Source organism: Botryllus schlosseri, chromosome 4 (assembly GCF_051294905.1).
Source record: "Botryllus schlosseri isolate E-star chromosome 4, Bs_hap1, whole genome shotgun sequence".
Lineage (NCBI taxonomy): Eukaryota > Metazoa > Chordata > Ascidiacea > Stolidobranchia > Styelidae > Botryllus > Botryllus schlosseri.
The window spans coordinates 28,952,702-29,057,317 of NC_137239.1; the positions used below are offsets into that span (position 1 = coordinate 28,952,702).

Genomic DNA, 104,616 nt, shown 5'->3' on the forward strand with positions numbered 1-104,616 from the left:
GAAGATAATAGTCAACCTAAACAGGATTGACAGATGACTCACATCATGACAATGGCGAATTGCGTACGTTTTCAAATATTACGGAACTTTCAGCGCAATATGTAGGATCATCCCGTAGATATTTTCACCGTCGATGAGCATAAGGAGAGTGTTCCCGAATGAAGCCGTGTCAAAGCGACTAAACAACGCCGAAATGTCTACTAGGATTAATTTTACAATATGCCCAAATCTTTAGATACCAAGACAACCGAGGCATCCCCGCTTCAAAGTACCTCATACTTAATGCGGCTTTGGATAGGTCAATCTCATTGCGTAACCAACGTTTATGATCAAATTGTGAGAGGCGAAAGATCAAATTTAATGCGATTTTCCAATTACTATTTCCACTATGTTTTGCTAATCCTATTAATATTTCGCTGTTGCGGCTACGGTTATTTCTTGTCGAGTTGATACGCTCAGTTAACATAACGAGAGTAAGTTGACCGTAATTACATTGGGTCCTTAGCCTCTCCTCGCCAATTGATATTCCATTCTCGCTTGGGCTTCAACGACAATAGCAATGGTTCTTAACATTATCTCACCCGGCGAATCCTTACACTAATCTGCAAACGATCGACGAACCCTAAATCTTCGCTTAGTCACAAAAACGAAAGTCCACCTCGTTACACATCTAATATAATACTATAGATCAGAGGTGTCAAACACGCGGCCCCCGAGAACATTTTGTGCGGCCCGCGATGGCATTTTGGAATTTCCAAGTATTCGACAATATATTCTATATATTCATATGTCTTTTTTAGATTTAAAAACTTGATGTTCACTTTAAAATTACTACAAAAACCCGAAATCAAAACGAACTTCACTAGCACATCACTTTTAAAATCTACCATGCCATGGAAGATTGCTAATATGTCATATTTCTAGTCCATGGTGATAAAACATGACCCGTTGATGATTCATGACTGAAAATTGTGATTTTGTTTGGTGCGTCCTTTCGTCAATTTACTCGACTGGGTGATAAATTAAAAATATCTCGAGTTGAGTTGGGTTGAACGTTGAAATCAGTGGCGAGTTAGGTAGCGGTGCGCTCCACAGCTGTAATACCAATGGATTCTTCGGCGATTTAACATTTCTATTCCATGGGTTCTTAATCAGGGATCCGTAGCCCCTTCATGGTACGAAGCACCACATAAGGGGGTACGAGATGCATTGTGGAAATGAGCCAATATGCTGTGGAGTATTTTCTGGGCCGATTTACTCAACTGGTCTTTAAAATTTAGTAATGTCGTGGCGCACAAGACCTGACGGTGATAGGCGCCACTCTTTTTCTTCTTCCAACAATAAATACATACATACATACTCAACTGGTCTCCGCGCGACGCGCGATTTTATATGCTTTCTGATTTTTAGATAGGTATCATCAGAAATTGTGTTGAAAATGGACAGGGGGCACCGGAAATCTTATTGAAAATACAAGGGTACGATCGCTTAATAGGTTGAAAATCAATGCTATTACTATGGCACAATAATGATTATATTCAAGTTGCTATTGATTTGTTCCACTATTAGTAAACGAAAACCTAACGCTGGTTTAATTTGACTTTGGCGAAGACAATAACAATAGCCTACTTATCACGACTATATCAGAAATTTGGATTAGGCTACAGCGCTCTCATGCTCTGATGTCAGATCAATCTTTAGCATATTTTAAACTATTCTACGTAAAATTGTGGCACGTCAAAGTTCCACTAGCTGCAATATTATAACCCGACAGCTTTCACGATGTCATCATGCGTCTTCTCGCATTATGTCTATAAGTCATTATTTTAACAAATTATATCCGGCACAAAAATAATTTTATTAAAATATCTGAAAATGTGATTTTTTCCGTGCCAAGCGTGAATAGTATAATAGTTTCCGTGATGTTTGTGGAATGCCTGCCTGCACGGTCCCGTCAAATAAGGCTTACTTGGATATTAAATATTGAATACCCCTATCATTGATGCTGCGGCCCGCGGCGTCATTAGAAATTAGGAAATTGGCCCGCGAGATCATTTGAGTTTGAGACCTCTGCTATAGATGTGGAATACCGGTACACAGCAAGAACTGTGCATCAACAACAGTGTCAAAAGAACAAAGCCATTATTACTTGACTTCCATACAAAACAAGAAGATGATTATTAATATTTACTGCAAACCAGTGTGACATCTGCTGTATGTGTCGGGTGTTTGGCTGTGTGCTCTGAGACCAGCAAACCTCGTTTAAGAATCACAGGAGTCTAGGGCATCAATCAAATATTCTATATCTAGAAAATGACTGATTAGCAAGTTGATTCTACGACAGCGAAAGCCACGCAGTAAACACAAGCAGGCCCCAATGCCCCCTCTGTTTTGAATCAACCCAAATCGAACTCGCCAGTATACACATCAAATCGGGCGTGCAGTCGACATTCGTCAATTGTCTACAGAACTAACATGCACTAGCTAATATCGCTATAAAGGATACGGAATGTCGATAAAACATCGAAAAAATTGGTCATATGACACAAGGAAGGAATTCCAATCCTGAACCTATTTCCTGATAGCTTTTTCGGATTGCTACATACTTAAGTGATTACTGGTTAGCGTTAACGCCAACAACACTATGCTTAATGCCGGCAAATAAATACGCTTCAGTACTGTTTTTTCTTCTATATTAGTTCGGTTGGGCGCATCAACATATCGCCATTATTGGACTCGGAAAGAAGTTCGCTATTGAAGTAACTTCTGCATTCTAACGTTTCACTTATCTTGTACCGTTGCTCTCCCTAGCCTGACGAACAAACTTCGCCCACACGAGATTACGAACGAGCGACCGCACCAAGATGTCTAATGTCTATCCTTGCCCTTCGTCATTGTCGGATCTCAGCTCTCATCGTGCTTTATGATCCCCATCTACATACCAACCTCCATAACGCGAGTGGCCTTTCTCACTTTATTCTAGGAAGCAAATAACGTCAACCATGCATTGATAGTCGTCACTCATCGTGGAGAGGCTAGAGCTGTGACTGTGAGCCAATCTAGGCGACAGTGATTCAGATCTACGAACAGTTCAGCAAAGAAATATGCCCAGTTTGACTTGAAATATAGTTATCAAAACTGTGTTCTAGCCGCTAAGCCCTACAACGTTGCAAGTCGAAATACTTTCGACAGACAACCCTCTTCTGTACCGGCAGCGCACCACCACAGAACAACTGAGTTTCACGCTTTATAATCGTTCGCGATATGACTAAATCGGGGTGATGGCACCATTGGAAGTCTACTGGCAGCTTGCCGTGGACTGGCTCGGCCACCCATCGACCATAATAAAAGTACATTTCAGTTCGTTATACACCGTTGCCTAGACTTTGAACGCACCTACAAAATATTAACGACAAACAACTACAGCGCCATCACGCGATCAGAATCATACTGTTGAAAAATATGAAATACACTCGGATATTTTGGGCTGACACTCGTCAAAAATAATCGTCAGCAACTAGTAAAGAATTGGAAAGAACATTGTATCCTAACCTTCTAATCACTAGTGTGATTTTATTTTGACCTAAATAACGGAAGATTTTGGCCTAAAAATCAAAATTTTGACATATTTTGACCTAAAACAAAATTAATTTCGATCTCATGTATGTAAATTAGTTGTTTCCCCACATAATGCTAGAATTGTAATACTTATCATCATTTCTTGTTGGAAGTGTCTGTTCTTACGAAGTAGTTTGGCATGAAAAAAACTTTATTTTGATTTAAAAACTGACAAATTTTTATATGACAAAACATTTATTTTAACGAGATCTGGACTGATGAATAATTTTAGTACATCACGCATTATGGTGTAAATAATTAAAATTTGTTGTAGTACAACGGAAGATACTTTACTCCATTCTCGGGTAGAAAGTGTCTGTCCTTACTAAGTAGCATGCCAAGAATGGAGAAAGAACGTTTAACAGCAGCAGTTGTTGGCTGGAAACACTGAAGTTGTACGACGGCGTGCCGTGCGTACACTCTCTACACTGCTGGTGACACACCCTGTTGCTTCATTCTTCCGAACATCGGATCATCCGTATCATTGCCAAAGCCTCACGGGGGCCTTGATGCAGTGTTGGGATGACTCGAGTCATGACTTGACTCGAGTCAGACTCGAGTCACCTTTTTCTTATGACTTGACTTGACTCGAGTCACTCTGCTAAAATGACTTGACTTGACTTGACTCGGCGTATCAGAAATGTGGATTGACTCGTGACTCGGAGCAAAATTTTTCGAGTCAATTTCAAGTCATCAAGCAATCGCTGTCGATAAAAATCGCTGTATCTTGCTTATGGTCGAATTGTTCGCGAAAGGCTGGTGTAAACCGTGATAGCGACCAATAATTTAATGATCGTGCGTTTTACTGAGCCTCCGTTGTTCTCTCACAAATAAATCGACCGCAAACGAAGTGATCGAAGCTTACAGCCTACGCTGTCGTAAACTAGTACAGTAATGTAATTTAACAGCAAAATGTCTATTTCTGTTCTCTGTTCATACCTCAACCAAACCTCTTGTTTTTGTGAAATTAAATACGAATATAGTTTATATAGTCATTAACTATTAGTGCAGGCTCGAATTGTATCATATCAATTTGTAAATGGGTAATGTATTGCATCTTATCAATTCGTTGCTCTATTCTCTTTAGCTGGTAACTATAAACTGTTGCTGTGTAATCACTTACGTAGATTAGCATTTCTACGCCTATGTGAGCGATACAGCGCCTTCTTGCGTATATTTACCTCTATTTTCGTTCATCGGTTCAGAATCAATGACCACTCAGTCTATATTTCAGACAGCTAGCAAAATGCAATAACGTAAGCATGCCTCATACTTTCAAACGGCAACTTGACTTGAATTGTGACTTGACTCGTGACTTGACTTGACTTGACTCGACTTGACTCGAGTCACCTCCAAAAATCGAGTGACTTGACTTGACTCGAGTCACCTTCGAAAATCGATTGACTTGACTTGACTCGAGTCAAAATGTGCATTGACTCGAAATGACTCGTGACTCGAAGGTAGTGACTTGATCCCAACACTGCCTTGATGTGCAACTGATAAATCGCTACTTTTAAAAGATTTGGTATTCTAAACATAGAAGGTATGAGGAAGCTATAGAAATTGACAAGTTTATGTATCAGTTCCATTGCGGTCAATGTCCCTCAAATTTCAACGACTACTTCACCTCGGAGTCAAAAGTCAACAAATACGGAACACGCGCGTCAACGAAGAACAACTACCTTCGCAATACAAGAAAACGCATTGCTCTATCAAGTAGCCTATGCCGGACCCTAATCGTGGAACAGCATCTCGCCGGCTATCCGGCAGTCGTCGAGAATGTCCACATTCAAGTCGAAATACTGCTGTCTACATCACTTTTTCCATTATGCGCTTTTGACATAAGAACCAATGCCCACTTGCCCACGCAGTCTGTTCTACAGCCTTAGAGATTACATGCCGGTCTGGCTCCTTTTGAGACTATTTAAATCATTTTCCTTTCGAAGTTAAAATATGGCATCATCTGTTAGGGGGGTTCCAGTAAAACTGCACTGAACCCGCTACTAAAACTACCAAAGAAGGTCCTCCGTATTATAGCCAGGGACCAGGATGTGTGTTCAACAAATCACTGCTCAAAAAATTCGATGTCCTAAACATAAAAGATATGTGGAAACTAGAAATTGCAAAGTTTATGTATCAGTTCCACTGCGGCCACTGCACCGAAAACTTCAACGACTTCTTCACCTCGGTATCAAAAGTGCATACGACACACGCGCGTCCACGTCGTCCAACTATCATATGGTTGAAAAAAAGATCATCGCTCTATCAAATATACCGGACCTGAAGTATGGAACAGTATCTCGCCGGCTATCCGACAGTCGTCGAGCATGTCCACATTCAAGTCGAAATATAAGTAATTTCTGCTGAATGAATGCTAGTCAGCCCTCACCATTTACCGGACAACGGCCTGACATATCGATTTCGCCTTCCGTCACTTGCCACTTTATATTATCTTCTTTTACTTTCATCCAGTGTACATGCCTCCTCTTTATATCGCCTAGGCCCAGGTGGGTGTCTGATCTTAAGACTACTCCTCGTCGTTTCGGCATCTTCCTATCATTCATTGTGTTGCAGTCTTGTTATGTTTTTGAAGTGATGAAATTTTATGAATAAACTTGAACTTAGATATTGCGGTAGTTGCTGAGAATTACCCTTGACGAGTGTCAGCTGAAAATATTCGGTTTTATTTCAATATGAATTTGAATATATAACCGCCATACCCCTAAGAAGCTCTGCAAATACGATCAGAAACGTTGGAAGGTACCGATTCCGCTGTAACACGACGCGTTGAAGACAAAAATACATATATCGACACATGCCACATGATCCTTGGGTTCAAGTCTAATCATCGCACTACATTCTCGCAAATGTAATCTCTATTCGTCTCCTCCACAGCGTTCTAGTTTGATCCGAGTCACACTAAACCTGCATAATCGATTCTGGCTCGTTTTATTGACAATCAACAAACATTATATCAAAACTCAAAACACCACAAGATTGCGATACAATGAAAAGATAGGAAGAAGTCGGTAACAAAATAATGATTGACGAATATGCCGGCAACAAAGTATTAAGTTGAACATCACGTACATGTACGTACAAGAATATTGAAATATAGCTGAGTAATTTCCAACTAAATCAGTGTCATATCTATTCTTCATTAATTAGCAATGTATGTATATCTATTCAAACTGCATCACAAGATGCAACAGCGTGTAAAAAAGCATCGCTCTCCCATCAGGCATGCCTGGAACACGATGTTTGGTCATGAAGAAATTTGCCACTGTATATACTATTATATAACGCCGGTTCTGCATCATTCTGCGTTTTTCATTTCCACATAGGCCTACCTATTTCGTTTACGACTTAACATAAGTCGTTTTGTACTATATGTTCTGTATGCAGCGATACGACCCATCAAGGTTTCAAGTCTTCTACAGTGGGAAATAGGATCGGAACTATAATTATCGTTTATAAATTAACTGACACTGGCAAGAAACGTATAATTTCAGTACTCGAAAAAATCAGCTTTCACTGTTTGATTTGAATCGTTAAAATTAATATTCCATTCAGATTCAAGAGCTCGGATTATTGTGCCCACTTCTAGACGTTAAAAGCATTCAATTTTGTAAGAAGTAACGGTCCGAAGCAGGCAATTTTCATCAGAACCGCGGTATCCCATATGTTTCCAGTTTCAATGGGGCATGCTGTCATACCGCGGCCAGCCGGCATGAACAGTGAACACTGAACAGCGTTCGCTGAGCTGTATCAGCCGGGTTAGCAGTTTCTATCGCACGGTTTCTGATATTTGAGCCCCAGTAAATCGAAGATCTCTTCCTCGCTTGATGCAGGGTGACTTGTCTGAAATGGAATATGGCTTGCTTGATAAAGAGAGACGGTAGGACTTTGACATACCCCATCGCTACTGTACAGTCCGTGGCTGGTCAACACCATCTGTTTTTCGGACTTGGCGTATCTGCGTATCTCCCGTTCGAAGTGCTAGAACGGAAAATGCCTTAATAAACTCAGGCTTACCATCAGGAGTGGTCGTGGTCATTAAAGTTGCGTGTACTGAAGCAGTCGATTCGGGTTGATGACTTGCACCTGCCCCATTTACTCGAGTAGCTGTGTTTTTAGAATATTTCCCCTTTTACTTTTTTTAAATAACGCTACCGATTTTTAACACTTGACCTATTTAAATTAACAAGCAGTTTTGGCATATGCTCGCATCAATTTTATGAGTGAAATCAACATGACAACTGGTCAATATAGCCCCTGCATCACGGTATCTGAATATATTTTCGAAAATTGCACTATTTCCAGTGTCATTGGTCTTTTTGCGTCAGCCGCGTAGACACAGATTGCAATTGCAAAAACGGCCATCTCCGAATAACCGCAAGAGTATACGACCATCTATTGAATCTACTGCATTTAGATAACAGAGGTGGCCAGTAACGAAGTACATCTACTTTTCGGAATACTCAAGTACGCCTTGCCTGCATGCACTCCTTACTCAATCGGTCACGATTTTAGACAACTTCCACATGCCACTTGAACACTTTTCAGGCGAAACCAGTAACTTTTCACAACAAGAGTGGTTTTGCGAGAAGTCTGCATCAGTGATTATGATTTAAGACTACTTCTGCTCACTACTATGTGAGACTCACAGATTTCAATTTCTTTGGTAAAACTAGCCTATGATACTTTCTTTTTAATTACTTTCTACTAAATCTATGATACTACTTCTACTTGAGGGTTACCATCGTCCTCTTTTTTCAAGAAATCGAAAGTGTGCCACGAGCACGCCCAAATGTCATCTGTTTTGGGAATATGTCCTCTCTTTCTAGAATAAGTGTCAAAATGGACAATAAAATACGCCCCAACGGTTCGTTCGGGAGCAGTGAATGAAAAATGACGTTTTTTTAATCAACCCCGGTAGAAGTCTTCGAAAAAATTTCCAAATCAGACATATTTTTCTTCTCCCGGTACGATAACTTTTGTAACTTGTAAAAATTGTCCCCTTTTCCAGATCTCAAAATATGGTAACCCTAGGTTGCGAAGCACTTCTCAAATCGTTAATATCACACTGAATTCACTCACCCTTGAACCACTCCATCCCAGCAAAGCAAACGCGAATTGAGAATAAGGCACCACGATAAGATCCACTCTACGAGCGGTCCACGACCCATCCCCTTTTACGGTGTCGATTTTGAATATTCCGTAGCATTTCTCGAAGTGATCCATGGTAGACCCGGGCCGCGCAGAATACGGCTGATTGACACTACCGGCCTTTTTGTCACTGTAGATGATGCGGTCCTGTACAAGTTGAACGCACGTCAATGAAAAGCAGAGGTGGTCAAAGCAGTCAGCTTTTCTACCTTAATAGAAGGAAACTTCTACACAATTTCAAGTAGAAGTAGCAATATTCACGAAAAGTCAACACTACTTCGAGTGGAAGGAAGCCAGGAAGGTCATGTATAAAAGCTGAGTAAGTAGCTTCCAAAAGTGGATTCAGCCGAAGGGTCAGATACATTACTTACCAAATTGCAATATGTGTTTTGTGACTAGCATAAAACAACAAATGATGCAAAAAGTTGGAACAATCCTCAAAAATACATTCAGTTGCCAGTTGCCTTCATGAGAATTTCACTCGTAAAGGTGATATAAACTTATGACTAGGGCGGTTTTTTTACCTAAAAAAGGAAAATTTTGACCTTTTTTGACCTAAACAAACTGAATTTTGACCAAATTTCGACCTAACGAATGCAAATTAGGTGTCTTCCCACATAATGTTAAAATTTTACCACTTATCTTCATTTCTGGTTGGAACTAGCTGTCTTAACGAAGTAGTTTGACCTGAAAAAACGTTTTTGGCTTAGAAACAGGCAACTTTTTAAATTAGAAAACGAAATCTGGCTCTATGAAGAATTCCAGTGGTTACAATACCTATTATGGTAGAAATAATTAAATTTTTTTGCAGTACAACGAGAGATACTTTCCTACATTCTTTGGTAGAAAGTGCATGTCCTTACTAAGAAGCTTGCCAAGGACGTTCAACAGCAGCGGTTGTTGGCTTACAACACTCAAGTTGCGCGTACAATGCTGGTGACACACCGTGTTGCTTCATTCTGACAATGTTGTCTACATCACAATTTTTCATCATGCGCTTCTTAATATAAGAATGATGCAATGCCCAAGAAGTCTTTCTTCAGTTAGTATATTGCGGTATACGTTGACCATAACACCATGTCTCTACTTATTTGTTTTATTTGACCGTTTATGATTCACAATCAGCAGACAATTAGCCGTTTACAACGGCAGGCCTACAAAGTAGGCTACAAGCTGTAAAATATCAAATGATAAGTTCACAGACAGTGCAAAATCTACGATACAAACGAAATGCAGACGTCAAAAAAAATTTGACTTTATGAACAATTTTGACAAATTTTGACGTGTTTAAAAAAACCGCCCTACATGACAAAACGACTTCCAACTTTCCTAAATCCCAAATGTATGAAGTAAGCAGTGCAAACAAGAAAAGCTGACCTGAGTAGGCCTACTCCGATTACTGTTGGTTACTAGCCAGCTCTGACAAAATAATGATTGGCATATTGAAGATATTGCTTGATCATGTGAAGAATACCAGTTAAATTGTAATGATGGTGGCATGAGCAAATATGAAAACTGTAAACATTGATGGCTTAAGTAAATGAGCATAAAAGTGATTTCACCTGTAACTTGTGCAGCAGTTTATGCAAGATTTTTTCTTTCCCATCTTCTTTGTGGGTGATGAGTAGATCCATGTCATGACCCATTGGCTTTCCTCTGCGGAAGCCCCCGACTAGGGTGATTTCGATATCTGAAATATGAAGCAGGGTCACATGGTGATCTGACGGATTTGAATTAGTGGTTTGCAATCGTGCCTCCCCTCCTGCTACTTTGAAAATTTCAAAAAATGAATGGCCACTATTTTTTCCAACCTTTCAGGAAGTATCAAGAAATGTTATTTTAATTGAAAACCTGTCTTAAATGATGATGTGATGAATGATGATAATGATAAAAACAACACAAAATGTACATGATAGTATATTAATTCGTCATTAAATTACAGCTTTCCTGGTTTCATACCTCGATATTCTTAACCTGAACTGACCAAAACAGAAGTTGTAGCTGTAATTGATAATCTTGCTGTACTTAATGTGATTCGCGGAATCCTAAATTACATCATAGAATTAAGAATCAAGTCGAAAACAAACCTGGTTGTATTTCTTCAGCATATTGACGAATCAACGTCTCGAAATTCCTTGCTTCTCCCACAGGTAAAGGACGATTTAAATCGTCATAATATTCCAAACCTAAACAACAACTGTAATCACTTTGACTGAGTTTTCCAATGACAGTGACAGAAACAATTGGTTGATTAGGAAGCTACAATCATCGGCGTGTGCACTTCTGGTAAAATTCTCGTTTAAAATCTTCGTTCTAGGGTTGTAGGGGAGAGGAGGCCAAGATGATACATGCAATTTTTTCATAGAAATATTTTCAGATTGACAGATTCCTTCAACTATGTTGTTCCTATAATGTCATTCTATAGTGCTACCATATTAACAAGGCAAACAGATTTGAGGTTTGGCAGAAAAATGCCCAAAACTATATTTTCATAGTCTATGTCAGTTATGTAAATTTGTGTTTGTAAGGACATACCTATCATAGTACTTCATATTATAAAAACAACATTATTGGAGCTGGTTCAGTGCAATATTAGCAGTGTAATCATGCACTTACCTGTGAAAAGTAATAGACAGAAATTTTTTTATTCAAGTTTATACAATAATTGAGGTGTGGGGGCAAGATGAGACAAAACCACGGGGGTAAGTTGAAACATGGGTATCAGAGGGCTTTTCTATTGAAGGCCTCGCAAGATTCAAAATTAACTGTTGAAGGCTCACAAAATGTATTATTTATCTAGTAGTTTACCAAATGTGACATTACAAGACAAAATAATCACGAAACTCTCATTGTTGCTGGATCTCATGAATAATTGGTTTTTGATGTCATTTTAATTTATATATGATGTACAAATTCTTTTTAAAAGTGAATTATTTCATTATTACTATATTTTATTGACGATGTTGCTAGTTGATTCATCATTTGGGATGAGTTGGTGGTGTAAGTTGCACTTACAGACAATTTCCTTGAAATTATTAGGGTATGGGATACTTGAATCGTTCCGTATCCAGGGCACTGTAGCAAAACTCAATGTTGGCGACTTCAACAAAATCAATGACCCGGATAAAATATAATTTTCGGCGGTCTAGCCTGAATGTATACGTCAAATCAGAAAGGACCTCAAATTTCAATGACAGTGAGATAATCAAGCGATCTATTTACATATAGTGCCAAATATTTCTGAGAAAAAGTCGGTTGCATAAAAAATCGAAAAAACTTGCAAAAGCAGCATGAAAAATGAAAAAAGGTTGCCAAAAGTTGCAATATTAAAACACCATACTACACAACTGAGTATTTAGGAAGCTGCCGGAAGCTGTAAAAAAAAGTTGCAAAAGTTGCAAAAACTTGCCCTATGCAACAACTTACAGGTGCCCAGCTGCAGCCTTTCGAGTTTATTTCATGCCCAAGCGGAGCAGTGGCTGTAAAGCTGTTCCCAAAAGTGCTCCGAAGTTTTTAAAATGAGCCTCAAACTGGATGCCACATCTTTTGTTTATCGGTTGAACAGATCAGGGTTATGAGTGGAGAGGCTTGTTATCGGATCTATTGGTATTGGCTTAAAACCTAATTTGATGGTAATGCTTTGGGCACACAACGCTGTGGTAGTTGCTGGTCTCTGGGTGCAACCAGAGATATTTCTATTTCAGATATAGCTTTATTGAACAAGTCCAACCAACCCACCAAATCTCTGATCCTTGTTTAAATGCACAGAGCTGGAATTTTTGACGTCTCTGAGCGTGCGGAGTTTAAAATCGTGAAACCATTTGCGCGCCGTCTGCGGTCCGACGCCAAATATTCCGGTGAACACTTTCATGGAATTGTAGAAATCGCTTCGTAATATTTCTTCCACCTCCGACGATTGGCCGTATGAAAGAATGTCCTGTAGCGATGAAATAGTTGAGATGACACGTAGGACCATACTAGGGATATGGGAATGGAATTACACCAGGGCAGACTTGGATAACTTGACAATTCTAGTTGTCTAAAATGACTAAATTAAAGTGAAATGCTGGTAATCTAATTCGTGAAATGTTTATGAGCTCTCACTTTAATTCGAATCTAAAACTGCGTAGCAATAGGCCTAATTGTAATGTAATTAAGAAAAGCTGAATATTTTTTTCTTTCTACTCTGTACCATGGACGCTCATTCATATGCAGATCTCACTACGATCTATCAACATGTTTAATAAAATATATATATAATAACATACAGCTCATCCATAATTATTCCACAATTATGACTATTTTGTGGCTAGATTTGGATATCCTTTGACCCAAATCTAGTGAGAGTGAGATATACACATATTACCACAACGGATGAGAAAAAAAACGTGCATTTGCACACAGCGTTGTGACCAAGTCAAGACTCGAGTCAAGTCATTCTTAATTCACCACCGAGTCAAGTTCGAGTCCAAGTCAGCGAGCAGAGGGTCGAGTCCGAGTCACGGTATTATGACTCGAGTCCGAGTCCAAGTCATTGCGTTGACTACTCAGTTTCGAGTTGAATTCTTGTTAAAACCATTTTTTATAACTCTGTTTGGTGATATCGAATGGCTCGCATTTAAAATATAGCTGACGTATTTTCCTAACTTTTAACAGTTTCTGATCACATTTTCAAGTACCAGAACCAATTAGCGAAATACCAGCAATCTGGTTACTTTGCCGTTTTTAGAAATTACAATAAAATGTCGGTCTTGGTCGTCTGAGACTTGAGTCGTATGACTTGGTCCGAGTCATGCGCAATGACTCAAGTCCAAGTCGAGTCGAGTCATTTAGACCGTATTTTGAGAAAATGACTTGAGACAAGACGGGTGATCAGAAAATCGCGATTCAAGTCGGATTCAAGTCAAGTCTTCACTCGAGTCAGCACAACCCTGCTTGCACATTTGCAATCCAAAACAATGCTTGATCGATATAACTCGCTAAGTCACGTCTATAGGACTGACAGTTCCTACTATTTCAATTATATCACAATCTTGCAGTGTTTTTTTTGAATCAAATCGATGTCAAAAATGTCGTCATTTTCAATCTCCCTGGAGATAAGGTAACTTGATTTTACCAAAATTACTCTTTTGCAGTGTCCAGGTTTCGAAGAGTTTCCCACGTCGATATGCGGTAGATTGCGCAGATCTTCCTCACACGAAATTCTAGCGGGCAGACATTTCAGCGTTGCTGATCCTCGATGGAACGCGAGCGAACGAGATTCAGCGCTTGCATCGCCACGAAACATGGCGTGCTCTTCTAAAACTTCCAGCGCGTCCTTGAAGGAAAGACAGCTTATTATTAGGGCTGGGGAATACATGAGTGATTCGATTCCCAATCGACCTATTTTGGTTTGGGTTGAGTATTCAATTATCATTCAATGATAGTGTAACGTGCCATAACAGTATGAACGGCTACTCAAAGCATTGCTTCCAGCCCTAGTGGTAGTGCTAGACTAGAGTACCCATGGAAATCTACTTGTGAAATCAACAATGTGAGTAATGTGAGCCTGTGGAGCAATCAAGTCCTTGAAATATTTATGTTAATTATGAATAATGTACAGACTCGGCTTTAACACTAAGCAAGCAACATATCTTGAAGCGGAACTTGTGCTAATTGGAACGGAAACCGAAGGACTTGAATATTGTTAATAATGTAAGAGGAGTAGGCTGCTATGACACGTTTCTAGATTTTTTCTTATGTGAGAACACCATGAGTTTGTGATATTTTTACCATAGCATTTGTATTTAAAGACTTACATGGCCAGTAGGGGTGTTCAAAAAAAAAACTTTTTTTTCAAATTTCACCAGCTTAGTTGTCAAATCGCCAGGTTGCCTAGAAAAATGTTGCACACCAAATTTGACTCAATTCCAACCGATAGAATAGCAGTTATTGATGTTTAAAGTTTTGGATTATAAATAATTGTATTCATGGTGGGTGGTTCTATAATCAATATTTAAGAATTTCCTACCGTGAATAGGCTACTATTTTTCAAGTTCATAATCTTGTACTGGTACTCCAATAGCTTCGCTTCTACCGGTTGCAATTGAACCAAACGTTTTATACATCGTTTTCATAGACAACTTGAAAATTCCACGAAATTGACAGTAAAATTTGAGAAAATATTTTTCATTTTCTTGTAATAAATTTAAAATATTCCAACTTCAAGTTATTTTTGAACAACCCAAACGCATGGAAACGATGAAAAGAGCAGAAGTCGAGTTTTTATGAAAATTGTGCGTCAGATCATGCAAGTTGTTTCGTTAATATTCCCACAAGATACACCGCAACGTATTGTCATCATTGGAGGCATGAAAATATCTGGGAAATTTATGAAGCAATATATTGTCGAGTGGAATAGTAAATGTATTCTCACTGTGAAAAGTTTATTCGCATGTTTCAGAGGCGTTGATCGTTGGCATGCGTACATAGGAATCGTTCTTTCTTCTTTGACTTTCAGTCTCTTCGTTGGTGGACAGCTCTCTCCTGACTAAATAGGAGTATGGTCAAATCCTTGTTAACTATAACAAACTTTAGTCTACAGCAGAGGTGGTCAGTAACGAAGTATTTCAACTTTTTTCCAGATACTCAGGCAGCCTACGATTTGCATACTTGCACTAATTACTTAAATGGTCGGGTTTTTAGAGTAAATCCACTTCTCTGGAACACTTTTTTGGGAAAAATTAATTACATTGTAGACTTTGAATTATTAAAAGAAGATTATAGTTTTGGGAGAAGTTAGCATCACTATTAAGTGTGAAAGGTCATAAGAGAGCCATCAAAGTAAATGCTGGATCTATTTTACAGTTAACACAATAAAATTGTTGAGCTGTCAAAAAGCGATACAAAACAAATTTGGCACAATGCCAGCCTGTAGAAGTAAAGTGATTTGAGTTTTTCATTCATAATTCTGCGATTTCCCACCGTCCAGGCTATTTTTGCAAACGCAGAAATTTTGGCACTTCTTCGATAGTAGGTAGACATCGAAAAGTGTTCGCCATGATCACCAATAACTATTTCCCATGAACACGAATAAAAATTTATAAACGTCAAAATGAATTGTTGTTTTTTGTGTCTTTGGAGAGACGGATATTAGGGTCGGGTTGGGGGGGTATTAGGATTGGGGAAAGAGGGATATTAGGGCTTGGGAGGGGATGTTAGGCTTGGGGGAAATTAGGGTTATGGGAGGGTGGATATTAGGGTTTGGGAAAGAGGGATATTAAGGTTTGAGGAAAGGGGGGTTGGAGGTGGGTTAGAGTTGAAGTTGGGGTTAGGTATCCCAAGATTAGGAAGGGGGATATTAGGGTTGCGGGAGGGGGGATATTAGGGTTGTGGGTGGGGGATGTTGGGGTTAGGGTATATTAGGGCTGTGGGAGAGGGGATATTAGGGTTGGGTGAAAGGGAGATTGGAGGTGGGTTAAACCCGGTTAGGGGTAATCTTATCCCAACGTTGAACCTAACCCACCTCCAACCTTAATATCTCCCTCGCGCAACCCTAATATCCCGCCTCCCACAACCCCTAACCCTAATATCTCCCTCCCGCAACCCTAATATCCCCCTAACCCAGCACTAATATCCCCCCTCCCACAACCCTAATATTCCCCTAACCCAGCACTAATATCCCCCATCCCACAACCCTAATATCTCCCTCCCGCAACCCTAATATCCCCCTAACCCCAACCCTAATATCCCCCCTCCCACAACCCTAATATCCCCTCCCGTAACTTTAATATCCCCCCTCCCACAACCCTAACCCTAATATCTCCCTCCCGCAACTCTAATATCCCCCTAACCCAGCCCTAATATCCCCCCTCCCACAACCCATATCCCCTAACCCCAATATCCCCCTCCCACAACCCTAATATCTCCCTAACCCCAACCCTAATATCCCCCCCTCCCACCCTAATCTTGGGATACCCTAAACCCAACTTTGACCCCAACCCTCTCCAAACGCAATAACAATATATTTTGACGTTTATAAATTTTTGTTCGTGTTCATGGAAAACATTCATTGGTGGTCATGGTGAACACTTTTCGATGTCTACCTACTATCGAAGAAGTGCCGAAATTTTAACTGCAATGACTTCGCTTCTACCAGTTGAGAGTGAGCAAAAATTGACAAGCACCGTTCTTTTAGACAACTCAACAATTTCATGGGGTTGAGAGCAACAATTAAAAACTTTCAAACTCCCGCGCGTTCACATCTACCAATTGGAATCGAGCCAAATTTGCAGTGGCGCGTTTTTTAGGCAACCAAACAATGTCATCAGTGAATGCCGTGAATCAGAAAAAAAAATCACGTTTGAACAACCCTAATGTGAACCAGCTACTTTTTTGAACTACTTCGAATAATTTTCAGGCCGTTCATCATCTATTTTTACTTGAGTAGCAACGCTGACAGCTTTGACCACCTCTGTTGACAATTCATTCAATCAAAGTCAAATTATTGAGATTTCTGTTATGACAAATGAAATACAACCAATATTTCACCAATCTTTTAATTTAAAAATCAGTGGTTCTTAGCCAGATTTAAAACAAACCACATGGGTTCCCTGAAGGCCAGGGTTGTAATGACTCGAGTCACGATTTTCTGACGTCTCGAGTCATTTTCTGAAAACACGGAAATGACTCGACTTGGACTCGAGTCATTGCACATCAGGGTTGTTCAAAAAAAACTTTTCTTTCCAAATCTCACTCGCCTAGTGACTAAATCGTCAGGTTGTCCAAGAAAACGATGCACACCAAATTTGACTCAATTCCAACCAGTAAAGGCCGTGCAATCTTGAATTGAAATTTTCAAATTATTATTAAAAATAAAAAAATAAAAATTCTCAAATTTTTCTGTCAACCCCATGAAATTGTTGAGCTGTCTTCAAAGACGATGCAAAACAAATTTGAGTCAATTCCGACTAGCAGAAGCGGAGTTTGGTGTGCATCGTTTTCTTGGACAACATGACGATTTAGTCACTAAGCGAGTGAGATTTGGAAAAAAAGTTTTTTTTGAACAACCCTATTGCGCATGACTCGAACCGAGTCATATGACTCGAGACTCAGACGGCCGAGGCTGACATTTCATTGACATTTCGAGGAATAGTAAGGTAACCACACTATTGGGATTTGGTCTATTGGTACTGGTATTTGAAAATGCGACCAGAAACTGCTAAAAGTGAGGAAAATTAGTAGCCTATACTATAAATGCAAACCATTTGATATCACCATACAGTTTTAAAGAGTGGGTTTGACAAGACTGAGCAGTCAACACAATGACTGGGACTCGGACTCAAGTCATAATACCATGATTAGGGCTCTCCCCTTTGCTCGCTGACTTGGACTCGGTGGTGAGTTGAAAATGACTCAACTCGACTCGAGTCAAAACTATAAAGAGATTGAGATTGACTTGTGACTCGGAAACTTGTGACTTGGTTACAACCCTGGTAAAGACACACGCTCAACTCATACATATGATTTGTAATGATACACCCGTCTGGCCATCATTAGTAGCAGGTAATTAGGCTCGATCAGTAATCGAATTGTGACTGTTGTGGTGGTACGTCGTGTGCAGTGCCGCACGCAGGGAAGGTTTGAGTTGGAAATGGAAACCCTATCATTCAAAAATGCCAATTTCATCTCCAATATTGATAGGCACATTTGTAATTAAGCAATTGGTATCATGCTGTTTCGTTTCGACCAAACAGTATCACACTTTCCAATGAAAGACTCGCGTTTCTAAACTGGCATCTGAATGAGAACATTATTCATTATAATGGTGTTGTTCTTTTAGTAACGTGTCGATGCAGTGTTCATTTTGTACATCAGTCATCTATACTGTATCAGAATCAGATGTGTAGTTGAGATGAGTATTGTCCTATATATTCAATTTTATGACACAAGGGGTTCCTGAAGGCTGAGTGTTCCACAGGATACCAAAGGTTAAAAACCACTGAAGAAAATACACTATCGATAAAAACATGGGACACTAACATCCGATTTCAACCGGTGTCCTTCCGTTAAGGTCACAATTCTTTTTTCCTTCATGCATGACACAAACCAGTCCACTGTGACAAACTGCAGCGATTCCTCGTCAGTGATTTGCTTCACTTTTTTCACCTTCCTCAAATATTCGAGGGCCTGCTGCCGGCTCAAGTCTTGCGCGATCACGTGGCTTACATCGGAGCTAAAATTTAAAAATTATATCATGGATGATAAAGCTGACTCAGAAAACGACAGCAAAATAGGTTTGTGAATATATTAAAAATAGTACATTGAACTGATGCCTGATTGAGAGACTGCAACCGGTCGTTTGGGCATCCCCCTATCTGTTCATTACATTGCAGTGTGTCTTGTATATCGCATTGTCCATTGTGTGTGCCTTGGGCAAATGAAAATATAACCTGACGATTATTGAATGTGGGAATGTGCCCCAGTCTTGATGCCGCTGAGCTTAAGCCCTCTGCAGTATTGATCATTCAGAATTTCATGTTGGTGACGCAATATTTTGTGATACGATTGTTGATTTACAACATTCTTTCCAATTCACTACTAGTTGCAGATGATTACCCCTGACGAAGGTCAGCTGAAAATACGCGGGTTCTTTTCAATGCAAATATATTATTCAAATGGTTATGTTATTATTATAGTGTTTTAGATGAAACTGCTTACTTTCTCTACTTTAGATTTTGTGTGACTGTAACTAAATATATTTTTCGAAATTGACTCCTATTTACAGAGTCATTAGGTACTTGTATTTCAAAAGTAGAAAGTACTTAGGAGATAAGTTGGGTAGGCCCTATCACTTTCAAGTGTGAAATTGTAAGGACAGCTGAACAGTAAGTGAAAATATATTTTTCACATGATATTTGTTTAATAACATTGTCGAAGACTGTAGCCTACCTATTTTTAGCGTTTTAGTCATTTTGCGTCCGTTGCAAAGATGCACCCTGCAATTTTAAAAGTAGACCATTAAACTATTAAAAGTATGTGACGTCTTGGCGAAATCTAATATTTGAAATTACTCAAGTACTTTTCGGACCTGATATTTTTCTTTTCACGTCCACTTGAAGAAGTTATGACAAAATCACCATTTCTACATGTGATTAAATGGAAATTTACACCGTTAATTCTACTTTGAGTACCAACGACGACTACCTCTGGCTACATGTCGCCTCTATAGCTCTGATTTCGTTGATTAACCCTTGCCAATTTATACTACAAATTTGGAGAGCTTCCGAAGAGGTACATAACTTCAATATACGATTGAATAATATAGTCATGAGCTTAAGCGATCTCTTGGCCGTGATTATTCAAGATTCCATGCCGGATATGTGATTTTTTGTGATGCGATTGTTGATATACTATGTTCATCCCAATTCTCTACTGGTTGCCAACGATTACCCCTGACGAGTGTCAGCTGAAAATAGTCGAGTTTATTTCAACATGAATAAAATGAATATATTATGCAATTGTATACTGCAAATTGTCATTGACTTATCGTTGATCGTTGCAAAACAGGGAAGTGATAATATCACTTATGATGTTGAAAATTCCTCAGAAGATAATGAATTATTGTATCGCTATATATAGTATGAAATATATCTATTCGGATAAAATTTGTCTTTCTTAACATCTGTAGTGTTCGCGCACCTACCTGAAATCTTTCCTATAATCTACAAGTTTTGACTTCTCAGCGAGCTTCATCAAATGATTCACTCTAGCCTTATACAAACCACGTTCCACGAAATACACAACGGGCACCTCATTTTTGCCGCTCATTTTTCTACATTAAGTCAAAAAATCTGGGAACAAATAAAAACATTTCACAAACTATAAGAATTGTTGTAATAGAAAACGGTTAGAAAATGTGTACATTCACTGAAATATTGGTCATTAACATGAACATCAACGTCTAATTAGTGAAAATTTGCGAAAAGCTTGCAATTGAACTAATGTGTTCGTAACAGTAACAAATAATATAGTACATACAAAACAAATATCAATCACAGCACAAATTTTCAAAATATACGTCATTGGTTGTGAGCCAATCACTGATAACAATAACGGGAGCACATATAATATATGAAGACTGACACATAACACTGCCTTGTTAAAATTCAGCGCAAAATCAAGTTGCGGCATTGCAGCATGTAGAATAGCAAAATACAATAAGGTACCTTTGAAAAATTTCCACATAAAACGCAAATGCACCATAGATCAACAAAATATGAATCAACGCAAACTATCAGTGTGAACAACAATAGAATTAAATTAACTACAGTATGAGTCTTGAGTTGAAGCGTTTGACAATTCGAACGCATGCATATTAATATTAACACATATCGTCCAGTCGTAAATGAATTTGTAAAAGATGTAGGCATGTGGATAAGCACTAGGTCCAAAAAGCTATATGCTGAGAAAATTGTGATTTTCCACAGATTACCTATAACAAGTTTAACCACGACTGAACTCATAGCACCTGCCCCACATTAGAGTTGGAGACCACTGTGGCCCACCACTGGTATACATTTTAAGATATCTAAGTCAACGTTTTTTGCATTGGCAATGTGATTGTGTTGATCCCTGAGAATTATAATTAGGGCTGGGCATAATGGAGTACATTAGTGATCGCGGTATTAAACTTTGCACTACATATTTTGCATGCCGTGATATGACCAATCGTAATTTCAAGGCTTCCACTATTGAAAATGGCATCGAGACTATACTTTGGTTGATAAATGAACTCCTAATGGTATAAGGAGCCTATAACTTCACTAACCACTAAATCATATCTCGTTACTCGACTCAAATCATTGTACCCAGTCCTAATTTTATGATCCCATTTACAGTTCCACCTCGGAGGTGTAATTTGGGGCAGCTCGAATCGGCGGAAGCTTCCCTATTAACGCAGGGTCTGGAGCGTTACGTATCGGAGCCAGTTTACCGTGCAGCGTATCACCAGTGTCGCTGGGATCGATTTTGTTGCGTTTCTTGTGTTTGCGTTTCTTTTTACGCTTTTTCTCCGTATTTGAGCTTGACACGCTTTCTGTATCGTCGTTAATTTGGAGGGAAGTCACAGATTCAGGTAAAACGAGTGGGCTTCCATTTTTTGGTATCACATCTGACAAAGATGAGTTATTGGTTTCATGTTTTGTTGGAGTAGGGGTGTCACGCACCACCTCCTTTAAACTAGCAGTACTTAAAGCACGAGGATGTTCAGCGGTGTCGTCTGCCTTTTTAACAACACCAGATGTAGCCACACTCCCGAAAACTACAGAATCACCGTTATTCAAACCATCATTTACAAGCGTACGTTCGTCAGTAACAAATCCGTCGTTTACAAAGTTTGGCAAATTTTGGGGGTTACCATCTGGGTCACTTTGACCTACTAAAGGTGATTCGTTGGGTAGTTCTTCCGATGATAATCCATCAGGCCGCGGTCGATCGTGGGTTTCAGCAGTTTCATTCTCTTCTTGATTCTCTCTTTGTTCGCGAAGTAGCCGAACTCTCTCTAATCTCAGTTCTCTCTCTTCTGCTTCTTTTCTCTTTTGCTCGGTGACGTCTTTGTCTATTCTCTCTTTTAAGGCATCGTAATTTTCAGAGATTTTATCCAAAAGCCAAGTGTACCCGTTTTTTATCCCTCTGTCTAATTTGATTGTTTTTTCGCGCTTTTTTCCATAAGACGGGCAAGCGGAACATAAAATTACCTTCGCGGGACATTGGTTGCGATTAACAACTTCATCTAGATTCATACGACTACAAAGCTCCAGTTCGTCGATAGCATCTGGTTTGTCTTGTTTATTCGCGAGCACCAAAACCGGTTTGTTTTTCAAACGTTGATCGGAAATGATGTCATCAAACGTGACTCTGCATTCTTCAAGACGTTCCAAATCTGCGGAGTCAATTACGTAGATGATACCGTGCGTTTCAGCGAGGTAGTTACGCCAAATTCCGCGTATATTAGCCCCGCCGCCAACATCGTAGATTTTAACAGCGAAATTGTTCGTGTGTAGATCGTAAGATTGAAATCCAATCGTAGGAGCTACTTCATTCGTCATATGACCTTTGACACCATGTATTGTGGTGGTTTTCCCGGCGTTGTCAAGTCCGAGTACAAGCAACGTAACGTCCTTGCCATTCTGGCTATTTTTCAACTTTGTTATGCAGTTCCCCATCGGTTATTTTTCATAGTCTTACAAACACTGTAATGAATATCTGTAGTATCTGTAATGTTCGGTTTGAATAGCAGTCTAATCTCTGAATCATAGATAGGAAGAATTAAACGATATGCAATAGAGCTTTTGATCAAAAAGCAACAGTTAGCGATTGATAATTTTTCATTGACTAACAAACATAGCAATGTAGGCCTATATCTGAAGAGGCTTTTGGAGGTATAGAACTTCAACATACAATTGAATGATATATTCACATTGAACAAACAAGAATACTTTCGCGTGACACTAGTTACGGGTAATTGTCAGAAATACTGAAGAAATGGAAAAAATTTAGGACATCAAGAATCTATCCTTTCAATTCAAATGGTAGTCTATAATCTCTGAACAGCCGAGGACAGATTAAACGATATGCAGTAGAGTATTTGATAAAAAATACTCAACATATATCAAAAAGCGGCTATTCCACACCAATTATTTTTCATTGCTTTAAAAACATAGTAGGCCTAATATATATCCATAGTTTTGGATGAAATGAACGGTAGTGCAGTGGCGCTTTTCGTAAAATATCATGGGCCTACGAAAAACAAAAAAGTGATCAGACTCTATATGAGGCATTCATTAGATCACGATCAAAACAATTTATTTATCACCAACCAAACTCAATTATATATTGATATTTCCACAATGACTCAATTGTAAACCTGTAGCCTACCGAAGTTCGATAGGCCCACCGCCAGACCGGAATTAGTGGTTGTTTTCGGCAATAAGTTGCGCGTGACAGAAGGGTTTCTGCCATAGAATAACGAAGGAAAGTTGCGCGTGACGTTTGTCACCAATTCCACTCTGAGTCTACTGTACTCCATCATCACTCGTTTATTAGCAATTTTACCACTTCAATACACCACAAAATGAGATACAATGAAAAGATATAGGAAGGTGTCGAAGCGACTTGGAGTAGTCTATGGAATCAGACACCTACCTTCTTGGCGAAAGAGGAGGCATGCACACTGAAAGGTAAAAAATATAGCATTGAAAAAAGTAAGCGACGAAAATACCGTGACATGTCATGTCATGGAAGGCAAGCTTGATAGATCAGTCGTGGTCCGGTAATCTTGAAGATGGACTAGTATTCATTTAGTAGTAATTGCTTGTATTTCGACTTGAATGTGGACATGCTCGGAATATTTGATAGAGCGATGATCTTTTCGGTCGATCATATGATATTGATATTTGGACGACGTGGACGCGTGTGGCGTGTGTGTTGTACTTGTGCGCTTTTGATTCCGAGGTAAAATAGTCATTGAAATATTCGAGGCAACGACCACAGTGGAACTTTTCAAGTTCAATAAATACTCTATATTTGGCTGTTACCTGTTATTATCTCCTGCCAGTTAACAGACCTGATACCAATACTGTAGCTCAAATTATATACCAGCAGCCTTGAAAAGGCATGTAGCAATATACGTCGGAGTACAGAACTTCGAAATAGTTATAATAAAACCTTCACATTGTTTCCTTTTCACACTTTTCAAGTCTTACCGTCAAACATAACACGTATATTTAATAAATATGATATTTAGTATTTACAACTACGGTCTCAGTTTGGTTGCTTTTTCCTCTGGCTGGCGTTCCAGTTTTTATTTTTGTCTCCCAGATACAACAAAACAAAACATACGCCCCCTAGCGGGAGCGAATTCCACAATATATCACCGCATAGCACCAACAAAAATACAGCCAACGTGTTCCTTTCTAATAGCATTGATTTTATTATATCATTATGATATATGATTCATGAATGATACATAATTAAAGCAATCAGGGTGCTAAGGCCTGCGCATCTGGTAATTCTTCGCCCTTGCGAACACTAAAGGCGGAATCCGAATCCGTCTCCGCCTGCAAATTTGAAATTCAGATTTCAAACACAGGGGCTGGTACCTAAAATTCTGATAATTTTACGTATTCCAGAGTGAAAAAGTCTGCTAATATCCGATTTTCAAAGCAAATTATTCAAAATCTGTTAGCGATAACTATCGTTGTGCTGTGTTGCGGACTTATGCACCCTACGGCTATACCTACATGCGTTGCCTCAATCTGCATACTGTAAGTTCGAGTTTATTTGCAGCAAACGCTTACGTTGCCGACATTTTATTTCAGCTCAGTGCGATAGATAATGCCATTGGCGCGAAAGATTTGTGGAAGCACAATTCATATGTTAAATTATTTTATCAACAATTGACATTGTCACTATGCAATCTAGTAGTTTCCCCATTCAGTCGCAGTACGCATCAATAGTCTATTCCGTTGTCATTGCCACCAGCTGACGTCCCGTAACGTAGTGTGAAAATCACTCAGGTTATGCAGCTATTCGATATTGTTTATGTTTATGTTTCCTAGCTACAGATACAACATGGGACGGGGTGGTAGTGAGTTTGAATATCGCGTGCCACAAAATCGAATATCGCACGCCACAAAATCGCATATCGGAGTGCCGCGTATTTTTTCATTTGCAAATTCATTGCAAAATAACCATACCTATGGTATAAGTGTGTGTACTGTACATCGATTGTGAAAATATCATCGATTGTGGACATCAGTGGATGAGTCTTACCATGATGCGGATAATACGACGCACTTGTTATTCGCAATTTTCATTTCAGCGTTACCTAAGCTATAATCTGTAGCGTAGTCTATCTGTGATGGAGGTGGAATCGGGGCACATACAATCCTTATAACTGTGGCTTGGCCTCAGTATAGCCCGAATTCAACTCAAGTCGAGCTGGTTCCAGTTGCTTCTAACGGGTGTGGCATATGGTTATAACTCATGTCGACGAGTAGTTTTGAAGACGCTTGTTCCGCGGCTACTATCTTTCTATTTGTCCGGACGGCAAAACCACGAATTGATTACATAACAACATGAAGAATGGTCTAGCAATTGTACATTGCACTAATGCCAATAGAATCCCGTTGAAACAGATATCGTGCGCGTACATGGTAAATGATGCAAATGCAGGGAAAGGCAACCGTGGTTACCACGTCAGACATACAGCAAGTAGTGAAATGTGCGATAATTTGTACGTAAGTTTTGACGACATCAAGTTTAATGGGAGTCATTGATGAGAAATCAACAATTAGTTTAATTCATAAAACGGAATATATTATAATTATACATACACATATATTTAAGTTATGTTGAATACGAAATAACGTCTTGGGCTACATGAAAAAGCAGGCGGGAGAAATGGAGCCAACAGGCCGATGATTACCTACCCATGAGCTATAGCTTCGCATTATTCACCGTTGTTATGTTGAGAGAACATGATTTCCAAACGCCATATCATTATGGTAGCTTCGGTTGTTACTAGCGGACCGTAACAAGTAACGCCGCGAGTATATATTGCCCAGTCGATTGGTTCTATTGTACTGACACATTCAGACGGACTGAAATCGGATATGGGAGATGAGAAGTCATTGTTGTATAGCAATACCAGTCTATATCGATGTTATGTTCTCTGCAAGCTGGCTACTTATGGTTCATACAGGTTTTGTAGGGATATGATATCCAGAATGTCGTTGTGAGTGGTCATAGCGTGTTATTAGACGACGATTGATAGACCGCGTCGCTTCTATAACCTACCGTCCGCTCATAATATAACATTGTGTCTTTATCAGTCAGTTATTTGTTGATATGTTCGTCTCTGTAATATTCGCTGCTATCTGTGTGAATTGAACTGCTATTATCAGATCTCACTCTGTATGCCTCACAATAATGGAGATTTTATCACTTCGAGAGTAATTATATACATACCAATAATAATTTCCATCGTGACATATTACTCATGTGATTTACGGTAGAAAATTGTAAAGCTATCGTAGATTTTTCACGTAGCTGCTAAAGCTGTGGTCTTGAGATCACCATGCCCCTCTTTTACGATGTTTTGATTATATTTAGCGCTAATAAACCCCAATCTCTTCACTGTGAACGGTTGTACCTGCGGTGATGGACAATTCGGAGTTGTTACTTTTCGTCGTCTCAGTAGCTGCGTACTACGGATCGATGACTGTTTTCGTGCCAAAAATATGCAGAACAATTGCCGCGTCTAGTTATGAGAAGTTGGAAGAACATGAACGAAAGTCAGTGCATAATGAGTGAGTCAACAGTCAATTATTGATTTTTCTTCTATATTTTAGCCACTGTGCGAATATGTCAATCAGTTTTATAAATATTTTCATCGTTTCATATATTTGCCTGCTGCAAACCCATAACTAATAATCGCTTCGACAGCGTCTATTGTTTATTGCAATGATTAGTGTACGTATTTAGATCGATGTCCGTAGGTCATCAACATTTATGAAGACTATGGTATCAGAAAGGACTATACGTGTACGTACATGGTGAAAGTGTGCATGATGATTCGAGAACTCCAATCTGAATCGAGTACGGTAGCAATTCTAGAGATTCGAGTTGAGTTGTGAGAGATTATTTTTTCGAGGACTAAAATCATACGGTCCTTCACCGTCCTTGTCACCAAGATTTAATTTTGCAATATGAGTTATAGTTTCCATACTATTTTTCACTGTACTGTGCAGTGTGCATGGCTGTAAAACTCGATTGGTCGTATCGCAGCGTACGAAATATGTAGTACAGAGCGACGCACGCCAGTGCTAATGACATGTTTGTCAAGTCGCGATCAAGTTCGTTCAAGTTCGAATTTATTCATAAAATTTCATCACTTCAAAACATCCCGTCATGTTATGTCATGTCATGTTAAGTCGCGGTCCGGTAAATGGTGAGGGCTGACTAGTATTTATTCAGCAGAAATGGCTTGTATTTCGACTTGAATGTGGACATGCTCGACGACTGTCGGATAGCCGGCGAGATACCGTTCCACACGTCAGGTCCGGCATAGGCTATTTGATAGAGCGATGATCTTTTTTGTCAACCATATGATAGTTGGACGACGTGGACGCGCGTGTGTCGTACTTATGCACTTTTCATACTGATGTGAAGAAGTCGTTGAAGTTTTCGGTGCAGTGGCCGCAGTGGAACTGATACATAAACTTTGCAATTTCTAGTTTACGCATATCTTTTATGTTTAGGACACCGAATTTTTTGAGCAGTGATTTGTTGGACACCCATCCTGGTCCCTTTGGGGCCCTGTCAAAAAGTACAATATAGGTACGGTCAGCCTGGATCGATGATCATAAATCTGACTCTGGTAACCTTAATTTGCAATTAACCTCAGTATGTTCCGCAGTTCCGGTTGGCTCATACATTCCTATTTATCGTGGTAGTGATTCAGCTGTGTTTCTAATTTCATTGTGCAGCATCGTAAGCGGCGTGAATGGAGCGATAGCATTCGTCTTCGCGGCATTGATTCTTCTCACGGTAGACTTTTCACGGGACTACATACAGTGAGTATGAAAGCTTTATCGGTAATCAAAGTTCTAATCAAGTTATGAGATTCCGAGTCACAAGTCCACCTCGCATGCAGTTTGTAAGTGGATGAAATCCAAATGCTGCGTGCTGTAATACGACAGCGTGGCGATATACGAAATCAAATTAAGCTCTTGATTATATGACATCAGTCCGTGTAGCAGTGAAAGATGGCCGTGTGGAGTGTGGATATGCCCATTGCCCAGGTATCACTCGGGTATCGTGTCTGGGGTGTGTTTCTAGCATTCAGGTATCATGTCTGGAGCATACTTGGACAAATTCTAGGTTTTCTAATTAGACTAATTAGAGCGAAATACCGGCCATGTAATTCTATTCTAATTTGTGAAATGTTTCTATATGCTCTCATTCTCATTTCAATTCTAATCTCATTTCTGGTTTTCCCGAAAATGCTACAGCAGAGTTCTATAGCGCGCAACAAGCCAAAGCTTGCTAAACATCCACAGTGCCATCAAAGACCATACAACAAGAACACAGAATAAAGCATTAATCCAATCGGGATTGGGCGTTTTGCAGCTGCTGTCCTGAAGACGTGTTAAACAGTTTTGGTAGTTGATAACGAATTCCTCATGCAATCATTCATCCATATTATTTACAGAGGCGATGTGTTCCCGGTGCGGGCGCTGGCGATTACACAAGCAGCCTATTTCGTTACCGGTGAGATGTTACAATGAAATTGCAAGTTTGTTGGTGAATTTTCATGTAAAGCCGGTGGGTTAGACTCATTATCTCCGAGGGCTACATGAGTTTAGTGGCCGCCTTGTGCTTGTGGCTACAAATCCATCGGGACGTAACTTGACGTAGAAACAGGGCGTTGTATATTTTTTCCTTGATGTTTTGCGTCATATAAACCGACTTATGATAAACATGCACTCGATCTGTGTACATTAGAGCTCTTCAAAAATGACTTTGTTCTCAAATCGTACTGGCTACTTGATAAAATTGTTAGGTTACCTAATTTAAGCCTACACACAAAATTTGGTTCAATTCCAGCCAGTAACCGCTTTGCTACAGGAGAAGAAAGTTTCTATTTATGATATAAAAATAAATAATAAAAAAATTGAAAATTTTCTGTTCACCCCATGAAAGTGTTAGGCTGTCTATAGAAACGATGCTCACCAAATTTGGTTCAATTCCAACTAGTGGAAGCGAAGTTATTGCCGTCGAAAAATTTTGATTTGAATAAAATAGTATTTACGGTGACCGATTCTTTGTTTATTTATTATAGTTGTGCTCGCCGTAAATACTATTTTATTCAAATAAAAAATTTTCGACGAACAGAAAATTTTCAAATTTTTTATTATTTATTTTTGTATGATAAATAGAAACTTTCTTCTCCTGTAGCAAAGCGGTTACTGGCTTGAATTGATCCAAATTTTGTGTGTAGGCTTAAATTAGGTAACCTAACAATTTTATCAAGTAGCCAGTACGATTTGAGAAAAAAGTCATTTTTGAAGAGCCCTAGTGTACACTGTACATACATACCATGAGTGCATCATGTGCATTGTGCATATGCCGCTGGACAAGATATAGGCCTTGTAAGGCTTTCCAAGTCTTGCACCACTCCTCCACGCTACCCCGATAATGTCCAGCGCCAAGCGGGGAAGCCATGGATACCTATGCCACTAATCAGGTCTTTGGTCTGACCGGGCCGGAGATTGAACCCACGACCTACCGATCTAGATGCGGGACGCTCTGCCATTGGGCTATCTTGTAGTAATCTGAAATTAGATTACAAGACGCCCAAAGCTCTCTCGTGTCACGTAAACCAACCTGGATTAGAATTAGACTTATGGCTACTCTGTACAACAGCTCACCGGAATTTCGCTCTAATTAGTCTAATTAAGCAACTAAAATTATCTAGTTGTCAAAGTCTGGCCTGGTGCGTTTTGATGAATTTGATGTATGCGTCGTACTGCAACTACGCATATTCGTTACCACTATGAATGGCTCAATCATAAAGTAAGAATGTAATATTCATATTGCTACCTTCCCATTTATTCCAGATTTCATCTTATTATGTCGAGGAGCGGGTAACGTCAGTCAACAATGGGTATTCTGCATTCATCACGTAGCGTGTTTGACAGCTTATTACATGATTTTGGTGAGAATTAATTCCATATATAAATGTAGAGAATATAAGACACAAGACATGTGTATGTACATATGCAGTCGACTCCGCTTAATTCGAACAGTTTGGTTCCGCGATAGTCGCCCGAATTAAGTGAACAAACAGCCTTGTCCGGGTTAAGCGGAAAATAAATTGTTTCCTTCATGACCGTGCGTAAGGGCACACAACGCATTCAAAATACGGTAGTGCTGCGAAATAGATTAATTGCAGCAGCGCCATGATGCAATAATTGACACAGATAGCATGAAATAGGATTACCATACCTCTTCTTTTAAGAGGATTTGTCCTCTTTTTTGACAATTTTGGTTAAATATAGGGCAAAATTTGACTGACATACAGTAAATCAGCACTGAAGTAACGCTCCGGCGTCGAAAAACCGTAATTCGTGGTTCGATCACGAAAGTTTACCTTTTTTTAGTCAACCAACCGATAACGTGAAAGAAAATCCGTTAATTCGGGGCTCGAGCCAGAAATTGACCTTTTTTTAGTCAACGGACCCCGAAGCGGGAATAATTTACCATTTTTACAGTATTTTCCTCCGGTATTGCAAGTCTGAAAATTTGAAAAAACTGTCCTCTTTTCAAATTTCAAATATATGGTATCCCTAGCAAAAAACGCGCATTAGTTATACCTTCAGGTCATTTGTATTGTATTGTACAGCATTTTCGATACCAAACCTTTCAATATTCTGTATCCTGTATTACTGTGCAACACACGCACATATGCGGTTCACACACACACACATATGTGGTTCAAATAGTACTTTTTTATATCCTCACCAACGTAACTAACTGCTGAGCTGTCAAGGAAGCGTTTTTACTTTCTTCTTCGTTTACTTCCGCAAACAATTTCACTTTATCTGCACCAATCTGCTGTGCGAGATTTGCGCGATTGCGCTGCATTAAAAGCGACTATGAATCTGACACGGCCTTGTATAAGGTCATTGATGATTGTTACTGCATGGGATCGTCATTAATTCACCGAAATCACTTATATTTTGTTAAACGGACGAAGTACTGTTTATTGTGCCTTAACCTAACGATAGGAATTGCGAGGCTGTGTCCAAAGTAACCGGAGTTTTTACGTGCAAAGTTTTACTTTCGTTCTGAGCATTTTGACCGAATATTGCGGTTGTCCGGGGTATCCGGTATCCGGTGTCCGACTTACGCGGAGTCGACTGTATTATTATGTCGTCGCACGTCTATGTGGTGGGGATTTGTGTCATATTCAAGACGACTACTGTTAGCCATACCTGATACAGCTACTCTACTGAACATCGAAATTTCGTGGAACGGCTATATTTTATCATAAACCATCTGTTGTAGGTTCACAGCGTCTGTCAATTTCATATGACACTAAGGACGATCAATGAGATGTCGACGCTGTTTTTCAACGCCAGGTCAGAAATTCCGCTTTCGATGTGTATTTTGACACGTAACCTGTTATCAACCGCCGTAATACATTGGGTCATATAAACCCTAGAAGTTCGCTGAGCCAGTTTGAGGGGTTCGCTAGACGTCATGACACGTCCCACCCCATACAGCAGAAATCACATTGATTTGCAGTAAATAGTTATTGTCATCTTTTCGTTTAGCGTGGATATCATGTTTAACGGTTTCGTTCTTTTAACCCTGTTGTTGATGCACAGATTTTTGCAGCTATTAGCAAAAATTGTTAGGTTAGCTAAAAATACGCTGCACGCTAAATTTGGCTCAACTCCAACGAGTTACTTAATTAAAAAATAAAAATAAAGTCGAATTTTAATGACTTACCCAGATACTTTTTAAGTTGTCTGAATGTAATCTTATTCTATCCGACTAGATTTGGAATAGTCTAGTCGGCTGAAATGAGGATGTATGTGTAATGTGTATTATGGTTTTTCAGAAAAACTTCCTGTTTTTAATTTTTTGCGGCTATTAGCTAAATTGTTAGGTTGGCTAAGAAAACGTTCCACACCAAATTTGGGTCGATTCCAACGAGTAGAAAGGAAATTATTAGAGTTTGAGAATCTTGAACATATTATACATTATTTAAATTTCATTCAAATTTCAGGGCTAACACATGAAATTGTTACGTTGTCTACGAAAACGATGTGAAACAAATTGACTCAATTCCGGCTTGTAGAAATGAATTTATTCGTTTTTCCATCAACACCTCTTGGATTACACGCAGTAAATACTATTTTGTATCAAATCCACGATTTTCGACATAATAACTTTGCTCCTACCGGTTGAAATTCAGCGAAATTTGTTTTGCTAATTATAACCGTCAATGCGGCTCGACCGTTGGTCTGCATTATTAGGTATACTTGATTTCAAAACTACCACATTTGCGATTGCCGAAATTGAATGCATCTCTCCTCAATCTTACGCACAATATCAGTACTTATGGGAGTAATAAATCTGCTCTTTATTCGTTTCAAATGGTACGCCTCCGTTTAGATCGGCACTCGCCACTTTGAAAATGAAAGAGAGAAATTATTACTTCGTCAACGGAGTCATGTTTATGGTAACGTTCTTCGTCGGAAGGGTAATGATAATACCGTTACATTACTACACATGGGTTACTTTCACTACGACGGAGTTTATAGGGTAAGTGACTGTCTGACCCAGACTTGGGCAGCAAGAAAATTTTCATCCTTTTTAAATAAGATTAGTATTAGTATTTTAGCTATTCATTTTTTTCTTCAAAATAAGACAATAATTAGATTTATAAAAACACATCTTTTTCAAATTAGATTAGAGTTAAAAGTAAAGCTACCCTAGTTTTTTCCGAATTAGATTACAGTTAAAATTACTGGATTCGCGAAAAACTTGGAAATTGAGTGACGTTCAGTTCGTATCATATCATAGTTCATTATCATAAGCCTGGCGGCAATCCTGACTCGTTTCCCATTGTACAATTCTGTAGCATTTGCAGGAAGAAAAGAAATTAGATAAGAATTAGATTACGGCACAGAAACATTTCACGCATTAGATTAGAATTGGCATTAGAGCTAACAAACATTTCAAAAATTAGATTATATTTAGATTATCGGCATTTCGCCTTATGTAGTCTAACTATAGACAACTACAATTATGTAGTTAGGGGAAAGAGTAGTATAAATCCTACGTGCATATACCTTCCTACGTTCCTACGTGCAACCATCATTTGAATTGAAATGTTGTGTTTGGTTTATACCGTAGGGTAAGTCTGAGGCAGCTTCTGTTTGCGTGTAAAACGGATGTATATCCACACCCTTGTACCACCCGCGATACACTTTTTTTTTCAAGAGTGCAAGTCCGCTCTAAAGGCATGCCACAAAACCTCAGCATATGTGTTGACAGGAACAACCCGTACGTGTCGCCGATTTTTTACACTTTGTCGGGTACTGTGGACGTGCTCAATGTGTATTGGTTCAGTCTCGTGTTTCGGGGATTCCTGAAGTATTACTACAAGTCGAAATTATCAAACGGACAAGTCAAGGCTGATTAGCTGAACATTGAAGTCGAAAGGTCGCTAGAGGCAAAAGATCGGGCATGTCGCGGAAACTGAGTCTCGATACTACTGCATATCTGACCCGGATAAATAGAGCTGGAAACGATGTGTAATTTGCTGTAGAAATATACTCTTTATCGATGCCGAGAGGCTGTCATTGCTCGATTTCGTGGAGATTTTACCTGCCAACTGTATTTATTATTATTAATACCGTATTAGCCTGCAATTCCTTTGCACCTTTCCAATTAAAGTTGGTTGCAATCGAAAGTTTTTCTCAGTCCTTATCGCGACATATTTGGGTCTTGCTATCTTCGTTTGCAAGCGAAGGCACGTTGTCAGCACTACGACCAACGTGATTAGGCAAGTATGCGGGTTCGCGCTCTCGAGCCCGGTCGTGCGAGTCAGTGCCGCAAACACTGACCTGACAGTCGCGATCACCGTCAATGACACCAGGTGACGATACTCACGTTTCGCCCGTATTCACCGTGACATTTGGCACAACATTTCCCAGTCAATAGGCGGGAACTGATAGAAATACTGCCGTACTACCAAGTATCGTTTTTAGAGGTCTGCTAGCATTGTACCTCCTATATTGCAGACGACGCTTGACACAACAGAGATCTGCAGATACTTTATGAGAGCCTCTATCTGCATCTGGGAAGAATGCCATCGTCGTGGCACCCAGACCCAGAAGTTAGAACACGAGGCGTAACTACTATAGCAATATAGAGCAGGACTATATATTATGCGGTTGCTGCAGCCGCCATATCGCGCTCTTATCGCATTCGGGTGAACAGGTTTTTGATTAGGGTAGTAATAACCAAAATCGCCAGGATTGCAGTTGCAGACGCTGCCAGATATGACATCGAGTAATTTTCAGGTAAACGTACACACATCGGTTTTATGATGAGCATAGGTTGCACTAAAATCCACACACCGCTATGGCGTGAGCGCAGCAGGCTGTCAACTGCGAGACGTGTCTCGCAGTGTTGGGATGACTCGAGTCAACTTTTTCGTATGACTTGACTTGACTCGAGTCACTTTGCAAAAATGGCTTGACTCGGCGCTTCAGAAATATGTAGTGACTCGTGACTCGGAGCAAAATTCCGAGTCAATTTCAAGTCATCAAGTAAACGGTGTCGATTAAATCGCTGTATCTTGTGTTTTTCCGGATTGTTCGCTATACGCCGGTGTCACTTATGAGCGCAGAGCACTATTTGTACGTTCCACTAATCCTCCATTGGTGCTTCACAAATAAATTGACCACAAACAAAATGAGCGCAGCTTACGTTGTCGTAAAGCAAATTAATCTAATAGCAAACGTATCTCTATTTCTTAGACGGCTCAGTGCTTGCATGTATGAATTTAATCGAACGAATAGAGTTTATGCGCTTACATCGTCAGTCGTCACGGATGTGTAGATGGGTGGGTAGTGTATTGTACCATATCAATTTGTTTTAACTTCTCGAGGCTTCATATTCGATCCTCAATTTTGGATGATAATCACATATACATTATACACATTACACATATCACATACACGTCAAATCACATCACATCACAAATCACAATCACAATCGCAATCACAAATCACATACACATCAATCACATACACATCAAAACTAGCTCGGTGTGTGGGAATATTGACCTGTCTGCAATCTCTGGTTTCCAGATCATTACTACGAACCATCTATTTCTCTCTTTTCCTTTTCTCACCTGTAATATGGAATCGAAGTATGGGGAAATGCATGCACAACATTTTTGTGCAGAATTCGAACCTTGCAAAACCGAGCGGATACGGCTGATCTCATCTGTACCTTTACGTACCCAACTATCGCCTTAACACCGTAAGCACCGAATTTTGCAAGTTGACAAACTATATCGCTTCGAAGTATCAAAAGTCATTCACAAATGCTTTTCCAATAGTTTGCCTTCTGTGTTTGATGACTTTTCATGCCTGCTAAAAATGTCCACTCCCACTGCACGAGATCCTCGTCTGGAGGAAATATCTATACTTACCCCCACCCAATAGCGACCTATAACTAAGAGATCTATCGACTACTCGGGACTAGGGCTGGACAAAATCGGAGTACCTGAGTGATTCGATTCTGAATCACGTATTACGCTTCGAGTCGAGTCGAGTATTTGGGTAATCCTCATTATGACGTCACATCAGAATATGCTATGTCAAAGTTCAAATATGTTACTTTTATGCCACCACAAAAAAATATGATGCCTGTTATCCGTCACATCCGAGATATTTTGGTATTTTTTCGACCATACCGATTTCACTGCACTTCTTGACAATGTTGTGGGGTGATCATGGACTTCGGAAATGTGTTATTTTCAGTAAAGTTCGTAGCTTTGTACTATGTTTCGCATGTTACGACACGGCCAATCAAGGTTTCAAGGCTTCCTTAGTGGAAAATAGTATCAAAATTATAATTCTCGTTAGTAAATTAACTTTCAGTTGCGAGTATATTTCAGTACTCGAAAAAATCGTCTTTTGCTACTCGACTCCAATCATTAAAATTAATACTCGATTCAGATTCGAGTACTTGAATCATTGTGCCCAGCCCTATCCGGTAGCACAGGGGCGGGCAACATACGGCCCGCGGGCCGGATCCGCTCTTTTTCTCTTGAGCTACTCTCTCGTTTCACCAGACAGCATTGTTGCGTCCCGATGCCAATCTCCATAATAATGAAAAATTCGAGGCTGATTATGGGGGTTCCAGGGCCGCGAGCGGAATAGAATTAATATTTTCGTAATCAGTGCAGAGTCAGCTTTCGATTGATACCAGTTTTACCCAATTTAATGCTCGGCAAGCCGGTGAAAAATGACCGTCAAATTCCCTGTAGCCGAATGGAAATTGTGACGTGATACAATTTCACTGAGCCGTGAGATTTGCTTGTGTCGACACCATGGCATATAGGACACTATGATGATACTATAACTGACGTAAGGGGCAGTATAGAGCACAGCTGCCAAAGACACACAGAACGCAAACGTGAACCTCACGTTTACACCATCCCTAGTTGATTGCGCCTAGTTCTAACTAAATCAGTCATCTGCTTATTATGAATGTTGAAAGTCAAGATGTTTACTGGTCAGTTTAGAGATCAGGTCATTTTCAGGTCATCCTCAACCAATTTGTCGAGTTCAGATCATCCTCCACCCACTTTTCCGAGTTCAGGTCACGTTCGAGTCACAATCAACACACTTCTTCGTGTTCAGTACATATTCAGGTCATGTTCAACGCAGCCCATTTTCAAAATCTCGGCTTGAGGGATATCGAATGTGTCGCATTTGCAATTATAATTTTCCTCTTAACTCTTAACAGTTTTGACCCTTATTTTCTAGTATCAATACTAATAGATGAGATGTCAAATATGCGATAACTGTACTTTTCATTGAAGTTACAATGGATTACAGGTCTTGGCCGACTGCAAGTCAAGTCACGTCAGGTCACTCGATTTTCGGAGGTGACTCGAGTCAAGTCACGTCATGTCATGTCACGAGTCAAGTCACAATTTAAGACAAATTTCCAATTCCAGGTAGGGGGCATGATTTCGTCATTGTATTTCGCTAGCTTGAATAGTCATCTATTTTGAATCGGGGAACGAATATAGGGATAAATATATATACAAAAATGCGTTGTATCGCTCACACATTCGTAAAACTGCCAAACCACGTAAGCAACTGTATAACCTTATTCTATAATTATCAGCCAAAATGCAGAACAGAGTACAAAACCGCAGAAAGTAGTGTAGAAATGAAACGAATTGATATGATGCAATACACTAGCCACCTATACTACACATCTTTTAGATACAATACAAGCCTACGGCAATGGGAATGGTTGACAAGTATTGTAAAATTTTATAAACTATATTCGAATTCTATTTAAATCAAACAAGACGTTAGGTTAAGATGATAACAAAGCACAATGATCAGTCTATGGAAAAGAGATAGATACTTTGCTATTTGAGTACTATATACCACTATAGTTTACGACAACTTATGCTGTAGGCTCCGATCCCTTCGTTTGGGGTCAATTTATTTGTTTATTTGTAATAGAACAAAACGCACGGTCATTGAATGACTGGTCACTCTCACAGGTTACACCAGCGTTTCGCAAACAATCCGAACATGTGCAAGATACAGTGATTTTATCGACGCCGATTACTTGACAACTTGAAATGGACTCGTAAATTTTGCTTCGATTCACGAGTCAGTCCACATTATTGATACGCCGATTCAAGTCAAGTCCAATCATTTATGCAAAGTGACTCGAGTCAAGTCAGGTCATACGAAAAAGGTATCTTGCTCTAGTCATCCCAACACTGCACCAAACAGATCATACTCATCAAGTGCACGGACATGGACAACAACAAATGATGTTAGCCAGCCTGTGCTGGTGTGATGATAGCAACATAATAACCATATAGGTATGATGTCACTCTTGGTAAGGGACATAGGACAAGTTTAACAAATTATACTGCAATCTATATAGTCTTGAAAGCAAACTACAACACTATAGAGCGATAATGAGTTACATGAGCTTTGGGGCACGGATTAAAACCTGCTCAAACGCCAAACGAGTGTCTACGTGGCGTTCGGTGTCTGAACGGGTGAATATTTGAATGTATAGTTTATGGTCTCGCGTTTTCCGAGTAGCTAAATAGCCATGTTTTAAATCGAACCCTATACACGGCGTCTCAAAATCTTGCGGGAGATGGAAGACGTCATACGCCATATAGCTACTTGGTGTCTCGTAATTTGTTGCATTTGGCTGGTCGGGCTTAACTCTTGCACAGGAAACCGAAACACACATTTCAATAACACTGAATGCTTTATGCTATCCATTATGAAGTGCAGTTTAGCCTTAACCCCCATCCCCACCGCATAACCATGGACCTATACAGCGGGTTAATGATCGATGGTAACTGATGATGTTTTTTTTAAATCAGCGCTAAAAATGTTCACGCCTCACAGTTAAGACGTCATAAGTCGTGTTAGATTCAGGTGGTTTATCGTGAATAATTATTTCGTTGAAAGATGTTGTCCAGGGGTTAATAAATGTATTCGGTCACTAATATTGTTACTTGCATATATTGTTTGTCACCTCTGTTTAATATTTTACATTATGTTAGCCTAATATACAAAGATCAACTAAAAATGTGAAACTGATATTTTATTCATCAACATCCAAAATTTCGTGGTCGGAGGCTAATTAAATTTTGGTTGGCCTTGCAAGCTTCCAATTAATTATCTGGGAAATTTATTTTTCTATAACAACTAATTTCGAAAAATACTTCGCGATTCACTCATAACCTGGTCGCGGGCCACGGGTTGGTCACCCCAGTTATTGTGTGAAGGTAATAATTGTCACTACTCGAAAGATGAGATCACTCACACGTACGAGACCAAAAAAAGAAAAAAAATGCCTTCAAATTTGCATTTCAACACGGGAAGCTTTATTTTCCTCCACGGGTCGCATTTCTATCGCACGGGGCACATGCAGATGCAATGGCTTAATTATTCGGTGTAGAATAATAGTATAGAAACATCGAATTAGAATTAAAGCGTAGAAAAACACATAAGACTAGAATACTGGCATTTCGCTTTAATTTAGTGAAATTTTACAACTAGAATTATTTAGTTGTCCAAGTCTGCTTGATACGTGTTCTGGCTCGAAATTGGTCAGCACTAGAATGCCGATGATACACCAGCATGTTACATGCACATCCCTACACTAAAGCATCCTAATAGCCTAAAGCGATACTCCCATATTTGCCAAATTCGTGTTTTGTTTTAAAAACGACCGTCCCTACCTACCGACTTAATGCTTGATCGATTGGGCCTTCTGTGTAACTCGATTCAACGTATTTCCTAAACGATATCAGGAAGCTGTCTTCCTTTAAAAGGCAGTCAACGCCACGAATAGTCATTGCAAACGTATTGCTCAGTTGAAGTTGGTCGGATGATCTTCTGCGCCTGAATAAATTAATCTAAAGTCCAGTAGGACACGCATCGTTAAGGCAGTAAATATTGAATCGATATCAAATCCCTTCTGGAAATGTCGCTCAATAATTTGTTTCTTTTGATAATCGGATTGAGCCCGCTTCAAATCAGAGCAGAAGTTAAGAAAAATACATGCCAAGCACACGAGAATTGGACTGTGAGTAAATTTATGAATCCTTCAAATATAAAGCGTTTGCTACGTCATGAGCAAGCCCAGTTCGAGATGAACAAAAGTTCAAATCAGAGTTATAATGACTCGAGTCATGACTCGACTCGAGTCCGACTCGAGTCTCGATTTTCTGAGGACTCGACTTGACTCGAGTCATTCTCGAAAAATACGGATATGACTCGACTCGGGTCAATTTGTGCATTGACTCGACTTGGACTCGAGTCATTGCGCATGACTCGAACCAAGTCTTGTGACTCGAGACTCAGACGGCCAAGACCGACATTTCATTGTTATTTCTAAGAATAGTAAATAGTAACCACACTATTGGGATTTCGTCTATTGGTACTGGCAATTGAAAATGCGACCAGAAACTGATAAAATTGAGGAAAATTAGTATATTATAAATGCAAACCATTCGATATCACCAACCAGAGTGATAAAAAGTGGGTTTAACAAAGACTTTAACTGTAAACTGTGCAGTCCACACCATGACTTGGACTTGGACTCGAGTCATAATACCATGAAGCGGAATCGACCCTCTTCTCGCTGACTTGGACTCGGACTTGACTCGTGGTGAATTGAAAATGACTCGACTTGACTCGAGTCAAAACTATAAATGGAAGATTGACTTGTGACACGGATACTTGTGACTTGGTTATAACCCTGCAGGCAACACATAATTTTGACTCATAACCTCGAACGAGAAGAGAATTCGTGAGATAACTGCCAGTTTGACTGTTTGCCGAATTCCGTTGTAGGTTTTTCAGCGGAGAATGAACGGAAACGTGGATTTCAACCGAGGTTGGGATGATTACGTGAAAGGATTCGGGGATTGTGATGGAGATTTCTGGCTAGGTAGAAAGATTTTGATTTTAATTTAATTCCTTCGAGTTTTATAAAGTTTTGTCATTATCTGACTAATAAAATCCCTTTCAAATCGATTCTGTTTATTGTTTATTCTGTTTATTGAGTTTTCGCCTGGACAAGTAATTGATTTAAAACCAACAACTTTTATCATTTCACAACGTCCGGGTCCAGGGCTCGAGGCATTGCATCTAATGACAAAGGAAGGGGACATGTTGTTGGAAATCAACATGATGTCGAAACGTAAAAGAGACCATTTGAGGGTTAAATACAGGTAAGATTTATTTGAATGCATCAATTATTACACAAGGTAAAAAATTAAGCACAATAGTTAAAAGTAAGTATGTACAGGCTCAGAACGAAGGACTTGGATCGATTGAATACGAAAGTATTTCGTTTTGCGTCATGAATATGGCGATTAGTATTTGAATTGTGAAAAAGATCGAAAATAAGTCGTAAATGGTAATTTTTCGACAAACTGCATTGCGGAGGTGTTTCGCTGGTTTCGCAGTGAGCTACATTTAAAACCTGGTAAAAATAACCCACTGTCTGCTTATCATAGATTACCTGAAATATTGCATGATAACTGCAGTCATTAAGCGACCGCAAAACTATAAAATATGCCGAGACGTTTGTTCTGTTTATCACATCCTTTGTCACGCTTGATCGATTCAAAACGGGCACGTATCCACGTAACAATCCGCTTTACTTTTGGCCTTTGACCCCGATTCTTAAATCCCAGTTACTTCAGCATCGGACCCAGATCCGACAAGTACAGACTGCACGTATCCGGCTTCTCCGGGGATGCAACCGGAGATCGTCTCTACTGGCACAACAATGCAAAATTCTCAACGAAAGACGCAGATCACGATGTTCATCCGTCAAGGAATTGCGCTTCTCGCTACGTAGGAGGCTGGTGGTATGGCGGGTGCGCCGACAGCAATCTGAATGGAAACTTCAATAAAACAGGATGGAAGGGAATATGGTGGGGTGTGGATGATGATGATGACGGCAATGGCTGGGTGGACACGCCTCACCTACTGTGCTGCTCAGAGATGAAGGTTTACAAAAGATTATGACCTGTACGAACGATAGAGCTTAATAACGGTCGACAAACATCTTGTTGTGTTGTAAGATGTCAGATCCGTCAATACAAGGTAGCCGATGCATTAAAAATCGTCGAGTAGACGTAGAAAGTGACGCAAAACAATATCAACTCCACATTCAACATACTATTTTCACTCGGTCCAAGTCGCATTTATGAACTGATAACTGACAGAGAACAGCTGAAGGCAGACGGTCGGCAAAAACTATTCATTATCATGTCAACCTATTGTGTTTCAATTAAGTTATAATAGTTTTGTTCTGTTGATGTACAGTTCTTTTTGCGCATCATAAATCTTCTGATGTGAATTGTGGTAGGTTCTGGTTTTGTTCACCTGAAGACATTTATGGTTCCGCGAAGGGTTCACAATCAAAGGTCAAAGATCACAATCATAGACTGGACGAATCAAAAGAACCGGAAATGTTTTAATTTGAAGTCTGTTTTTCATGTAACGTGTATACTGTTTATATAGATAGCTATATATATTGCAGTCAATAAACATATAGTCTGAACCAGTGATACCCAGCCGCGTCTATTGGAGCAGCTGTCTTGCGGTTCCCACGGACCCTGAAAATCCCCAAAAATATAACCACACCTCACAACGATCATCCGGGAATCAGCAATCTGAAAGGAAACTCAAACAGAACAGGCGACAGTGGAATTTGGTGGAGGGGAGACTGTCACCGCTTCTCGGCGATATAAATTCAATGGAGTGGCCCCTCCACGGCCAGAACTGTGGCCGCTCCCGACATGCAAACGATGTGTTATAAGTAGGGCGATTTTCTTTTGACATGTCAAAATAATTCACAATTTTGTCAAAATTGTAGCGTTAGGTCAAAAAACTGTCAAAATTGTTTTCACAGTCAAAAAAATTTTGAGACCTACATTTCATTTGTATCATAGATGTTTGCACTGGTGGTGAACTTATCATTCGACATTTTACAGCTTGTAGCATGCCTTATGGGCCTACCGTTGTAGACGGCCCATTGTCTGCTCATGGTGAATCATAAACGGCCAAATGCAACAAATAGGCTGACTTGGTGTTATGCTCAATGTACCGCAATATCCTAAATCAGGGGTCGCCAACTCAAAACAGGTCGCGGGCCACTATTCAAATTTCGTAGAGGCCGGGGGCCGCATGAATGCGATATCGATGTAAAATAGGCAACCGCACGTTCTAAAACTCTACGTCAGTATACAACGGTGAGCTACCTAACATAGGCGATGGGCATATTTGACCACAAAAGAAATAATATTTCATTAAATGAATACAAATACAACAAAAATCATTATCACCAATTATATTTTATTTTGAACTGTGAGCTGTGCACGATACCCGGAAACGCTTTTCAGCGACTAAGGAATCGATATTGGGACTAGCGAGATACGTTACTAGCTGACAGACCATCTCCACGTAGAGCGTGATCTTGTGGAGAAGCCCTAAGCCAGTGGTTCTCAAACTTTTTTAGACACACACCCCTTTATGATACTGAAAAATCGTCATATCACAAAATGCAACCAGAATGCTAGAAATCCCAACGGCTAGTTTGATGGCATGGAAGGTTATGGCTGTTGATAACAATTAACATAATTCTATAAGATGAATTCCGGACTATACACATAGTAATAACTAATAAATAGAGGTAAATAGCGCCGAGCGCGAAAAAAGTTTCATTTTAGCGCATCTCCGCCTCCCCTTCAGATGCTTTCGCGCCCCCACAAGGGGCGCGTGCTCCCGAGTTTAGGAACCACTGCCTTAAGTCGTTTTCTAAGCGTCTCGGTCTTGGCAGTGTTTGGGCCATTGCAAGTCAAGACAATATGCCCAATTTTGCCCCTTCACATCAGCTGATTCTCCCTCGATGGAATGCTGTTGCCATAACCACAGCCGTTTTAGCTATAATGACGAATAGTGATGTTGGGCACAAGAGAATAGCTTATTTTGAAACAACAACAACATGTTGAAACTGTAGTTAATTTCAGCATTTCAAATTGGTTTTCTTAGCTTTCTTCCTTAATCTCATATCAGGTCGCGGGCCGCAGAATATGACTTGGCGGGCCGCGTGTTGGTGACCCCTGTCCTAAATGAAAAAAAGACTGCGTGGGCATTGCATGGTTCTTCTATCAAGAAGCGCATGAGACAAATTGTGATGTAGAGACTATTGTCAGTATGAAGCAACACGGTGTGTCACCAGCAGTGCACGTACGCACAACTTCAGTGTTGCCAGCCAAGTACTGCTGTTGAACGTTCTTTTTCCATTCTTGACCAGCCTTAGTAAGGACAGACACTTTCTACCGGAGAATGTAGGAAAGTATCTTTCGTTGTACTATTTTTTTTCATCATAATGCGTGGTGTATCTACTGTAATTCTTCACAGGTCCATATTTCGTGAAAATCAAGTTTTTTTCATGTACAAATTTGTCAGTTTTAAAGTCAAAAAAGTTTTTTTTTTCTGGCCGAATTACTTCGCAAGGACAGACTCACTCACGCAGACCAGAGCGAATGTTTATGTGATGTTTATGTGATATTATTGGTGTGTAATCTGACTCCAGAATGTTGCTTGCGCACTTCGCCGCGTCTGTCTGCCCCGACGGACCTGGCTCATCCCCGTATATTACTTTAACACAGGTGTTCTTAACCTTTTTTCCTTCCAACGCCCCTTTCAGAAATTTCCCTTATTCTCCCCCCCCCTCCCCTCATGTTTTAAGGACTGTATTAAATACGATGGGGTAGAGTCCAAGTTCAGTCGTTTTTTATCGGGTTTGGACTTGACTATCGGAAATATTTCGTGCTTGAATCGCGCCCGATTACCACTTGACTAATTAACGATCAAATAGTTATATGCACAATTTTCGGGATCAAATCAAGGTTCTTCTAACAACTGTTGGGAACGGTCTCATACCTATCAGGTGTGAGCCCAATGTACAAACCCCAATTAGGTGATGTTGTATTTTGGAGCTCTCGGAAATAAGGATATTTAGTTATTCATTGTTGTCAAAAAGCTTCAAAAATTATGTCTACTGTACAAATGGCGTTCACTTTCAAAAGTGGTATAAAATCATGCTTCCAGATTTCGAGACGCAGTGTGCTGCAATACCTAGTTCAAAACATTTTGTCGGAAAACCCCCTCTCTAGTGTGATCGAACTGTGTTAAGTTAGATTTTGCTATCTCAAAGTGCGGGCGTGAAGGGTAAAAGTATCGTATCCACTGCATTCGTGGAAACACTAAATACATCGTCGGTACTCGATATATTTCGCACCAAGCGCGACGAAAATTTAGTGGATTGATGAATTTTGTTGGGAATAAATGAATGAAGGAATTTTGAAACGAGATCTCAAGGATAGAATTATAGAACTTTATATTCCTATGACAGCTACAACACCATATGTACTGTTATGCTACTTGTTTTTTCGGAGCCCCCATAACGTCTCAGTGCCTCCCATATCACCCCCTTTGAAATCCAAACGGCCGCCGGGGGCGCTGGCGACATGGCTAAGAACCACACTGACTTAACGTAACACGCGACAGAGAACACGACACGACGAGGATTTTGTAACTGGTTCCAACGGATATTCTTTCTTGAATCAAATATAATTTCGAATGTATTAGAATTTCTTACCACGCACAAATATATTCATATCCATACGAGAGGGGTGTATGGTAGTTGTAATACTTGCACGGTGGACGCGCGTGTATTGTAGGCCTACGTATGCACTTTTCATACCGAGATGAAGAAGTTATTGAAGTTTTCGCGGCAGTGACTTCAGTGTCCAAGTCTGACACCAGGAACTATTGCATTATTGTACTTGAGTAGCAGGCGAGTGCCTAGGAGTCCGGGGTCGAAACCCCCCAATTTCAGAATTTAGTACGTTATACATTTTTGTCCTTTGATGCTGTTGCGGCATATAGCATACACCGATTCATGATGAACCTAAACTCTAAACATGATCTGTTCATATTCATTCATGCCGTGAGTGTATGATGTACGTAGGCCGCTGCGCAAGGTAAGCTTTCTTGTAGCCTTGTAAGGCATTTCAAGTCTCGCACCACCTCTCCACGCTGATCGCCAAGCGAAGAAGTCACAGATACCAGTTTTACTTTGGTCCGACCCTGACGAGGATTGAACCACGATCTACATTTCAAGAAGCCGGACACGCCGTTAGACGCCGTTAGACGCCGTTACACGCTATCTTGTCGGTTATTTTGCCCTGAAAGTATCACGCCTAGGGTCGTATGCACCAACATTGAACAAGTTCAAGTATGAACGTCTGATCGCTCTAACATAAATCAAGCGAACCATCAGTCTAATAATTTCCACCCAGCAACTCATCAACCTTTCGGACTTATGAAAATACTTCAGGAATTTTTTCTTTCTGAATGCTGTTCACTCAATTACTGTTTTGCAAACCTTGCGGAGATAAAGTATATAATAGTATATAGGGTTATGTTTGCGTCACTTTCACGATTAAAACGGTCCTTTTCACACTGCACATGGTACCCCCTATACTTTAGTGTGTCGTGTCCCAAAGCCGAACACGTACCCTTGGTATAATCAGAGGTGGTCAAAGTAGTCAAGAAAGCTACTCAAGTAGAAGTAGAAGTAGCGACGAAAAGATCTACTCAAATACGAGTAGTGGAAGTACTTCATCCATAAGCCATCTAAAACTACTTGAAGTAGAAGTAGAATTAACTGGCTTTAAATCTACTCAAGTATGTAAGTAGTTCTGAAAACAGTCTTAAGGGGGCACTTCTATTTAGAAATAATTTTTTGTGTTTTTTTTTTCTTCATCGATCTAGAACGGAAATTTCACGCTCTTTCCCAATATGTCCTTATTTTTATGATATTACAACTCCTTCTTATCCAAAACAAGTTTTATTTGGGGACCATTTTATAAAAAAAAAAGAATTACAGCCCAATTTTTGCTGCAGTCGTGTTCATTCTAATCCAACATTCGCGTTTGCTGGTGGAAATAGCGCCACCTGGCGAAATCTCTCCTGTAGAGCTCGAAATGAGTGTTCTAGCCAGTCTGCCTTCATAAACTTGGCTGCTTCACAGACTCAGTAAACAGGCGAGGTGAGGCTGTTTTTTTTCATTTATTTTTTGATTTGTTGACTGATAACTGACCATATTGGGTAGTATTTATTGTATGCTTATAAATAAGTGTTCTAGCATGTATGCTTCCATATACTTGGCTGCTTCATTTATTCAGTACCAAGGAAATGGTCGAGATGGAGGAACCTTGTGTGTTTTCCTATTTCATCTGTTTTTATTCATTGACTGCTGACTGACAATATTGGGTAATATTTATTGTTTCAGGATAACTGTCTTGGATTGGTTTTCATTTCTAGCTATCAATTTGCCTAGAATGAGTCGATCAAGGAAATTTAGAGTTTAGAAGAATCTTTGAAATGGAAAGATGCATTGGTGGATTCACCAAATCCCAAAATGAGTCATTCGTCGTGACCATAGGGACAAGGTGCCTGAAGAATAAGTACTTATGAACTATGGCAGTAAAACGTGCTGTAGCTACGTCCGTACTGAACTGGAATATTGGATGTAGTGGGTACTTGAGTGTTCTTGAAAGCCTAAACTTGCCAGTGAACACTTTCACAAAAATGAAACTGGTTTGAAGGACAAAAAAAGTAAGACTGCATCTCGACGGTCTTTCGCTGTGAAAAATTGAAAGAGTTCAAGACTCCTAAGACACATCAGACTATGTGCCTGGCGGCTATTAATGCTCAGGTTGTGTTATATATGGTTCAATGTGTGATGCAAATCAACTAATACGGTCATTGATGTCATGATCAGTGTTCTTATCCTTGTTTTTCGAAGTTATTGTGGTTTTATTTTTTCAAACGCGATTTTCTCAAAATATACTTTTTCTGCACAAAAATTGTATCTCCTCTGCACCTGCTTGTTCGATTCATCTGAAATTTTGTACAAATGATGGTTAGGGTATGTATAATAAAATGATTGAGCGTTTTCTCAAAATTTTGTCCAGAAAAATTTTTACAGAGGAAAGAATTTAAAAAAAAATGAAAATTTAGGGTTCGCTGACAAAAAATATCATAAATTTTGTTAGAAGACCTATTTTTGAAAATCCCTCAATTGTTTTGTAGATATATATATGTACTATTACTACAGCAATATTTGAAGGAAAATCTTGAAAGACTTTTGAGTTTTTAGGATTTTTAATACGCGTGTTCAATATTTTCATTATTTTTTGAGTAAGTGTACCGGTGGGGTACATGCTCATGGTACAACATAAAGACCATATTTGGAAAGGAAATTTCCTGCCATTTCCAGCAATGTATGAATCATGGGGCTCGCATCTACCTTTACGAATTTATGACTACAAACGTGAACACCTAAAAAAATCATTTTCAAATAGAAGTGCCCCCTTAATTCGTTCGCATGGACTGTAAAAAGCTGCAAATTGAGCTGTGCGGAAGGTGCAGAGAGCTTAATTCGTATTAATTCATCCCAGGAGGTATTATAGTTTTCGACAGAATAAGCATTCTTTCGCATCATGGGATGCAAATTAAAGTATTGATATGAAAATGCCATACTAACCCTTTATGGTGGGCCATATTTACTGTGATGAAATATTTGACATGGGCGACAATGCGATGTGAGCGAAACTATAAGCAATCTGGTACCTAAATTATATTCACAGATGCTTTCGTGAAAACATATATGTCACTCCACAACTATTGTGCGCGAAGCACAACAAAATTTCTGGTCTTTACTTGACTTTTATGAATATTAAATGTTGGTACTTCGTGGAAACAGCCCCGAAATTTCTCAGGCTATCTTTCGTATTGGGGGATTAAACTACTTCTACTTGACAAACTGAAAATAGCGAAAAGTAAGTAAGTAGATCACAAAATATTACGAAGTAGAAGTAGAGAAAATCAGATCTACTTGAGTAAGTACCAGAAGTAGAAGGGAATACTTGAGGACTTCTAAAAAGTAGAAGTACTTCGTAACTGACCACCTCTGGTTATAATGCTGCTCGAGAATAATAGTTCTAGATTGTTTATTATATTTAAAATCAGTTTTAGTGACGCATATAACAACTATGGTATTTTGCGTCACGACTTAACAGTTGCTAATCGAATCGATATTGGGATAAGTAGCCTAAATACAGTCAACTAAACATTTAATACTGTGAGACTGTCTCTTTGTCTTCGCTATGAATTCCCACAGCAATGGTAATATTTTGTAGGTAATACATTTTCCATGGTGAAGGGTACTCTCAAGTCCTGTACGGCAGCTCTAAACTGGCATCTTTCGTTGGCGTACTTCGCACACCCAATAATAACGCGCTCTGCAGTTTCTTCAACGTGGTATGTGGTACAATCATGGGCATCTGAATATCCAATTTTGCTAAAATTGGAGTTGAAACGACAGTGTCTAGTCCGCAATCTGAAAATGGTGGTCGGTATAGCGTGGCGTAGTTATAGTTGGTAGATTCGGGTATATGTCAGGGCAAAACTGCTTGAAATGTGCTCCATATGCGGTTTCGATGAAACGTTCCAGTCTTGCCTACAGTCAATTAAAATCAATGAGTTGGCCTCGCTAGAAGTAATATCTATACGTTGGTCAGCGAAGTCATGGGCCGCAGCCTCTTTTGCAAGTCGGTCAGCGACTTCATTCTCTTTAATACCACAGTGTCCTGGAATCCATATAAAAGAAATATCTTTATGGCTTTCATGTAAGAGAGGGTGAGTCAGTTCTAATAATTGATTGGTAACATAGTTATTTTCACCAAGATGGTTTTTAGCGACTGCAATGCACTCAATGAATCACTCGGGATAGCAACTCGCTCGTTCGATGGAATTTTCTGAAATCCATATCAATGCATCGAATATTGCTCTCAGCTCAATTCAGAAAGTTTCGAACATACTTTTGATGTTCTTACATTGCGATCGGGGATGTAGAAGCAGTACCCAGCACCACTGATGTTTTTAGATCCATCGGTGTAAATTAGTTAGCTGTTTGAAATGATGCATCATTTATAGCGCATTTCAATAACCACGGGCATGTGGTAAGAGGATGGTTGCCTCTGACTTGCAAATCATCCAAAATTCGAAGTCGGGATAAGATATTGAAAGTCACTAATCGGTCTGAAAGCAGATTGTAAATTTCCTCCCATGAACCCTCCAATAAACTACGTGCTGGGTTTGGAATTGGGACGGTACTTGAGACAAAGATATTGGTGCCTGAGAAAGAGGGGCATATCGTTACACGAGGCCTCTAATACCCATATAGGGGTGCTGGACATGGCACCGATAGGAAGTCTCAGAGCTTGATTGCGGATTGCAATTATTTTCGCGAGATGTGATTTCGGTGCGAAGAAGTACGCTTCCATGCCATACTCTATAATAGATCTTATCAGGCTCCTATACAGGATTGGAAAAAGAATGATCTCAATGGATTTCCCAAAACGGGATTGATTCTCATGGGAGCTGAGCAATTTAACTATTTAGTAACCAGGCGAATGTGTAAGCGACGCCAGAGGATAAAAACGTGACCTTGCTGCGCATGTCGATTTGGGGCGGGCATGCATCGAAACACCTTCTCTCTGAACTATAGACGAGTTAATGCACATTCTCTGATAATCGTCCATTTTTTTTCAAATCGTAACGCGAAATTGGACAGTGTGTTATTGTGTATGCCTACGAATTGAAATTCATTCCAGTGGATGATCGTTTACTCGAGCCAGTGCTTTTCAACCGGTGGGGTGGTACGCACTTGTGCGACTGAAATAAATTGCGGTGCGAATGACGAAGGTGGTGCGAATGGTATGAATTAAAATCCGAATGAGACCGGATGGAAATAATAAATAATTGTTAATTTTTCTGACGTGGAATAATTCAAATAAACCTAATAGGAAATTCAAGGGCAGTGTAACTTTGGTAGTTGTGATGCAATTTTAACAGCTTGTTTGCCTTACCACGCACCACTTATCGTAGCTTTGACAACAACAAGCCGTAGTGAATTAATATTTTCGCACTATTTCGTAACCAAAAGCCTGGTTTTAAAGCCGGTGTAGTGGCAGCCATACAGTGTATCAGCCCGTCTGAGTCGGCGACAGGCTGGAAAAATGACCAAATTGACTTTCTGTTTTCTTTCGCTGAACAATCATCGTAATAACTGTTCGACTAGCGCGAGACACGAGGATAGTAGTAAATACCATCATTACAGACTCCCATTTGCAAGTTACTGTAACGCAAATTTTTAGCCCATCAAAGGTTAGTAGAGTATGGGCCACTGCAAAGGGTATAATTTTATGTCGACACGGTGCCAGAGCTATCTGTTAATCTCCATGTAATATTTGTTGAATTAATTGCAAAAAATCCTGCGATCGTTTTTACATATCCAAGGTCACTGTGTTGGGAGCCTACTATAGCCAATAAGCGAGTCACGCAGAAAATATGGCTTGATCAGTTGATCATGAGAATCTGCTGACCTTTGGTTTGAATACATGATAAAATTTTTCCGACTGTTTTTTCCGACCAGTGGAAGCGGAGTTATTGCCGTCGAAAAATTTGTATTATCAATAAAATAGTAGTTGCGGTGACCAATTCTTTAATTATTTATTATAATGGTGCCCACCGTATAAATACTATTTTATTGATAATACAAATTTTTCGACGGCAATAACTCCGCTTCCACTGGTTGGAATTGAGCCAAATTTGGTGAACATCGTTTCTATAGACAACTCAACACTTTCATGGGGTGAACAAAATTTTGAAATTTTTGTTTCTTTCTTTTTAGATAATAAATAGAAACTTTCTTCTCCTGTAGCAATGCGGCTACTGGTTGGAATTGAACCAAATTTGGCGTGTAGGCTTAAATTAGGTAACCGAACAATTTTATCGAGTAGCCAGTACGATTTGAGAAAAAACTCAATTTTGAAGACCCCTGCTGTACAGTTTCGAAGACACCTCGCTCAGCTCTACCGGTAAATCTGAATACGTGCGAGCAGAAAGGACAAGAAATTGATAGCAATATATATGTGCAATTCCCGATCTCATTGACCGATTTTATAATGAAATATCGAAAATTTTCGCGCTTCGCCCTGGCTCACTAAACAGAATCACCATTATTTCGTGAAAAAAGCGAACAACGTGATGGAGTTGCTTTATCACCCAATGGGAGCCCAAGACTCAAGTTTTTTTTTTGGGGGGGGGGGCGAAGTAGGCTACTCTTTCGTTCCTCCCAACGATAAAAATTGATAACAATATATATGCAATTCCCGATCATGTTGACCGATTCAGTCATGAAATATAGAAATTTCTCGCGCTTCGCGCGTTCAAGCGAGAACAGTTGACTCACTAAACGGAATCCAATTTAGCTGATGGGTAGCGGTCGTAACAGAGTATAGCCTGAGGGGGGTTTGGGGGGCAAAGACCCCAGAAGTTAGGTTTATCACCATATGGGGGCCCAAGCCCAACGTTTTGGGGGGCCTGACGAAGTGCTGTTACGGCCCTGATGCCATACCAATTTTGTCGTTTTGCTTTTTTCAATACTATCTTTTTTACTTTTCATTCAGTGTGCATACTGCATGCCTCCTCTTTATATCGCCTAGGCCTAGGCCTAGGTGTCTGATTCCGTAGACTATTCTCCACGTCGCTTCGACATTTCATTGGTGGGGGGGATAGTGTAGTGGTTACGATAAGCGCCAACGAATCTGAGGGACCGGATTCGATTCCCGTCGGAGGCAGGGCTTCGGAGCAGCCGTAAATTTAAACTGCTCCGGCTCCGGCTCCGGAGCTCTCTTCTATCATACATTAGCTCCGGCTCCAGCTCCGGCAGCTCCGGAGCCGCATTATTACCACTGCTCCTGCTCCGGCTCCAGCTCCGGCTCCGGCTCTGAAATTATCGAATGGGCCTATAGCTATATCAGGGGTGGCCAACCCGCGGGCCAAATGTGACCCGCGAGAGGTTTTGCGTGGCCCGCGAGGTAATTTCCTATTATATTATCGAAAATGAATCGCTCAGATTGTGAACTTGCAATGCCAACCAAAAATTACAATTCTGCCTGCGACACTTGGGATGTTGATGGCTAATATATCAGTTCCGACGCATTGACAGATCCAGGGTCCAGTGACATTTTCAGTAAATCGTCGTGCATTACAATAAACTAAAATAGTAGCGACATTTTTCTTCACGCCTCGCGTGTTTAACTGTCACACGATTTCTTGCTTGGTAGCCTACCCCCTACTGACAATGAAAAAACCGCCCAATTTACCCGATTGAGTCTAACTGTATTCGCAATTACGCGAGAAAGTCTTTTTGCGTTTGCGCTCGCATAAAGATCGTCAACGGTGAAATGTAGGCACAACAATATTGTCGCATATTAACGGAGACCTTCGATATCGATGTGACCAGACGCCGAATAGTCGTGTCCTTGCAAACTGAGCCTAGCGGGCGGTATACAGTAGACCCGCAATACTCAAGTAATAATATTATTGACCTAGTTTATTATAAACTTAAAAAATTTTATCCGCTTGGCGCGGCTAGTGGACCGCACACTCATTCTTCAATTGCATGTGCCCCTTTAGCCGAAAAGGTTGGCCATTCCTGGTCTATATAGATTACTAATCTACCCATAGGTTAGTTATCTATAGCACTCTAGAGTCTGTCAGCCGTCAGTAACATCCGATGTAGCAACGAAGACATATAGGTGCCGCCGTGCCAGCTTGTGACGTCATTCTGAATACTTGTCAATTGTCGACAACATCATAGTTGCACAACAACACACTTTACTCTATGCCATTGCTGTGCACAGCATTAAAATTCAGGCCTGCTGTTCAATTATGATAAATCAGCAGATGTGGTTGTTGCATATATATATAATGGCATCTTATGAAATAGGTCGGAGCCGGAGCTACTACTCAAATAACGGGCTCCAGCTCCGGCTCTGGCTCCGGCTGAATTTTATGTAGAGCTCCGGCTCCGGCTCCAGCTCCGGTGAAAATGCACGGCTCCGGGGCTCCGGCTCCGGACTCCGGCTCCGGCTCCAAAGCCCTGGTCGGAGGTTTATCCGGGCTCCTCTTACCCCGCCGTTGCCGTTCTTACGGCGACAAAATAGCCCAGAACCGACGAAAGAAAGCACTCACAAGAAATGGAAAGAAGTAGTAGAAAGGGCCGAGGCCGATTTTCAGACTTTGAAGGCTATTTCGGGGTCGTTCCATTGCCTTGATGAAAATTTAATGTCTATTATAAGAATCAGTGCGACTGTAACTTTCAAATAAGAACAACTTTATTTAATTTTCAAAGAGCGCTAGGAACATTTTGAACAATATATTCGTTTTTTTTTACACCAAGTTCTTTTGGGTAGCAAGGGGGAACTTTTAACGAACTATATTGTTCCCTGAACTGAAACCTGATAATACCTTTGTGAGTCGTATAATTTGTCGTGTGAACGTAGATAAGAAGTATGAAATCGTACGACGTTGGGTTCATTTCGAGATATACGTGTAATACCACGTAGAGGTATTGATGTATACATTCATGATTATTAGCTGGTTCGGAAGTTGATATACATTCATGATTATTAGCTGGTTCGGAAGTCGATAGACATTCATGAAGACTTCGCCAATTGCGAGAAATATATATTGCATTTTGAACCATGCGTGAGTTTCAATAAAATTACAAGTCGTGGAGACGGAACAAAATATATTCGTCAGTGTGATCCATCGAATACGTGTGCAATAGACAGGCTTCGTGGTACGTCAGCCAACAAGGCCGTACGAGGCCGACAAGGCCGACCGTGAGTCACGTGTTGCGCATCTATCCGTAGGTTAGCTCAGAGATGCCACTCCTGGGTTTTTCCACCCAAAGTCACTCAACTATGACATAGTTGAGTGACTTTGTTTCCACCCAGATCTGGGTTTTTCGAGCATCACCTGGGTTTCTGGGTTTTTGTGCTTGAAATCTGGGTTTATTTCAACATCATGTTTGTCAGGTCAATTTTACGGCGCAAAATTGATTATTAGATTAGTAAGATCTTATAATGTCGACGGATTCCACTGTGATTGAAACGGCAGAGTCTAAAGAGACCCGTTTACCATTAAAATGAGAGGTCTTGGGCTTGATGCCATAGAGCTTCATTGATTACTGAAAATAGGTCGCAGAAAGTCCTGTTCACAGGGCAACCCTGGAGCAGTTGTTTGACATTTGACAATTCAAAATGATTTAGAACTTGAATGCCAGTGCTGCAACAAATTCGTTGTGTGTCAGTAAATAGTATGTAACTGCTGTAAAGTATGCAATTATTGCTCGTGAAAAGACCAAATGTTGATCTAACTAATTTACCATGTTGACATCAGAGTATATTCACTTTCAACAGGGACACTCAAAGAGAGACAGTTTGGGCAGTGGTGGCTTTTGGGGTGGGCGAAGGGGGCGGTCGCCCGGGGCCCCCCTGATTGGAATCGCTGGCCTTTTTGCCTGATATATCAGGGGAGCAGCGATGATTTTAAGTTGAAGTAATTTAATCAAAAATAATTTTAAAAAAATATATAGTGTGAGCACAGGACACCGATTCCAAACAGGCTGAAGCCTCCCCCCCCCCTATTCGGATTATGCGCTTTTTTCAAGGATAATAACGAATAAACATGGAAATCCGTGTACCAAGCAAGAATATGATTCCGTACCGATGTGTCAATCATCATCAAATATCTGCATTTGTTAGAAAAGTCCCGTATCCCGATAATTATCATGTCTCTGCATGCGGTAGAAATACTTAGTTTTGATGTAGTCTATCCTTGCACACATGTAATAATAGATATTGCCGAATCCAGCACCTGGCCAAACCTTGCCGTGGTGACAGATAGATGATAAAAACAGATGCGAAAGGGGGTCTGTGGGACGGAGCCCCCAGCAGTTACAATTAGATACTTATAGGGGCCCGGGCAAGTTTTTCAGAGGGAGAGGGGTTTGTTAAATTGAAATGTACTCATAATTACATGATTTGGCAGTTTCTTTTTCGACTAAACATCCCAAATAAAAGTGTTTGTCTCAGGTTTAATGAATCGAAAGCTATTTTCAATCTATCTGGTCAGCTCGCAGTCACTGGAACTACCCTAAAATCATCCTCACGATAGATGGGGATTAGCATTGTTACTAACATTACACTACGTATTGACACCCCGATACCGAATGCCTGGTAGCAATGTGTCGAGAGGAAAACATCATATTTCGATGGATTTGCTCATTTAACTGAGCAACATGTATAGTATGAAAATGAACCGTTGGTATGTCAATATCAAGGGCTATAACTTCTATGTCTGTATAACTGTCATTGATGACTCTCAGTCACTGTTTTACAGCTATATCATAGAAATTTGAGTGAAATATAGGATCTGGGTTTTTTTTTAACGTCCAAATCTGGGTTTTTCCAAAATATCTCAGTGGCATCTCTGGGTTAGCTATCTATAGGTGGATGTTAGAGTAAAGGATCGCTACTGATGCGTGTCGCTCGACATCCTACGATCTCTATAATCCTACTATCTCTGTTCATGACATCGCATTGTGTCTGATCGCATTGTACATTGTGTGTGACTGTTCAGATGAAAAATATAACCCAACAATGTTATGCTATGTTTTATGTTCATTGTGTCGCATTTTTGTGGTGTATGGAACTGATAAAATTATTAATAAACCAATGATAATGATGATGACGTGTTATATTTTGTTCTAAGTTTCATATTGCAACCATCCTTTCAGTATAGAATGTAAACGTTTACATTCTATACTTTCAGGCTGTAGCTGACTTGATTATCTCCCGATCCCTTCGCTGCAGCCTGGTTCTGAATTGAATCATATATACTTTTCTTTGTCAAGTATCTATGTATTTTCAATGTTCATGGAACCGAATCAATTCTCTGTCTCTCTATTATTAGGATGGAATTTGGTGGTCTGTTTATATAGCTCAGGGTTGCCAGTAAACTCGCCCCAAGGTAAATTCGGCTCATGACATCAGTAAATTCGGCCCTCCGAGAATATTGTATTAAAATGTATTACCAACCGTTAACATGAATTAATTACATAATTATATTATTATTAAGTGATTTGGATGTCAGGGTACGCGTAGATCGCGTAATCACGGGAGATAGCGCGGATATTCACTGGGACCGAATTTACCGACGGCCGAATTCACCGGTCACTCGGTCAATTCTGCCCTCGGAGAATTTTTTATAAAAATGTATTACCAACTATTAATGTGAATTAATTTCATAATTATATTATTATCAAGTGATTTGGAGAACAGGGTATGCGTGTAAATATATATATGTATATATATATGCCGATGTTTACGGGGCCGAATTTACCGACAGCCGAATTCAATCGGTATATTATCGATTACCAGTGAACCCGTCCCGTGAACCCGTCCCTCGGTGAACCCGGCCCTCGGTGAACCCGGCCCTCGGTGAATTCCGCCCTCGGGGAATTTTGTATTCACCGGCAACCCTAATATCCTACCCCAACCCTAATGTCCCCCCACCGGCAACCCTAATATCCCACCTCCGGCAACCCTAATATCCCACCTCCGGCAACCCTAATATCCTACCCCAACCTTAATATCCCCCCTCCCCAACCCTAATATTCCCCCTCCCCCAACCCTAATATCCCACCTCCGGCTACCCTAATATCCCACCTCCGGCAACCCTAATATCCTAACCCTAATACCCCACCTCCGGCAACCCTAATATCCTACCCCAACCTTAAAATCCCCCCTCCCCCAACCCTAATATTTCCCCTCCCCCAACCCTAATATCCCACCTCCGGCAACCCTAATATCCTACCCCAACCCTAATATCCCCCCTCCCCCAACCCTAATATCCCACCTCCGGCAACCCTAATATCCCACCTCCACCAACCCTAATATCCCCCCAACACTAATATCCTACCCGAACCCAATGTCCCACTCCCCGAACCCTATTGTCTACCCCCCCCCTACCCTACCCAACCCTAACACCCCCACCTCAATCTACAGTTGCAATAACGAGCAGACCAAGCGTGGTTGATACTTGAGCAATAACAATCGTTGGGATATAATTTTCATCTGAACAAGTCACACACAATATACAATGCGATAAGACCCAATTCGATGTCATGAACAGATACGAGGATGTCGAACGTCGCAGGTCCGCCCCTCGCCAAGTCAATTCAACGATGAGCCGACCATGCAATCGTGATCACGTGATCTGATCACTCCGTGACTGCGTGATCTACGCGTGCCCTGACCTTACAAGATCGACAAATCATTTGGTAATAACATTATTAGTTTAATAATTCATATTAATACTTGTTAATACACTTAATTTCAAAATTTCCCGAGGGCGGAATTCATCGAGGGCCGAGTTCATTGAGGGCCGGGTTCACCGAGGGACGGGTTCACGGGACGGGTTCACTGGCAACCATATTATCGGTATATTATCAAGTGATTTGGAGGTTAGTAGAGATGTACAGGATCAGGATTTTGGATTCTAACAGGTCAGGAATCCGGGTGATTTTTTGGCAACAGGATTGGATCCGGATTCCAAATTTTACTGTTTTGCCGGATCCGGATCAGGACAGGATTTTTATTTTGACGAAAACCTGATCAGAATCATGCCCAACATGTTTAGATTCAGAAAAGGAAAAACTTATCTTCTCAGAGTTCATAAACAATATTTTTTACATGTAAAAGTCTGATAATATATATTTTCCGCTTAGGAAATTTCAGCGGCAGAAACGTCTTGAGTTCTTGAGATCTTGATGTTGGTTGATATCATTTGGCTTTGGGTTTCATTTGTGATTCAGAAAGATGATTTTAGAATTGATAGTTCGGAATGACGTTGTCACGGCTGACGAAAATACCGTCAAAAAGACGGTGATTTAAGTTTGGTGACAGCTCCGACATTTGGTAGACAAACAAGATGGGAAATATGCAGGGTATGTTTTGTGCTGTCATTATCACCTCAAAGTTCAACTGATGAGCTCGAAGACTATATTAGATTAAGAGTCCTTTGAGTGACTCAGAGAATGGAGATGGCATCGGCTTACTGAAGAATTGAACGAATCCCAGTGCAATTGCCAGGTATCCAAATCTCAGTAGACTTGCTGTTGAGGTAATCAAAATCAGTATTGCTGCATCAAATGCATCCAGTGAAAAGGCGGTCAGTTTGTGTGGGAATACTATTTACAAAAAAAGATCCTTACTCCCAGCTGACAGCTTAGATGCTTTAGTTGTAGTGAAAAGTTCTGGTGACGATGTTTTCAAGTGAGGTCAGGCTGATTTTGTCATCATTTCTTTTTGTGTCAGTCTGTATATCTTAACGATGACCGTGTTGCAATTCTTAAAGACAATTTCAGTTATCATCTGTCTGTTTGCAGTATGTAAACTACTCTTATTTTGTAAGTTCATCATGCCTTCAGCTTCTGTTGATGTTTATTTTTCCAGAAATCAGATATGGTAGTATGATATTTCCCGCTGCTCATAGTAACATGGATAATGAAGCAATTTTTGAAAACAGGATTATTTTCGGACTCGGATACTGAAATATGCGATTGCAACAGGATCAGGATTGGATCAGGATTATGATATCATGAAACAGGATTGGATCAGGATCCCAAAAAACCATGATCCGTACATCTCTAGAGGTTAGGGGTTAGGTTTAGGGTTAGGATTAGCGTTAGGGTTAGGATTAGGTTAGGATTAGGATCAGGGTTAGGATTAGGGTTAGGTTAAGATTAGGGTTAGGTTAGGATTAGGGTTAGGATTAGGGTTAGATTAGGATGAGAGTTAGGTAAGGACTAGGGTTAGGGTTCAGGTTAGGTAATGGTATTGTAACTGTTATTGTTACTCTGGCCCTGGCCGAATTTACCGACGGCCGAGGGCCGAATTCGTCGGGCCGAATTTACCTTGGGCCGAGTTTACTGGAAATCATAGCTCAGTGGTCTGTGGTCTTGAAATTCAGATCAGACCAGAAAGTTGTCATGAGAGCAAAAGACGTTAGACGTAAATAGCTGATTGAGGCAATTTTTGATGCATTTCGTTTTTGTGGTCATGCTTTAAGACTAATTTTGCGAATCATGGAACATCATCTCATCAGTAGTCGACTTGTCATGAGATATGATATTCTATTTCGCCTGCACCATCGAGATGCTTTGACGACGGTGATGCGTTACGACCGTATGGTCACGTAGTCTGCACCCCCCTTTTTTCTCCTAGCAGGATAGTTGCAGATACCAATTTTCTAGACTCGTATGGTCTGACCCGGCCGGGGATCGAACCCACGATCTACCGATCGAGAAGCCGGACGCATCATCATTACACTATCTCGGGATGAGCACAGTCAGCACACACACAAGATGTAACCGGGATGTAGGCCATCCGCCCATAAGTGTCACTGAAAGAGCTTTAAATTGGCTGCTTTTCAAGCGTTACAAATTTCAGGAATTCTGTGTGCTGGTGTAATATGTCTCGACTCAAAATGCCTTACATGGAAGGGCTCATAGACCAGTGGTTCCCAAACTTCGTTTTCACCTTTCCCTGGCTAGTATGAGTCAAGCATGAGTCACTTGTATATCAATCAAATGGACAGAATGCTCTAACAATTTCTCCTCACAATTGACCTATTCGTGATTGTCGTCCCCTGTCAATGATGGAGATACCGCCCACCACTGGTCCAGACAATGGGTCGTATTTCTTGTAGAGCCTATATCTTTTTAATCTTTATGCAAACTATGAATTTGTTATTCTTTAGATCAGTGGTTCTCAACCGCCGGTCCAGGGCATGTTTCCTTCTGGTCCACCAAATTTATTAGAATTTCATATTTCAATTCCAAAATGCAAGGAGTTACGCACTTGTCCATTAATTAGAGAAACAAAACATCGAATTTTACATTTAGTTTAAAGTGCGCAACATTTATTGGTATGGTGTCATGATGGATAGTTCATGGTCTTCTTTAGGAATATGTCGCAATGTTATAAAAAACTCTTTAAAAGTAACTTGATTCCGATAAGTTAAATTTTGACAATGTCAGTCAGCGACAATTGGCAATATAATCGAGGCTATAGCGAAGTCGCGTTTCTTTCAAAGGATGCTGAAAAGTGACATCAGTTTAGTTGTCTTTAACAGGACTTCGCCTTGCAGAAACTTCAATAGTAGTAACGGTAACACAAATAAATATCTAGTATCAAAAGGCATCAATGAAGGAAATTCAATATTTTATCAAGTTGCGTGCGTTTGTCGTATTTAAATTAGGGTGAATTTTGGTTTTGAAGGTCCAAAACACTTGTTCTGAAGTTTTACCAGTGCATGAGGTACAAGAATGGCTGAGAACAACTGCTTTAGAATATTCAAGAATGGATTTATGTTGCAGTTTTCTTTTAATTTCGTTAAATTGACACCAATGACTGATAATGACAGTGCACAGGAAGATGAACTCTTAGCACTCGGCAGTATATTCGATGAAGGAATAGTGACAATCGACCAAACTGCCAAGGAAAAGAATTCATTACGATCGGGATGCCTTACTATTTCTCCCGATATTCCCAATCCACCGTTGAAGTTGATTTGCAAATACTTGAAGCAAAGCGCTGAAACTATTTCGGAAAATAGCGAAAACCATATTACTGAGAATGTATCGTACTTGCCGCCGATATGCCTGAGATTTATTCTACCACAGAATTATCCTTCAAGCGGTCCGCCACAGTACACGTTGACTAGCATATGGCTGGATAGATTGAGGCTTTCTTTAATCGCCAATAAGCTCGATTCGGTATGGGAAGAACACCAAGGTCAAGAGATTCTGTACACTTGGGTACAGATCATTAAAGAAGATGTGTTAGAGTTTCTGAATTTAGACAGCGAAGTGTCAATTCGTCAAGCTGATTTCATTGAAAATAGCAGCGCTGAAAACCTGGATCAGCGCGTGATGCAAGATATTGGTCGGTTTTCTGACATCTTACCGGCGATTCAGGATTACGATAACGCAAGACAAAAAGAAGTGTTTGAGAACACTCCGTTTCCGTGCGATATATGTTTTTCAGAAAAATACGGTAAAAATTGCGTCAAATTCAAAGGTTGCGGTCATATATACTGCGACAGTTGCCTAAAATCCTATTTTGACGTCCATATCAAAGACGGTAACATGAAATCTTTGGTGTGTCCTGAGCCGGGTTGTGAGTCCCAAGCTCTACCTTTTCAGATAAAAAACCTCGTGTCTGAAGAGGACTTTAAGCGCTACGAATCCATTTTACTCCAAACCACTCTCGACACAATGTCAGACGTAATGTACTGCCCCCGAAAATTCTGTCAAAGTCCAGTACTCATAGAAGAAGATGAGACCATGGGCATGTGTGCAGTATGCCATTATTCGTTTTGCACTTACTGCAAACTCGCTTATCACGGCGTGGAGCCTTGCAAGTTGAAGCTGAAAAAACTCACGGTAATCTGCGAGCAATATCAAAACGGCGATGACTCGATCAGGAAAGAATTGGAAGGAAAATATGGCGCAAAAGTACTACGTGAAACGATGGAAAATATCGAAAGCGAACGATGGGTGGCTGCGAACTCAAAACCTTGTCCCGATTGTGGTGCGGCTATTGAGAAGCAAAGCGGCTGCAACAAAATGACTTGTTACAAGTGTAAATGTTATTTCTGCTGGCTGTGCGTGCATAGATTAAGCAAGGCGAATCCTTATACTCATTTTAATACCTTTAATAGCAAATGTTATAATAAGTTGTTCGACGGTGTTGATGTTGATGAAGAATTTATGGATGTAATGTATTGGTAATATATACTCATTTTAATACCTCTAATTGCAAATAATACTATAAATAAGTTGTTCGATGCAGACTTGGACTACTAGAACATTTTCAAGTTTTCAAAATTCGATTAGAACTTTTGCTACTGTTTATTCCATTGTTCCAAATTAGACTGGAATTAGAATTGTAGCTAGTTTTTTTCCAAATTGGATATATTATAATTAATATTACTAAATTTGCGATAACTTGGACATTGAATCAAGTTCAGTTCATATCAAATCACAGTTCATTTTGTTGAGCTCGTTTTGCATTATACAGTTCACCTGTGGCATTTACGGCAAAACCAGAAGTTAGATCAGAATTAAGGGGACTAACAAGTCAAAATTTAGAAAAAATATAGAAATTTTCAATTTTTTTCCTTGGCTTGAAACATCAACATAGTATCCTACTTATACTCTTACCTCATGACCTTATCTCACCCAAAACATAGCTATAAACTTCATAATTTCGATTTTCATCTGCACCGGTTTAGTAGGCCTATCTTTTATTACTGGTAACATTTTTCTCCATTGTAAAATTTTGTTGAACAGCTTCGTGGTAAATCAAAAATTTGTATGACATATATCTCGTATATTATTCACTCAGGTTTTTTTTTGAAAAGCTGACATCGAGACCTATGTTATGCTAAGAGTCGTTTGGCCTAGGTCTACCTTGCTCTGAATTACAGAGCTTCACAGAAAACTTCTTGAAAAAATGACCTGAAATTTGAAATTTCGAAATGAAATTTTTCCAAGAGGGGTTACACATATTCCTAGTCCTAGTACTTCCTAAAGAAAGCGTTAGAGTGAAAAAAGGGCATCACAATTTTAAAATTTTGCATTTCCCGTGTCGGTGCATTTTTCTCCTTCAAATCCACAAACTGCAGGGTAGAACAATTTTTTTGTATATAGCATAGCGACTGAAAATTTCATGGTGATGGGGGTGGCCATCTGATAGTCAAGTTTTTGACTTGCTAGTCCCATTAAAATGAGAGCATAAAAAGAAACAGTTCACAAATTATACAAGAATTAGAATTAGCCTACAGTCAACTAACATTTTACCACCTCATGAAGAATTTATGAATGTAATGTGTCGGCAATTTATCAAATGTTGTAGCACTTACACTGAACTGATCAGCAATGTAGAACTATTGACTGCCAATGAATTAAAACTCGATCTCAAGGATAATGTATGCACTTGTTATTATTCAAATATAGTATATTATGTGATGCGACCTCGAATAAATTTCCTCATCATTCACCGCTACTTCAATATATCTGGAGTTGAAAGTTTATGATGGCTAGAGACCAGGTTGAACATTTTTATAGTTTGTGCATTTTCAGAATATGTTCCATCTCATTCCTTGATTACCTGTATTCATATGTAATGTACAAATGCCACAAACCTCAATAAGGTCAGGGGTTTGAAAGTGTGATATCTTGTTAAATTAAACCGATATATATCCTCGCTAACCTGGCGAACCCTAACGCAATCTGTGAGCCTTAGGCGAACTCTTAAGTATTTGCCTGCTCACCAAAATATAAATCTACCACAAAACATTACTATGGAAGATTTGAGAGTTTCTTGGAGGTACCGAACTTGCATGCATCAGAAATAGTGTTATAAGAACAAACACATTAAAACATGATTTTCATACGAAACAAAAAGATCAAGACTATTCACTGCAAATCAGTGCGACTTCTGTCGATTGTTGGTGGTTATGCGTCTTGACCTCCAGCGAACCCCTGAGACTGGCACGGTGAAAACATGAGGTTTCTACGCACCCCTGTACCCAGTTACGTACCACTGCTATAAGTGAATAGCTTTATAGCTGGTCCCTAATTTATTCAAATTGTCTTGAACACAACAGCACTATTTACGGTTACAAAGGTCGCACTATATCTTGCATTACGTCTGTATACATTAGGGCTTGTTCAAAAATTACTGCCAGTGGGAAATTCTTTAATCATGAGTTAATAGTATTTATGGTGGGTCCATAAATACTATTGTCCATAAATACTATTATCTGAAATTCGAAATTTTGAACCTCAGCAACTTCGCTTCTACTGGTTGGAATTGAGCCAAATTTGCTATACGTCGTTGTTTTAGCCATCCTAACAATTTTATCTAACAGCCAGTATAATTTGAGCAAAAATTAGTTTTTCAACAACCCTAATACACGTATCTGACAATACTATTTGTTAATAATCTGGTAACGTTTCTCATAGATGTTGTATTAAAACGACACAATATTAATTCAAAATTACTACAATCAATCATCTTCTTCATTACCAACATCAAAAAATAGCGCCTCTTCACAACATAAAACTGAAGCTTCCTTGATAATCGGCGGATGTTTTGGGTTTTGTTCAGTCCGAACCACGTTCATCGTTTGGACGATATTTTCGACAATATGGTCGACTGGTTGTTCAACTAGTCCTACGACTACGCTACATTTTGTGTTTTCCGGAGTTTGATTATGTATTAGTAATCCGTCGCGTAATCGCATCATTTCACTGACGACGTCTGTCGTCAATCCTTTTTTCTTTGAAGGCGCGAGTTTTCCCATTATTTTGACGAGTTCCACGTTTTTATCTAGCACCGTTTTCTTGAATTCTTGAGTAGAAACGTACGCATCGCAAATTTCCTTTGCAAAGATCAATTTTTGAATAGCGTCATGCCCACCAGTTAGAAACGCTCCGTTGTCGTTACATGACTTAATTTCATCCGCATCTTCTGTGAAAACACACACTTTGTTTGTGTGAGCAAAGTTGTGTACGGGTTCTTCGATATGCCAAAAGCTTTGAAACTTTCCTCTGCCTTTAGGTGCTAGATGTAACGACAAATTTAAAACCACAGGCGAGGTATTGTCGGCTAAATCCAATTCCATGTATCTTTTCAACGCGGACACTGCCGCTTCAAGTTGGTATACAGTTGGTTCATATAAATCCTGCAAGTACACATCGTCGGCAGGATTTTTCAGCTTTTTCACATCCTTTCGTTTTACCTTCTGCTGTTTTGGCTTGGCGAAAGCGCCAAATTTGACGCTACTTGTGTGGATGTTGTGAGACGTTAACTTCGTCCAAGCAAGGTGCGTGTGCCTTGACGATCCGGGTTCACGAGAATATCCTTTTACTGTAGTCCTTGAAATGTTCATTGCGTAATGTACAAAACAGCGAGACGCCATTTTTCTGTAAGACTTGATACACCAAGTTTACCTGGGATGGAATTACACTTAAGTTCACCTGAGATGGAATTATATATAGGACTGTTACAACTACACAGCTTACTGGTATGCAAGTGTACTGTACACACAGGACAGTCACATGATTGATTCAATAATATCTATAGGCTCTTCCTTGCCATCTGATTCGCATATAAGCGGTATCTTAAAAAAACTATAGAAGTGGGCTAGGAAGTGAGCCTAGAAGTCGGCAGCTACGGAATCATAATAAAGAATATCGACCTGGAATAAATGACCATTGCAGTCGAAAACACCATGAATACCACAAACAACACTACATATTGACTTTGAATCCGCAACTAGTACATAGAGAATTGAAAGAACATGTTATATCAACAAAACAATCCTAATTGGTGAAACCTGAAACATTTGATATGCGATATTGGCACATCTCTTTACACAGGCCTTTTATCGGTCAAATGAAATAAAGTTTGGTAAGTTCCTGGTCAGTGCATGGCTTGATCTCTGGTTAATAGAAGCCTACTATACTATCACATGCAGGGATACAGCCCTGATCGAAGAAGCCGAACGATATAATTATTGTGAATTTTAGACTTTGTTTACCAGAAGAGTGGCTGAGCGATTAAAGATGATATCCAACGGCCAAGTCTTCAACATACCTGAATCCCAATATACCTATCGTAATAATGCACTCACACTTTGGCAGTTTGATATTGCAAGTCTTTGGACGCCTGTATAGAATCGGTGTCCTGTGCTCACACAATTTCAATTACTTCAACTTGGAGAATCATCGCTGCATTTCGCTATCGCGCGGCATCATTCCATCAAGACCAGTTTCATTTAAATTCTGCGCTCCGGAAACCAGCACTAGGATTGCTAGAAATACTACAACGTTCGAGATTCGATTCGATACCAAATCCAGCCTCAGCGAAGCGAAACCGACATCTTTGCCCAGTGGCCAGTGGGGAGGGGGACATCCACAGCGAGTCCCGGACACATGTGACATGCTTACATTACATGACTACTTAAATAGTGTCACTAAAAATAAATTAACCTCATGGACTACCTCAGGGACCCAACAGAGTCATTTAAAAATATTTTCTCGATAAATACACAATCATCATCATTGGTTTATTAGCAATTTTATCAGTTCAATACACCACAAAAATGCGATACAATGAAAAGACAGGAAGATGTCGAAGCGACAAGGAGTAGTCTATGGAATCTGACACCCACCTTGGCCTAGGCGATGTAAAGAGGAGGCATGCACACTGAATGAAAGTAAAGAAGATAGTATAGAAAAAGAATGCGACAAGAAATCGGGCGGCATGTCATGGGAAGCGAGATCGATAGGTCAGTCGTGGTCCGGTAATCTTGAGGATGGACTGTATTTATTCAGTAGTAATTGCTTGTATTTCGACTTGAATGTGGACATGCTCGTCGACTGTCGGATGACCGGCGGGTTTTTGTCATGAATTATACTGACTTCAAGGAGTATATACTTCAAGTTGTTTCGACACCTTCCTATCATCTTTTTTTTTGAAATGATGACAATGAAAAAAAACATATACTCATACACACTGAGTTATATAAACACGCACATCGCACAGTCTCGCACGCGCCGGGTCGGGGATCTCCGTGGTCATTTGTGCAATAATCCGTATCGGCGACGAAAACGTGCTTTTATGAAAATTTGTTTTTGTTGATAACGTCGACGCTTTCTGTTGCAGAGCTGGTGATTGGTCCCGAGTTAAGTAAAAGTGCGTTGAAATTTTATCCCATTCCAAGTAAGTAAAAAAGATCAAGTACAAAGCATGTTTGAGTGCATGCAGTTTATTCCAAACATGCCTATTCTCATCTTGCATACATGCGGTCGGCATATTAATCGTTTATGAATGTCAGGCCAGATTAAATAAGAATTTGAATAGTGCAGCAAAAATGTTAATAGGATCACGGCAAATATACCCTGGGCATGAGCTGACAACTGAATTCTATGACTTGAACGTCGATCGTTCAGAGCAGAATTATATGGAGGACAAATCCAAAATCATATATACACAGTGTTTTCAGAGGCGTTTTTTATGCTCAAATATATGTTTTATTATCATTGAGTGTTATTGTGACGGTGATCGTCATTGTTTCCATTTTTGAAGATTGCCATTTGCTATACAATTGAATAATGTATTTATATTGAAATAAATTAGTATTTGTTTTAACCCCTCCAAATAAACTTGTCATCCCGTATTGCGATTTCCTAACTGCCTTCGCTTTAGCTTGGGTTTAGAGATTATTTAAATTTATGTGAAAAGGAACCGAAGTTATAGTAAAAAGATTTGGATTTACGAAAATATCATTTTTGAGTTTCATTGATAAGCTATGTGTAGTAGCAGACAACATTACCCGCTTTACCGGCCTTCGCCAGGGCACAATACTTACGATAAGAATTCAAAAATGTTTCTGATACGTTTGGCTAGCAGCCGTCACTATATAGTTACTATCCACCCAATGATTACAAATCATGAGGGAATGTAATAATGACTATATATGTATGTATGGAGGTATGGTGCATATAGATTTGGAGGCCTTTTGCACATAGGCAGTGTTGTTTTAACATATGCCAAAAACAGCTTATTTTTTTTGGCATTTCAAAATTCTTAATTTTAGCATTTGGTTCCCGAAATGCCAAAAATACCACGGCCTGCTGATAACTCATGAAATTGTCAGTTGCCTGAAAAACGGTGTGAAACGAATATATACCTTGTGTCTTGCTTCCAACCCGCGTAAGCAAAATTACTAGAGTGGAAAATTTTTGGATCTGAAAAAATACAATTGTATAGTATATTCATTTTAATGTGAATACTGAATAGACTATTCAATTGTATATTGAAGTTCTTTACCTCCAAGACAGAGGCTCTTCAGGTTTGGAAAAATAGTATTTGCGGTGACCGGTGAGAAAGTCTGCGCTCAAACAAATCGAAAACTTCTCTCACCACTCACCACCACTTCTCTCACCACCAATTCCACTCTGGAGTAGGGCAAGTTTTTGCAACTTTTTTTTACAGCTTCCGGCAGCTTCCTAAATACTCGTAAGATAGGCTACGTAGAATGCCGTTTTAAGCTGTTTGAAGGAATCTTATAGTGCAACTTTTTGCAACTTTTGTCCATTTTTTTCATGTAACTTTTTGCCACATTTGGAACTTTCCCGATTTTTCATGAAAGTATTTTCGATTTTGGTGAAATACATGGCCAAATTCGGAGTAGGGGTTAAACCCGCTCAGAGGCCAAACGCCGAGCGGCGGCCGAATGTCTATACGGCGTTTGGCGTCTGGTTTTCCGAGACGCCAAGTAGCTATGCGGCGTTTGGCGTCTGTTATGTTCAGACGCCGAGTAGCTATACGGCGTTTGGCGTCTGATATCGTGAGACGCCGAGTAGCTATACGGCGTTTGGCGTCTGATATGGTGAGACGCCGAGTAGCTATACGGCGTTTGGCGTCTGCTATGTTCAGACGCCGAGTAGCTATACGGCGTTCGGCGTCTGGTATGTTGAGTAGCTAATAGCTATACGGCGTTCGGTGTCTCGGTAAACTGAGCAGAGGCTAAATCCTTTCATGGCGCGACTATTGAGTTCTCGCAACTACATGATACCGAAGATTGCATATTGTTACATTTTTTTCATAATAGCGTTGGCAGAATCCCAAATGATTGTATGCTCAGATTCAAAAAAGACCTACTTGATCACCTCCTGTCGTTATACTACTTACTCGACTCACAATTGTTTTGCTGACCTGAGTTATTTTCTTTAAAATGGATTTACTCATTCTATGGCTTATTCAAGAATAGTATATCAGGACTGATAAATGAAAAATAGGCCCTAAACCTGCCTTTTATCTGTTACAATAAACATGTTCAGAGTGGGAAAAATGAACATATGAATTATCCGAGGCCTTCGATATCACCCCCGAGAGTTCCACAGAAGTGACCTGAAGCTGAACTGGATGGGGGAACATTAAACACCATGACTTGGACTCAACTCAGTGCTCTCGGAATTGACTCGGTGGTGAATTGAAAATGACTCGAGTCAAATTGACTTGGTTACAACCCTGTCACCACCCCATATCAGTGTTGGGATGACTCGCTAAAATGACTTGACTTGACTCGAGTGAGTCAAAATGTGCAATGACTATTGACTCGAAGGTAGTGACTTGAACCCAACCCTTTATTTGTACACTTGCAATGAATTTCAGACCCAAGTCTGTAGATACAGTATGTAATGAAACCACAATAAGAAATATGCAACGAATACCACAGTAAAAATTATCAAGAAACAAGCAACAAAACCACAGTAAAAGTCACAAAGAAATAAGCAGTGGAACCACAGTAGAAGTCACAGAAAAATAAGCAATGGAACCACAGCAAACGTCATTGAGAAATCAGCAGTGGAACCATACTAAAAGTGACCGAGATATAAGCAATGAAACCACAGTAAAAATCATTATGAAACAAGCAACGTAATCACAGTAAAAGTCATTAGTAAATACGCAACGAAACCACAGTAAAATGTCCCCAATAAATATATCAACATCAGAATTTACATCTGGGTACATAGCATACAATAAAAATCAGGCTCAGGTATCTGCTGTCCCGGCCAACAGTGCTCGTGCGTCCATCGACCACAGCCGTCACACGCATCCTGGAAACAAGTTGGAATCAATATACCTAACAAATGTAATCTCGTAATTGCTTGGGAAAGATGTGGTACTGATGGATCAGGGTTGTAATGACTCGACTCGAGTCACGATTTTTTGATGACTCGACTTGACTCGAGTCATTTTTTTAAAATACGGAAATGACTCGACTCGAGTCAATCTGCGTATTGACTCGACTTGGACTCGAGTCATTGCTCATGACTCGAACCAAGTCATATGACTCGAGACTCAGACGGCAAGATCGACATTTCATTGTGATTTCAAAGAATAGTAAAGTAACCACCGTATTGGGATTTCGTATATTGGTACTGGTACTTGAAAATGCGACCAGAAACGGTTAAATGTGAGGAAAATTGGTATATTATGAATACGAACCATTCGATATCACCAAATAGAGTCATAAAAGTGGGTCTAACATGACCTTAACTGGAAACTGAGCAGTCAACACAATGACTTGGACTCGGACTCGAGTCATAACACCATGACTCGGACTCGAACCTCTGCTCGATGACTTGGACTCGGACTTGACTCGGTGGTAAATTGAAAATGACTCGACTTGACTCGAGTCAAAACTATAAAAGTGAGATTGACTTGTGACTCGCAGCCTTGTGACTTGGTTACAACCCTGCGATGGATCAAAAATTGCAAAATGATCTCTGGCCCTCAAATCTTCAGCCGAGAATATATCTTTTGCTGGCACAACACTTTGATCCAAGCTCTACGTACATGAATATCCACTTTTTCAAAAAATATTCATGAACGTTCAAAATTTGTTGCTCGAACGCATGATTGGTCCCCACTCGGTAGGTCCTAAGGCACACGAGTGACACAACCATGGGACCTGGGACCACCTTCAAGAATAAAATAGATTAGTTGATTATATCAACTCAAATGTTGGAGTAAAATCATGTTTCGATTTACGCCCAAAACAACAAAATTATTGGCACATACATATTACCCGTAAATCGACATTTTGACTTTCAATTACCTCGTTATAGCGATAAAGCACCACAGGAAACTATGATTTGCAGCCTCTATATGTGTAGGCGTGTTTCTGTTGTTAAGTGATTAGTTGATTCAAACATTTTGCTTGATTTGGTTATGGTACCATAGGCCCCCCACCCTATAAATATGGTAATTGAATTGAAAATAGTCAACTCGAGGATGGTATTGAATTAAAAAAGATGTGACATTATATACCATGATACAAGCCCTACACTTCACATTAAAAATAACGGCTGGTTTGTTAGTGTGAAAGATTCTGCCAGAATGCATTTGTAGACAAATTCGCGTACTGTAATCATAGGATTATCTCAGATAATTTTTCAAGTATTTTCGGTCCCACTGTCTCATCGGTACCACATCTCCCCTACCCATTTCATGTTTTTTTGGGTTTTGACCACTGCATTCAATGCAATAATCTCCCAATTCTTATTCATCTGCATGCAAAACATACTACGTATTTAAAATGGTTTTAATCCAACATTGACTAACATACCCGTCGCATCAAGTAAGATTTGACAAAACTGCTGGCGGTAGCTTTCGCAAGCTCGTCGAGAATGATCAAAATCCAGGTTCGCATCGGGTAGAGTTCGGCGGCCTATTACGTGAAAGTAGATTGCAAATCAATTTTCTCAAATCTCAATACGTGAACGCATCACAAACCTTCAAAGCAAGTACTCCACAATTTCATCCATCTTTTTGAACATCAATCCTGGTCTTTAACCTTGAACTTCTCACAACCGAAGATCATTTGGAGTATACTTGTGTAGAATTTTACGGAGAAATATGGAAACGAAATTTTAAGTGTGTCTTGAATACGATCTCAGTGACGCGAACTGTTGATTTACCACAGCATACGTGAAGTGGAGATACAAAGGATTTTGCAGCTGTTTCAGTATAGTCTAGAATCAATCACTAACTAACTATGGGCCTACTAGAAAACAATAAAATATCTTGTTACTACACGTCACATACTGTAATCTTCTTGCGGTAGTTAAGTTTCCAGCAACAAATCATGCAGTATCTGTAGTAACGTGACTGACGATCTGTCTAATACGAAACGTGTATGTTCTCAAGCAGCCAGATCTTCAGCGTCGACCCAGCACCGAAGCACACGCGATGTCGTCACTTAGTAGCGTACCGTGTACGGTACAGTCAGTGTACACTGTAGAGGTACACACGAAACAACCATCAAATCACTTGCCCACTGGCCAATGATATGACATGCTTAGATTTAGCTGCAGAAAACTCCTGTTCAAGCCTCAACCTTCAAATCAAACCCTATTCTCAACATACCAGATGCTGAACGCCGTATAGCTACTCGGCGTCTGAACTGACACCAAACGCCGTATAGCTAATCGGCGTCTGAACATAACAGACGCCAAACGCCGTATAGCTACTCGGCGTCTCAGAAAACCAGACGCCAAACGCCGTATAGCTACTCGGCGTCTCAGAAAACCAGACGCCAAACGCCGTATAGACATTCGGCCGCCGCGCGGCGTTTGGCGTCTGGCGTTTGGCCTCTGAGCGGGTTTAACCCCTGTTGCAAATTCGACTGAAACACCGTAAATCAGCACCGAAGTAACGCTTTTTATTTTGTGAGCTGAGCCAGAAAATTGACTTTTTTTTTAGTCAATCTGGGAAGTTGACCTTTTTTTTTAGTCAACTTAGCAAAATGTGGTCAAAATGCAACTTCTGACACTTTTTTCAAAAATAAATGCAGCTTTCCACGGATTTAACTGCAATAAAAACTTGCCCTAGTGATAACCAATAAATAATTCCCATGAACAAAATTTTTAACATTAAAATGAATTATTTTTCGCTTTAGGATTATGGACGTTAGGGTTGGAAGAGAGGTTGGGGTTAGGGTACCCTAAGATTAGGACTGGGTTGAGCGATACGATACTCCAGATCCATATCTCGGGTGATCCCAACATCCAAACCCTAACTTAATACCCGTCACTTCACCTCCAAGCTGAATCTTACGATATCCTAACCCCAACTACAGGCATGTAACCAGTATAGCATCAATTCATTGAGGTTAAGTACATGCGATTATGACAATTATACAATTATCGTGTTGAAGAATTTTCGTGTCTAATAGGTTTAACAGCGAGTCTTATTTCTCGTGAACAAATAAATACGCAATGCGCAAAACGCAACCTCGGTGACAATTTCCGCAAATATCAAAATGTTCAAAGTTCAAGTATGTTGTGGAATCTGTTCTATAATAGCACCGATTTCAGGTGATTCAGAGCTATATTTTCTTTTCATATCTCTAGCGTCAACACATAATACTTGATACCCGAATTCAATTACGCAAGTTAAAGTCTCTTACCTAAGATTGGACGTCACTCTTTGACCAGTATGACATAGCAATCGCTAATCAGTATACAACATATACATCCATAGGTGCTGAACTCAACTCTAATTTTCCCTAGGTATGCGAGATCGATGACGTCACAAAGGGGTGACGTCATTGTGCGCCAGAATTGGCAAATTAGCCGACTCGCAAGCGTTCAATATCATCTGGCACTTGTATAGCCTATGGTGACAAAATTACGATATGATTAAGCAGGCCGCGTAGCCAGCCGGCCGCTTGCTGAATTGATTGAATCCATTTCAAATTTACCAAGGTAGCATCAGTTTATTATAGTTAAGAACATGCACCAATGCCGATAATACAGCGATCGGATTAGCATCCTTGTGTAATATACTCGACACATCACGCTACGGTACCATAAGATTACCAACGCGTGCAATAGGGCTGTTCAAAAATAACTTTTTTTCCCGATTCAAGCCGTTCACCTCTTAAATCGTCAGGTTGCAGTAGAAAACCTTGCTCACCAAATTTCACTCGATTCCAACCAGTCAAGGCCTCCGCAGATCCAATAAAAAATTTTAATATATTATGGAAAATTGAAAAAAAAAAATTCCAAATTTTTCTGCCAACCCCATGAAATTGTTGAGCTGTCTTCAAAGACGTTGCAAAACAAATTTGAGTCAATTCCGACCAGTAGAGGCGGAGTTATGTGAGTTTTTCGTTGATAAATCGCGGATTATCCACCGATCAATGATAATCCGAGGATTATCACCGAAAAACTCACATAACTCCGCTTCTACTGGTCGGAATTGACTCAAATTTGTTTTGCAACGTCTTTGAAGACAGCTCAACAATTTCATGGGGTTGACAGAAAAATTCGAAATTTTTTTTTTTCAATTTTCATAGTAAATTAAAAATTTTAATTGGATCTGCGGAGGCCTTGATTGATTGGAATCGAGTGAAATTTGGTGAGCAAGGTTTTCTACTGCAACCTGACGATTTAAGAGGTGACCGGCTTGAATCGGGAAAAAAAAGTTATTTTTGAACAGCCCTAGCGTGCAACTGTGTAGTCAATTAGCGAGCTCGCAATCTCCGCAACATATTCGCCAACAATCGGGAGATTTCGATCACTCCGCCTCGAGAACAAACGAATACGCATCTTCGGCGACGGCTAATAAGGTTGCAGGAATTATTTTCCCAAATAGAAAGTCTGTTCTGGACTCTATTTATTAGTGACTTTGATTTCATAGGAGTTAGAAGTTTCAATATCAAGAGCCTGCAAGACATTTTCTGATCGTTCTGTTTTAGTATTAGCGTTAGTCAAAATCAATTACGCCGCTGTCTGTTCACGGTCAGTATGTATTTCAATCAATTCCGTCCATGTTCATTGTTCAATGTCTGAGCCAGTCTGACATCACAATCACAGAAGAAGCGAGAGTTCCGGCCGGCGCATAAGATATCATGTTCCTTCACAGCAGGAGATGACAATCGCAACATTTCGCGCATATAGAAATTGACATCTTTAGTATCGAGTTCTCGGTCTTGTTGCCTCGCGTTGCGTCTTCTGACCACTCGCGTTTGATCAAATATTCAGGCGCATAGCCGAGTTGTTATGGAGTGTGTTCTATAATGGAATCCGCATCGATTTCAGGTGGTTCAAACCTTTCTCAAAGCTCAAGCCTTGACTCGCATCTTCTGATGGTTATTGGTTATGTTTAAGTATTAGCGGAAATCAAGTACGCATGTACGCACAAGTCACACATTTTTGCGGACATTCGATGTCAGTAAGTTTCGTGATATCAATCTTTAATCACAACCGATAGATAGGAGCCAAAGCATGCTAGGCCGGAGACGCGATAGTTAGGCCGGCAATGATATACCTCGAACCACGCAGACGCAATTGTGTAGGCCAACGATGTTATCGTGCGCAGGCCAGTGATGGTATAGTGCGCACCGGGCCTATTGCAGATGCGATTCATCAAGCCAGCGGAACTAGACCTGACGGAGACGGGATAAATCAGGCCTGCGACGATTGCGCGCGGTAATCAATGACCTAATTTCGCAATCATCTCAGCGTCGAGATCGCGTTGCATTACATTGTGCACAAACGATTCTCGCAAATTGGAAACGCGCTTCCGGCTAATTGGCCGTGGCCGCGCGCAACACTGATAAAATACGGACAACTGAATTGCGGAGTTTTGTTAAGCGCCTGAACGTATTGCTGCCGGTTTACTTACGTGTTCAGCAGCACTACGAAACGCTTATTTCTAAATCGATCAATTCACCAGCCAGTCAGTAACAGACCAAACCGAATTCTGGGTATGCCTCATACCCAAAAAAATTCGTAGGTATGCGCGGCATACCTAGCATACCTGAGTTCAGCGCCTATGTATACATCTCAACGGTATTCTCTCTCAAACTATGGAGGAATAAGAGCGATAGCATGCGAGGCTTGTAGACGTGATCGTTCAGGTCAGCAATGATATTTTGCGCACCAAGCCTGTACGACCGATTTTTCAGGCTGTGTGCGCCAGGCCTATTGCAGATGCAATTGTCAAGTTCCAGCTGTGATATCGTGCACACCGTGACACCGAGCCTTTACAACGCGATTGCTCAGGCCAGTGAAAATATTGTGTGCACCAGGCCTATTGCAGAAGCGACTCCTCTGGCCTGCAGAGTTTATCGTTCGCACCAGGCCTGGTCCAGATGCGACTGCTCTGGCCTGCAGAGATCATCGTTCGCACCAGGCCTGGTCCACGTAATCAATCAGGCTGGCAACGGTAGCACGCGCTTGCAGCAATCAATTTAAAAACAATCACAGCGTCGCCGTTGTGCACACAGTCGATTCTCGCTAATTGGCAGCACGCAACACTGCTAATACGAATTACTGATTCGCAACCGAATATTGGAGATGAAACAGGGATTTCAAAAAGGAGGGGTTTCGACCCCCATCTGGCTACGCGCCTGCCCAACCGTAACCGGCCTCCAACTCTAAAATCTGTCACCCCAATTCCCCAACCCTAACATCCCTAATCCCAACGCAAAAAAATAATTTATTTGAACGTGTTCATGAAAACATTTATTGGTGATCATGGTGAACATTGTTCGATGTCTGACCACTATCGAAGAAGCGCTTGTAATTTTGTATATTGCACCCGCAGTTTACAGGCGTTTAAGAACTTATTTGTTGTACATTACTGAAGCATTGTGTTCGGCGCGATGGCAGCTGTTGACTCTGCGAGCGATTACGAGGAAGACCCGCATCTCGGCGGGTATATACCCGGTCAAAACACCGATGGAGGAGGATGCAACGATGCCAATTCGCATGCTGATGCACACGACTCTTTGCGTGATATTCGAGAGGCGTTCAAAGAAATAGCAAAAAAAGAACTAGAGAAAGCCTGGAAAGGACAACCAAACGACGGAGTAGGTCATCCGAAACCGAGTCACAAGAAATTTCAAGGCCGCAGAAAATGCGAACTGTGCATCGGTACGGAAAGTAAAACAGCCCATGACATCACCAATTGTTACGTATTTTTAAGCAAAACACCTAGGGAAAGAAAACTTCTGGCAGAAGCCAGAGATCTTTGCCTCAATTGCTTGCAACGCGGGCACAATCTGGTAAACTGCGAAGTGGAAGATCCATGCAGTGTTTTGCATTGCGGTCAAACCCACCATACAGTACTTCATGAAGCTTTCATACCGAAACCCCGTCCTGAGTACATCCCGAAAAATGCTTGTGAATTCATGGAACAATACCCGGTCAGGCTTGAGTTGTTACCTGTCACTGTACGACACGCGGATTCCTGCATTGTGGTCAACACTTACGCGTGGTTCGGCGGTCCTGTCAACACGACGATATGCTCGGAGCGTTTGCTGCGCAAGTTGAAAGTGAATCCTCCGCGGAAAGCGAAGCACATCCAAACTGCAAGCGGGTCCAAAATGGGCAACGGCCATGTCGTAACGCTCACGTTGCATGGTTTGAACATGAAAGAGAAATTTGAAATCGAAGGTGTGTACTCGTCACCTACAATGAACGTCATGGATGATCATATTCTTGATAACAAAACGGCTAAGTATTATTCGAAAATGTTTGACATCGAGCTTCCTGTTTTGGAGCATACCGACATGGACTTGCTGCTAGGGCTGGATATACTGCGTCAGTATCCGCGTTCATACGGAAACACCGCGTTCTCGGGGTGCCCTAACGTGTCTCTGACTCCGCTCGGATGGCTCGTGCATGGTGAAGACAGGCGCATGAAAGACACCAGATTCCGTTACATTTCGTATCACTGGATCACCGACTGCACGCAATCCGAATGCTGCAAGAAGAAGGATGACGGACCGCCCGACTTGCTCATACCGCATATGATGTGCTGAGATTTGTTCGACGCACATAACTTGCTTGAAGACGCTGGTATTCCTGTGCATTTGTGGACTTGCACGGTTGGCTTTGACATGAATTTGCACATAATTTGAAGACTTTGCTGTAATATCTTGCCGCTTATTCATTTTTCGTTCGTTTGCACGGTCAGCTTTGACATGAAATTGCACATAATTTGAAGACTCTGTATGCCTGCGTATTTGTGGATTGCACGATCAGCTGTATCATGAAATTGCACACAATTTCAATACTTTGCTGTAACATCTTGCCGCTTGATCATTTTTTGTTTGTTATCTACCACGCCAGACTTGAACCATTAGATAATTCTAGTTATAGACTAATCACAGCAAAATGCAAGTATTCTAACTCTAGTCTCATTCATAAAATGATTATATGCTCTTATTTTGAATGTTGTCTAATTGCTGGTTTCACTTGAAATGCTACAGGTGATTTGACATGAACTGAACTAAGGTTTGGTTGCATTTCTTTCTAATCCGGAATTTGATTCAATTTTAAGGTTTTGCAAACTCAGTGTTACTAATTGTAATCTTATTTGTAAAAAACTGTCTAGCTGTAATTCTAATTCAAATCTAATTTGGAAAAGCTGGATATTTTCTAGTTGTCCCAGTCCGTGCCAGGCTGTATTTTGTGTGGTCATTTGTTCATAATGAATGTAGCGCTTCCACATGAAGCCGCAATTAATTTGGAGGATTCAATCTTGCCTTTTTATGCATTTTGTATTCATTACTGCAAACTACCGGTACCAATTTGAATGTTTGTATGCTTATTACTCATACTGCCTCTCATGCTTTGACTTGAAGTTGAAAACAATCTGGAGACTTCAGTGTAATATCTTGCCGTCCATTTTTTATTTGTTAACTCAGGCTCTGTGTTTTTATTTTCATACTGCCTGTAGCGCTTCAACTGCCTTGTATCCGCCTGCAATATTCTATTCCCACCATGCATCCACACCGATTAGTATGCAAAATGTGTAAACTTGAATTGTGCCTACTGTGCATTGCACAATTGACAAATGAATTACATGTCAATCTGAACCGTTTAACCTGGCATCACCACACAACTGTGTGTCCGACATTTCAAATGCATACACGTGATTGGAAACTTTCAATTTGCATAGTGATGAGTCATAGCAAACGTACGTTTGACCTCCCAACAAGATATTGTACAATGCACATGACAGACATCTTTGTTGATCTAAAACTCTCGCAACACACAAATATATCAACTTGATTCGGGCACGTGAATGTATTCTGCATGGATAACTAAAAATTAATGTGTGGAAGTTGTAAAACACATGTTTCGATTAAAGAGAATAACTTGTTTTAAATGAATGCATCAGTGATATCGATTTACACTGAATGATTGAAGGGAACAACTTGAATTTGTATCATTGATCTTGACAACTATCATTCTGAACCTTCACTTCCAAAACCATACTTTTCGTAGACCAGGAATGAACACCTCGACCGCTGAGCAGATTAGGGATTGCCGACCACTGTACTGCAGGCGATGTCAGATGTTAATCCAGACATGTCACAAATTAGTATGTACATGTCATCACTATGCAATTGCATAATATATTCACATTGAAATGAACCGGAATAGCATGTGGTTGTGTTTATTTCAATATCGATATATTATTCAATTGTATCTTGAAGTTATGTAGGCGTACCTCCTGTAATAACTGATCATGTGTTCTCTAGCCCGGCTTTACCAACGGCTTTACTTACTTGTCAGCAACGGTTTCTGTATTTTTTGCTCGTGCTTTGCAGTTTCATGACGACATATCCAATAATAATACTTTATTAGTCTTTTGGCTTGATAACATGGCAAGAGCAGCCGTTGATTCCGCAAGCGATTGTGAAGAAGACCCACATCTAGGCGGATATATATTTGGTCATAACAACGATTCTCGGCGATGTAACTGTGTAAGATCGCATGTTGAGCATAATCACGATGCAGATGACTCCTTGGGCGTGGTTCAAGACGTGGTCAACGTAATGCCACAAAACCAACGCCTAAGGGGTCTGGAAGCACATATGAACGGCAGAGTGCGTCATCAGAGGCCGAGTCGTAACAGATTTCGTAATCGCAGAAAATGTGGATTGTGTGTCGAAAATCAGAACCATCACATCAGCAACTGCTACAAATTTTTATCAAAACCTCACAAAGAAAGAAAGTCTCTGGCGGAAGCAATGAACCTATGTCTCAACTGTTTGAACCGCGGGCACACTTTAGTAAACTGCATATCAAAAAACCGTTGTCAGATTTGCTCACTGATTCATCACGCTGTGCTTCACAGAGCATTCATACCAGAACCACGGCCCGCATACATACCCACAAACGCGTTACAATCAAAAAAAGATTATCCGCTCAGGTTGGAGTTGATTCCCTTGACCGTGCGACACGAGGATTCTTGCGTTGTAGTCAATACTTACGCGTGGCTCGGAGGTGCTGTTAATCAGACGATATGTTCGGAACGTTTGCTGCAGAAGTTGCAAGTGAATCCGCCACGGAAAGCGAAGCACGTTATCAGTATATTGGGAAGGGAGAAACGCAACGGGCATGTTGTCAAGCTTATTTTACAAGGTTTGAACATGGAGCAAAAATTTGCGCTTGAAGCGTACTCCGCACCAACTATGACTGATATGGATGATCATATTCTCGATAACAAAACTGCCAAGTACTATTCGGAGATGTTTGACATTGAAATTCCAGTTTTGGATCGTACTGACGTTGATTTGCTACTTGGTACGGATATACTTGGACGTTATCGTCGCTTCTACGGAACTACCGCATTTCCTGGGTGTCCAAATGTGTCTTTACTTCCTCTCGGATGGGTCGTTCACGGCGCAGATCGACGCATCAAGCGAACCGACCGACATTATGTCTCCTACACCCTGACCTTCGATTGCACGCAATCCGAATGCTGCCGGAAAGGATGATTAGGCTAACCTCCTAATCTCTTATCCATCAAGCTGCAAGGCTGACCTCTGGATGCTTTTATCCAGGCACAAATACTTTGCTAATTGAAGGATCAGCTGAACTAGTTGTCAGTATGTCCTTCTACTAGCAGACTTGTACAAACTACTGGATTTTTAATATCCGCAGCTAGAGAAATAATTTTTTTGAATGCACAATAGAAGTAGCAGTACTCACTTTTCAAAACCCGATACTGGAACTACTAAAAAACAAAGGGAAACAATAACTTCATATTGTTAATTTATTCGCTAAAAGCTTTTCGACTGACCCTCATCAGTAGCGAACGTCAGTGATAGGGTGGATCAAATTCGAAATGTAAGAACTATTTTGTGTCTATGACGTAATAACAAAAACAAACAACTAGTAGACGGGCAAGATACGGTAGTAACGGTACAAAACAAACTTAACGAGTACATATTCAGTTATAAATAACCGAAAACACAACACATAACATCAATGAAATATTCCAAGAGTGTAGAGGCGTTCCTTCTGGCGACAGAGAATCGGCTTTCGTAGCTTTATGATCGTAGATTTATGATCATAGACACAAAATAGTTCTTACATTTCGTATTTGATCCACCCTATCACTGACGCTCGCTACTGATGAGGGTCAGTCGAAAAGCTTTTAGCGAATAAATTAACAATATGAAGTTATTGTTTCGCGTTACTCTGAAGTTCTGTACCACAAATCACTTGTACTAAAAAACAGTACCGTAAACCGGGGTAACTTTGGGGGTAACGGGGTAACGGGGTAACGGGGGTAACGGGGTAACGGGGTAACTTTGGACTTAACCGGGGTAACTTTGGACACTAAGCAGTAAAAGATTTAAATGGTTATTGATGGAAAATGGTTGCCGCTGGATGTCCAATTCTTTTTCATGAGGCAAGAGTACCACAAGTAGTTTCAATAAAAGATGGATTCATTTCACTACCAGTTAAACTTGACCCAACATTGATAAATTACTGGCGGGGGTCAATTTCATCAAAATTGATGGCCATTAAACTTCTTACAACCAAACATAGATAGCATGTGATTCATAGATTCAAAACTTGGCAGCAGATACCTCTAAGTAGTCTTAATCCATGACAAAAATCTCAGTGGGCCCACCCTTGGATCAATACAAGAAAATGTGATGTCCAAAGTTGCCCCGTCAAATTTTATCAGAATGGGGCAACTTTGGACAGTGGAAAATGTGATATTGAGAGCTCTGGAAAGTGGCTGCTTCATCTGTGTCAAAGTGTATCATCAACTATAGTCATTATGACCGGCCTGGTGGCTTTTTAAAATGGAATGAGAAGGGCAACAAATTAAGAGTTTGCCAAAATATGAAAAATGGGTAGGCAATGAGCTGAGAGATTGTAATCAGGCGTAAGCTACTTCAAAAACTTATCACATACTCCTAAAGATGTGCCTGCTGAATATGGGATATCGTTAAGTATGACAAATATATCCATCAGAGGACATAAGAAAGGGAAAGTGATTCTTTTAAAGAACAGTAACATCTTTGAAATCGGCAATAATTCACGGTAACATGCTTAATGTTTGCTGTCGGTTGCTGACACTGCCAGTGTGATACCCCGCATCACCATAGATATGTTATTTATAAGTCCCAATTGGTGAAGGCATGAGGGAAAATTGAGATAAGGGATGAATAAGGAGGCATTACCCTTCATAAACTACCTAATTTTTGTCTTTTTTGGGGGGGGGTGGATTAGGTAAAAATCATGCAATAGGCCAGACATAAACTATTTTGTTTCAGTTTTAGCCACTGCTCTCATCAACTCTTGCCAAATAAGCCTCATTTACGAGGTTTCATAAACAATAGAGTGTAAAGGCATACAAAAAACTACATTGTCCAAAGTTACCCCACATGCAGGGGTAACTTTGGACACGGATAATTTACGAAAATAAGGTACTTATTTATGACCATGAAGATTTTCGATTAGGTAATTCTAATCTTTGCTCCATGACCCATGAAAAACACAAAACTTGCCTCCCCTACACCCCAGCATTTCCAAGATACAGAGCGGAATTGTTGAAAATTGTCCAAAGTTACCCCGGTTTACGGTACTTACTTGATTGATACTTGGATGCAAATACTTTGAAGTTTCAATTTGTTATCTTGCCTATTATTCATTTGTTATCTTAGACCACGAGACTATATTCGTACACTGTACGTACAGCCATACTAAATTGTAGCGCTGCAACTGCCTAAAATCCGCCCTGCAATATTCTGTTTCCACAATTTGTCCACGCCAGTATGTATGAATTTTAATTGCTTCTGGTGCACAATCGAGAGTGAACGTTAGGGCTCTTCAAAAATGACTTTCTTTCTCAAATCGCACTGGCTACTTGATAAAATTGTTAGGTTACTTAATTTAAGCCTACACACCAAATTTGGTTCAATTCCAACCAGTAGCCGCATTGCTACAGGAGAAGAAAGTTTCTATTTATTATATAAAAATAAATGACGGAAAATTTGAAAATTTTCTGTTTACCCCATGATAGTGTTAGGATGTCTATAGAAACGAGGTTCACCAAATTTGGTTGAATTCCAACCAGTACAAGCAGAGTTATTGCCGTCGAAAAATTTCGATTTGAATAAAATAGTATTTACGGTGGGCACGACTGTAATAAATCATTGAATAATTGGTCACCGTAAACACTATTTTAATCGTAATCCAAATTTTTCGACTCCGATAACCCCGCTTTCATGAATCGAGTCATTACAACCCTGCTGCAGACATAGTGAACCGGTTTATGACTCGTGTTCCATCACAACCTTAAGACTGGAACTTAACCTGGATCTTGAAAATCCCTGAAGTGTGACTGCAATTAACAAACCCCTCAGAAAACTCCCCAGAGCACGGTTTGATTTTTGAAATGGTGAAAATCACACAGACTACCGTACAAGTAGACTTATGATGTTCTGGCAGAATTTCCCGCTCTGAAAATATCTGGAAATTTTATGTGATAACCATTTCTTCGAGGTTTTCATATTTTTTTTGGTTAGTAAAATTTTTGAGTAAATGTCAGCATTTCAAAAAACGTAGTACCCGCTGTCAACGGCGTGTCAACATGGATAAATCGGCCTCAGCGACAAGCCGTATCATATATGATACACCCACCTCAACCAGTCCACAGATTAGAGCTTGCCGACTGCTGTACTATAGGCGATGTCAGATGTTAATCAAGACATGTCACAAATTAGTATGTACATCTGATCATTATGCAATTGCTTAGTGTATATACATTGAAATAAACCTGAATAGCATGTGTTGGTGATTATTTCATTATCAACATGGTATTCAATTATAACGGTATCTTGAAGTTTTGTAAGTCCTGTAATATCCGATCATGGGTTCTCTTTTGCAGTTGCATGACATATCCAATAATATTTTGGCTTAATAACATGTCAAGAGCAGCCGCTGATTCCGCAAGCGATTATGAAGAAGACCCACATCTAGGCGGATACATATTTGGTCATAACAACGATTCTCGGCGATGTAACGGTGTAAGATCTCATGTTCAACATAATCATGATGCAGATGACTCCTTGGGCGTGGTTCAAGACGCAGTCAACGTAATGCCTCAAAACCAACGAGTGAGGAGGCCGGAAGCACACATGAACGGCAGAGTGCGTCATCAGGGGCCGAGTCGTAACAGATTTCGTAACCGCAGAAAATGTGGGTTGTGTGTCGAAAATCGAAACCATCACATCAGCAACTGCTACATATTTTTATCGAGACCTCACAAAGAAAAAAAGTCTCTGGCAGAAGCAATGAGCCTATGTCTCAACTGTTTGAACCGCGGGCACACCTTAGTAAAATGCATATCAAAAAATCGCTGTCAGATTTGCTTCGGGATTCATCACACTGTGCTTCACAGAGCATTCGTGCCAGAACCACGGCCCTCGTACATACCCGCCAACGCGTCACAATCAAAAAAAGATTATCCGATCAGGATGGAGGTGATTCCCTTGACCGTACGGCACAAGGATTCTTGTGTTACAGTCAATACTTACGCGTGGCTCGGAGGTGCTGTCAATCAAACGATATGTTCGGAGCGTTTGCTGCGTAAGTTGCAAGTGAATCCGCCGCGGAAGGTGAAGCACGTTCACAGTATGTTGGGATCGGAGAAACGCAACGGGCATGTTGTCAAGCTTATTTTGCAAGGTTTGAACATGAAGCATAAATTCGCTCTTGAAGCATACTCGTCGCCAAGTATGACTGATATGGATGAACATATTCTCGATAACAAAACTGCCAAGTACTATTCGGAGATGTTTGACATTGACATTCCAGTTTTGGATCGTACTGACGTTGATTTGCTACTTGGAATGGATATACTGGGACGTTATCCTCGCTGCTACGGAGATACCGCATTTCCTGGGTGTCCAAATGTTTCTTTACTTCCTCTCGGATGGGTCGTTCATGGCGCAGATCGACGCATGAAACGCACCGACCGTTGTTATGTTTCCTACACCATGACCGTGGACTGCACGCAATCGGAATGCTGCCGGAATGGGTGATTAACCTCCGAAACTGTTATCCATCCATCCAGGCGCGTAGTCGGCCAAAAAGAAGGAGGAGGTTTTGAAATAAAAGGGAGGGGTTTCGATTTTTTTCGAATTTACTATAGAATCAATTCATTAGGATATAGTACATGCGTAAATGACGATTGTACAATCTCCTCGTGTTGATGATTATACACATATGATAAGCTTGTCGACGAGTTCGGTAGTGCTGTTAATTAGCGACTCTCTGATCTGCCCGTTGATCTATGTGTCAAACAATTGAATACGCGCGCTTATCAACGCGTCTTATGTAGCCTCGGCGGTGATTTGCGCAAGTCAAAATGTCCGAGTTTTTGTGGAATATGCGCTATAATGATGTCGATTTCAGGTGGTTCAAACCTTTTCTCAAGCCTTGACACACATCTTCTGATGGTTATGTTCAAGTAGTAGCGGAAATCAATTTCGCATGTATGCACGCGTCGCACATGTTTGTCGACATTCGATGTCACTCTTTAATCACAATAGCTAATCAGCATACACTCATTCCATTATAATTAAGCAACGTTTTTTGACATTTGTAATGCATACCCTCAGAATTGTCCAACATTTACAAATTTTGTTCTTTTTTGAATTCTAGCTACATTTAAGAAAATTGAATTGAAAATTTTCCAGCGGTTCAAAAGATATTGCGATTCAAAATTCTCTTGTCACTAGGTGGCGCTGCATGCAAAAATCTTTGATATCCATATTTTTTGCTTTAATGATGGTGAAGAATCAATCAAAATGTCAAAATATACAATTCTGGGACCAAAGAATTGAAAAAAAAAATCAACATTTTTGCTCTAAACTCGAAGGAAAAAAAGTTGCTGATAAAAAAAATTGTGGGGGTGCGAATTCGAAAATCCATGTAGGATTCCGTTCACACACAAAAAAATTATTGTAAAATGTACTTTGAAGCGGCGACAAAAAAGCCCAGAAAAAGACCCGAAGAAAGAAAGCACTCGCAAGGTGTGGAAAGAACTAGTGGGAAGGGCCGCGGCTTCAAAAAGATTAACGTCGAAAATAACTGTGACATCGGGCACTCTAGGCCGAGGTGGATGTTAGAGTAAAGGATCGCTACTGATGCGTGTCGTTCGACATCCTCCTATCTGTTCGTTACATCGCATTGTGTCTTATCGCATTGTACATTGGTTGTAACTTGTTCAGATGAAAATTATAACCCAACGATAATTGAAATCAGAAAGTACCTCAAATTTAAACGACAGTCAAATACTCCGGCGATCTATTTACATATAGTGCCAAATATTTCCAGTAAAAAGTTAGTTGCATAAAAAGTCGTCAAAAACTTGATAAGGTTGCATGAAAAATTGAAGAGTTGCAATATAAGATTCCTCCAAACGGCATGAAACACTATACTACATAACTTGCGAGTATTTAGGAAGCTGCCGGAAGTTGTAAAAAACTTGCCATAATTATTATTGATGACTCCGAGCTATCAATGGATGCAAGAGCATCACACAACAGTACACGGGTCATCCAATTGGCACCATACAACTACAACTAATTTTGCGAAACTAGAACTAACGGTACTCACTTCTCGAAATCCGATACTGGAATTACTCGAAAGACGTCTGTCAACTAAGTAATTTGATGGTTTGTACGAGTCTGTTGCAAATAAACGTAGTCATATTAAATTGTGGTGCAACTGCCTAAAATCTGCCCTGCGATATTCTGTTTTAACAATTCATTCACGCCAGTATGTATGAATATAAATTGCTTCTATTGCACAATTGAGATGTACGTGTGTCAATCAGAAATTATGTCGTTACGATCTGTGTCACACGATTCAAATAGATACAATTTATTGGAAACAATTGATTACAAAAATTGATTGGAAATAGTTGATTTGCATAGTTTGTATCATATCAAAATACATTCAAGTTCGCAACAAAATGTTGTACTACAATGCATACACTTATATTGTTTTTATGCATACACTTATATTGTTTTTTCACATTATGAATTTGATGATTTGAAGGTATGCAGCTGATTCATTGGTTTGATCCAGAGGGGGTGTAATGTTACGAGAGATCGAGCGGAATTTTATGTAAAATTTTCGCAAAGATTTTGATTCATAGTTAGGGACACAAGCCCAGTCAAGCAGTATTATCTATTGCGCTATCAAAGACTTTGACTGGCAAATCTTTTGCTCCACTCATATAGCGCGTAGTGAGCTTCATCGAAGTACGGACTCGTGTAGGACCTCACGCGTTCCATCCATGCCTTTAACGCAGGCCGGTCGACCAGCGGCTCACGTCCGCTGACTGTTAATTGCATGATTTCGCAAACCGCGAGGATGTCTGCCGCAGTGCATCCGTCACCTGGTGAATGCTAAGTTTCAATTGATGTGTTGGAGTATCAAAATGAGTTCAAATTGTATCAGAGGTGATCAGTAACGAAGAACTTCTACCTTGCAAAAGTACTGTGTTTTGCCTCCTTGTACAACTTACTTACTCAGGTGATTAGCCTATATCTCAGACCACTTCTACATGTGCAGTTTTTAGGCAAAATCAATTTTTTCACTTGAGATTTCGCAAGGCCTAACTAACTGGGATAAGTTTGCAACACTTCTACCTGTGAAAGCGACATCACAGTAAACTGCTGGTATATTTACAAAGATTGTACCTAAATGCGTCATAAGTAATGCGATTAATTTTCGACCTAAACATAACATTTTGTTTTGACAATAAAAAACCTGAGTTTGACAAAATGTTTGCTCAAGTATTTGAATCAGGCATTGTCACATTGCACATCATCTATAAATTGTAGTACTTTTCCACATTTTTGGTTGGAACTGTCTGTCCTTACGAAGTAACATTCAACAGATGCAGTTGTTTGCTGGCTGCATTAAAGTTCGGTGTATACTGTTACTGCTGGAGTGCTAGGAACGCACCTGGTGCTTCATACCATGATTTTCGGATTTGAGATAACGCCGTAAGCTTGGAAAAACTTCGAAGCTACTAAAAATTTATTCGGTTATAGGTGTGTTCATCATCACACCATGTCAACTTGATTGCATCATTCGATGGTTTATAATTCAAAATAAGTAGACAATTGGCCATCTGCAATAGTAAAATAGGCTACAAGGTAAAAAATTTCAAATGATAAGTTCACCGACAGTGCAAACTCAACAAAATGGAGTTTGCAAAAAACATGGCTTTGTAAACAATATTTTGACCTAATAACAATTTTGACAAAACTTATTTTTCAACAACAAAAAATGATCGCCTTCCTCATAAGTCATTTTGTGTTGGTCGCAAAGACACATCTTGCAGTTTTCGGAAGTAATCACCACCGATTAACTGTCAAAAGTTTTCGGAACCCTCAACGAATTCTACTTCTCAGGCCCTTCACTATACTTCCACTCGAGATTCGAGATATCCCTGCTTCCACTTAGCAGTTTTGATATGTCTCGAAAATCGTTACTTTTACTAGTCATCAAGTAGAAATTTACGCTGTTACCTACACTTGTGTAGCAAAGGAACATTGACTACTTTATCCATCTCTGGTTACCAACACATGATAGATAGTGATGTGCTCGGAGCAGAAGCACTTCTTATGCAATGCACCTTAAATTGCCCATGGAAAACAAGATTTCCAACATGCTCACCAGCTATAAATTTATTATTTTTCAAAAACATATCGGCGAGGTCATCGAGCATTTTATTCATCTCTTTTATGGCCGATTCAATTTTGTGTGGAGGTCGTCGCAGCAGTACCTCTCTCCAAAACACGCCTACTGACTTCATCCTGCGAATAAAGGTGAACGTTACCGGTTATAATCTGATCACACCCTCATTGCTACAAGAGTTAAACGAGAGAATTTGTTCCTTTTCCAAATTAGATTACGACAAGATTTATAGCTGCATTTTTTTCTAAATTAGATTAAAATTAGCATTACTGCATGCACGAAAACTTGGATATTGAATTCAATTCCGATTAAAAAGAAGTACAACAAAACTTAACTTCAGTTCGTATCAAATCAGCCGTCAAATGTCTGTACGCCAAGCTTGGCTCGTTTTGTATAGTTCTGCGACATTTCCAGTGTTGAGATTAGATTAGAATTGTAATTAGAGTATGGAAGCATTCAACAAATTAGAATTGTCCAAGTCTGTTCATGGTACCTACCTGGTATTGCCATGCTGCCAAGCGCAATATTCGTCAACCCTGGCTCGTCTGCTTAAATCTTTTGGGAACCAACGGTCAGTTGATGCATATTTATCGGATAGATATTTGAGTATAGCAACGCTGTGAACAAAGTTGCAAAATATGAACTACTCAGATCTACAACTAGAAATACTGGTTCCCAGGACCTGTCAAGTAGAATAAAGGTTTGAGAAGCGCTCGAGTAGGCTAATTAGTTTCAAAAGTAGATACTTAATTAGCTGTTAATCCGAGCGAGATAGTGTAATGGTTATGCATCCGGCTTCTCGAGCGGTAGGTCGTGGGTTTGATCCCCGGCCGGGCCGTACCAAAGACTCGAAAAATGGTATCCGCAGCTATCCTGCTAGGCGCTCAGCAATCACGGATAGCATGGAGGAGAAAAAAAACGGGGGCGCAGACTAGATGACCTCATGGGTCAGTATCGCAACTCCGTCGCCAAAGCATCTCGATGGTGCAGGCGAGAAAGAATATCATCTCTCTCTCTCTCTCTCTTTGAAATTATAAGATGGCTTATCGTGATTAGCACAAAATGGGTGCGGTAATCGAGTGTATATTCAGTTACAGGGTTGTAATAACTCGACTCGTGGTGTTTTTAGGCTACATCAAAATGTCAAATCACTCAACTGGAGTCCATTTTTGTATTTGTACTTGAGTCATGATGCATGGCTCGAACAAAGTCATATGAATCGAGACTAGAACGGCCAAGACAGACATTTCATTCAAAGAATAGTCGAGTAACCACATTATTGGTATTTCCCCTATCAGTCCTTATACCGTACTTGAAAAATAGGGCCAGAAACTGTCAAGACTGAGGAAAATGACTATATTATGAATGCGAGCCATTCTATATCACGAAGTTGAGTCATAAAAAGTGGATTTAACAAGATTTTAACTAAAAACTGAACAGTTAACATGATGTCTTGGACTCAAACTCGAGTAAAACACTATGACTCGGAGTCCACCCTCTACTAGCTGACTTGGCAGGGTTGTAATGACTCGAGTGACGATTTTCTGATGACTCGACTTGACTCGAGTCATTTTCTCAAAACATTCGACTGAATGAGAATGACTCGACTTGGACACGAGTCAATCTGTGTATCGACTCGCACCAAGTCATATGACTAGAGACTCAGACGGCCAAGACCGACATTTCATTGTAATTTCGAAGAATAGTAAAGTAACCACACTATTGGATTTCGTCTATTGGTACTAGTACTTGGAAATGCGACCAGAAACTGCTAAAAGTGAAGAAAAATAGCATATTATGAATGCGAACCATTCGATATCACCAAATAGAGTAATAAAAAGTGGGTTTAACACGACTTTCAATGGAAATTGTGCAGGCAACACGATGACTTGGACTCGAGTCATAATACCATGACTCGGACTCGACCCTCTGCTGCTCGCTGACTTGGACTCGGACTTGACTAGTCAAAACTATAAAAGTGAGATTGACTTGTGACTCGGAGCTTTATGACTTGGTTAAAACCCTGTTCAGTTACTGTGATACAAAGCAGGGCCTATTGAACCTGGTTTGAGTGACAATCTTAGTTATATGAAAGTGAGGCTGTTTCAATTCTACTTTTCAAAATCAAAAGTGTACAAGTAAACAGTTTTACCTGAAAAAGTACCGTGAAAGTACCCTAAAAAACTTGGCTAAGTACTGCAAGCAGGAAAAAAATCTACTTGAGTACTTGGCTACTAACCATCTCTGGAAGGGTGCTGGCTCAAGTTGTCTTGACTCCTCAAGTTTTGTTTATACCGTAATCTCATGAAGTACTTGTTTCAGTACTTTTCCAAGTTACTCATTTCTACAGGAAGTATTTTCAAAGGCATTGTTTTCAAATTTTAATAGCTATTTGATAAAAAAAATTTGGCTAAAAAAACGCACATCAAATCTGGTTCAATTCCAACCTGCAGAAGTGAAGCTAATACAGTTGGAAAATTAATAATTCATTTTCAAAATGATTTTTTTTTGGAAAAATTTTACTGGCTACCCCATTAATTTGTCAAGTTGTCTAGAAAGGATGCATAGAAAATTTGGCTCAATTCCAAACTGTAACAGTTAAGTTATCGGTGTTCAAAATTTTGGTTTGAAATGATCGTATTTTCGGTGAGTAGCACAATAATTAATCATTAAAAGATTTGTTACCGTGACTTCTGTTTTCTTTGAATCGAAAATTTATGATTTTAAAACTAATAGTTTCGCTTCTAAACGTTCGAATTGAGTCAAATTTTGTGTGCAATGTTTTTCTAGCCAGTCCAACAGTTTTATCAAATAGTCAGTGAAATTTGAAAAAAAGTTGTTTTGAACAACCATAATAGACATTGAACCTCTCCGTTAATATGAAACCGTCATCAATAATCACAGGAACTTTTCCAAGCGGATTAATCTTCAGGAATTCCTCGTCTTGTTGATCACCTACAAAGAAGCGTTTACTAACTGATGGGGCGATGGGAAAATACTGAAACTCACCTACTCCCAAATTCATCAAGACGGCTTCAAATGGAATCGCCTCCATCTTGAAAAATATATACAACGCCCGACATGGCTGCGACTTGAGATCGTAATAAAACTTTAAAGGCATAGCAAGTATTTTTATAGGCTTTATTCTGAAATGATAGTAATCGTTTTGCATAAATAAGATCTCGGATGCAGGAAATTGACAATAAATTACAACAATCGTAAAATTAGGAGTTTGAATAAAGCAGATCATTTATGAGAACACTGCTAGATATCACGTAAACACGAATATACTTCTCTTCAAATCTGAGCAAATTATTACAAAAATCTCGGAAAATCCTTGAAAAAATCATTCGCATCAAATGTGGACGAATGAGAACACAGCTAGGTATCTCACAAAATTTACATCTCATCAAAGTTGAGCGAAATATCGCGAAACGAAAAACCTCAGCAAATCTTCAGAAAAATCACCATGAAAACTTCAGCGTAGGCATCAAATTTTCAGAAATGGTATAATCAACATGATTATCTAATTCGCTATCGAACAAAATTTAGCAAATCTTTAGAAACATTATGAAGAATATTTTAATGCACGTATATAATGTGCAGAACTAATAATCAACGTAGTTAATGTTAAATCTAATCCATGGCCAAACACAAATTTATAGTTTGTGGGTTTTGCGTTTCTTTATCAACCGGTTGAGAACCGTGTGAGCGTCGTCAAAGTGCGGGTGAGAGGCAGATCGAACCCGTTCCATCCAAGACTGTAATGCAGCGCGGCCAGCAAACAGGTCTCGGCCAGTCGCCGATACTTGCAATATTTCGCAAACCGCCAGAATATCAGCGATCGTTACTTTGTCGCCTAAATATAAAAGTGAATTTCGGTATATCCAGATTACCGTAACTATTTTGTCAGTGTGGACAATTTAACAATATTATCAACTATTCTAATTGAGTAGCTTCAATTTCTACAACAATCCTGACTAAACCAGGAAATATCTCCTTATTCCACAGCAGGAGTTATCAACACGGGCGATCTAATTCGATATGTCGGCAGAACGCAGAATAAAGCATTTTCAAATGTTGAAATTGATTTCGGTTCCAAAATATTCCTGTTTTTGTTTCAGAATAAGCCTGCTTGCGTTCAACATAACTATTCCTCACTAGCTGAAATGTCTTCGGCAATGGGCATATTGCCTAAGGGGCAAGTCATGGCTTTGACAGCATATATTACAGTCAGAGAAGGCATATTTTGGTACATGCATTCAACACATCGGAAACTCACCAACTATAAATTGTTTATCCTTCAAGAACATCGCCTCAAAGTCATCCAACATGGTTTGCATTTCGCTTTCGAGCTTTTCAATCTCCTCTCGAGGACGAGACATCACGACGTCCATGAAAAATACTTTTGCACACCTCGTCCTGAACAATTTCAATATGTACCGTAGAATACATGCAGATGCTATGAGCAGACTTGGACACCTAGATAATTTTAGTTGGCTAGGCCCAATTAGACTAATCAGAGAAATTCTAATCTAATTTCTGGTTTTCTTGAAATTCTACAGAACTATAGTGCAAAACGAGCCAAGCTTGGTGTACAGACATTTTTCATTCTCACGTTTATGAGAAGGAACCTGATTTGATATGAAGTGATATTTTTGTACTTTTTTCTAATTTGGAATTGAATTCGATTTCCAATTTTTTGCAAATTCAGTAATTCTAATCTAATTCGAAAGTAATTGCGTAGGTATTATTCTAATTCTTTTCTACTTTGAAATCTGGCTATCACAAGCAAATTTGCAGAGAGATGTTAATGACAATCTAAGGATAACAACTAATCACAAATCTGTAATTACCTTGTATTCAAATGGTACCAGGCACAATATTCATCAACTTTTGCCCTCATTTCGAGATTCTTCGGATAGAGGGAGTCATTCGGTGCATATTTGTCGGACAAATATTTCAAAATGGCGACGCTGAAAATATACAATTGATTATTGATACTATGCATGCTCTATTCACCGGTAGCAAGGTATGAAATAAATAATGTGAAAGTTACAAGAACACCAAAATCTTGCAAGTCTATTTTCTGAGATAAATACAACAGAAATTTAGGATAATTCACCTTTCAGTCAGGCAGAATCCATTATCGTTGATTACCGGTACTTTTCCCAGAGGATTGATCTTGAGGAACTCGGGACTTTGATGTTCTCCTGAAATTGAAGTGCTACCTCGTCAGGTGTGGCAATTGATCGTCATGTGCCACAGGATGGGTAAAATGATGAAATCAATGAATATCTGACTGGCATTTTTATGAAATTGTATGGAAGAATTACGGGTGAAGGTGAAAACCCAACAGGTGTAGACTATGACATGGTACCACCTGCAACTGATATCATATATTTGCCAAATTTACAATCAATACTTTGGAAACCACTTTTTTAATAGAAAGACGGTTTACCAAACGGACGGGACTAACTGTGTACCTGTTTGATGCTGGTGTGATCAGACTAGATGACCTTCACGGTCTTATCGATCATTCCTATCTAATACCGAATACTGTGCAAGCATATTTTCTGTACCACCATCACTGCCGTGTGTTATGTATTTTGGTTGGATGAAAATAAAGACTCTCTCTATGAGCGATTATTATCAAGGTTTGGTGCTCAAAAATAAAATTTGAGAAGAAAAAATAATGCATGATATTCAAGCATTGGTTCAAGCTTTTTAAATATAAATATTGTATTTGTGACTTTTTGCAATGAATATATTATTTCAAGCTGGTTGCAGCTGGTGTTCGGACATTACTATTCTCAATTTGTAAATCTCTGTATTCATTAAGATGCAGCAATCCCACTATCATCATTCATCATCATTGGTTTATTAGCAATTTTATCAGTTCAATACACCACAAAAAATGCGATACAATGAATAGACAGGAAGATGTCGAAGCGACTTGGATTTGTCAATGGAATCGGACACCCACCTTGGCCTAGGCGTAGTAAAGAGGAGGCATGCACACTGAATGAAAGTAAAGAATACAGTATAGAAAAAGAAAGCGACAAGAAATAGGGCGGCATGTCATGGGAAGCGAGATCGATAGGTCAGTCGCGGTCCGGTAATCTTGAGGATGGACTGTATTTATTTAGTAGTAATTGCTTGTATTTCGACTTGAATGTGGACATGCTCGTCGACTGTCGGATTGCCGGCGGGATACTGTTCCACACATCAGGTCCGGCATATTTGATGGAGCGATGATCTTTTCGGTCGATCATATGATATTTGGACGACGTGGACGCGCGTGTGTTGTACTTGTGCACTTTTGATTCAGAGGTAAAGAACCCAGCAGTTATCAAAATCTGGGCAATATTTGAATCGAATTTTTAAAAATTCTCAAAATTTACCTTTTCGTATTGCTACTACATGACTTTCAAATGGAATGGCGGCTGCTTTCAGAAGAATGTAGACCGCCCTGCAGGGCTGCGACAATATATCGTAATAAAATTTAAGAACCATGGTTTAAACTGGTCTATGGACTACAATAAATTCAAAATTGAGAGAATTAATTCCCCTAAAAGTCGCACATATTCAGAATTGACGCCTGACAGGAGCGAAATCGACCAAGAAAATGCCAAGAATGGACTAGATTACAAATATACGAAACAGCGAGCCTGGTTGCCGCATCGACGAATGGGAATTCCATCTGCGGCATTGCTGCGGAAGCTGTTTGCACTGAGGATTTCGAAACAACGCCGTACCAAAGAATGTGGACGGCGCTAACGGCAATTACGAGCTCAACGACCATATATTATTATATATTTATAGATTTGCAGTATTTTTATCCGCTTGAAACACGCAATGTTCAATGCAATCAACAAGGGAAAATGCGATCTAATTATTAACGGATAAGAGGATGAAATAACGACTAAGTGCAGTCTATCAATCTGGCATCCCCCTCGGCCTACTGGAGCTACATCTATGCTCCTGAATTTAAATTATTGCAATATTAGTTATTCGATAATTTGGTTAAATTTGGAAGGAACAAGGCATCAGGTTAGGCAAGAGAAAATAAGTAATACAGGAAAAGTGAAAATTTAATTATTGAAATAAACTCATTGGGCCGTGGCGAGCGAGTTTGCTCAATCCAGCGTCATTACGTCACTCAGCGTTATTATTGATATTAGTGCAAAAAGCGAGAAATATATAAATTCTTAATCTTACTATCCTTGATAGTGATACGTCGTTACCATTTTGTCACAATAAAGCCAGGACCAGGAATTCTGGAGGTGGATGATTTGAAGGATATAAAATGTGATTGAGTAAATTCCTATATCAGATACGGTACCATGTTAATCCAGTCTTGTGTAAGGATATATTTACGTGGCAGTTGCGATTGGGTATTGCCCAAGTGGGGGGCTGATGACCCCACCCTGTCGTGAGTTTTGACCGTTCTTGGCCATTTGAGAAGTGAAATCAATTCTTGCCCATTTGAAAACTTCTTGCCCAGTTGCAAAGTAAATCCTTGCCTATTTTTTACAGCCAGACTGTTCTGAGTCAAGTGTACCTGTTTGATGCTGGTGTGATCAGACTAGATGACCTTCACGGTCTTATCGATCATTCCTATCTAATACCGAATACTGTGCACGCATATTTTCTGTACCACCATCACTGCCGTTTGTTATGTATTTTGGTTCGATGAAAATAAAGACTCTCTCTCTCTCTCTCTCTCTATTTGAAAAGTAAATCCATGCCTATTTGAAAAGTAAGAGCACCAACCCTCCTCGGAAGTTGGCGCGGTGCGGTTCGTTAATCAATCCAAAGTTTATCTGGCTCCATACTTCCTGCTTCACTATAAACAGAGTAAATCAGTCAAACGATAAAAAAAATTACATGTTAGGCTCACACCCACACCTTCCTATAGAAGCCAGAACTGCCAATGATTTTTCGGCTATATAAGATGCCGATTTTTTCTTAGAAGACATTTTGTTGTTATTTTACTAATTTGACCTATTTCCTGATGTGCATACCATTACCATGATACTGCCAGTGACTTTGGAAGTCTTACTTTCGGCTTTCGCCATTTTTGTTTTGAAGTTTTTTTTATTCCTGATGCTGTAATTGCTGTTGGTTCCGATACGCGCACCACATGTGGAGGTGTTCTGCATGGCGCTATTTCACACTAACAGTGCTTCTCATGAGACTCGGTTGAGGGGCACTGACTTTGTCTTATGTCTTTCAAACGTCATTGCTAATTGTTTCAACATTATTTTCTAGACGTTGAACAAATGCCGATGATTATTGTATTGTGCTAACCATCCGACATCATTATAGAAATGCATTAACGTAATTAATAATTTTATCGTACTTAACATAAATAATTCAACTTATTCTGTTTTAATGAAATTATTGAAAATATTGCAGCAATGACCAACTTTGCCAATATTTCGACTACCACAGATGTTTTTCCCGGTAAATTTGTGGTATCGCATGAACGCTGTGTCAGTGACTCGGTGTGTTGTATCATGTCTTTGGGTAGTTGGCTTATATTTCTAAACATTTTTAATGTTTTGCGAGCTTTGAATGGTCGGCAATATGGCCTACAAACATAGTGTATTTTGGATCTTCGTGACATGTAAATTAGAACTGATATTTTCGCAGAAGTTACTTGAATCACAAAACTGAATATGCTTTTCCACTAAAACCTCACTCACATCTGACAGCAGCAGGTTCATACTTCATAGAAATTGGAAAAGCTATACGCCATTGGTTTGGAATCACGAGTATGAATTGTCATCAATAGAAATAGAATAGTTTTAACTAGTGATACGGTATCGTAATAGTGTACGAGGCGAGGCGTCAGTGCAATACCATAAACACTATCAATGAATGAAACCAACCTTGTTTGTCTGATCTTGTGTGTACATGATATTCCTCACATATGCCTCAAGATGTCTTACCTGGTGCCTGCTTCAATATGTCCTAATTCCAATATATATATTTCTGTACGGAGTTTCAGGTACAGAACTTTATTATACATAAAATTGTATAGTAGATTCATATTGAAATGAACCCAAATATTATCGGCTGACACTTGTCAAGGGTAATCGTCAGCAACTAGTAGAGAATTGGAAAGAACCTTGTATATAACAACAATCATATCACAAAATATGATGTCACCAACATGAAATTTCGAATAATCGGAGCGAAATGAGCACTTACGCTCAATGTACTATTTTTAGATGGTACACAAATTCCTGTAAGCACAAATTAGATTGGCATATTTTGGTAAAAGTCCGCTCCAAGGCACCCAGATAAAAGTCGGAATGGCCTCTCCCGACAACACAAAATGATAATTTTTTAGTCGGGTTCAGTTCAATATGAATATACCATTCAATTGTATATTTTCACTTCAAAAACCCAAGCAATACATTCAGCTAGATTCTGACGATACACTTGGTCACGCGAATATGTTTTCCACCAATTGTACCACATATTATGTTGTTCCTTCTGCAGATAAGTGAGGAGTGCACCTTATCAATCTATACAGAATCGGTCATTTATACAGGCTCAGCAAAATACATCACTATTAATACGATGATATAACACACTCCAAAGACGAGATCTGTTTGCAGTGGCTAGTTATAAACTTATGGTATGGAATTGTATATCATGTCAAAGATTACTATTGGTTGCATGTGATGTGTCTGTCTATATACTCAGTGTTCTCAAGTTTGAAATCGTTTCGTCACTGGTATATCTACAATAATATGCACAACAGGTGCCTTTCACAATTGCAGATGTATCTGATCGACATATGTCAAGCACTCCTTACAACAACAACAACAACAACCTGAACACGACATCTTTCGAATTTGGTGGAAATAATTCGAATGTTCCTTCGATACAAAGTGGACCGTCCCATATCGTTGTCCTTTATGTATTCCTACCGGTGATCATTATATTTGTCATCGGAGGACTTGTTCTCTTTGCTAGATATTCGAAACAACGATCCAGGTGGGATAATTGTAATATTGCTTTATACATTTAATGCCAGAATATCTAATGATATCATAAGTGGTCACAATGCTTATAAAAGCCTGTCTGTCCAAAGTCTATTTAAAATTAGAAAACAGAATGTTTGTTTCAGTCTGTATCTCGACAGCCCAATAAGTTGGTTGCTATATCCTATATGCGTGCTATTCAGGGTTGTAATGACTCGAGTCATGACTCGACTCGAGTCGCGATTTTTCGGTGACTCGACTTGACTCGAGTCATTTTCTCAAATGCGTAAAATGACTCGACTTGACTTGACTCGAGTCAACTTTTGTATTGTGCATGACTTGAACCAAGTCATTGACTCGAGACTAGGACGCCCAAGACAGACATTTCATTGAAATTTCGAAGAATAGTAGGTTACCACATTATTGGTATTTCGTCTATCAGTCCTGATACCTGGAAAATAGGGCTATAATCTGTTGAGACGGAGGAAAATTACTATATTACTAATTCGAGTCATTCTATATCAGTCGAGTAGAGTTGAAAAAAGGGGGTTGTACCGGCCTAGTCTGAAAAGTGAACAGTGAACATAATGACTTGGACTCGGACTCGAGTCAAATCACCATGACTCGAACTCGACTCGGACTCGGACTTGACTCGGTGGTGAATTGAAAATGACTCGACTTGACTCGAGTCAAAACTGTAATAGTGATATTGACTTGTGACTCGGAACCTTGTGACTTGGTTACAACCCTGGTGCTATTTGAAATTATCACCACAATCTCGAGATACTGACCTGATATCTGCACACTGTGTTTATTTTACTAAAAAAGTGTTCCTTGCAACTGTGAGCAGTAACAGGCTTATTTGATCTTGCACGCGTGATTTACAAAATTGTGTGATACCATTTTAGGGTTACAAGACTTCGGAAGCAAATAATTCCGTTTCAACGATATGAAGCGGACGCCTTGGAGCGGGATGACAGTATTGTCGAAATGAAGGTAGACTTGGTCAATATAATAATGTAGACTGAGATGGTCATTAAGGAGAGAGAGATAATATTTTCGCCTGAACCATCAAGATGCTTTGATGACAGAGATACGATACGACCTTGAGTAAGGTCATCTAGACGTTGGTTTTGTGCAGTAATGCCTTGCATTTCTAGACGCGATTACGAATAAGACCTACCGTTCTCAAGACATGTCAAAACTACTTGAAGTAGCAAGGATAAATAGTAAGGGTAGAGCGCAATACATACTTCGTTTGTGGAATCATCCTGTCATTGTGGATCTGGTGCTACATTGCCGAGTTGTTGTGGCTATCATCCTCATAAAAGCAATCAAGTGCACAATTGCACATCTATAGAAGCACTACAATTTTTTTTACAAATATGCAGTGGAGAGGGATATTTAAACAACGTCACCATCTGAGTGAGCAGAGCAAGTAGACGTACCATTACTCTGAGAAAATAGGACTTTGTTAGGGACCTCGTCTGATTTTACCCATTAAAGTATTTGTATTTTGCCCAGTATTATCTGTACACTGGATATCAGTGCAAGATACTACATGGACCAAGTCACCTGAACTGTTTTGTCTAAAATCCCGATGTTAGTCTGCTGCCATTGCTGTCTGAGAGGTGTGTCTTCATTTTCATCCTGGAACCTCTATCCATTTTATTCCAGTTCGTGGAACCGTGCTGCAAAGATCCTCTTCTGGCGTTTAAAACGTCGCAAAGATTACCTGTTGCATCGGAGATTACTTCTTGAGTTCTCGCAACCAAATTAATACTGTGACCATATTTATATAAATATATAGATATAGCAGCAATCAGCCTCACTTTCATGATATTGCATCAGCATGAGTTTTGATATGTCGTAGTAACTAGGTAGTCTTTGATTTTTGTATCTGTAGTGTCGCTTGGCATGTCGTTTTTACGTACGTATTTGAATTTGCGTTTTGATTTGAAAGGAATCGCATGAATAAGTACCATTTTCGTTGCAACGATGCCCAACGTCAATAATAATAATCGTCCGATTATATTTTGATCCGAACAAGACACACACAATGTGGAATGCGATAAGACACAATGAACAGATAGGAGGATACCGAACGACCAGTTGCGCTCGCAGTTGCGGTCTCGTAAACTGGCATTAGCCTCTGCCTCAATCAATCAGTTTTATTAATATTTTCATCATTTCAAAACATCACAAGACTGGGATACAATGAAAAGATAGGAAGGTGTCGAAACAACTTGTAGTAGCGCCTTTAAGATCAGACATCCACTTAGGTCTAGGCGAAGTGATGAAGAGGCATGCACAGTTGCACACTGATTGAAAAGTAATGCAGAGAATATAAGACGCAAGCGACAAAACGATGTGGCGGAGGGTTAGGCCGAGGTCCGGTAATCCTGAAGGCTGGCTAGTATTCATTAAGAACAAATTGCTTGTATTTCGACTTGAATGCGGACATGCTCGACGACTTTCGGATAGCCGGCGAGATGCTGTTCCACAATTTGGGTCCGGCATGCTTGATAGAGCAATGCGTTTTCTTGTATTCCGTTCTGATCATATGGTAGTTGTTCTTCGTTGACGTCTTTCCGTACCAAACTATCGCACTACTACCGTAAACACCGAATTTTGCGAGTTGATGAACTATATCGCTTCGTAGTATCAAAAGTTATACACAAATATTTTTCCAATAGTTTGCCTCATGTGTTTGATGACTTTTTCATGCCTGCTAAAAATGTCTATTCCCATTACACGAGATCCTCATCAAAGGGAAATATCTACTTTCCCCCCACCCAATAGCAATCTAACTTAGAGATCTATCGACTATACTCAGGACCTTATAATAGATTCAAATAACACCTACTTGATCATTGATGACCTCTTGTCGTTACAGTAACACTGTCGTCCTACCTTGCCCAGACATTGGTTCATTGATTGTTCATTTGCTATAGCATGGTATATATAATATATATATATGGTATACCATTGTTTACTTTTTCTTTTCTATTTTCCTTTATAAACTAACATTTTTCACAGCCAGACTGTATAGAGTCAAGTGTTTGATGCGGGTTACTGTGATCAGACTAGTTGACCTCATCATCATCATTGGTTTATTAGCAATTTTATCAGTTGAATACACCACAAAATGCGATACAATGAAAAGATAGGAAAGGTGTCGAAGCGACTTGGAGTAGTCTATGGAATCAGACACCCACCTAGGCGTAGGCGATGTAAAGAGGAGGCATGCACACTGAATGAAAAGTAAAGAAGATAGTATAGAAAAAGTAAGCGACAAAAATGGGGTGGCATGTCATGGAAGGCGAGATCAATTGGTCAATGTTCAGTCGTGGTCCGGTAATCTTGAGGATGGACTAATATTCCTTTAGTAATTGCTTGTCTTAATTTCGACTTGAATGTGGAGCCGGACATGCTCGTCGACTGTCGGATGGCCGGTGGGATACTGTTCCACACATCAGGTCCGGCATATTTGATGGAGCGATGATCTTTTCGGTCGATCATATGATATTTGGACGCTCGCACGCGTGTGTTGTACTTGTGCGCTTTTGATTCCGAGGTAAAAAAGTCATTGAAATATTCGGGGCAACGACCGCAGTGGAACTGATATATAAACTTGTCGATTTCTAGTTTCCGCATATTCCATAGACTACTCCAATAAGTCGCTTCGACATCTTCCTGTCTTTTCATTGCATCGAATTTTTTGTGGTGTGTTGCTGTTGAACTGATAAAATTGCTAATAAACCAATGATGATAATGATATCTTCTATGTTTAGGACACCGAATCTCTTCAGCAGCGACTTGTCGGATGGACATTGGACAACCAGGCCGCTGTCAGGGGCTCTAGCTACGATACGGAGTACCTTATGTTGTAGTTTTTTGCAGTGGCTCGAGTGCAATTTTATTGGCAGCCCCCCAACACAGGATGCCATATTGTAACTTCGATTGGATCAAGGATTTAAAGAGTATCAGAAGAACCCAGGCTGGCAGGAAGCGTCCAAGGTTGTAGAACAGGCCGCACGTCGGTGATAATTTAGTGTCTAGGGACGGAATATGACTCTTCCAGGACATGTCCGAGTCCAATAAAACCCCGATATATTTGGCATTATCTGTATTGGAAACGGGCTGACCAGCGATGTTAACGGTTAGGTTATTTTTTGAATTTACTGTCAGCAATTGAGATTTCGAGGCGTTTATGCGAAGGTTATTTTGGGCCGTCCACTCGTGCACTTTGGGCATTTGGTCACCAGTCAGGGCATGAGCTCTGCCGTCGAAGATGCAGAAGAGAGGAGGTGAATATCATCAGCGAACAGTGTGGGGTTCAATGAGGAGGTTTCAAAGATGTCGTTGACATATAACGTGAAGAGGACCGGTTCAAGTACTGAGCCTTGGGGACTGGGGTACACCACAGGTTACCAGGTGAGAAGAGGACAAGGTTGCCACCATTGCAACCTTAACGGTCGTATCGATCATTCCTATCTGATACCGAATACTGTGCAATGTGCATGCATATTTCTACATTGCCGTCTGTTTTTTTTTTATGTATTTTGGTTGTGTGAAAATAAAGACTCTCACTCTCTCGGCTAGCCGGTCAAAAATTACCGTCAAATTGCCTTGACCAAATGGAAAGTGTGACGTAGACCTGAGCCGTGAGATTTGCTTGTGTCCACATCATAGGACACTATGCTGCTATACTACGTTGCGGTAGTAAAATGAGATAACTTTTAAGCGGTTTCGGTAT

General features: G+C 39.9%; 8 protein-coding genes and 1 long non-coding RNA gene across 13 annotated transcripts; 4 read left to right on the plus strand and 5 right to left on the minus strand.

Moving 5' to 3' along the window:
* Nucleotides 1-6,548: 6,548 nt before the first annotated feature.
* Nucleotides 6,549-20,603, minus strand: LOC145437735 (DNA nucleotidylexotransferase-like). 2 transcript variants are annotated; one of them, XM_080315018.1, is made up of 10 exons: nt 20,471-20,603; nt 18,808-19,000; nt 15,203-15,316; nt 13,904-14,104; nt 12,526-12,724; nt 10,875-10,973; nt 10,350-10,477; nt 8,719-8,934; nt 7,534-7,617; nt 6,549-7,479 (listed from the first exon to the last, which is right to left on the minus strand). In XM_080315018.1, exons 1-10 carry the CDS (start codon nt 20,593-20,595, stop codon nt 7,396-7,398), a joined length of 1,443 nt encoding a protein of 480 aa, XP_080171144.1. In that variant the 5' UTR covers nt 20,596-20,603; the 3' UTR covers nt 6,549-7,395. The 2 variants fall into 2 exon arrangements, with proteins under 2 accessions (XP_080171144.1, XP_080171145.1); XM_080315019.1 differs by lacking the exon at nt 15,203-15,316.
* A 41-nt stretch (nt 20,604-20,644) lies between these two features.
* LOC145437736 (uncharacterized) lies at nt 20,645-23,098 on the minus strand. The gene has a single exon (XM_080315020.1). It carries the CDS (start codon nt 22,989-22,991, stop codon nt 21,660-21,662), a length of 1,332 nt encoding a protein of 443 aa, XP_080171146.1. The 5' UTR covers nt 22,992-23,098; the 3' UTR covers nt 20,645-21,659.
* A 2,535-nt stretch (nt 23,099-25,633) lies between these two features.
* LOC145437737 (TLC domain-containing protein 4-like) lies at nt 25,634-35,014 on the plus strand. 2 transcript variants are annotated; one of them, XM_080315021.1, is made up of 8 exons: nt 25,634-25,790; nt 26,941-27,137; nt 28,317-28,403; nt 29,042-29,100; nt 30,450-30,547; nt 31,900-31,973; nt 33,016-33,165; nt 33,901-34,318. In XM_080315021.1, the coding sequence occupies exons 2-8, from the start codon at nt 26,989-26,991 to the stop codon at nt 34,046-34,048; spliced, it is 765 nt and encodes a 254-aa protein (XP_080171147.1). In that variant the 5' UTR covers nt 25,634-25,790; nt 26,941-26,988; the 3' UTR covers nt 34,049-34,318. The 2 variants fall into 2 exon arrangements, with proteins under 2 accessions (XP_080171147.1, XP_080171148.1); XM_080315022.1 differs by lacking the exon at nt 25,634-25,790 and adding an exon at nt 34,650-35,014 and having other exon boundaries at nt 26,361-27,137; nt 33,901-34,068.
* Nucleotides 35,015-38,599: 3,585 nt separating this feature from the next.
* LOC145438034 (ficolin-1-like) lies at nt 38,600-42,188 on the plus strand. Its single transcript, XM_080315397.1, has 4 exons — nt 38,600-38,683; nt 41,004-41,100; nt 41,284-41,383; nt 41,852-42,188. Exons 1-4 carry the CDS (start codon nt 38,600-38,602, stop codon nt 42,186-42,188), a joined length of 618 nt encoding a protein of 205 aa, XP_080171523.1.
* Nucleotides 42,189-59,948: 17,760 nt separating this feature from the next.
* On the plus strand, nt 59,949-63,041 carry LOC145437738 (E3 ubiquitin-protein ligase RNF14-like). The gene has a single exon (XM_080315023.1). It carries the CDS (start codon nt 61,549-61,551, stop codon nt 63,013-63,015), a length of 1,467 nt encoding a protein of 488 aa, XP_080171149.1. The 5' UTR covers nt 59,949-61,548; the 3' UTR covers nt 63,016-63,041.
* A 2,202-nt stretch (nt 63,042-65,243) lies between these two features.
* On the minus strand, nt 65,244-66,292 carry LOC145437739 (large ribosomal subunit protein uL1m-like). The gene has a single exon (XM_080315025.1). The coding sequence runs from the start codon at nt 66,210-66,212 to the stop codon at nt 65,298-65,300; it is 915 nt and encodes a 304-aa protein (XP_080171151.1). The 5' UTR covers nt 66,213-66,292; the 3' UTR covers nt 65,244-65,297.
* Nucleotides 66,293-70,481: 4,189 nt separating this feature from the next.
* On the minus strand, nt 70,482-73,477 carry LOC145437740 (uncharacterized). Its single transcript, XR_013914728.1, has 4 exons — nt 73,356-73,477; nt 72,602-73,271; nt 72,435-72,536; nt 70,482-70,920 (listed from the first exon to the last, which is right to left on the minus strand). It is a non-coding gene; the product is annotated as an uncharacterized LOC145437740 (long non-coding RNA).
* Nucleotides 73,478-88,158: 14,681 nt separating this feature from the next.
* LOC145437966 (uncharacterized) lies at nt 88,159-96,429 on the minus strand. Its single transcript, XM_080315335.1, has 10 exons — nt 96,261-96,429; nt 94,982-95,069; nt 94,713-94,832; nt 94,139-94,278; nt 93,521-93,715; nt 92,866-93,105; nt 92,724-92,811; nt 90,354-90,473; nt 89,836-89,975; nt 88,159-88,546 (listed from the first exon to the last, which is right to left on the minus strand). The coding sequence occupies exons 1-10, from the start codon at nt 96,370-96,372 to the stop codon at nt 88,347-88,349; spliced, it is 1,443 nt and encodes a 480-aa protein (XP_080171461.1). The 5' UTR covers nt 96,373-96,429; the 3' UTR covers nt 88,159-88,346.
* Nucleotides 96,430-96,958: 529 nt separating this feature from the next.
* On the plus strand, nt 96,959-101,889 carry LOC145437742 (uncharacterized). 3 transcript variants are annotated; one of them, XM_080315027.1, is made up of 5 exons: nt 96,959-97,142; nt 98,278-98,325; nt 99,654-99,870; nt 100,766-100,853; nt 101,535-101,889. In XM_080315027.1, exons 2-5 carry the CDS (start codon nt 98,280-98,282, stop codon nt 101,616-101,618), a joined length of 435 nt encoding a protein of 144 aa, XP_080171153.1. In that variant the 5' UTR covers nt 96,959-97,142; nt 98,278-98,279; the 3' UTR covers nt 101,619-101,889. The 3 variants fall into 3 exon arrangements, with proteins under 3 accessions (XP_080171153.1, XP_080171155.1, XP_080171154.1); XM_080315029.1 differs by lacking the exon at nt 98,278-98,325 and having other exon boundaries at nt 96,964-97,142; nt 99,635-99,870; XM_080315028.1 differs by lacking the exon at nt 98,278-98,325 and having other exon boundaries at nt 96,966-97,142.
* Nucleotides 101,890-104,616: the final 2,727 nt, after the last annotated feature.

Excerpts from the sequence above, each read along its gene's own strand:
- LOC145437735 (XM_080315018.1), bottom strand. The coding sequence starts at position 20,595 with ATGAGCGGCAAAAATGAGGTGCCCGTTGTGTATTTCGTGGAACGTGGT. Across the intron at positions 12,725-13,903 it reads ACTGCAAAAGAGTAATTTTG|GACATTCTTTCATACGGCCA; the intron begins GTAAAATCAAGT and ends TCATCGCTACAG. Across the intron at positions 8,935-10,349 it reads AACTGCTGCACAAGTTACAG|GACCGCATCATCTACAGTGA; the intron begins GTGAAATCACTT and ends CAACTTGTACAG.
- LOC145437738 (XM_080315023.1), top strand. The coding sequence starts at position 61,549 with ATGGCTGAGAACAACTGCTTTAGAATATTCAAGAATGGATTTATGTTG.
- LOC145437739 (XM_080315025.1), bottom strand. The coding sequence starts at position 66,212 with ATGGCGTCTCGCTGTTTTGTACATTACGCAATGAACATTTCAAGGACT.
- LOC145438034 (XM_080315397.1), top strand. The coding sequence starts at position 38,600 with ATGAGTTACATGAGCTTTGGGGCACGGATTAAAACCTGCTCAAACGCC. Across the intron at positions 38,684-41,003 it reads GGCGTTCGGTGTCTGAACGG|GTTTTTCAGCGGAGAATGAA; the intron begins GTGAATATTTGA and ends ATTCCGTTGTAG. Across the intron at positions 41,101-41,283 it reads TGATGGAGATTTCTGGCTAG|GGCTCGAGGCATTGCATCTA; the intron begins GTAGAAAGATTT and ends GTCCGGGTCCAG.
- LOC145437966 (XM_080315335.1), bottom strand. The coding sequence starts at position 96,372 with ATGGTTCTTAAATTTTATTACGATATATTGTCGCAGCCCTGCAGGGCG. Across the intron at positions 94,279-94,712 it reads TGGTACCATTTGAATACAAG|GACGAGGTGTGCAAAAGTAT; the intron begins GTAATTACAGAT and ends GAAATTGTTCAG. Across the intron at positions 92,812-92,865 it reads CTTGATGAATTTGGGAGTAG|GTGATCAACAAGACGAGGAA; the intron begins GTGAGTTTCAGT and ends GCTTCTTTGTAG.
- LOC145437736 (XM_080315020.1), bottom strand. The coding sequence starts at position 22,991 with ATGGGGAACTGCATAACAAAGTTGAAAAATAGCCAGAATGGCAAGGAC.
- LOC145437737 (XM_080315021.1), top strand. The coding sequence starts at position 26,989 with ATGGACAATTCGGAGTTGTTACTTTTCGTCGTCTCAGTAGCTGCGTAC. Across the intron at positions 27,138-28,316 it reads CGAAAGTCAGTGCATAATGA|CATCGTAAGCGGCGTGAATG; the intron begins GTGAGTCAACAG and ends TTCATTGTGCAG. Across the intron at positions 33,166-33,900 it reads ACTACGACGGAGTTTATAGG|GAACAACCCGTACGTGTCGC; the intron begins GTAAGTGACTGT and ends ATGTGTTGACAG.
- LOC145437742 (XM_080315027.1), top strand. The coding sequence starts at position 98,280 with ATGACCAACTTTGCCAATATTTCGACTACCACAGATGTTTTTCCCG. Across the intron at positions 99,871-100,765 it reads TATTCGAAACAACGATCCAG|GGTTACAAGACTTCGGAAGC; the intron begins GTGGGATAATTG and ends ATACCATTTTAG. Across the intron at positions 100,854-101,534 it reads ACAGTATTGTCGAAATGAAG|TTCGTGGAACCGTGCTGCAA; the intron begins GTAGACTTGGTC and ends ATTTTATTCCAG.